Here is a 135,847-nt window from a genome sequence, read left to right on the forward strand (position 1 = left end):
TACTTGGTGGGTGATAAAACCTCCCTGGCGAGTTTGTGGTGAGGATTTGCGGGCCGCCCGTGGTGAGAGTTCTGGGGAGACCACGGGAGCAGGTGCTTAAAGGGAAGGCGGGTGGGCAGGGCGTGGGGTAGAAACACTTGCACCCGGGGCCCGATGCCATCAGGGCCACACGGGGCAAACTACTCCATGCCTGGGTTTCTTCACGTGTTCCACAGGGATTCGAACAGCCTTGGTCTCAGAGACGCACAGCACAGGGCGATGGTGGTGACAACGGTGATGTTGACGGACAGGATAAACCACCTTTCTCGTGGGTTCTCTGTACGGCCGAGCAAAAGAACAGCCTTGCCAAAGAGCCCCTCCAAAGCGATCCCTCCCTTACCGAGAGGCGGAGTCTAATACCTCTCCCCTTGAATTTGGGCTGGCTCCACAGCTTGCTTGACCCGTAGGACATGGCAGAAGTGATGCCATGTGACCTCGAAGTCTAGGTCAGATGATGCCTCGGAGCCTCCCTGACCCACAGGCCTCTTAGAACGTTCTGAGCACCCTAAGTTGTGATGCAAGGTATCGAACTATCCCCGGACACCGCACCGGAGAGGCCCCGTGTAGGCAATCTGGGTGATAGTCCCAGCTCAGTCCAGTCTTTTGGTCAAGCTACCAAAGAACCACACTTGTGAGTAAAGCCACCTTGGACTCTCCAGACCAGCCTGACCGCCAGCTGGATGCCACCAAGTGAACCCAGCCAATGCCATGTGGAGCAGAAGGGCTGCTGAGTGGGACCCCTGCCGGGATTCCTGACCTCTACGTTGTGAAAGATCGTGAGCCTCTTATATCTGGTGTTGGCCAGCGACAGCCGACTGGAGCAAAGGGTCTGGGTGGTCTGGTCTCAGCCACATCCCAGACGAGCATGTGTCTGCAGGTGTCGCTTGGCCTACCGTCACACACCTACGTCCCCTACCTGTGGCTTGTGCCGATACGGATCCACTTTCTACAAAGAGCAGTTCAGCCCTCTGACTTCTCAGCCTGGGGGAAGGCACGTGTGCTTTGAAGCTGGTGGTCACAGGAAGGCCACGTATGGGCCGGAAAGAGCCCAGCACAGTACGAGCCAAGAACTACCCCCAGGCCCCAGCGGGGCACCACCAGGGCCCCCAAGCACGCCCACTCCTCGCAGGGCAGCCCCAGAGGACAGGATACGCCAAAGGGTGCCACCTCGACAGCCCCCGGCGGTCCCCAAGCCGACCACAGCCTGGTACTCTCTCCCGCCAGGCCCTGCTAAAGAGGGAGCCACTGAGGAGTCCCGAGTTTGCTGCCTGAGAGGAAAAGGGGAGTAGGTTGTGTGGAGGGAGTGGGAGTGTGTTCTGGGCCAGAGCAGGAGGTGCCAGTGCCCCAGAGCACAGACGGTGGTGCCTCGGAACTGGCCTGGGGAAGACAGCTTCCTTTCCCGCCCTAGATGAGATTTTCGGGGGCCAGACCGAAGTCCCGATGCTGGGCAGGATCTGAGCCGGGTCTGCCTGACCCCCAGCCCATGCCCCCTGTGCCTTCACGGGACCACCCCATAAGGAGTCCCAAGGGTTTTTACTTTAAGGGCGAGGGGTTGCCTTTCTGAGCCTCAGGGCCCCAGGGTTTGGCCGCAGCCGGGATCTAACCAAATGCCACCCCGTAGGTGAAGTTCAGGGTCCTCCGGTCAGGCAGGTCCAGCACACAGAGGTAACGGTATTTTATTTTGGGGGCTTGGGAAGAAAATGCAGCCAAGTGCTGGGCGACCTGCGTGGGTGGGGGGGGGGTGCAGAGGCAGCAGAGCCTGTGGCTTGCTATTTGGGGACAAGGGTCATCTTTTTAACACGTACAAAAGCCACTCGTACCCCTGCTTTTTCCTGACTTCAGGAAAGGGGGTGATGTTGGTTATAAGTTGCTCTTTTCCTTCTGTATTTAATTTTTTTTAATTTTGTGACGGTTTTTACTTATTTTTGAGAGAGAGGGAGTGTGCGAGCGGGGAAGGGGCAGAGAGGGAGACAGAGGATCCAAAGCAGGCTCTGCACTGACAACACAGACGTGGGGCTTGAACTCCCGAACCGCGAGATCATGACCTGAGCCAAAGTCGGACACTCTACCGACTGAGTCACCCAGGCGCCCCCGTATTTTTTTTTTTTAAAGTAAATTCTATGCCCAGTGTGGGGCTTGAACTCATGACCCTGAGATCAAGAGCCACACGCACCACCGACTGAGCCAGTTGGGTGCCCCCTACGTCACTCATTTTCTACAGATTCTCTTTTTCAGTTTGTGGAACTTCTCTGACTTCCAACCCAATCTTCTGAGAGTTTCTGTCATGATTGGGTGATGAATTTTATCAACGCTTTTCTGAATCTTTTGAAATAATCGTATATTTACAGGAGCTTTCTCCTTTAGTCTGTTAATAGGGTGAATTTTGTTGGTTGTCTTTCCAATGTTAAACCAACATTGTGTCCCTGAGATACATCTCAGTTGATCATGAGGTATCCCTTTTATATATTGCTGGATTTAATTTGTTAAAAATTTAATACAGATTCTTATAAAATCTTTGAAAAAACATGAAAAAAATTTGTTTAATGTTTTATTTTATCTTTGAGAGAGAGACACACACAGAGCGCAAGCAGGGGAGGGGCAGAGAGAGAGGGAGACACAGAATCCGATTCAGGCTCCAGGCTCTGAGCTGTCCGCACAGAGCCCAACGCAGGGCTTGAACTCAAGAACCGTGAGATCATGACCTGAGCCGAAGTCGGACGCTTAATCAGCTGAACCACCCAGGCGTCCCAAGTTCAAGCTCTGTAATAAGCTATAGGGCTGATCAGATCTTCTATTCCTTCTTGTGTCAATATTGTAAGGTCTCTCTTCCAATAAATGTGTTCGTTTCATCTGCATTGTCGTATTTCTTGGCAAAAAGTTGTCTATAGCATTTTCTTACTGATATTTGTAGGATCTGTGCTGATAACCTCTCCTTATTCCTGATACTGGCGATTTTCGTGCTCTTTTTTCTTCCTGATCATAGTAGCCAGGGCTCCGTCCATTTTGTTAATCTCAAAGTCTCAGTTTTTGTCTTTGTTCATTATCTCTGTGGTCTGTTTCTGTTTCATTGACTTCTCTTTATTTCATTCCTTTTATTTAATTTTTTTAAATGTTTATCTATTTTTGAGAGAAAGAGAGAGAGAGAGAGAGAGAGAGAGAGAGAATGTGAGGCAGAGAGAAAGGGAGACACAGAATCCAAAGCAGCCTCCGGGCTCCGAGCTGTCAGCACAGAGTCCGACGTGGGGCTCGAACCCACGAACCGCGAGATCATGACCCGAGCCGAAGTCGGACGCTTAACCGACTGAGCCCCCCAGGCGCCCCTTTTACTTACTTTGGATTTAGTTTGCTCTTTTTTTTTTTTCAAACTCATCTTAAGGTGAAACCTTTGGTCTTTGATTTTAGATCTTTCTTCTTTTCTAACATAAGCATTAAAAGCTATAAGTTTCCCTCTCAGTACTGCTTTAGCTGCACCTATAAATTTTGATACATGGGGTTATTTTCGGATTGCAAATGTATTGCCTGTATTTGGAGAGGACAGGCTGTACCCGTGATCCTAGTTCCAGGCACAAGGCAAGAAGTCGCCCAGTGATGCTGTGAGTTCCTTGGGCCACTGTGGAGAGGGCGGGGTCACCTGCTAGATGGTTCTGCCCACCGCACCCATTTCAGACTCGCCACCCTCCTCCTCAGAAGCTGTGTCGCCATCTGTGCTCTGGCCACTGCCACTGCCGGCCTTGGGACTCCTCTTGTGTCATTGCTCCAGGCCCCTGGTCACAGCGCCTTGTACCTGAGTCCATTCCTCTCTCTGGGCCTGTCTCCTCATTGGTCAAGGCAATGTCTTGGCCCTCCTGGTTGATGGCAGGCCCTCCCTGCCATTAGCCTGTCCTTCTTTCAATTGAGAGTCTGTCTTGCCTCCTCACCTAGGCTGTGGGTCACTCAGCCTGATTGATCATCACGAAAACCCTCCCTTCTCCTCGCAGCCAGCCTTGCAGAGGCCCTACTCCCCATTTCACCGATGAGGAGCGGAGGCTCAGACGTGCTGGGGGTCTGGTCCCGGCCCCCCGTCACAGGGCTCATCCCTGGGGGAGCAGGAGGTCCGACACAAACCCGCCACGTCCCCCATGCACTGGGCGCGCTCTTGGTGACCAGTCGGCTTGTGGCGGATGCGGAAGCTGCACGTTCCTGCTGGGCACGCCGGCCGGGGGCTGGTCCCAGGCCCCCCCCCCCCACCGTCAGAGGGGGCGCCTCCTCCAGAAAGGACCCTAGTGAAGGCGGGGAGCCAGCCGCCGGGCTGTAGGAGCTCAGCGTGGACGCACAGCTCCCGGGAGAAGAGCCTCCCCCACGGATGAGTTTGCGGGGGTGACCGGGGGTCCCGTTTCTTCTCCCAACAGTCAAGTGTTATTTTTGTTTGAAGCAAGACCTATAGAGTGCTTGCTCTGCACGTGCACCGTGCCACGATCGTTGGACCTATGACTGGAGGGGTTGCCACGCCCCCTTTGTGGGTGAGGAAACCGAGTCTCAGAGACAGGACACACAGCCGGGTCGGCCGGGCCCCTCAGGCCAAGCCATAGATCCCTGCAGCCTGCCCTGCGGAGCCCCGGAGAATGTGGGTAATGGAGGCACAGAGGTCTTGCCCCGTGGGTCCCATGTGGGAGGGAAAAAGCCAAAGGGGACCTTTAGGGTGTCACTCTGGGCCAGAGGAGGCCAGCCACAGCCTCGCCGGGGAGACCAGCGCGGATGCCAGCCCAGGGAAAGACCCCGGGACACCCGTGGGGGCAGCTCCGGTCCCTTCAGGCAGCTGTCGTCGTAGGACCCAGGAAACCCAGTCCCCGGCACAGGGGCCACTTTAACGAGACGTGACACTCAGAGTCACATCCTTGGAGCTTCACTCATCCAGTCACGGCGGTGACACTGAGCAGGTATCACCATGCCCTGCATCTCTGAGCTCACAGCTGCCTTCCAGAAGGGTCCGAGGCCCTCGCTGTCAGGGGGAGGAAACAGGGTCAAGGCGGCCAAGGTGCCAGCCCCCGGCACGTGAGGCGTGGTGGAACAGGGGTTCAACCACGGGCTGCGTGGAAGGCCCTGCTCTGTCTGCACCCCGCTCCGTGGGCCCCCCAACAGCAGGGCTGAGGGCTGCCCGACCCACGGGAGACCTGCCGTCTGTCCTGGCACCCGTGACCCCTTCGGGCCACAGGGGCCTGAAGTTCGGCTCAACGACCAGCGTGGCTGTAGATGCAGAGGTAGCAGGAGGCACTCAGGGCCGGTGGCCTGGGCGGAGGGGGGAGAGGTAGCGTTAATTCCTCTTGGGAGGGCCGAGGGGGGTTCATGGCCAGAGTGACAGGGCTGAGAAATCCTGTTAGCCCTTTGCTTGGCTCCTTCTTGGGTGAGGTGGCTCCCAGACAAAGCCGCTCCTGGGGCAGCAGCCTGATAAAGAGCTCAAGCATTCGTGGGGGGGCGGGGGGCAGGCGGCATGGGCCCCAGGAGGCACTAATCCTCTGCAGCTTGCTGGAGGGGGTGGGGGGGGGGTCAGAGGGAGGGGCCCAGCCTCTGCTGGAAGCTTCTGGCCTTGGACAGCCCCTCCTTTCTCCTGGGCCTCCGAGTTCCACTTACGGTGGTCTGGGAGCATCTTGCTCGCTAGTTCTCTGGAAGGCGGTTTGGGCAAGGCTCTCTCGGGGCTCAGGACAGTGTGGGCCCAGCCCCCGCGCCGCCCTGGGGTGGGGCTGGGGGTGGGGGCGTGCACCCAACCTCCTGCAGCGGCCAGCCCGGCCCGGCTCTGCCCTCGGGGCACCAGGCTCCTGACAGGGCCCTAGCACAGCTCCGGTGTAAGGCAAGCCGCCTGGCATCTCCAAGCTTGGCTCCTCCTGGCAAAGTGGGGCCAACGATGGCACCCCCCCTGAGGGCGGGTCCCCCTGGGCTCAGACCGCCAGACTCCGTCCCACCTTTCAGCAGCCCCCTGGCTGGGCGAACAAAGCCCTTCCGAACCTGAGGCTCCCCACTGAGTACCGGGTCCCCAGTCCGCCCACCCACGTCCCCTGGCCAGACCTGGCCCACCTTGAGGCCCTCGGAGCCCTGTGCCCCAACACCTGGCCAGAGGGCCCTAAGAACGCCCTCTGGGTGTCTCTGACCCTCATTTCTTTCTTCTTGGTCTTGTGTCCTGCCCCCTCTCCGGGGGGCCACAGGGTGGCATGGTGGGACCTGGCCCACGGGGTGTCACACAGCGTGTCACCTGGGGGCGGAGGGAAGAGGGGCCTGGGCTGTGTTCTCCCTCTTCGTTGCCCCCCATCCCCCGGTGGCATCTGCGTGGTGCTGGGGTCCCGGGCTCCATCCTGCAGCTCGGAACCTTTCGGACGAGCTCCACCGTTGGCTGTGTTGGCAACAGACAGCTGGGAACAAAGGCCAAGTGGCTTCTGTGTCAGCTTTGAAAACCACTGAAATGATCTCACTTATCTGCCGTGGTCCAAATATTTTGGCCATTTAGATACAACCTTCCATGCTTGTGAAATTAAGTGTATTGTTAATTCCGCCTGGCCCAGTGACAGGTGGGCGGATCGGACAAACCCCCTCACGGCCGATCGAGGGGAGGGAGAGCATATTCCTATCTGTACAAAGTAGTCGTGGATGTTTCCAGAACGACTCGGGTGGCTCAGAGCCTGTCCCCGGAGGGAGGCTGGATGGTGGGCACAAGGAGTCCCCCGTGACAAGGAGGGGGGTGCAGAGAGGAGAGGAGAGGGCTCCAGGGAGACGACCACTGCTCCCAGAGCCCGTGAGGCTGCCACATGGGCGCCACGGGGGTGGGGGCCGGCTGGGGGTTCTGAGAGGGGAGACGGGACCTGAGCTGGGGTTTCAGACGCATTGCAGACAGACTTTTGTTAACCCTACTTTTTTCTGATTATAAAGAAATAAAGGCTCATTACAGAAAAAGAGGAAAAGTATGGAGGAAGATCTGGACGCCGCCCTCCCCCCGCCCCCCGGCTCTGTGGCTGGAACTCACCCCCGCGAATAAGCGGTGGTCGGGGGTGGGGGGTTCTCTCCAGACTCTTGGGCGAGCGTTCTTAACTGGAATCCTTCTGTATGTAACTTTAAGCCGCTGTGTTTTCACTTGGCAAGACACTGTTTTTGCACAACTGTGTATTTAACTGGCCAATCGTTATTTAACCGGCTAACCCGGTGGCTGTCCAGGGCAGCGTGCCGCCTCCCGGCTGCCGGCCGGCCTCCCCCAGCACCTTTGCCCCCAGGATGTCCTCCGAGATTATTTCCCTAGGACCCTTCACGGCATGGGGGGCACCGGGCTTGGACTCGGGCGTGGTTCCTGCTCTGCTCCAGGCACCCCTCCCTGCCCCGAGGGGCATCGTGATGACCAGGGCATCCCCGGGAGAGAGCCCTGGAACCCCACACCGGTGGGGCGTGGGAGGCAGGCTTATTTAACGGAGGAAGTCGAGGGCGGGGGAGCTCACTGAGTCTGAGCCCCAGGAAGCGACACCAGTCAGACCAAGAGGGTGATGGCATGCCCTCCGGCGAATGTTTCTCTGATCGGTTTGCTGAGAGGGCCGGCAGCTGGGCTGTGGTGTGCCAGCCAGGTCCTTGGCACCAGTGGTCACGGGTGTTGTGTGGGGACAGCGGCTCCCCCAGGGGCTCTCGGCCACGCTCTCTGCCCACGGCGGATGCAGTGTGCCGTTGGCCAGGCAGGAGCTCGGCTCTCTGCTGCTGACCCTGTGCCCTCCAGCCAGCTCGGACAGGCTCCCGGGGCCCACTGGGAGGCCCTTCTGTCCCCTCCTGCCTGCCCAGGAATTGTGTTCCTCAAGAGCCGAGACCCAGAAGCCCGCCCAGCACGACGCAGCTGGTGGGGAAAAGCCCTTAACCAGCTCGGCTCCCGAGGGCCCGAGCCACCCGCCATCACCCCGTCTGTGGACAAACGTCACCAGAAGAGACCTGGGATACCAGGGACCGACATATAAACACCAGCACAATCTGGAAATTTCTGCCATGGGGCCTCCATCGGGCAATGCTGGGGCCTGGCCTCGGGCAAGTTGCCTTTCCAGACAACTGCTGGGCTCTGGGCTGAGCGGTGCCCTGACCGAATGTGCATGGGGAGCTGCACCCCAGCCGGGCCTGATGATCCTATTAGCCAGGCCGTTTATTCAACGCCAGCTTGGGGCAGGCCTGGGCTGGCGGCTTTGCAGACATTATCTCATTTGATCCACACTTGAACCCCGCAGGGTCAGTCCCATCACTCCCCGCCCCCCCCCCCCCCGGTCGGTTGGGGTTCCCTCCTGATTCGGGCGTCTGTGACTCCGCGGTGACTGGACGGCCCCTCTGGAGTAGACGGGATAATGGGCAGGTTCGGGGGAGCCCCCAGCTGGCCCCAACCAGGGCGCGGCCCCTCCCCTGTCTTACACCGGCCCTTCCAGACCAGGATCACCGAGGAAACGGAACCAAGCAAAATGTTATACGCCGACCTTTCTGCGGGTTTCCCTCTGTTCCACCTGCCGTATTCATTTCTCCAATCTTGTGTCCACCTCGATGCTGGAGTGGGGAGGGAGGGGTAGGAGGGTGTCTTGTCCAAAGGCACACTGGTGCGTGTGTGTTTCCTAGGTCACTCGTCCGTAGAAATAGTTTATGACCCTGAAGAAAATCTTTTTAAGGGGGGAAAAAAAGTCAAATATCATTAAGCCCGTCTGACGCGCACTGAGCCCGGGGAAGCCGTCCGGGCCGGGCATGGGACCAGTCACCTCCTGGTCTCCATTCCCCCCTACCACTTCTGAATTTCCACTGCCCCTAGGCCGGTGGAGGCCCTGATGCTCACGTCCCAGGGAAGAGGGCGAGGACCGGGGCCGGGGCCACAAATGCCCACTGCACGCGGGGCTCTGGCAGGGTCTGTGGGTGAAGCAGAGGGAGCCCGAAGTGCGAGTGTCTCCTGCTTGAGGGAGACCCCGGGGGGTTCAACACGCGGACAGCAGGAGCTCCTGTCTGGGAGCCCCACACGTGACCAGCGCTGCCTACACAGCAGGAGGCTGGGAGCATCAGTTGGGGGTCCCTAGCAAGAACCAGGTCTCCCTAAAAGGGGTAAAATGAAGGTCTGTGCCTGCAGGCTGGGAAACACGTGCTCTGTGTCCTTTGGCTCATCAGCGACGCTCTGGCCTGGTTGTTACCTGTCCCATCCGTCCGTCTGTCCTCTCCCAGGGCGCAGACCCCAGGCGCTGTGTGCAGTGGGGCCCCGGCCCCTCCTCCCGGGTGACCTCATTTCCAGGACTGCCCCGCCCCTCCTGCCGGTGTCTCAGCCCAGAGGCTGCTCCTTTAGGGAGCTGGGACCCTCATTAGTGGGACAAACAAAGGCCCATTGTCACCAGGAGCCGGTAATTCATCAGCCTGGGGTCCGGGCTCCCTGATAGGGCTGGGGGCCAGGCGGGTGGGGTGAGGTAGGGTGGTGGTGGAGGGGGTTAACCCTCCCCGAGGTTTTCTCGGTGACAATGCCCATGGGCACTTCCCAAAGCAAACCCTAAAAGGCTTCCCGTGAGGTATTCAAGGGGCCTTGACATCCCCATGCTGAAGGGTCGCTGCACTGAGAGGTAAACCGAAGTCCTGGGAGAGAAATACTTCTCTAAGTCTAGGAGGACCTAGGTGGACAATAAACGAGGATCTTGAGGCCCACCCCCAGGGCTTGGAGGGGGAGCCATTGCGTGGCCACGGGCAGGGCCCAGGCCCCTTTAAAACGGTGTCCTCCCCGCACCCCCTTGATGACCATGGGGGGACTTTCCGTGGGAGGAATGGAAAGCTGCCGATCCTGCGTCCCTGGCCTTGGGAATATCAAGGAAACAGGCCACACGGAGGCACAAGGGTGCAGGTTGCCGTGGGGCACAGAGAAGCCCCAGCCAGGCTTGGGGGTTGTGCGTGCTGGGGGAGGGTGGTCTGCAAACTGCCGAGAGGGGCCCGTCGGAGCTGGGCCTTGGAGTGTGCTGTGGGGTGGCCAGCTGGGGACCGTGGTCCAGAGCAGCAGTCCTGCCCTGCTGCCGGCCTGGGGGGTGGGGTGCGGCTCGTGGGAAGGGCTGAGGTTCTCTTAGGAGTTTGGACTTTATCCCGAAGGCAGTGGGGAGCTTAGAAGGGTTTTTAAGCAGGGGAGTGACTGACTCACAGGGTGGCGGGGAGGGGCTGATGCTCTCTTCTGCTGGGTGGAGGCTGGGGACAGGCTGACCTGTGGGGGTCTCCGGCCAGAGAGGGTGGGGCCTGGGCCTTCGGTGGCCTCCCCTGTGGGGACCCTGCGCTGCAGCCCGGAGCTGGGGCTGGCCCTCCCGTGACACCACCGCCCCCGGCCGAGCCCCCGGGTGCTGGCAGTCTGGGGGGCGGGGAGCGTCGTCTCAAGTGCAGGTTCTTTCGATGCGAGCCCCAAGGAGCATTGGGGCCAACTCCTCGGTTACTTTCCCCATCCTTCAGTGCAAAACGACTCCTTTTTATGGCCGCTATCAATAACCGCTCCCAGCTCCCTGTTGCCCCAGTGGCCACATATATAATATTTAAACCACATTGGTGGATGACAGAGACGTACGGATATTTTTAATCCCAACAGGCTATTACGGTTCATATCATGTCTGTCAAATAAATATTATTAATCATTTCCCGTTATCTTTATGGGGGCAAGTCGACTCCATCAGTGAGATTGGGCTCGGTGGCTTTTCCCTGCATACTTACCCACCTCTTATGTATATGCATGTGTATAGAGGGAGATTCATGAGGCAATCGTCGATAACAAATGCCCCCGATAAAACACATCGCCTTCTTGCCGGACGGGCGGCGTCTGGAGAGGGCACGGAGGGGAGGGGCCGGGAGGGGCGCGCCCTCTCCGGTCAGGCGAGGTTGGGGCCGACGCCAGGGCTGGGACGCTGTGGCCGATCCCTGCGGCTCCTGGGACGGATCCCGCCGTGCACAGGTTCTCCCCGTGTGCCGGGAAGGTTCTGTGGCTGGTGGCTCCTCTCTTCCGTTTTATGGGAGGCCGTGGACCCGAGAGAGAGCCACGTGAGGGCTGGTGGCCGCCCCTTCCGGTACCCACCCCAGCACCCAGCCTTCCAGTGTTGCTGCCTGGCCCTCCTCTCTGGACTCTGCCCGCCCCGTGCTGCCCAGCTGACCCCCCCACACTGTGAGGAGCTGGGTGCTGGAACAGTTAGCTCCAGGCAGGGGTCCGGAGCCGGTGGTTGTCCCGAGGCTTCCCCGGTAAGCAGCTGACGCCCCTGGTGCTGAAGCCCCTGCACGGCCTGGAGCCAGGCTCCCTTCAGCCTCAGTGTCCCCATCTGTGAAACGGGGAAATGCAGGGCCGGGTGTCTGGGGGAGACAGTGCCCGGCAGGGTGCAGAGGCCTGGCACCGAGAGGCACCTAGGAAGCACCGGTGTCCTCTCCTGACTCAGACCTCACGGAATCACAGGCCCTCTCCAGCCTGCGGCTGCTCCCCCCCACCCCTCCCAGGCAGCTGGGACGGCTTCCAGGCAGCCTCGGAATCCAGATGGAGCGTCTCTTTGGAGGGCCCTGGAAGGAACCCACCAGTCCTCCCAAATCCTGGCCCTTCTCCCCAAACCAGCCCCTCCCCCCTCAGGCCTGGCTCACTTGAATGGCTTTGCCCAAACCACCCTCGGCTCCCTGGAGGTTTGGAACTGGGCTTCCGCCCCCCCGTGAGGGAGCAACCCTCAGGGCACCTGATTCACACAGCACCCATCCTCTCTTTCTGGGGTTCGGTCTGCCAGGCCTGGGTGCGCGAGGCCAGCTGTCCTTTGGGGCCAGGAGCTGTGGACAGGTGTGGTGTGGGAACTGCAGGGCTGCTGGCTTTCCACAGAGGGCCAAACCCGGCCACAGAAGGCACCCTCCCGTCCCCTCTCTGTCCTCTCCTTTCCCCCCTCCTCTCCCCCTTCCGCTCCCCTCCCCTTATCTCTGTCCTCTGCCTTTCCCCCTCCTCTCCCCTCACTTCCCCTCTCCTCCCCTCCCCTTATCTCTGTCCTCTGCCTTTCCCCCTCCTCTCCCCCCTCCCTCCCCTCCCCAGGTCCCCTCCTCTCTCCTCCCCTCCCCTCCCCTCCCCTCCCCCCCTCCCATCTTCTCCCATCCTTGCTCCTTCCCTCCGCTAAGCACAACACTGGAGGCCGAGGACACAGGCAACTTTTCGTGTCCTCCAGACTGAGGGGGTGACAGGGGGAGACTGAGGGGAGCTCCATCAGGCCTCCCTGTGTGATCTGGGGCGAGCCCTTGCCTCTCTGGGCTTCACCACCTCTCAACTTGAGTCACCTCTCAGCACAGAGAGCGTCACCCCCAGAAGAGCCGCGGAGTCAGTGAGAGAGGGCACTCTGGGCTGGGTGTTTGGGGACAGAGGCAGGCCACCCACCCATGAGGACGAGCCTAAGCCCCTGTGAGGTCCTGCCGGTCACCAGCTCAGGATCACGTGGACCCTGTTTACGGGAAGGAGCCAGAAGTGGCCGAGGTGCCCCTTGGTGTCCCCTGAACTGCTGGGAGCTGTCCACCCAGACACTAGCCTCAGGGGCCCCTGCCCGGCAGACGTGGGCCTTTAAAAAATATTATTCACCAAGTGATTCCGGAGACTGTTTACCAGACTCTGCCGAGACAGGCACATGAAATAGACCAAAATACCTTAAAAAGCATCCTTCAGGGATCGTTTAAAAGAAAAAAAAAAAGCCCCAAACAAAAAACAAAACCCTCTTAGATCTCAGGTTGTAAATAGATGGGATATTACTATAAAAACATTTTTTGGCTGCGGACTACATGGCAGGAAGGCTGGGGGCGTTTTTTTCCATGGTTAGTTTGGACCCGGCTACACCAAATGGGGCAGCCGCCGTCCCGGGCGGTGGCCTGTGGGAGCACCTCCACGAAGAGCCCTGGTTTCAGGGGAGCGAAACCTAGAAATAGAAAGGGCACAGGCATTTTCCACCAAGGAGCCGGATTTGCTGCGGCCCCGTGGCCGCTGGCGGTGGCTCCAGGGCACCCCGCGCCCTGTACCCGTTCACCAGAAGGCAAGGCTGAGGGCACCTGTGGTCGGTCGGCATCTGTGGGCCCTGGGGCGGGAGTACAAGCGGGTCTGAGGCCCGGGACCCCGCACTCGCTCCCCTGTCCACATGCTCGCAGGCTGGGGCTGGACGACCCCTCCTTGGATCTGTCTTAGGAACAGAGGGGCCCTCACCCCCCCCCCCCCCCCGGCCTCCTGGCCTCTGTGCCTTCCCTGGGGCGGGGAGCCCACATGGAAATTCGCCTGCGTGTGGCTCCCTGGCTCCAGGCCCCCATGGTTCCAGCGTCGAGTTTTCCGTGGCAGGGGCGGGGCTGGGGAGGGGCGGGGAGCCAGGCTGCCCACTGTCAGAGGTGACTTCAGATGCCCGAGCCCAGCCTCCCAGGCCTCCAGGACCGGCTTTCCCACAGCGCCCAGCGAGTTGCGACCTGCCGACCTGCCGGCCGAGCGGGCTGCCTGCCGTTCCTTCCAGGAGCTCAGTACCGCCCCTCCCGGCCAGGCCAGCGCTCACACGGGTCCGGTCCGGCCGCCTGGAGTGTCCTCACCCCTGCCTCTACCCGGTGAAAACTTCCCTCCTTCAAAACCCAGCTGGAGGACCAGCCGGACCCGGAAGCGCCCGGGGCCCCCGGCTGCACGTGGCCTGGCCCTCCGGTCACTGTCCGCGCCTCTTCCTGCGTGCCCATTACTCTGCACCTAAAAGAGAGTTCCCTGCGGACACGTCCCGGCTCTCCTCGGGGCTGGGGCTCCCAGAGGGCCTAATTCATCACCTAATGATAGTGGCGGCAGGACAAGTGGCAACCGAGCTCACTTGGTGCCCTCTCATGTCGTCATCGCGGTGACTCAGGCAGGAGGGCATGTTGTCCCTGCTTTGCAAATGAGGAAGCTGAGGCATCGGGAGGGGGGTGACCTGGCCTGGCTGCACGGCTGGAAAGGGGCAGCGCTGGGATCTGGCCCATGCCTGTCCATCTGGGACCACACCGCCGCCTGAGCAAGGGCTCAACGGACGTTTGTTGAATGAAGGAATGATCCACGACATTGGACAGCAGGGATTACTTATCTCTCTCTCTCCTGCTCCTCCCCACTCACTCTCACCCTCACCCTCTCTGTCCTGAGGCCCAGAGCCTTGGACTGTGGATGGGCTGTCCATATAGGAGGTGGTAGGGAGGCAGCGTCACTGATGGTCACCCAGGCCCCCACGGGGCCTGTGAAGGCTTGCACCCTTGCTGGCACAGAGTCCAAGGACGGGCCCTGGGTTCAATCCTGACTTTGTCCTCACTGCTGTGTGACATGTTCCCGTACGTCCCCTCTCTCAGCCTCGTGTTCTCGTCAGTCAGGTGGCTTGTACTGTCCACTGCCCCTGGGTTGTTGGATGACCGTGTCAGGCAGAGGAGTGCGGGCTGTGGTCCTGGGGAGCTTCTTCCTGGTCAGTTGTGCCCAGCGGGGTCCCTGCAAGAAAAGGGCATCTGGCCTCTTCTGTAGCGGGAGTGGTGGGGTCTGATGATGCCGGCCGGGAGGACAGGGCCCAAAGGGACCTGACCGTGCACCATGGCCAAGGATGCGCGGGGGGCGATAGAGGCAGGCCTGAGAACTGCTCTCCATGTCAGTGCCTCTGTCTGCTCCTTCTCGGAACTTTCCCTGTGTGCTTGCCTGCCCCCGGCCCTGGCAGGAGGAAGTGAGTTTTTGAAGCTGTGTCCCAGGCAGTGAGGAGGGTGTGAAGACAGTGGCTGAAGGCCACAGTTTAACAGGCCGAGGCTAAAGGGAAGGCAGGGAGCTGTGCAGGTTGGGGGGGGGGGGGGGTTACAGGTACAGGTGGGGGGCTCAAGGGCCAGCAAAGGGGAGGCTTTCTGCGGCAGGGGAGGGGAGTGTGGATCAAGCAGGAGCCAGGGGGACAGGACCAGCCTGGGGGGGGGGGGGTTCTGCCGTGGGGGGTAGCTCTCCAACAGTGTTTGTCCCCCACCCCCCACCATCCTCCTGCCCCAAGTGGAATGAGAGCCTCCCTCCTGGACAGGCCCAAATGGCCCTCCAGAGACCCAGCTCCTGACCGTCAGGTGGGAGGTGGGTCCTGTTACTCCCCATTTCACAGAGGGGAAGGTAAAACCCAGCAGGGTCTCAAGGCTTGTTCAGGGGTGCACCAGGCAGGATCCCCCTTTCCTTGTCAGGGCTGGGGTCTCTCTGGGCAGCAAGGCCGTCCACATCCAGTCATCATCTCCCTCCACATCAGGCCAGGGCGGCCCCAGGACCACCGCACACAGCCAGCGTGGCTCTGGTAAGCCCCTCCACCTCCCGGAGCCTGGGTGGGTCTCCACGGAAAAGATCCTGGAGCAGTGCTCCAGGCTCCCGGGGGCTGGTGGGGAGGGGGCGCCCCTGGGCTGCATGTGCTGAGGGAGGGTCGCCCCATGCAGGTAACTCATGCACCCCAAGTCCTGCTGCCAGGCGGTCCCGTTCTCAGGGCCAGCGTGCTTCCTTCCGTTTTTAGACAAATCACAAATTTAAAAGTCAGGGTAGGGAAGTAGCCACCGGCCCCAAAGTCAGCGCCCAACTCACGGCAGCTCCTCCCCAGCCCGCTGCTTCTAAAGAGGGGTCCCCGGAGTCCGGCCAGCGTGCAGGGAGCGCGAGCCCCGGCCTGGCCTGGCCCGGCTGCCCGGTGGGGCCGGCCGCGGGGCATGGCAGAGGGTACCCGGGGACCGCGGCTTTCCATGGGCGTGAAAGTGGGGGCCGGCCGGAGGACGCGTCCAGAAACTGGAGGACTCCTTGGCGGAGGCCTAGCCCGTGCGCCCGCTGGAGCTCGGGCCACCGCCAGCCTCAGTTTCCCCACGTGGCGGCGGGCGGGGGCAGCGCGCGGCGCAGCCGGCCGCTTTGTGTGGCCGCCCAGACAATGGCCGGGCCGCCTAGGGCTCCGCCGCCCGCCCGCCCGCCTCCCCCCTCCGCGCGGAGGGCTGGGGACAGCGGGGAGGGAACCCCGCGCGCGCGCGCGCGCGCGCGCCCCTCCCCCGCCGCCCCCGCGCGGCTCCCGGGCGGCCCGGCCGCGGCCAACTCGCAAGTTTGCGCGGCGCCCGCTCCGCGCTCGCGGCCCGGCGCGCGCGGGGGCGGGGGGCGCGGGGTCCGCGGGGGGGCGCGCGCCGGGCGGGGGCGGCCGGGCCGGGCGGGGCGGCGGCGGCGGCGGCGGCGGCGCTGCGCCGAGTCCGCGCCCGTCGCGGGCCCCCCGCCGCCCCCCCGCCGGCGCCGCCGCGGTCGGAGCGGAGCGGGCGCGGGCGCGCGCGCGGCGGGGGCGCGGGCGCGGGCGCGCGGCGGCGGCGCGCAGCTCAAGTAGTTTACATTGTTGGGCGACTTTTGCAACAACTCGCCGCGCCGCGGCCTCCGCGCGCCGCCGCCGCCCCGCCGCCGCCGGCTCCCGCCGCCCGGGCCCGGCCGGCCGCGCCGGGGGCCGCCGCGCTCGCCCGCCGTCCCGCCGCCGGCCGCGGTCGCCGCCGACATGGACACCAAACATTTCCTGCCGCTCGGTGAGTGCTCGCGGGGCCGGGCCGGCGGGGCGGCGGGGCGCGTTCCCGGCCGCTCGGCCCCGCGCCCCCCTCCGCGCGGCCCTGGCCGAGTTGTTGGGGCGCCGGCCCGGGGCGGGCGGCCGGGCAACTTTTCCCGGGCCGGCCGGGGCGGGGGGCGCGGGCGCCGGGCCGCCACTCGGTCTCGGGGCGGGAGCGGGCAGCGGGCCGGCGGCGGGGCGAAGAGGGGGGCGGCGGGCGGCTGGGGAAGGGGGTCCCGCCCCGGTTCCCCCCCCCCTCCCATGCCCCCCACTCCCCGGGCTACCCCGGTCCGCCCGCGGCCCCGGGCGCGCAGCTCCAGCCGAGCTGCGCAGGGGCCGGGCCGGGGCGGGCGGAGCAACTTGTGCGCTCCCAGCCTGCGGCCGCCCTGGCACCGGGACGGCCTGTGCGCCGCCGCCCGGGCTGCCGAGGCCAGCAGGCCGCCGGCCCTGGAACGCGCGGGACCCCTCCTCCCCCGGAGCAGGGCGCGGGTGGGCAGGGTCAACGAGGGGGCCTTAGCACCGGGAGCCTCAGACCCGGGAAGGCCCCATTCCAGAAATGGGGCCCCTCACTCCGGCGCACCCGGCTGCCGTGCGGGGCGCTCTCCGGGGGGGGGGGCTGGCCCTGCACTTGGGGGGAGGACCCCCCTGAGGCGCGGAGGCTCAGTTTTCCTGTCCTCCTGCTGCCATCCCGCCCAGCGGCTTCCCTACCCCAGACTGTCCCCCCACCCCGACTCCAGGCCCTGACCCACGTAGCAGGAGGAAGGGGCTTGGCCAGGCGTCTCCCCCCCCTCCCCCCCCGCGGCGGCCGCTGCCCTCCCTGGGGTTTGGGAGCCAGTGAGAGGCAGGGAAGGGGGGAGGGGGTGGGGAGACTTTATGAACGAGCGCCGGGAAGGATATTAATTTGGTGGTGGGGCCGGCAGCCAGGCTGTGAGGCTGGGTGAAGGATCTGTGCTGAATGGAAATTCAAACAGCTGATTATGAATGAAACCCCTCGGTCAGTCGTCCCTCCTGCCTGCCCGCCCCCCTGCAGCCTGGGGCGCAGTTTGGCCACCAGGTTGGCAGCCAGAACCGGGCACAGCTGTGGGAACGTTTGCTGAGACTGGGAGGTGGCGGGGAGCCAGCAGGTGCCCCCCAACCCCGGGTGTCAGGGTGAGGATTTGAGCACCCCAGCCTCCCCCCGCCCCCACCTCACAAACAGGGCGCGCTGCAGGGACACTGGGATACGGGTGGTCAGATCTGGGAACACCCCCTCTCTGCCTCTAAGGTGACGACTTCTGCAGGCGCCAAGCTCCTCCCAGAGCCCCCAGGGGTGGGCACTCCTGCCCATTTTGCAGACTGGCTTTGAGAAACTGAGGCCACAGGATACAAAGTGGTAAATTTTGGATCCGCACCCCTAGGTGGGTGCCGGTGTGTGGGGAAGAGAAAAGAAAGCTAAGTGTGGGGTGGCGGGGCCCCGTGTGGGCCGACAGCGGCTCCGTTTCCCCCGTGAAAGCTTTGCGCGCTCGCACGCACACAGAGCTAGGCTGTCCCGGAGGGTCCTTTCTGGAACAAGAATGCTCCGCTCTGTCTTGGCTCCCCGCCCCCGACGTGGCAGGGCCCTGGCTGGGTACTGGGAGCAGGAAAGGTCTGGGTCTCTGACCTCCTGGGAGGGTCCTGGGACTTGACATGTGCAGGGCCCAGGTTGCAGGATTGCCGTGCTGGAGTCCCCCCGAAGAGGCGAGGTCCTGCCTCTGAGCCCTGGCCCCGGGAACCTGGACGGGTCCCTCAGAGACTCGGGCTTCGCCTCCACCAGGCTGGTGGCCTGCCCAGGAGTCCCAGCCCCAGGCTTGAGTGGAGAGTCCTGGGCTCTGATGACATTTTATTTGTTTTCTGAGCTGTGGCCTGCTCTGAAGTGTAGTGGGGTTGAAGGCCTGTTGAAGCAGCTACTTGCCCAGGCTCTTTTGTAAACACGGCCTGATCCCTCCTGGGGTGAGTTTCGGAAGGCCCCGCGCACTCGTCCGGGGCCCGGCTGGCACCCTAGGTCAGCCCTGTGCTGCTGGGAAGGCTGACCCACCTGCCTCGTTCTCGTGTCGGGCCCTGGGCAGAGAGGGCCTCTCCAGGCTTGGCGGGTCTGGGCACTTGGCCGTCACCTCCCTGGGTGTCCCCCAGCTACTGCCCGCTGAGCTCCCTGGTGAGGGCAGGGACGAGCCCAAGGTACAGATACTGGTGCTGGTAAGTGGCCCAGGGCAACCCCTGCTTCCTGCCCCTGCCCCTCGGTGCCCCCCACAACCCACGGAGGAGGCCTGCATTGGCACCCACCTGGGCGGTGGGGCTAGAAGGCCGGGCCTGCACAGGCGGCCAGAGGTCTCAGGCCTGGCCAGACCCCGCTGGGCTGGTAGTGGCTCACTTGCCCGGGGGGATGGGGCAGCCAGTAGCAGAGTGATAGGCCCCCCCGGCCATCCTCTGGGGGACTCTCAGGGACCCGAGTGAGCTGGGAGCCCTGGTGAGGGGCTTCTGGTAACATCAGGGCCCCAAGGGACCCAAAATAGAGCACATTCCGGGGCCTCCCGAAATAACAGGGTCACATGACTCTTGGGAGGCTGGGCTTGGAGTCCGGGCTTGGAGTCCGGCCTGCTGAGGCAGTTCTGTCTAGGCCTGGGCACTGCCGACTGTTGGGGCGTTTGTTTTGGTAAACTCCGGAGGGGGCTCTGTTTGTTGACAGGAGAAGTGTCAGGGCGAGAAAAACAGCCCTCGGTGCGGCCTGACCGTGGCCGAGGCCTTGCGGCCTGCGTACTTGCCTGCATCTAGCTGTCGGGCCTGGGCCCGGCGTGCACCCCTGACCCCCTCTGCCCAGACGTGGGTGGAATGGGCTGGCCCCGGGAAGGGCCGTGCTGGGAGCGCCGTCGGCAGGGAGCTGGGGTTAGGCAGGGTTGAGCCAGTGGACTTGCTCGCACAGGGGCGGCTGCTGGGGAGTTTGGGTCGTGTTTCCAGCTGTGCGCGTCCTTCGGGGCCTGCGGGGGAGCTGAACCTCCTCCAGGAAGCCCTCTACCTGCTCTCCCTGGCCCCCACCTCACTCCCTCTGTTTCCTCTCCTGGGAGGGGAGGGGGGGGGCCGTGGGACTGTGCGGGCACAGAGTGGGTGATGGGGCGGGGCCGGGTGCCCATGCCAGGGGCTTGGGCGTCAGGACAGTGGCCCCGCGCTGATTCCAGGTGGGCCAGACTTGGGCAGCACAGAGGTGGCGTGGGGGGGGGGGGTCCTAAAATCCCCTAAAGGCCCAGACCCCGTGGAGCCTCCCACAGAGTTCTAGCATCTTGGGCCTCGTGGCTCTTGCCACCACGGTGTGTTTTAGGGCCGTGGTCTCGAGTGGCGAGGGAGGCCCGTCCTCTGGAAGGGGCTCCTGGGCCCAGCTCAGCTGCTCTCCGCTAGACACAGGGCAGGGGCCGCTGAGCCGGCCCAGTCTGGGCGCCGTCATCGGGCTGAGGCTTTGTAAGCCTAGACCTGCTCACTTCTCCACTGGCTCCAAGTGTGTCTTCCGTTGTGGGCTTTGGTGGCTGGGGCTTTGAGGTGTCCATTCCCATGGGAACTGGCCACTGGTGGTGCTACGGATGGGGAAGGGGTCCGGGCCCTCCAACCCTGTGTGTGTGGACTCAGAGCCTGGGTGGCTGGTGGGCTGGTGCCCCTTTTTGGGGACCCCCTTCCAGACCTTTGTCCGGACACCATTAAGCGTGTTGATTTGAGGGATGCTATGGAAGCGGGGGTGGGGAGAGCTGGTCCCGCCTGTACATTCCCTCCTCTGTGCAGCCCTGCCCGCGACATTTATGTTCGGTGCGATGCAGTTCCAGCCCCCTCCCCTCCGTCTCCTCCTCCCCCTCCTATCACGCCACTCTGTCACTTGCTCCCCACGCCTGCTCTCTCTGGAACGACCCGACCGTCCCTGGGGGTGGGAGGGACCAGGAGCAGCACGTTCGTGGGGGTCTGTGTCCTGTTGCTGGGCTGGTGGTCACGCGCCAGGGGTCCGGTCCTCTCTTTGCCGTGTGTGTGCGTGGGGCCTGCCTGTCTGTCTTTCAAGCCTCGGCGTGCATCTGTAAAATGGACGCGGGTGCTGGGGAAGGCAGCCCGTTTCGTCCTGACGGCCCCGCTTCGACGGTGAGGTCTGTGGCCAAGGGCTCCCCGGGACTTCTGCCTGGGTCGGGGCGGGCCCGGGCCCGGAGAGCTGGATCCCACAGGACCCCGGAGCGGAGACCACGGCCGGTGCTCTCACGTGCAGGCAGCAGACGCGGAAGGGAGGGCCGCCCCGGCCTCGGTGAGTTGAGTGAGCGCTGTGGCCCCTCTGCCGGGCGCCTTCACCCCCGGCCCTCTCCTGGAGGCCCCCGGCAGGCGGGTGGGGCAGCGGACACGCGGGCACCCCTCCCCGTCCTCCCATCCTGGCGCGAGGCGTTCTGAGGCTCACGGTTGTGCCCGGGGCCGCACGCACGGGGAGATCGCACCCTGGAGTTACAGAGCAGTTATGGCGCTCGGCAGTTGAGCGAGCGCGAAATGGGGCAGAAAGCAGCTAGATGAGATTGGCCCGGCCGGGGGGGGGGGGGGGGGGGGGGCGGCGCACACGAGCGTGCAGGGCCCGGATGTGTGCACGCTCACGCTCACATTCTCCCTGTCCGATGGCTCTGGCCCTCGCAGCCGGGCCCTGCCCGGTGCTCCACCAGGAGGTGTTCCGTGTCCCCGCGTCCCTGCATCTCTGGGTCTCTGTGCCCCCGGGTGAGCGAGGGGGCCGCTGGGGGCCTGATTTCCTCATCTCCAGAAGCCAGACGGGCCTCCGTGGTCCCTGCCCACCCCGTTTGTCTGAACCTCTCCCGAGTTCTGGGCCCTGGGCTGCCCCTTTCGAGGGTGCTGATGGCTCCGGTCTTGGGGCACCTGCTGTGTCCTTGGGACTTGATTTTCAGGACCTCATGGAGGCTGCAAGGAGGCAGGCCCACTGAGCACATGGGGAAATTGAGCTCTCCCATGAGGGCTGATGTGGCCTTTGCTGGGCCTCTGGGTCAGGACCGTTCCCCAGGATCGGGAGTGCTGTTCCCTCAGGCTTCTTGACCGTCAGGTAGCATTTTCAGAAGACGCTGGGGCCCTCAGGCTGCGTCCTGGGGCCCGGATCTGTGCCCCGACTGGGCTGCCTAGGAGCTCTGTTACGGATCTTGGGCCCACAGGTGAATGAGTGCTCTGTTCCGTGGGACTTGGGGGAGGACTGAAACTTCACTGTGTCCCTTCTGTCCCCTTGTACCCACTGAAGGCTCTCTGGGCAGCAGAGACCCCCCCCCCCCCCGATCCTCATCCAGGGTTGTCCTTGGCTGGAGGTGGGGCAGGATAGGGGCTGTTGATGGGCCAGAAAGCCGTGGGTGGGGTCGGCAGCCAGAGGCACAGCCTGAGGACCCCTGTGGCCCGGTGCCCGCCTCCTCACCCCGCCAGGACCGAGCCGTCCAGGAACAAATTCCTGAGGGAACTGCGTGGTGGTCGCTGGGCTAGAATGGCCACACCGGGCCTCCGGGGCAGGGCGGGGCCTTGGTTGTCTCTGTGATCACCATTGCCCGCGCACACACTCACACGCGTGAAGTACGCGTGCACGGAGACGCATGTGCATACACGCACACACGAGCGCACACACATAAACACGGGCACGTGCACACACGCGTATGAACCCCCGTGTGCACGCATGCCTGCGCACACACAAACACACGCGTATGCACGCACAGGTGCGTACCCACAGATGCACACTTGCACACACCCGCCAACACGCGTTTATACGCACACGTGCACATGCACACACGCGCGCTCACTCAAATGCAGGCACACGTGCACACGCCGGGCCTTGCTGGCCTGTCCTAACAAAGTCTCCACGAGCTTTTCCTTAGGGGGACCCAGGCCTGCTGGCTGGACTCGGTCTGCACGGCACCTGGGCTGTACCTGCTGGGTGCTGGCCTGTCCTGCCGTCCCACCGGGGTGGGCCTGAGGAGCAGAGGGCAGGCAGAGTTTCCTGTTGGAGCTGGTCCCTGTCGTGAGTCTGGAGGAGAGGCGGCCTTGCAACAGGTGGCAAGGGGAGGGGACTCCAGGTGGCAGGGACAGCCCAGGCAAAGGCCCGAGGCCAGTCCTCCAGGCCTGCGTGGCTGCAGCTGGGAGACATGGTGGCTCGTGAAAGGAGACGGCATGTCACGTGTCCCGGCGAGGGCCTGGGATGCAGGTAGATGTGTGGGGGCCCGGGGCCACGGGGCGGCCGGAATTAGGCGTCCAGCTCTGTGCAGAGGGTGGGCCGGAGGCAGGCCGGGGCTGGAAGGAGGAGGGGTCCCAGGTGGGCCTGGAACCTGACGTGGCGGGTGTGGGCTGCTGACCTTGCCCTGGCCGGGCTGCCCCGAGTTGCAGCCTCCTGAGGGTCAGGCCGGGCCTCTGGGCTGGCTGCGGGTCTCTCTGCCTTCCCCTGGTCACGGGGTTGGGAGAGTGGTTGTCTCCCTCCCCACCCCTGCTCCCCTCCTTCCGGGCCCTGGGGCCCTTGGCCTGCCCTTCAGGGGCAATGCCCTCCAGCCCGTGCTCCCTGCCCTACGTTAACTGAGATGTCCCAGGGCCTGGGGTGCTAGTGGGGCTCTGGGAAAGAGGGTGAGACACGAGGGTGGTCAAGAGGGCTCAAGCCCAGTCCCGGAAGAGGATCAAGTTGAGGGGATGGGGTGACCGTGGCGGGCAGGGTGGCCGGGCCTCCTGGGGTCAGAGCAGGTACCCGAGGGCCGTGTTGGGACTGGCCTTGGGGCCGAGGAATGGGACACTGGGAGGCTTTTGTGGGGCTGGAGCCCCTGGGGCCTCAGTGTGAGGCATTACGTCCAGGTCCCCTCCTGAGATGTTCACAATTGGCCCTTGGCTCTGAGTTCCTGAGGACTCTACCTCTGCTAGCTGGGGCTGGGGGTGAAAAGGGGAACCCTTGGTCTGAGACCCTGCTCCTGGGGTGACTGAGGGCCTGGCCCTCGCCTCTCTGCACCTCCGTGGGCCCATCTGAGCAGCGGTGGTTTCCAGCCGTGCCTCGGTTTCCCTGAGGTGCTTGGGACGCAGTGCTGGTGGCGATGGGCCTCAGGAGAGGGGAGACAAGAGAAGGGGAGCGCGCGTTGGGCCTGGGCCAGGTGGCGTGTAAATCCTGCAGCGCAGCGGATAAACCCGTGGAGTTCAAAGCCGGGCCCGGGTGCGGCCGCCCGGCTGTAATGAGGTTACTGATTCAACAGGCTTCCTGGTGCTGCGGCCCAGAACCGAGGGAGGCTGGGAAGCCCCGGGGAGGGATCTAAGTATCCCATAATTGACCAATTTAGCTTAAGTGTCCGCACCGGCCCCGGGCAGAGGTCAGGCGGTGACAGCCCAGGTGGCCCGAGTCTCTGCGCTCGCGGGCTCCCGATGGACGGCCGCCTCGTCCGAAGCTCTGGGGAGCAGGCGCGCGTCAGGCCTGGCTGGTGCTGTGCCCCCCGCCTGGACACCCCCCGCCCCCCGCGCTGTCTGTGGCGTCTGCCCTAAAGTCGCGTCCTCAGCCGTGGCCTTCTGGAGGCCCGCGTGTTGCCCCAGCCTGAGCCGGTTTGTGCGCAGAGTGCAGTCGTGCTGGGCGCTCGGGCCCCGCCGTCGGACCCCCGGCCCTTGGCCCTGCCGTTCCCCCGTGCCCGTCGCGGGGCCATCGTGCTGCCTCGTGGGGACCCGGGAGGGTGAGCCGGCTCGGTGCGCTCGGGGGACTAGAGGCCGCCTGCTGGGGGCTCCTGACGTGCTGGCCGCCCACCCCGCCTTCCGTGGTCCCCGAGGCTTCCTGAGAGCAGGGGCCCTTTCAGGCGTGTGCAGTCACGCGGCCCCCGGCACGGGGGTCCAGGCAGCGCCCGGCTGATTCAGGACCAGGACGGAGAAGACCCCGCGACTGACTGTCGGCGGCAGCTGGATTCCCACGCTGTGCGGGCCGCACCCAGTGTCCTGGCGAGGGGCTGGGGGGGTGGGTCCGGCCCCCACTCTCCAGTGAACCCAGGCCTCGTGCCCGCGGGACCCGCTTTGCTGGTTGTTGGCCCCTCAGAGGCGGGGCCGGGCACGGGCAGCGTTGGCCAGTGACCGTCGAGGTGACGGCGGTGGCCGCCGTGGGGGCCACGTCCTGAGCCGTGTTCCCGCTCAGCCGTGTCCGTGGACGGTCCCGTGCGTGGGGGCTGTTTCATCTGTATTCTGCGGTGGAGGTTTCAGGCTCGGGAAGGTTGGCCCCGAAGGCTAGCTCTGGGGTCTGAGGCGAGGCGGGTGTCCTTCCCTGGGACAGTTGGTGCCCACCTGGTACCCCCTGTGGCTTGGCTTTGTCCAGAACAACTTTGGGGTGCTCCCGGCGGAGGCTGTGGCTGCCGCTCTCGGGAGGGGCGCTGGGTGGGGGGCGTCCCTGGAGCCCCCTTGTCTCAGCCCGCTCGGGTGGGTGGCTGGTCGCCCACCCCTGCCTCCTCGGGGCCCAAGAGCCGCTTCCTGCAGAGGTGCGGCGCAGGGCCGGGGTGGGCGGTGCCGTGCTCCCCGAACCGGCTTGCTGCATGCCTGGGCAGGCGCCTTCTTCCTTCTTGGCCTCGGTTTCCCTGGGCTTCTCTGGCTGCCGGAGGCTTCTGCCCTTCCCTCCTGGCACCTTGGCCTTGTTCCCGTAAGCTCGTGGCCGTCTGATTGGGGCGTCACAGCTGTGGACCAGCTTCTCCGGAACTGGCTCTGTGCCCTCCCTGGGCCGAGGGGGACGGGCCCCGGGCTGGGGGTGGGCTGCCCGTGTGCTGGGAAGCGTGGGCTCTGAGCTGGCTAGGGGTGGGGCTCTGGTTCTGAGCTGGGAGAGTTAGGGCCAAACACTTCGGGGTGAGCTGCTCGTAATGGGGAAATGGTGAGCCTTAGGAACGGCTGGGCATCGTAGGGGGCGGTGGGGGCATGCTGTCACCACCCGAGGCCAAGCCAGGCTCTTCCTGGGCTCTGACCTCCCCTGCCTGGAACACTCCATGGCTCCCCATTGCCCCCAACATGGAGGCCAGGCCTCTGCTCAGTGTCGCGTGGCTCCGTAGCCTCTCCGGCCTCATGAAGCACCACTCCTTCTTCCTCGCCTTCTCGTGTTTGTAGCTTGCTGGCGAAGGCCGTCCTGTGTGAGGAGTGAGTGCCAGCTCTGAGGTGGGGGCTGTGTGGCCCCGGGTTGGCAGATTTGCCTGTCTGGCCTTCAGTTTCCTCACCTGTAAACCGCCTGGGGAGGCTTCACGGAAAAGGTATTATTGCAGTTGGGTTTTGAGGCACGAATAGGAGTTTGCTGGGTAGGCTTGGGAAGGGAGTCCAGGTAGAGAGAAGGGGTGGACTCTCCCTGGGGATTTCTGGCTCCAGCCAAGGGTGTGGGGAGGGGATGCCCGTGTGGCCGGGCGTTCTCCCTGGAGAACTTCGGAAGGATCCGACTGTGTGGCCGGGCCCCTGCGGCTTGCCCCTTGATGTCTGGGTTTCAGGTCTGTCTGTGCTGGTGAGGAACCATGGGAGCATTGGTTTGCGGGGGAGGGGTTGGTCAGCTGGTCTGGGAATAATTAACCCCGTGAGGAGTCAAGGGTGGCGGTAGGCCTGGCTGTCACCTGCTGGACCCCATTCCGGCTGTAGGCAGCCCCTCGGAGCCGGTTGCCCGCTGGCCGCATGTCCCCTCTACCTCCAGGCCCTGACATGTCCCTGTCCGGAGCATGACCCGTGCTGGCCCACCGCGTGTTACGCCGGCGCAGAGCTCTGGTTCCCGGGGTGAGTGGCCGTTGCCGCGTCCCCCTCCGGGTGGAGGTGCTGGGGGTCCCTTCCCCACCCCGCCTGGCCGTCCCCGTATCCCTGGTCCATCCCCACGGTGCCCCCTGCTGCACACCTGCCCCTTCCCCCGTGGCAGCTAGGTGTCATTTCCCAGGGGCCTCCTGCGTGAGCACTGCCTGGAGGAGAAAACCGATGGGGCCAGAGTCCACGGGAGGTGGCGCACCCCACCCCTGCTCCTGGACTTTCTGCCTAGGACCAAGGTCGGGAGGAGGGCTGGGAGGTGGGGACCACAGGCCTTGGGTGCGTGACCCCTGGGGCAGGGCAGTGCTGGCTTCGGCCTTCCTGGGCCCAAATGGGGGGTCAGCCAGGGGAGGGCAGCCGGGACCTCCCTCTTCCTTCTTCTGTCTCGGGGACACGGGGTCAGGGTACCAGCCCTCCTGACCTGCGGGGCCCACCTGCCCCCAAGGCTGGGACCCCAGGGAGCCTTACCCCCGAGAGGCTGACCCCTCGAGACCGGGGGCCCCGGGGGATGGGTGGCCCGCCTGCCTGTCCCGTTCCGGCTCTGCCACGTGAACTCTGTGACGGGGAGCACGTTACTTCCTCCCTCTTTATCTGGGTTTCCTCGTTTGTCAAATGGAAGGAAGGATGTCGGGGCCGGAGGTGGGAAGTGCGGCGGCTGGTGGCTGCTCCCGGCCGGGACCCTTGGCAGCCGTGCTGCCTGGGAGCGGCTCTGCCCCCCCGCGGGAGCGTCCCTCCTCATCCGTGGGGTGGCTTCTGGTCCCGTTTGCGGCCGAAGCCACGGTGCCAGGCGCTGCCCGGCCTTGCGAAATGTTTGTTGATTGAATTAGTGCTTCCCGCAGGTGCCTCCCCTGCCCTCTGCCCTTCAGAGAGGTGGTGGGGGGAGCCTGCCCCTCACGAAGTTGGCTTTCACAATTGCTGCTGTGGCGCGAATCACTCTTTTTCCGGGGTCTGCCGGCTGTCGAGGGAGGGGGGTCCCGTTGTGTGTAGCCTGGGAGGGGGGCAGGGAGAGGCCAGACAGTGGGCCAGGCCCCTGCCCTGGAGGGTCCCCCGGGCGCCCTTGAGGGAGCCTGCGGCCGTGTGCGTTCCTGCCCACGGGGCGAGCCCCCCGGTGGACCCCCGTAGATGCCGGCGGCTGCCCGCTGCCGGGGAGATCTTGGGTTTCCCGTGGGCCCGGATGCGCAGATGCATGTGGGGAAGGCCCCTCAGCCCCCCATGACCAGCCCTGTCGGGACCCGGTTCCTTCCTCTGCTGCTCAGCACGTCTTGTTGAAACTGGGTCGTGGGGGGGGGGGGGGGGGGGGGGGGGAGGGGATTAAGGCCCGGCCAAGAGGTCCGGAGCAAATCTCCCGCCCGCCTGCTGTTCTTGTCTGTTCGTCTGACTGGCTGTGTGTCCGTGGACATCTGGCCCTGCTGGGGAGGCAGAGTTGAGTGAGGCCCATCCCCCGATGGGGTCAGAGAACAGGGAGGGACCCAGTGCTGCCAGTCGACAGCGGGTCGCCTTGGGCCCGATGTTTAAAGCCTTTCGGGGCCTCGGTTTTCTTGTCTGCAAAGTGGGGCCGCTGGTGTGTCGGGGCAGGTCGCCTGGAGTGAGAGGGGAGCTGAGGCTGACTGGCCTGATGTGATCCCTGCTCTCCTTCTGGGGAAGGAGATGGTGTGAGTCCGGTAGGAAGAGGTACCGAGGGCAGGCGGGGCACAGAAGAAGTGTTACCAGCCTGCCCTGGTGTGTGGTGGGTTGGGCCCTGTGAGTTGGGTCGTGAGGGATGAATGGGAGTTTACCTGCGAGAAGTCGGTTTCTGTGTCTTCAGACGTGCACGCGAGCTTTGTTTTGTCAGGGGCCACCCCAGAGCGCAGCTCCCTGAATCCGCCTGTGTGGCTAGAGCGGAGCGGGGATCAGAGGGCATGGGGGAGGCTCTGCGTCCTCTGCCTCCAGGGAGTTGGAGCCAGGGGAGGCTCCTGGGCCAGGGAGGGCGGCATCTGGCCTGTGCTTCCTAGGAGGCTCTGCGGCTGTGTGAGGAGCGGGGCCGGAGCGCAGGCCGGGGGAGCCTAGCCAGGCGGCCGTGGTCTCGGGGCTCTTGGCCCGAGTGCCTGAAAGAATGATGTGCCTTTTACCAGACAAGGAGAGCGGTAGAGGGGGCAGGTCTGGGGGGCGGTCGGGTTGTTGGCCGGGAGGTGTTCTGACCCCCGGGAGAGGTCAGGCAGTGGCCGTGTGGGCCCGCAGTGCGGGGGAGAGGCCCGGGCCGTGGTGGGCGGTGCCCCAGGGGGTCGGCAAGCCCAGGCGGCGGGAGGGGGTACCCGGAGGGGCGGTCCTGAACCCAGCTGGGGTGGGAACCCACCCCCCCCCCCGGGCTGCGCCTGCAGGGAGAGGTGCTGTTTGAGCCGGGCCTTGGAGGCGGGACCCCCCCCCCCCTTTCCCTTTCATTTCTCGGCACCTGCTGGGGAGTTGTGCCCGTGGTACTCGTGGGTCTGTGGCCGCAGAGCTGCAGTGGCCTCTTCCTAGAGGCAGCCCCCCCGGCCCCACCCTGAGGAGGGGTGCGGAGACGTGCTGGGACTTCCCCCCGCGCCGGCGGGGCTCCCGTGGCTCGTCCCCTCTGCCCCCAGCCCAGGATCTCTGCTCTTTGATGGCCGGTTGGAAGAATATGGCAGCCGTCGCGAGAGAGGTTGTTCCTCCCCCCCCCCCCCCCCCCCCCCCCCCCGCTGCAGCTGGGGTCACCGCCAGAGTGTGGCGCGTCCTGGGTCACCGGGCCGGACACCAGGTCCCCCTGCACCGCACCCGGCACGCTCCTCACCGGGCGCCTCTCTGGCGCGTGCCGGGAGGGCCAGCCCCAGGCACCTGAGACGCGGGAGAACTGTCCTGGGCCGCGGCCACCTGAGCCCAGGCAGCTGGGCAGTGCGGAGCATGCGCCTTGGCCTCACGGCCTGGTTTGGGTCTCAGCTTAGTGTCCACACCTGCATGTAGGGTCACGCTAGCTCCAGGGTGCCTGAGGGTTATAGGACATGGGGCGCTGCAGGCCCAGTGGGGAGCACAGCCTCTCCCGGTGACCCTCCTCGGGCTGGCGGGGTGGGCTGGTCTGCGGGCCTGGCCCTCCGCCCGGAACCCACCACCGCCAGGCGGGTGATTCCTGCCGACCACCTCTGGCTGCGTCTGGTGGAATTTAGAGAACAGGCCACGGCCGTCAGGAGTTAGGGCTGAGTCCTCCCAGCATGGGACCGCGGGCAGCGCTCGCTCCAGGTTGACCGGCCCCCAGCCCCGGCGGTATCCCTGGCCCCTCCGACCGGCCCCAGGGTCACAGGGCGAGGTCACGTCTCCTTACGCCTTCGCTGGCTGCAAGTCTTGGGAGAGGCGTGCCCTCCCGAGTGCCCTCCCTGCCCACAGCCCGTCCCTGAGACCTATCTGCTCATGGGCAGTTACTGCGTGTCCTGCACTGGGCCCGAGTGGGGGAGGGGCGGCTCCGGAGCCCACGCTGACCCTGGACGTGGCCGATAAGCCGCAGAGCTTCTTATCGGAGGGGCCGGCCAGTGTCCCTCACCCCCTTGGCCATCACTACGGTCCTGCCTGGAGGTCGGGCCCTGTGTCCCGTTCAGCCCGGTGGGAGAGGGGCAGGGGCCGGGCAGATCATGGCCTTGGGGTAGCGATCAGACCTCATGGGGACCTGGGGGTGTCTCAGGGACCCCAGAGCGAGGAGATGGTCTGGCCTGGGCCTGGGCCTCCCCGCCCTGCTGACTTTCCGTCTCTGGGTGTCCGCCCCTCTCCCCCCCCCCCCCCCCCCCCCCCCCAGTTTCAGAGAACAAGGTGACTGCTGTCACCACTGCTGTCCCCCTGGCTGCCTGGACTCACACTTGGTGCTTGGTGGCCCACACCAGCCAGCACCTGGGACCGCAAGCTGGGATCTGGGTCCCCAGCCCACGTGCCTGGGGTAGGTGGGCTGCTGGTGTCTCTGACCCCAGGCTTGGCCTCAGGACCCGGCGGTCACGGGGCCCCGGGTCTACCTCCTGTCCTCTGCTCCCAGCCATGGGGGCTCCTGCCCCACATTTTCCGGCAGGTGCCGGGGGTCTGTCGGCTGGAGGGTGCTGGGCAGAAAGGCCGGGATCGGGTGGAGGGCACGTTGCCCACCGCTCCGTCTTTCTTCCCCACCCCCCACCCTTGGGGGCCCCCGTCCTTCCCAGACTCTCCTCAGGGACTCGGAGGCAGAGCCACACGGGGCAGGGGGACCCGGCAGGGTCACCCCCGTCTGGAGTCAGCGCGCTGCACGCGCGTGTGCGAGAACGTGTGAGTGCCTGAGTGTGCACGTGTGTGTGTGTCCCGTGTGCCCTCTGCCCCTACCTCCTGCTGGCCGGGCAGCACACGGGCTCGCCCCTGCCCTGTGGGCTGGCTCCCTCGGCGAGGGCTGACAGGTGTCTGCCAGGAGGCCGGGCAGGCGTGAGCCGGGTGGGGGCTGGCGGGCGGCTGAGCTGCGCGAAGACCTGGGGTTTACTCGTGGAGGCCAGAGGATGGAGAGGGTCGGAAGCAGAGGTGTGTTCTGGGAAGCTGGCAGACCGTCGCAGGGAGGGCGCTTTGGGGCCGGCTGACGCTGGGTGAGGCTGGGCGCGTCCCCGTTAGACTTCCCTGGCCAGCCCCCCCCCCCGCCCCCGGAGCCTACGTTAGTTCCCCCCCCCGGGAGGGGGCTGTGAGCGTCAGATCCAGTGGTGGCCCGCGAGGGCTCCTGGGAGTAACGGGGGCTGCTGGGGCCCGCCCGTGGCGCGTGCCCACTGCCGCGGGCCCAGGCTGTGGCAAGCATCGCTGGCCGGGGGCCGCCCTCAGAGCCCCTTTGAGCTCCCGCCTTGGCACCCTCGACCAGTCGGTGAGCACTGACCCAGCGGGTGCCTTACTGAATGGAGCCAGTAGGGGAGGGTCCTCACAGAGCTGAGGAGGAGGAGGGGGCTGCACGCATGAGCTGTGCCTCGGCCCAGGTGGACCCCCCTTGCCCTCTGGCTGGGTGTCTCAGCTCCAGGATCCGCTCACCGTCTCCCGGGCAGCTAGGTCTATACACCCTGGAGGGCGAGCCAGTCCTGCAGGTAGGGTCAGTCATGCTCACTTTAGTATGAACGAGCCTAGTGCCCATCCTGGATGGGCCCAGTAGGAAAGGATAGGAAGGCAGGTTTCCTCCGATTGTTCTGTGAGGACATTTAGGTCCGATTGCCCCGTCCGTGGTGAGCTGGCCAAGCCGGGAGCCAGGTTCAATGTCTTACTCTAGCCGGCGCTCTTATTTTCTGACTGCCCCCCTGGGGCGGTGGGGTGAGCGAGCCGATGGGGAACTGGCAGAGGGGAACACACCTGGGGGAGAACCTGGCGGAGAGGCGTGTGGGGTACCAGGAACCTTGCATGTGGTGCCTTTCTCGGTACCCAGGAGGTGGGTTTGTACCCCACTGGTGACAAGGGGGGCTCGGCTCCTTGCCCAGGGCCACCCGGCTGGTTGGTGGCAGAGCTGGGGTTTGAACGGGGTTCTCGGGATTCCTCTTTGAGGCACGTCTTGGTGGCAGCTGGAGGCTGGGGGAGACATTCCTCGTCTGGGAGGGGCCCGGTGGCTGAGCCCGCCCGCCCGGTGGGGCCGTAGATGCCTTGTTTCCTACACAAACAGCCGGGGCTGGCTGGAGCAATTTTATTTTTATTTCCTATTTTTACTTCCCCGTTGGCTCTTTTTAGCAGCTCTGGGTCAGATAGGCCCCCGCCCTCCAGGCTCCACCCGGCTTCCTGGCCCGGGCCTGGGGCCTCAGAGTAGATGAGTGTGTGTGGCTCCGGGTGGGGGGAGGGACTCGGGCCTTGGCTTGCACTCACTTGGTGATGGGGAGCTCACTCCCTCTCCAGACAGTTCCGTAGTGGCCCCTTTGCATCCTCTGAAACCAGCCACCGGCGGGGTTGGCGGGGGGGGGGGGGGGCGGGGGCGCCTTGGTGCGTGACTCAGTCACCTCACACCCCTGCCTGGTTCTCAGCTGGAGGTTGAGGCCGGCGGTGGCCGTGACAGAGGGGAAGGCAGGACCGGTATAGGTGTGTGTGCTGGGTGGGGTGGGCTGTGGACACGTGGGTGAATAAATATGCCGTGTGCCTGCCTTGGACTGGACAGGGCGGGCCGAGGGCAGGGCTGGACTTGGCCTTGTTCAGACCGTGTCCACCAAGGGCCCTGGGCCAACCTGCTGAGAGACCGGCCATGCTGTGGGGCCAGTAAAGCCCCCCGCCCCCGGGTGGGGGTTGTTGGAGCATCGGAGGTGGGTGCTGCTGGCTAGGGGCCACGTGGAGACCTCAGGTTAGGGGGCGACTCCCCGGGGGCTCGTGGCCCAGCCTGGGGTGAGGGGCCTTGGGGACCGTACCTGCCTGTGTGAGCACAGCTGGGTGGTGTGCCGGCATTTGCTGGATTGGGGTCCTGAACTGTGAGACCAGGCCAGAGAAGGCACCCGACCCTCCGGGCTCCCAGGCTGAGTGGGGCTGGGGTGCGGGACCAGCCAAGCTGTAGCCCACCAGGTGCCTGGTGCGGCCGGTGCCAGAGCTGCTGCAGGTGAGGCCTGGGCTCAGAGAGGCTGGGCAGATTCTCAAGGTCACACAGCTCGGGGTGTGGGGTGGCCGTCCCCGCCCTCTCCTTGTCTCCTTCGTCAGACCAGGAAGCCGAGGCCTAGGAAGCCGGAATGCTGCTGCCACGGTCCCACGGGTGGCAGCTTGGGACCCCACCCCGTGCTGCCCGTGCCGGGCCTTCGGTGGTGGTGGTGGGTGGGGGAGGGGCTTGAGGGAAGGCAGCAGGTTTACCCAGGACCTGCTGGGGGCCACGCACGAGGTGGAGGGCTGCAGCATCAGAATGGAAGGCCTGCGTGGCCCTGACGTCGGGGCGCTGCTTGCCCGGATGGGGACACGGGATACAGACGTTTCCCACGCGGACAGGCCCACCCTGCCGATGCTCGTGGTGCGAGCCGGGCCAGGTGGCCGGTGGCTGGCCGGAGAGCGGACGGGTGGGTCTGGACGGGGGCTTAGGGCTCCATGGTCGGGGGGGCTGCCGGGGTGACTGATGAAGGACACAGGCTTGGTGTGGGGCTGTCCGGGTCTGGCCCCGCCCCAGGGGTGCCTGCTTTGTCTCTGTTTCTCCATCACTGGCGGTAGCGACGGGTGCCGAGCGGCCACGGGTCCCGAACTGCACCCTGCCGAGGTCCACTGGGACCCTCTGCCATCCTGAAGGGGCGGGGTGAGCTCCAGGTAGGGCCTGCGGCCCGTTTTCTGCAGGGCACAGGTGTGGTCTCCCGGGCTGACGTGGGAGCCCCAGCGGCGCTCAGGCCTGCCGCGTGGGTCTGGGGGCTTCTGGCCCCAGGAGGCAGTGGACGGACCTGCCCGGCCTCCCTCCTGGCCCTTCCTGTCCTGGCTGGCTCGGGAGAGTCCTCTGCCAAAATCCCACCGTGTGGGTGATGTGGGTGGCTCTCGGGTGCACGTGTGGGTGCCGGGACTGTTGGTGATCCCTTGATTAGAGGCCAGGAGACCGAATCCCACAGCTGCGGCGGGTGAGGGGTGCTCCCTCCCTGGAGGGGCCCAGAGATGACAGGATTTATCCCCGCCCTGCCCTAGGGAGGTGGCGTATGTGGGCAGGGGACATCTGGGCGGTGGGTCTACAGGGTGGGGGGCTCCTGGGGCCTGGGAAGCCCTGTGTGGGTCGGGTGGCCCTGGGGAGCTGGGGCAGCTGCAGTCACACCTTAGCTGTGTGGCCTGGGCCAGTATCGCCCTCTCGGGGCCTGGACTTTGTTAAAACCTGTGAGGTGGGGCAGTGACACTGGCCACTGGGGAGGGCCTGAGTAGGGACAGACCTTCAGTTCTTGCCTGGGAGCAGGGAGGATTGGTGGCAGGGGGCCCCTCTGAACCTCGGTGTCCTCGTCTGCGGGGTGGGGAGAGGAGTTTCTCGCTCTGGGGCCCGGCCTGGGAGGGATTGCCCGTCAGTGCCCGGTGGCACCAGGAAGGTGGGGGGCACTGGGTGTCGGGCTGGGCCAGAGTTCTCCCCTAGGAGGGAGCGGTTTCAGGGGCAGCTGGCTCCAGAACCATTCTGGGCACCAGGGATCTCCAGGGGCGGGAAGCGAGACCCGTTGCCTGGTGTGACCTTGGCATGGACTTGGGGGGTCCGTTCCCCGTGTAGTCCCCGCGGGTCTCTCCCTGTGCAGCGTCCCGGCCCCCAGCTTCAGGGAGCGAGCACCGAGCCCTGCAGGGGAGTGATTCTGGGTTGGGTTCCCCTTCTTCCGGCAAAGCAAAGAGGATCTTTCGTAACTGTGGGAAAGAGCATTTCTCCCCGAAGGCAGGCGGGGTGGGGGCTTGGTCAGCAGATGTGACGTCCCCCGCCCTCCTGCCCTCCTGCCCTCCTGCCCTCCTTCCGGCAGTGCCCTCCCGCCCTTTGCCCATCCTCACGGCCCCACCAGGGCGGCCCAGGTCCCCCTTGGCCGGGACCTGGCGGTCTCCCGGGGGTCCCCGCTGGCAGAGCGAGCCTCTCTCTGGCCGCTCCCACCTCTGAGCCTTTGAGCAGGCCCTTCCCTCTGCTGGGCGTGCCTGCCCTGCACCCCGATTCCAGTGAGCCTCCTCCCCCCTTGCAGCTGGTCCCCGGACCTGAGCTGCGTGTCCCTGCCCTGTGAGGGTCCCTGCCACCGCACCTCTGCTCCGCGCCCCGGGAGGGGATCGCGGACAAGTCTGCCTTGGCTCAGCCCGCGCCTCAGTTTCCCCAGCCCCAGGTGTTCCCTTCCGGCGCTGAGGAGCCAGGACGGTGTGGCTTATGGTCCTCGGGGTGGGGGGTGGCCGCTGTGGTGGCAGGGGGCCCGGAGCTGGCTCACTCAGCTGGGATCTGGCTAGCGTGCTGTGGGTGCTTGGCAGGGCCTGGGGCCAGCGGACTTGGCTTCCTGCCCACACTGCTGGAAGGGTCTGTGATTCGGGTCCCACCCCTGTGCTCCTGACTCAGCAGCCGCAGGGTAGGGGAAACCGGAGGTTTCTCCACAAAAACCCCAACCCTGGGCATCCGCCACAGGGCCCAGATTGCTCTCTCCAAGGTGGGAAGTGGGGTTGCTTCCTGCCCCTGGGTTCCCAGCAGAAGATGGGGGCTGGGGCTGGAGCCAGGGTGTCTCCCCACCCCCCGACCCCCGACTGCCCTTCCCCTGCGTACCACCCTCTGTGGCTCCCCAGTGCTCACAGGAGGAAGTTCTCACTGCCTCCCGGCCTGGCTCTCCTTCTGCCCGCCCTGCCCCTCCTGCCGCCACCTGGGATACCCCTCGGTCTTCAGGAGCAAGGCTTGCTTCTGCCTCTGGGCCCCCCGCCTCCTCACCTGCAAGCTTCCTGCTCTGTCCGGTGCGCACGTACGCGGCCTCCTCGGGGGGCCCTCCCGGGCTGGGTCTCCTCCGGCCCTCAGCAGCAGTGATGGCGAACCATCACCCCGGTGGTAGTGGCAGGGTGGGGCTCGGAGCCCCCTCGGCGTCCGTGCTGGACCCCATGGCCAGACGTACGTGTGGAAGGGAGCGTTGAAGCCCTCTAGCGGGGCCAGCCTCCTGGGGCCTGGGGCTGCCCAGCAGGGCATTCGGGCTGGTGGTCACAGGACCTTTGCTCGAGCTCCTTGGAGAGGATGCCTCCGGCCCCCTGAGGCTCCGTCTGCCCCAGTCCAGTGTGTGTGGTGGCTCCTCTGTCTGGACCACCGACGGAGGGTCTGCGGAGGGGAGGGACGTGGATGCGCCCCAGGGGTCGTCCGTGAGTACTTGGTAGGGGGCGGTTTGGGGCAAGGGCCTCACTTTCCACACTGTCAGGTGGGGAGACCAGCCCCCGTCGGGGTGTCTTGGGGCCCATGTCCGCACTGCCTGGGGCTGCACCTGCTCCTGGGGGTGGAGGTGCTGGGGAGGAGGTTGAGGGTTTGGGCTAAATGCAGAGACGGGGTTTCGCGGCCCCGTGGCCACCAGCGGTGGGCGCACCTCGTGACCACCCTGGGACCAGCGTGGGGGTGGCCGTGCCGGGTGTGGAGCCTGGGTTTGAAGAGCTGCATTCGGGGTCTGGGTGGCCCCCCGCAAGCAGGGTCTGGTGGGTACGTGCCATTGTCACTCTGACCTCGCGTTCTAGGCCTGGCCGCGCCTGCCGGGTCTTGATTCCGTGCCTGATGGCCGCTTGAGTGCCCCCCCCCCCCCACCACGGTGCCAGCTGCCTGCTTGATCCCTTAAGGTATTCGCAAAACATGAGCTAAAACAGGTTCTTCCCCAGGGTGGGGGTTGGCCTGCGCAAGGAGGGAGGGAACGACTGAAGCTGAAATGAATTGCGCTGCGTGGTTTTCCTCCCCCCGCCCCCCCCACTCACCGTCAGTGCGCGATGCGTGACGAGGGAGAGTGAAACGTAATTAGAGTCTCGACTCACTCGCTTCATTCATGACTAAATCTGGGTCAGCTCCCGGCACAGATAAGCACGAGCGGGCGCCGCACGGCGGGACAGCGGCAGGGCGACCGCACCCGCTTGGCGTGCTGTGCCCAGGTGCCCCCTCCTACAGGAAACCCTCCTCGATAACCCCCACTTGGGAGGCTCTTCCCCACCCCGGAGGCCCAGTGTCTTCTGCCTCTGGTGGCGTCTTTTCCCCCGCCTTCCCCGTAGGGACCAAGTTGGGGGCAGGCAGCAGCTCTGGGGGGGCACGTGGGGGCGTGATGTGCTGTTAGGGACCCCCTGCTTGCATTGCACACTTGTCCCCAACCGCTTGGCCCTGATCGTGCCGTGCGTTTTAGATCTCTCCCACGCTGGCATGGTCCTTAGGTTGGAGTCCCAGCTCTGGCCCTGGCACTCGTCCCTGCTGGGGGTGGACCAGCTGTACTGACCTGCTCTCTGTTGCTAGAATGTTCCCAGCCCTCTCCTTGCTCATGGCCTTTGCACGTGCTGCGCCTTCCCCGAATGCCCTTCCTCGTATCGCCCTGTGGCCCATTTCCTTCCTTCTGGTCTCGCTTGGGTGTCGCCCCCCCCACAGACCCCTTCACTGCCGTGGCCTCACCCCCACCGTGAACCTCAGCCACCTCAGCCTCTGAGGGTTTGTTGATGGGGCTGCCGTCTGTCCCCCTGACTGGCGGGTGTGCTCTGGGACTGTGGCCGCCCCAGGGACCGTATCCTGGCCTGTATCCTGGCATCCACACGTCTTCACGGTGGGTGCAGCGAGAACGCGGCTGAGCCCCCACTTCTGGGGTCTGCGACTGCCCCTGCCCTCTGCCTCCTCCCGCTCGTAACCTTGCCGAGACCGTGGGGTGCCCTTCGGGAGGGGTGAAGGAAGGTGCTGCCTCTGGCAGACGGCCCACGCAGCATTGCTGGGCTCTGCGTAGTGAGCGCTCTCGGGGGCCTCGGGGTTTCGGGAGGCCGAGCTGGGCAGTGTCTGGATAGATGAGAGACGCCGGGGGCCTGGCCGGGACCCCTCCACCCACGTCCTGATTCTTAGTTTGTAGAAGGGGGAAACTGAGGCCTGAAGGGGAGGTGTTTGGCCTGGATTGAGGCCTCGGGGAGGGTTTGAGAGGAGCCGCCTCCCGGCTGCACATCCTGGGCTGGACCTGGGCTGTGGGGGAGGGCCCCTGGCCATCACTGAGGTCACGGGGAGGGCCCCAGGAGGTCACCGTGGAGGCGATAGGCAGGCAGAGGTGAGGTGGGAGCCTAGGAATCACCCTTGGACGGATGGCACGGGCAGCTGGGTGCAGAGCCTGGTGGAGAAGGGTTAAAGATTGAGCGAAGTCATCGTATTTCTAATTTTCCGTCGTGATTTAATAAAAATGTAAATCGTGGGGCGGAGGACGACCCACCTCACCGTGGTGTTGACCAAGATTAATTGTGGGCTCCTGGTGGTCAGCCTGCCTTTGTCTCCACGCCCCTGAGCCTGGTGCTTCTGCCGGCCCTGGGGGCCAGAGAGCGAGGGGCAGGTACCACGCCCTCCGCCCGGACGGTCGGGGAGCCGGAGCGCCAGGGGCCGCCGCGGGAGCGTTGGGGCATCTGCTGAGGAGGAAGGCCCCAGAAGGAGGCTCTCCGCTGACTCCTGCACCCCCGTCTCCAGAGGAGCTCAGGGGCTAGGCCAAGACGGCCCGGGGCCTGCGGTGACTATGGTCAAGCCCCGGGTGTGTGGGGGTGATGTTCGCGGTGGGGTTGCAGCAGGGGAAGAGGTGGCAGGCAGAGGCGTGGAGGAAGAGCATTCCGGGCTGAGAGGCAGCACGTGCAAAGGCCCTGACATGGGAGCCAGCCCGGCCTGCGAGGGTCAGCGTGCAGGCGGATGCCGGGTCCCCCCACGAGGCGGGGGCCGGGGCCGGGGCTGGCGGGAGACGAAGCCGGCTGGGGTACAGGTGGGGCTGCTGGGCCTGTCCCGAGAGCCATGCAGAGTCCTTCTGGGGCTCAGCGGGGAGCGGGACTCTGCGGGAGTCTGGGGGGCCCTGGCCTGGGTGAGAGGCTGCGAGGAGGTGGGGGGGGGTGGCTCGTGAACCCGGGCTGTCATTAGAGCCACGACCGACAGGCCAGGGCGGGGTTCCGGGGGCTTGAGCTGCCCGAGAGGTTTGGGTCCGGGTGGGGGTGCTGTTTGTGGGGTGTGGCGGGGGCGGGGTCTGGCGTTCTGGGTGGGCCTTGGGGACGGCAGCAGCCGTCGCCGCCCGGGCTTGGGACTCCGGGGTCTGCGGTCAGAGCGCGGAATGTTCTAGGGGCGGCGTTCTGTCCGCTGACTCCGGAGAGTGGCAGCGGCCTTTGCTGGCGTGGCGGCGCGGTGTCCGTGGGGGGATGGGTGCGGGAGGGTGGCCGCAGTTTGGGGTGGGTCGTGGCCGGGGAAGCCACACGCACCGTGGAGCTCGGTTTAGCGGAGGTCGGCGGCTGTGGGGACTCTTCCTCAGACAGTCACCTCCCCTCCTGAGAGAGGTCTCTCCCGCGCGTCAGACCCGCGCCTGGTCCGGGGGTCCCGGGGCTCTGGTGTGTCTGGCCCTTGGCTGTCAGGCAGCGGAAGCTCGCTGGGGCACCTCCCGGGGATGCGGGGCACCGAGGGGCGCAGCCGGGCCCCGGCGAGGGCGGGCTTCTCCCCCGACACCGGCTCTGCCTGGCTGAGCGTGGGCCGTGCCGTCTCACCACGGAGAGAGGCCCCGGGGGCCAGGGGCGCAGGCACGTCGGAGACCCGGTCGTGCCCCAGGTGGGTCGTGCCTGGTGACAGTCCGCGGGCTTTGTGCCTCGTCACCTGTGCGTTGTTGGTGGTTCCGATCAGGGGAGCTCTGGGCAGGGAGCACCTCGGCCCGGGTGATGGGCTTGGCCAGGTTTGGTGGGAGCGGAGAGAGGGCACCCGTGGGCGGGGAAGTGGGGCGTGGACCAGGCCTGTGGGGGGCTCTGGAGGCGGGGGCCGGTGTCTGGGAGGGAGCGAAGGAAGGCGGGCTGCTCGGGTGGGCTGTGTGTCGGTGGGCCTCGGCTGGGGGGCTGGGGCGTGCCCCGGGGCCGGGGGGGGGGGCGGTGCCCTCATGAGCTGTGCCTCTGAGGTTCCGTGGGACTGAGGGAGTCGTGCCTCTGGGTGCGAAGTGCCTGCATCTGAGAGGCGGTGGTGACCACGGCGGTGGGGCTGGGGGCGGGGGTCCCTCAGCCCCTGAAGCTCTTCATGAGCGGAGGGCATGCGGGGACCGGCGCCAGCGTCTGGCTGGGCGTGCGTGGGGCAGGCCGGCAAGATCGGGAGGGCGCGGATCCCTCCGGCCAGCCATCTGGTCTCGCGACGTTGGGGGTCCGTAGTCCCACCTGGGGCTGCCTGCGCCCTGGGGTCTGGGTGCGTATTTGGCCACGGGACACCCCGAGCCGCGGCTGTGTGTGCACGGATCCGAGCCCGCGGGTGCCTCCCGCTGCGGAAGGCTGCCCAGAGGCGGGCCGGCGGTCGTCTGTGGCAGAGTCCCGACCCCAGCAGTCCCCTGTCCTCCTGGCCTGGCCTGCCTGGAGGTCCCTGGCACGGCTGGGCCCCTGCCCTGCACCCCGGAGCCCTGACTCACGCCTCTGTCCGGAGCACGCGTGGGCCCGGGGTCCACGGGCGTGGGGAAAAGCGGGCCCAGCAGATGGCCGGCCGGGCTCCTCTGCCCGAAGGTACCAGGAGGCGTCACGCCCACCGCGCGCTTTGATTGAACGACCCGTCCGGGGTGACTGGGCAGCTGGTCAGCGTCAGGCTCGCGTGGCAGGAGGCGTGGAAGCCGCCCGGCGCCTGGCAGGGAGGGAGTGAGGCCGGTGAGGGAGGGGGTGGGCGTCAGAGACCCTGGGCCCGGGCCCTGGCCCCCACTGACCAGCTGGGACTCGGGGGGCCCTTTGCCCCTCGGAGTCTCAGTTTCCCCATCTGCAAGGGAGGGCGTCTCGACAGGTGGTGCGGAACCGTGTGGACGGCGTGTCGGCGGCTGGAGGGGCTCGTGCTCCTCCTTGGAGGCCCGTGGTTTCTGTCCGGTGAGGACCTGGTGACGGCCCGGGAAGGGTTGCGCGGGGCCGACGGCTGTGTCCCCCGGGCCCGGCTCCGGGTGCCTGTGCGGAAGTGGGGGGCGCTTGCCGCGTGGGGAGCCCTGCTCTCCGGGCGGCCTGGGCTGCAGCATGGCTCTGCTCCACCTGTCCTTCCGCCACCGCTGCCGCTGCTCCCCCTCCTCTCCGTCCTCCCCCCTCCCCCTCCTCTCCGTCCTCCCCCCCTCCCCCTCCTCTCCGTCCTCCCCCCTCCCCCTCGTCTCTGTCTTCCCCCTCCGCCCCCTTCTCCCCTGCTCCCTCCTCCCCTCCCCTCCTGCTCTTCCCCGTCCTCGTCCCCCTCCTCCCATCCTCTCCCTCCTCCCCTCCCTCTTCCCCTCCCCCTCCCCCTCCTCCCTTCCTCCTCCCTCTCCTCTCCCTCCCCCTCCTCTCCGTCCTCCCCCCTCCCCCTCCTCTCCGTCCTCCCCCCTCCCCCTCGTCTCTGTCCTCCCCCTCCCGCCGCCCCCTTCTCTCCCCCCGCTCCCTCCTCCCCTCCCCTCCTGCTCTTCCCCGTTCCCCTCCCCCTCCTCCCATCCTCTCCCTCCTCCCCTCCCTCTTCCCCTCCCCCTCCCCCTCCTCCCCTTCCTCCTCCCTCTCCTCTCCCTCCCCCTCCTCTCCGTCCTCCCCCCTCCCCCTCCTCTCCGTCCTCCCCCCTCCCCCTCCTCTCCGTCCTCCCCCCTCCCCCTCGTCTGTCCTCCCCCTCCGCCCCCTTCTCCCCCGCTCCCTCCTCCCCTCCCCTCCTGCTCTTCCCCGTCCTCGTCCCCCTCCTCCCATCCTCTCCCTCCTCCCCTCCCTCTTCCCCTCCCCCTCCCCCTCCTCCCCCTCCTCCCTTCCTCCTCCCTCTCCTCTCCCTCCCCCTCCTCTCCGTCCTCCCCCCTCCCCCTCCTCTCCGTCCTCCCCCTCCCCCTCGTCTGTCCTCCCCCTCCGCCCCCTTCTCCCCCGCTCCCTCCTCCCCTCCCCTCCTGCTCTTCCCCGTCCTCGTCCCCCTCCTCCCATCCTCTCCCTCCTCCCCTCCCTCTTCCCCTCCCCCTCCCCCTCCTCCCTTCCTCCTCCCTCTCCTCTCCCTCCCCCTCCTCTCCGTCCTCCCCCTCCCCCTCGTCTCTGTCCTCCCCCTCCTCCCCTCCCCTCCTGCTCTTCCCCTTCCACCTCCCCCTCCTCCCATCCTCTCCCTCCTCCCCTCCCTCTTCTCTTCCCCCTCCCCTCCCCCCTCCTCCCCTTCCTCCTCCCTCTCCTCCCCCTCCCCCTCCTCCCCTTCCAGGCGGGAGTCTCCTGGCCACACTAGGGGCTGCTCATCTGAGATGTTTTTGTTCTCTGCTGAGAGGTGGAGGTGGGAGGGAGGGAGGCCGGGTGTCCTTGCCCTGCTACCAGTGCACGTGGGGACACGTTCTGGGGAGCTGAGGGTCCCACTGCCGGTTGAAGCACCGTCCCCTGTGGGCCGTGTGGTGGCTCCGTGAGGGGACAGGGCCCGCACTTGACAGCTTGGCCATGCTTCTGCTCCTCGGCAAGGCTGGGCAGGCGCCCAGGGACGGCGGGCAGGGCCTCTCTTCTCCTGCCTCAGTGTCCCCTCCCGTAAAACAGGGACAGCGCACTCAACCTTGAGGCGTAACTGACCGATCGTGAGGGAGTGTTGGCATTAGGGGCCGGGCCCTGTGACGCTTTGCTTCGGAAACTGCGGTGCTAGGAATGGGGCTGGTCCTTCCGGAGGGTCGGGCTGGCGTCGGAGGTCCAGCCGTGGCAGGACTGTGGCCAGGGAGGTCTTGCTGGAGACTCCCCGCGGGGACTCACCCACTAGAGGCCCCCGACCACTGGCACGGCTCGCGAGGCACCCAGAGCCGGGACACGGGAAAGGCAGCACCCACGACCCAGGTGACGGGCGGGATGCTGGCTGTGGGGCCAGCGGGCATCTAGCCTCTGCCCCCTGGGCTCTGCTCCCCCAGGCCGCCCTGACCTCATCCCCCCGAACTTGGTGTCCTCCTGGCTGGGGGAGCCCCTGGAGAGGGCAGGGAACCGACACCTCGGGAAATGCGATCCCCTCCCTGGCCTGTGAATATTTCATCAACGGATTAAAAATTGAAGCAGGGCTGCTCCCGGAGGGCGGAGGAGGGGCGCCGCCTCTGTGTCCGGCCCGTAGGAGCATCTTTCTCGGTGACGGAGCCATGTCTCTTAGAACGTGACGTCGCTGTTGAAAATGCCGTTGCGCGGCCTTCTTTAATTAAGACGTAAGAACCAATCTGCTGCCGTGAATGAATCCTTGACCGTCCAAGCGAGAGGCGACGGTGCACAGGAGGGCTGTCAGAGTGGGCGTGCGGGGGGCCTGCGAGTCTTCGGTGGAGGCCACGCAGAGGCTGTGGCGGGGCCTGGGCGCGTGCTGGCACGCGTTGGTGGGGTCGTTCTGGTCTGTGCATATACGTAGGGTTGGGTGGGAGAGTCCGGTCTCTGTGTGTGAGCACGTCTGTGCGTGTGCACGTGTGGGGCTGGAGAGGGCCTGGGTGGCTGAGGTCTGGCTTCCCGCCAGTCGGGAGACCTGTCGTGCCTGCATGGCCTGGCGCCCGGAGAGCCGGAACCCTGGCAGCCCTCCAGGGGGGCGTGAGGTCACACGGGCAGCTTGGGGACGGTGAGGGTCCCAGGTGTGATGTGGGAAGGGTAGGCAGGGCTCGGGTGCAGCAGGGGGACGGTGTTCTGGGCCCTGGGGCCGAGGGAGAGAAGGCCTCTTTCCGGGGCTGCCCAGGTGGATTGACGGGTGCCTGGCAAGACCAGAGGGGCTGGCCGGCTGACACGCGGCCTCCAGGCCTAGGGAGCTTGTGCTTGAATGGGAAGTGCCACCGCTCCAGGAGAGCACGTCAGGGTTCCTGGCGGGTGCGCCGGGTCAGGAGGACACGGAGGTGGGGGCATCCAGCCAGGTGGCTGCTTGCCGGGGGCCCCCAGGGGTCCGAAAGACGGCATCAGGGCCCCTGGGTGCATCTCAGGCATCAGGGAGGGTGCAGGGGCCCCGCTCCAGGCCCCCCGGCAGGCGTGCCAGGCTTGGCCGGGCTGCCCTGCCCCTCCCCGCCTCCCTCCTGCCCAGCGGCGGGCAGAAGTGGCCCCTCGCCAGGCAGCAGACTGCAGAAGGCTGACTGTCTGGACCACCCAGCCTCCAGCCATTCTCCTGCTGGGCCTCTCTTGTTTTCCTTCGGCCGGTTGGAGCCGATCCCGGCTGCTGACGGGCGGGGCATCGGTTTCCCGGTGCAGGTGCCGAGGGGTTGGGGCCGGGGGGGGCGGTGCCCGCCTGGGGGTGCGGCTCTGCGTTCAGTTCTTAATGTCCACGTGTGTGTCCTGCGGGGGCGCAGAGAGGGTCCTGCTTGCTGTTTGCACAGTCAGCTGGGAGAGCAAGGGGGCCCCACTCCCTTTGGGGACGTTGAGGCCTCGGTTGGCCTCTCTGGCGGGTAGGGGGAGGTGGGGGCCGAGTCACCCGAAGCGGGGCTGGTGCACATTTGCTCTTTCTCCCAACCGTACCCGTACCTGCAGCAGGGAGCCCGCGGTCCCGCCTTCTCCTTGCCTTTGTTTTCTTTCCCTGGGGACTCAGCCCCTCTTCCTGTCGTGGGCGTCACCGGGCATTTTACACCTGGCGGGTCCTGCGGTTTTGGTCGCCGAGCGCGGGGGTTCGGGCCGTGTGGCGCAGGCTGGGCAGGGCGGGCCCAGAGGGGGCTCTGGGGGCCGGGGTCCCCCTGAGCTGGCTCGGCGGGGAAGGGGTGCTGGAGGTGTGCTCCCGAACGTCCCCGGGAGGCCGAGATGCTGGTGGCCTGGGCTGTGGGGTCCTGGGGAGCCCGGGTGGCCTGGGCTGTAGGCGTGCACCTGTGCACGTGCGTGCCTACATCTGTCCACGTGCACGGGTGCTCACACTTGTACGCGTTAGGCCGGTCTCCCTTCTCGCGGCCTGGCGTTCCTTGCTTTAAGCAGACCTTCACCTGCTTTCAAGAGCGCTGGCTTTACCCAGAGGTGTCCTGTCACCTTCTTGGAACCTGTGTGTCCCCAGCACGCTCCGGGCCTCCTGGAGGTGGCGCCTGGGCACGCCCCTCCTTCTCCAGGTCAGCGGGTGGTCCGCCCCTCCTCGTCTGTCTCTGGGCAGGGGGCTCGAGGGGCCCTCTGTGTGGTGATGCCAGGCCTCGGGAAGGGAAGGGGTGCCTTCGGAACGGGATCCGTTTACAGGGCTGGGTGGACCTTTTTGGTAAGTCAAGCCCCCCGGGGTTCCTGACCTCTGTTGGGCCGGGTGACGTTGGCCAGACTCGGGGACGGCTCCGCACACATCCACGGTCCTTGCCGGTCGGGGGAAAGTGTTCCGAAGGTGCTGGTTTGGATAAGGTCGGGGTGAGGGGGAGGTGCCGCCTCCGAGAGCAGTGGCCCCCAGGCCCCTGGAGAAAGAGAGCCAGGACTAGACCGTGACCTCTTGCCTCCACAACATGTCTGCCCCCACGCCTCTACCTGGGAAGACAGTAGGCGCGTGCGGCCGGCACCCTTGCTCCGGTGGGCTGAATAAACGGGGCTCAGCAGCGAGGAGTCTGGGTCTGGGCCCTGGCAGGAGGGTGTGCCGTGCCGGGTTGGCGGCGTGTGCCCGGGAGGACGGCACAGGAAGAGGCACGTGCCCTGCGGGGCTGGCCGGGGTCCTCGGCCCCCCGCTGCTCCTGCAGCCGGTCTCCTCCACCGAGAGCTGAGCCAGGGGGCTGTGTCCGTCGTCCTGTCTCGTGCAGAATCGTCGGCTGCTCACTGCCTCAGGTTCCACGTCCTCTGTCCTCGAGCAGCCCGGCGGAGGAGGCCTTCCAGAGGAGGTGCCGGGGTGAACGGATCTCCCGCCCTAACTGCAGCCTCGCGTGGGCCAGCCCGTGGCGCTCGCCGTGGCTGCCCTTCGGGGCCACGGGTGGAGTTTGCAAAGCACCCTGTGCCCGGGCCACACCCCACACCAACTAGACCGGCAGCCCCGGGGATGCGCCTGGGCGCTGGGGCTTCTCGGCGACTCCCTGACGGGTCCTAACGTGCCATCAGGTCGAGACCCACCGGCTCAGGGCATCCGGGTCGCGTTCCTGGGCGCCCTCTGCACGGCTCCGCGTGAGCGCCGGGCATCCGTGAGATTCCAGTCTTCAGGAGCTCTGTTGTCGCCGTGAGCCTCAGATCTGGGTCAGACCGCCCTCCCGGGCCCCGGGCCCTCCGTGTTCCTCAGGCGATGATTATCCCAGCCCTCAATCTGTGGCTTCTGTCTGTAGATCCGTGCACTCTGTCCTTGCAGGGGCCACAGGAAGTGTCACTGGGGAGTTTGGGAGCCTGCCCCAGAGTTCTGGCGTGTTTGGACCAGAGTGACCCCCAGAGAGACTGGCGTCCCTGCTCTCAGGAAGCTGCATGTGTGGGGTCTCCATCGTAGAAAGGCTCAGGACGCAGAATTCCGTGAAGAACGCATATCCCTCTCTCATCTGCCCATGTTGGCCTTTGGGGTCCAGGGTGGGGCTGGGGCTGGGCATCCCTGAGCCCTCCTCTATGTCGGGCTCCCCTCTGCCTGCACAGTGCTTGGGCACCACCCCCGGGTGAGAGGGGCAGCGGCTTTGCTGGGGAGGCCCCCGCTGCCCGTGTCTCTGTCTCTTTCCCCCCCCCCCGGGTCCGTCCTCATCTGGCAGAAGCGCGGTCCCCTGGCCCTGGGATCTGTGCCGTGGGTTCCCCGGGTCAGTGCGAGCAGTGCTGGGTGGGCCATGCGGCTTGTCCAGCTTGGAGGGGGCAGGGAGCCCTTGTCCGGCGGGCCCCGGCCTGTCAGCGAAAACCAGCCCGAGCCTCGCTGTGGGTCTGGGAGGTGTTGGAAAGCACCCTCACCCCCGTGCCTTCCTGGCCTCCGCGTCCTGGTCTTGCCCTCGGGAGGGCTGGGTTGGCGAACGATGCTCGAGTGCTCACGGCTCAGCCCGGCCCAGGGGTCGCTGTTGGTCAGTGTGGGTTGCTCTCTCCTCCCCGGGGCTGCACGTCCCGGCTGGCGCAGGGAGGGAGAGGCCCAGGCCCAGAACAAGGGGCTTGGTGAAGCAGCTGTCCGCAGGGAGGTTTCAGAGTGCCCTCTGTGGCCAGGGCCGGATGAGGGCTGTTGGGGGTGGGGGGACGCACCCAGCTTCTATTTCCATGCATGGCAGCCTGGAAGGGCGGCGGGCCCTTCCCACACCACGGAGGCAGGTAGGGACCCGGCTGTCTCGTACAGGTTGGAACGCTGCTGGGGGTTCCTCCCAGGGCCCTGGGCTCTGCCCTGCCCAGGAGTCTGCACATTTTGGAAAGCTTTGTGGCACCCTGGTCCTGGGAGACCGGAGGTTTTGAGGTCGGCCTGCTCCCAAGGGTCAGAGAAGCCCTGAGTGGGGGAGGCTGGACTGTGGCTGGGTTCTGGAGTGGCCACCTGCCCTCGGGGACGGCTGCTGGGCCTTGATGTAACCCCCCCCCCCGCCCCCCTGCCCTCCCGCCCTCCCGCCCTCCCGCAGAGCGGCAGGGCCTGGCCGAGGCCAGGTCTCCCTCCTCTCGGGGCTGGAAGACCACGAACCCTGCTGGCCGTCCTGGGGGGCTGGGGGCTGGGGCAGGCGGGGGCTTTCCTTGGGAGCCGCCCCACCTTCACCCGACTTCCCAGCACCCCACCCTGTGGACTACGTCGGTCTGTTGTGGGCGACCCCCACTGGGGAGCAGGGCGTGTGGGCAGGTGACTCAGACGGCCTGAGCCAGGCTTTCCTCAGCAGTGAACTGGGGGGAAAAGAGTCGTGTGTTGGGTTTTTGTCGAGTGGAAAGGAATTGTCCAGCTCATGCCTGGGACACATGTGGGCGGTCGGGCCGGGCCCATGAGAACGGTCCCTGACGGACCTCCAGACCAAGGGGGCCGAGGGACCCCGCTGTGTACCCGCTGCAGAGCCGTGCAGGTGAGCGTGCCTGGGCCAGACGCCCCTCTATCCAGAGAAGACTCGGGGAGAGTTAGTGCCTCACCCGAGGGCACCAGCCCCTGTCCCCCAGTGAAGGGCCTGAGAGCGCTGGTGATGGTCCTGTTCGGTGGCTCTTGGACCCGACACCCTAGAGCCCCAGACTGGGCATATGGTGGACCTTCTCATCGGGGGCCAGCTGGAAGGGAAGGGCACCGCGTGGCTGGTGGCAGGTGTGTCCTCACAGTTGGGAAAGAGCTGCTTTCTCAGGGGTATGGCCACACCGCGCCAGCCTCACCCTGCCCTGGGGCTGGCTCAGCCCCCAGCTTGTCACGGAGGGCGGCTCCCTGGGGCCCGCTCGCCTGTCTCCTCCCTACCCGGCACCCAGCGGGCAGGCGGCCCCGGAGCCCCAGCACCCAGGCTCCTGCAGGGCACCCCCAGGAGGCCTCGGGCCCCTCGCAGGGCTGGGGAGCAGTGGAGTCGCATCTAGGGCAGAAAGAGAACAAAACAAGAATCCGCCCCCAGCCCCCAGCCCACACCCCGAGTCTTCTTATCTGTTCCGGGGCCTGTTGCAATCTCTTGCCTGGTGCCGTGGGGAAATGCGATGGAGAGATAGTTGTCAGGCGAGGACTGTCTGGGCCAGTCGGACAGGTTTGGTTCCTGCCCGGGGTGGAGGGGAGAACCTGGCCGGAGGTCACTGCCTAGAGCGGGCGGCTCATGTAGGCTCCTTGCGGGTCCTGAGAAAAGGGGCTTTGCACAGAGCAGGGGACTGGCTGGTGGACATAATCGAGAGCAGATTTTGGGTAGAAAATGCCCTACCCAGCCAGAAGTCAGATTTCTGTTAGAACCTTCTGGAACACAGACATGTGCCAGAAGGAGGCAAAAAGGGCTACCCTCAGCTCGGATCCTCTGTTCTTAGAAACTCGTAAATCATGGTTTCTTAGTAAGTTTATCAGTTTTGCCCTGGTGACCTTTGACCTGTCTTATCATAGGACAAGACCTCGGGGACAGTTTGTAGCAAACCCGAGTTTAGCAGGGAGAAGTGACAGCCGAAGGGGAGGCAGAAGATACCAACTGTGACCTGGGCCACCCAGTGAAAGGGTGCCCCGGGGACACGGAGTGGCTGGAGTGTGGCTCTGTCTGCTAGTGTGGGGGAAATGGATCGTGGGATCTTTTTGATAGTCTGGGACATGGCTGGAATGAGCGGTGATGCCTCCGTGTGTTCCCATGGACAGACCCTGGTCACCCGCCACCCGAGGGTCCTCTCCTTCACGGCGGTCCCCACAGGAGGCCGCGTGTCGCTTCTGAGAGGCCACCCTGGTGCCCCACCCCCGGCCTGGGCCACGAGTGAGCTCTTTTCCCCGTCGGGGCTGAAGTGGCAGACTGTCCAGCCCGGCCGGGGTGTCCTTGCCCGGTGAGGATCCCGCCTCAATGAGCCGCAAGCCGGCCGAGAGGCCCGTCAGACTGTCAGCGGCCACAGTCTTCAGGCAGGAGGTGGGCAAGGGTGCGGGGTGTAGTTGAGGTGAGGGACGGGACTTGGGCAAAAGCGTCTCCGCTAACCTGGGCTGGGGTGGAGCTTTTGGGAAGGCTTCCTGGAAGAAGCGACAGTCTATAGGTCCAGACGAGGGAGCAGCCTATGCAGAGGCCTGTGCAGAGAGGAGTCCTGGGTGTGCGCGGGGAGGTCAAGAGCTGAGGCCTGGCAGGTCTCAGGGGCCCCGTATGAAGTCTGGACTTGACCCTGCGGGAATCGTGGAAGCGTTGTGTGCTGTGTGCGGGAACCAGACGGTCCAGTCGCAGAGAATTCTCCAGGAATCCCGGGATCTGGCTTTCCAGGCTTCTGTTTGGGTGTGGTTCCAGCAGAGAAGAGCTGCCTTGGGCCCTCCCTCCCCCGCTCTCCTGGGCCTGGTCATCAGTCAGCCCCTTCAGCCCTGGCGGAGACAGGCTGTTCCTGGGGTGGGCCTGGGCCAGGGCTGGGGTCTCCGCGAGGTGGCGCGGCCGCCTTGGGAGTGTTGGCAGGTCTGAGCCTGGCCTGTGTGTGAGAACGTGCTGCTCAGGCGGCGGGGTGGGGGTGGGGGGAGCGGAAGCCCTGCGATGGGCGGCCCTGGGCTCAGGGGAGGGGTGGGGGTCCCAGGACAGGAGAAGGGAGGTGCAGGTGGAGCCCTCGTGGGCCAAGCCTCCCCCGACCCCCGCCATGACAGTGGGGCCCGTTCTGTTCAGGGGGCATTTACTGAGCACGCCTGGGTACGGGAGAAGCTTGGGGAAGGCCCAGGAAGAGTTCGGGTCTGCAGCCAGAGAGTCGGGGGGCCGGGCGGGGGCTGGGTGAGGAGCAAGGTGCAGAAGTGGCCGTGGAGAGCTGTCCCGGGCCATCGTAGGTGAGAGCGAGGGGGCAAGTGTTCCTTTGGGTTGGGCTCTGGGGGGGGGGGTCCCTGCTCCATCTGAGGGCACCTTAGGGCCAGATTTGAAAGCCACTGGTCTCACTCTGCAGCTGGGGAAACTGAGGCCCAGCAGGGGACACCCAAGGCCATGCAGACCCTGACGAGGGCGTGTCGGGTTCAGTGGCTTTGACGGGGCGCCCTTGGGCCTCCTGTGTTTTGGAGTGCGGCCCTGAGATAATTACGCGGCAGTAATGAGCTAATTAGTCATGGTGGTTGCCCTCTCCCAGCCCCCCAGCCCCTCATTCTCGCCTCAGGGGACGCTGGAGTGTGGCTCTGTCTGCTAGAGGTGCTGGGCCACTGAGGGTGGGACCCCCGGGGAGGTAGCTAACCCCCTCTCCCCATCAGTGGGCCTGGATTGGTTTTTCCTGGCCTGGATGAAGACGGCTCACTGAGTCCGCTGAATACAGAGAATCGTTTGTGGCCCGAATCCCAGGAGAGGGCTGGGTGCGTGTGGCATCGGGGTCCAGGACAAGGTAGGGTTGAGCCCTGGTGGGAGCAGCTGGCAGGCTGCACCCCCGCTCTCACTGGGGTGTGGAAGGTCCTGTGACAGCTCTTGGTGCCCTGGCCCGGGCCCCAGGCCGCCTCCCGTCTGTTTCCCTCTCGGGCAGGGCAGCCTGGAAGGGGCCCTGGACGGGCCTGGCCTGTGCAGGGAAGGGGCTCGTGCAGCCCGGCTTCCTCATCGCCCCACCAAAGGGCGGCAGAAGGTTCTGGAGCTGCCCGGGGTCCCAAGGCCGGCAAGGGGGCGGGGAGCCAGGCAGGGCAGTGGTGCAGTGACGTCATTCCCAGGGCTAAGTGCCGCTGCAGGCTGCACACGGCAGGCAGGTTTCCTCTCGGCCACTTTGGAGGAGGCCTTTCCCTGAGGCCCTGCTTTCACCGCGCCTTGCCTGGGGGCGGCCCGGGATCCCCGGGAGCCGCGGGGTGCTGGGCCAGCGCCGTACTCGCTGCACACTCGCCTGTTGTCAGGGGTGGGGGCAGAGCGGGCAGGAAGCAGCTGTTCTTTCCCACTGCCACCCCTGCTGGTCGCGGGATGGTGCCTGGTGGCCCTGCACCAGCCTCGGGTGCGAATGTGGCCCCTCTGAGCCCGCTTCCTTTCCCCGGTGTGGGTGCCCACGCCCCTGCAGGTGTCGCTGCCACCGTGGCTCACGGCTCGGGTGTGTGGAAGCTTCATTAGCGACGGAGGAACCTGCTCGGGCGTCGGGCAGGCGGCGCTTTGGCCGCCGGGCCTGCCTCGTGTGGGGCCAGACCTGGGATCTGAGGCCGCTGGCTGGGGTCTCACCATCCAGGCCCTGGGGGGCAGTGTGAGCAGGGGCTGCCCCCAGCAGGGCCACAGCCTGGGACCTCCATCCGGGCTGAGGTGGGCAGGCCCCAGTGGGCGCTGGGTGCTCAGGAAGGCAGAGCCCGCTGGGACCGCGATCTGGGGCAGGGGAGGCTGGGGGGAGGGGTCCCTTCCCCAGTGGCTGTCAGAGCCCCGGCTGAGCCCTGTCTTTCTGGTCTGGGGTCCGGGAGCCCCCTCCGGGTGGTCTTGGAATCCAGGAAGCCTGGCAAGTTTTCTGGGGTGCCTCTAGCCGGAGGAGCCCCCACACCGTGCCTGGCTTGGGCCCCCCACTGCCTTTCGTAAGCTCCTCCTCTCCCCGGCTCTCGCCAGGTCTTATCTGATGGCAGAGAGCGGGCCTTTTGGTGTCAGACTTGACTTTCCCACGTGCCCTGCCATCTGACTCATCACGTTAACGCAGTAACCGTTTTGCTGATTTGTTTATCGGCTAATGATTCTGGAACTTTCTCTGGGTCAGGCACCTGGTCTCAGAGCCAGAGGGGAACTCAGAGATCCTGTTCTCATTTCACAGATGGGGAAACTGAGGCCTCCCTCGAGGCGGGTGGCTGTCTCTGTGCTGTTCCCACCCCCCCCCCCCCCACCCCAGACACCACCCTGGGTCCCATGACCAGCTCGAGCTGAGGGCCTACTGTGTGCAGAGGCTCATCTGAGGACCTGCCCCACTGTCCCGTGCATCCCACCGCATCCTTCTCTCCCTAAATGTCCCCGTGTGGCGTCCATGCTCCATCCAGCCCCGGTCCCTCCGGTGGGGGGTGCGGGCTGTCTGGGGCTGGGACACAGTGTCGGGCGGGTGCAGGTGACAGATAGGGCTGCAGGCATGGAGGTGCTGGGGCTCCCGGCGACGAACGCCTCTAACACAATTCATCAGGGACTGTTTGCTGCTGGTGGTCCCACGGTCATTCGTTGGTAACGAGCTTTGTGGCACCATAATCTGTGCCTCTTAATTGCCAAGCAAGCACCTAATGGCTCTGGAGGTTCCTTGTTTGGGAACAGGCTTGTGGCTCTCAGGGCTGCCTTCCTTCCGCCTAAGTGACCAGGTGGTGGTAGAAGCTTCCAGAACAAGAGCTCAGAGCCTGGGCACCTTGGGTGTCCTCCTGGTCTAACCCGGGCTGGAGATTCCCCTGCCAGTCTGCAGACTGGGGACAACAGTGTCCCCTGCAGCGAGCACCCTGGGGAGCCGGGATGCTCCCACAGCCTTGCTGGGCGGGTGTCTTGGCTCCTGTAGGGACAGCCCCACAGTGCAGCCATCGAACTTGGCCCGCTCCCAGCCCTGAGCTCGCCTCTGGCTGGCACCGCCTCTCCTGGCCTTTGTCCCACTTCCCGTGTGGGTTGGGAGGGGACGCGGCTCCGGACGGATGGCGAGCGGTGCTTGTCCATGCTGCGGTGGTGCCTCCCGCCTGCCTTCTGTGGGTCCCCGTTGTCCTTGGGCTAACCTGCATCCCTAGCCCCTGCCCCGCCTGGAGCCTCAGCCCAGGTGCACGCGTCCCGCAGCCTGGACCAGCCCCACAGGGGGCTCTGCTGGATGGGGCATCTCCTGGACCCCTTCCCAAGTCGGGGTCCCCGTCGGATGCTCCCACAGCCCCCAGCATCTCTCCCTTGTGCCCCAAGCTCCATGGCTTTGGTGGCTTGTCCCCACCTGGCTGTGAGCCCTGAGGGGGCAGGAGCCACGCCAGGCTGGGCACAGGGGCCCCTGCGGCCAGTCCCTCTGAGCAGGAGAGGCAAGAGGCCCCTCCGGAGTGAGACTTGGGGTCTGTGTGGGAGCCGGGCCCACCACCACTTTCTGTGTGGCCCTTGCTGGCCGTAGCTGGGCCAGGCCACGGGACTTCACCTCGCTCTCACCGCCCACCCGAGCCCGTGCCCTGCCTCCCTCCCACACCCCTTTCTTCCTGCCCAGGCTCTGCTGACACTGTTATACCACCAGGAGCCCCTCCCTCCCACCCGCCTCCCCTCCTGGCGGTGCCGGGTGCTCGTTTCTGCAGCGCTCCGCCTGGGGACACAGACCCAGCCGGGGGGCACCATGTCTGGTGATGGGTGTAATCCGAGTGATGGCTGCGGGCCAGTGGGGCGGCAGGACCTCGTGGCTCTCCGTCCCCACACATCCAGCCACGGCCGGCCTGCTTCCGAGGCGTCCCCTTCCCTGCGGAGCCCACGGGGCCGTCCGCCCACCCCTTTCCTGCCAGGAGGGGAGGGGTGGAAAGCGTCCATTTAGAGGATCCGCTGATTTCGCCGCTCACCGGTTTCCCGTCTGAGCGCCCATCCCTGGCGGGCTCGGGGTGGACCCGGCACGCAGGCTCTCTACCGAGTGCTGGCCCGCTTCTCACCCCTCACCCCTGCGGGGGCTCCCGTGTCTGCGTGGCTGTTTGCTGCCGTCTAGGTTCTGTGACTTTCTGCCACCATCTCCAGGAAGGCCCCAGGTGGTGCCCGCGGCCACAGGGCCGTGTGAAGCTGCGGCGAGGACGCCGCCAGGAGCCGGGCATCCCGAGCCGGGCCGGGTACTGAGTGCGCGTCGGCGCTCGGCTAATGCGGTGGCACGGCTGCCCGTCTGCCTGGGCGCGGTCGGCGTGGCCCCTGGGCCCTCGGGACGGCCCCGCGCTGCCCCTTGCTGACGCGGACGCGGACGCTGAGGGCGCCCGGTCGGGAGGGCGCGCTGGGCCTCCTCACGTCCAGGGCGGCGCCCGCTTTCCGGCACACGCGGGTTCAGGCCGCGGACTCTGGAGTGAGCCTCGGGCTCCCTACGTTCTGTAATCCCCACTCGTTTTAGGAGTGGTGTTGTGACTGATCTTTCTTTCCCTCCAAATGTCAAGCTGAATTAAGGCCTCTTCTCACTGAGCTGAGCTTCCAAGGTTCACGGCGTCTTGTCGGAGGTGCAGGTGCTCAGGGACAGGGTGTAGGAGCCGTGGGGCGGGACCTCATGGGCCCCGGGCGGGGCAGAAGGTCAGGTGAGCGTCCGACGTGCGGGGGCCTGGAACCCCAGTGGGGACAGGCCAGGTGATCTGCTAAGAGGATCCAGGATGGGCCTTTGCTGACACTAATGACAGAAGCCCCTTTCGGGTACCTGCCTGTCACGGGCACTGTCCCTGTTCGGGTGGCAACAGCCTAACGGGGCAGTTTACAGTTTGGAAGCTGAGGCCCCGACGGGTCGGACTGGGATTCTCACTGGGGCCTTGTCCTGCTCGCCTGGCCTTGGCCTCCTCTGGGACTTCTGGGTGGCTTCCTGCTGGAGGTGACCTGGGCCGGGGTCAGGGAGGTGGTGGCGGTGGGCCCTGAGTGCCCGAGGCGGAGCTGGCCTCCTGGCCCCGGCTGGAGAGCGTTATGGATGAGGACGTCCGTCCCCTCTCGCTGCTTCCCCTGCCTCTCAGAGGAGAGCAGGCAGGCCGGAGAGAGCTGTGCCCTGTGCCCGGGCACCCTGTGTGAGGGGCCAGTCCTGCAGTGTCTGGGGGGGGGGGGGGGTGGTTCCTATGGTGAAGGCTGTGCGGGTTCGGGTGGGGAACGGAGCTGGGGTCGGGGTGCAGGTTGCGCCCCAGGCCTCGGGGAGAGCATCCATGCGTGCCGTCTCACAGGGTCCTCCCGAGAACCCCCTTTAAAGACGAAGAGGTGGAGACTCAGGGCCACAGCCCAGTAGCCCACCAGCAGCTGGCCAGAAGGCCCTCTGCCCACCTGTTCTTTGCTTTGGGGGCAGTGGTACCTGGGCGGGTGAGCCAGAGAGGTAGCACCCGGAGCATCAGCCATCCCAGCCTCGGGGACACTTCGGCAGGTGCACCTGCTCCGAGAAAAGCAGCTGTACCGCGCGTTCCGAGAGAGCTGACCGTTCGTGGCTCATCCGGGGTCTTACACACACCGGCCTCAGCGTGGATGGGGCGCTCTGGGGCCGTGTGTGGCCAGGCCCCCTGCTCCACCCTCTTCAGCTGTTGCTAGCTGGACGAGGCCAGTGCCAGGCCCCGGGGTTTGTGCCGTGTGTGGACCGGGCTCTTACTGACCCTCAGTGCACCTGGGATGGGACAGTTGGTTTGACCTTAGTGGCTGCAGACCCTGGCCAGGCGTGGCTGTGAGGGGCCAGGCAGACTCAAGTAGGGGCACTTGGAAGGAAAGGAAGATGTGTCAGGCAGGAAGAATCCCCCCGCCCCATCATCCTGCCCAGCTCAGGCCTGATTTGGGGAAAGAGTCCCATGTGGGGTGGGGCTGGCCAGGGAGGTACATGCAAATGCTCAGCAATGAAGCTGGGTCCTCTATGGGGGGTGGATCGGGGGTCGGGTCAGGTGAGTGACCTCTAGGAGCAGTATTCTGTCCTGGCTGGAGCCTCAAGACCACGGGATTTTGCTGGCACCCCCTCCTTCCTGGAGGGGTTGGGTGGGCACCTCCTCAGCATCTCGGGCCGGCCCCCGGGTGCTTCAGCAGCAGCCCGGGAGAGGTGCCCCTGCCGGGCACAGACGGGAGACTGAGGCTCGGAGACGCGGGGGCCACAGCGGAGGGGCTGCGGTCCCGGGGTGGGGGGTGTCTCTGCTCCCGTCCCGCCTGGGTGGTCTCGGGCGCGCACGCGTGGGGCGGGGCAGCGGCCTGTGCTCTCCCACCCTCCCGGGTCCACGGGCCTGGGCGCGGGCTCAGGAATCCCACATTATCTCAGGCCGCTTCCAGCTCCCTCAGCAGGGCGCGGGCCGCTCCCCTCTCGCACCACCGGCCACATCTGGATCGCATTACCTCGGGGTGTCGGCGGCACAGCGGCCGGCCGCGGCGGGCTCCCGGGGGCAGCGGAAGCGGCCCCCTCCCCAGCACCGGCCGCGGCTGTCCCCCACCCGCCCCCACCCACCCCGCGCCCCTCTGGACGGGAGAGGCCGGCCTGGGGCCAGTGTGGCCGTGGGAGGGCGGGGACGACCGTCCCTCCCCAGGGGGTGTGCCCCCCTCCCCGCCCATGAGGAGCCGGGTGGGGCTGGAGAGGGTCTCTGTGGGCCTGGTCTTCCAGCTTCGGGGGAGTAGCACCTGGAAATCCAGCCTCAGGGTGTGAAGGGCCCCGGAGACACTGTCCCCGCGACAGCTGCGACGACGTGGGCATGCGGGGAACTGAGCCCCAGAGAGGTGGATCCCTCGCTTGAGGCCGAGCAGTGCCCCGGCGGGCCCTGCGGGGCTGTGGACGCCGTGCGCCCTGGAGGGGCAGCCGGGGCGGCGGCCTTGGGCCTTGATGGGCGGGCGGTGCAGAGCAGGACCCTGCCGCCTGGAGACCGGGTGTGAACCCAGGCGGGCTCTTAGCCCCCTGCCAGGCCGTCGGGGCCTTTGGGGTGTGTCCTGGGCGTGGAGCCTGCCTTCATGCTGCCTCCCAGGCCTTCACTTGCCGCCCCCCCGCCCCCCGGGCAGTGGGCGTGTGTGGGCGCACACACCCGCCCAGGGGCACAGCGCGTCCTTAGCGCCGGCGGGTGGAGGGCTTCGAGGGGCGACGCCGTGCCGGCTTCTCCCTCACCAGGCGCCACCCCAGGACCTGCCCAGCCCGGTTCTGGCAGCCCCGCTCGGCCAGCACTTTTCGCTGACCCGGCAGGAACTGCTAATTAAGCTAATAGTTCCCAGAGCTCCCTGACATCAGTTGATGGTATCGGCCTTGCGGGAGACTCTGCGATAAGACGCTCTCTGCCTGCTTGGCGTAATTTGTCATTAAACAAACACCGCTTGGCTCGCTCTGGGGCCACCTCTCCCCTCCTCGGAGAGGCCGCTTGTGTGGTTGTACTCCAGGCCTGGGCTGCCCCGCGAGGGCACCCCGCTTCTGCGACGCCCGGGAGCCTGGCTGTAGCGGGTATGGATCTGGGCGGGGGGAGGTCTCCCCAGCCCCTGGGGACTCTTCCCAGTGTCTGAGGGGTGAAGCGGGGGGCTTCCCCAGCCCCATCCTGGGGAATAGCAGCCTGCAGAAGATGAACAGCAGGGCGATGGTCCCCGTAAAGCTACACCTCGTCGTGGACCTAGTCTGAGCGGGCCCCTGTCCCTGCAGTGGCCTCCTCCCAGTGAAGGAGGGAGGGAGGCCACACGCCTGGGTGTGTGGCCCTATCTGCTCCCAGCTCTTGCTCCCTCGCTGCCCGGTGCCCCCACAGGCTCCTCGAAGGGCTGCTCAGGGCTTGACGGGGGCGTGGCCAGGCCTCCTTCCAGAAAGAAGGGCAGCGGTCCCAGGGCTCCGATGAGGGTGCCCCTGTGGGCCTGGGGGCTCCCTCCCAGCGCCGGTCACCCCCTGCCAGGGGGCCTCCCTGTGCTCTGATGCGGTAGAGATGCTCCCTGTGGAGTGAAAAGGCCCAGGCAGCAGAAGGTTCCGGAAAGTTGGCTGTCTTGCCTCTCGAGAGAGAGCGGGTGTGCTGTTCTGTGGGTGGTGCACACGTGTGTGTGTGCACGTGTGGCTGTGGGGGTTGGTGGCCGCCACACCTCTGAGGGCCTTTTGGGCCCTGCTGTCCCCACGAGCTCCCCACCCAGGGCCCCCTTCCCTGCACGTGCTGCCTGGGCTTGGGAGTCATGGGCCTGGTCCACGGTTCCACCAGGGGCGGCTGGGTGACCTTAGCGCATTCCCCCCGGGCCAGGCGGGCCTCCGACCCCACGCTGCCCCACCGCCTCCTGCAGCCTTATGGCCTGGAGGCGGCAAGGGGGGTCGGGGAGGCCGAATCGGGAGACCCCTCCTCCCAGCTCAAGGCCCCATCTAACCCGGAAGCTTGCACGCAAACACATGGGTGTGCACTCACGCACACACACACGTACGCTCGCGCGGGGACCCCGACTCGCGTGGGCCGGTGTGAGGAGCAGGTGGCAGCCTCGGCAGGGCGTGTGGCGGGGGGCGCCTGACTGCCTGACTCCCCGGATCTGGCCTCGGTCTCCTGATGTGGGGACAGGAAGGAGGCCCGCCCGTCCTCACCAGCGGATGCCTTCAGGGGCCTCAGGGGGCCGTGTGGGCTGATGGTTTGGATGTCCTCGGACCTGAGCTTGAACCCTGGCTCCACTGCCGCCTGGCAGAGCCTGCTCTCCCCCCACAGGCTCCCCTCTGGCCGGCTGCTCCCCTGCCCTGAGCGCCGGGCTGCCTTCGGCCCCACCGGCCCCTCCTGTTCCCGGTTCTCCGTGAAGCCCTTCCGGGTCCCCAGAACCACACCGGGCCTCCCTGCCCCTCGACCCCTAATTCCCTCCTTTGCGTGCTGGTTCACCCTCTGTCTCCCGCAGTGGGCTTTCTGCCGTGTCCCCACATCTGGTGTGGAGGGCAGGCCAGTCACCCCTCATTTGGAGTTCTGTGTCTCTCTGTTGGTGCGGCCTGGCTGTGCTGAGCCCTTGGGGATTTCAGGGAGCCAGTTGCAGCTTGGCAGCCCCAGTCATCCTTCTTCATCACCCTGAGCTGTCCCCGGCAGTCGTCTGTGCTTTGTGTGGGATGCAGGGGTGGGGGCGCCCAGACAGACATGTGGCCCCTTGGAGCCGGTGGTGAGGCTGCAGGGTGGGTGGGGCCGGCGGAGGCAGGCTCTGGGGGCTGGGGGGGGGGGTTGGAGGGAGGGACGCTCCTGGGCCAGCCCTGCTAGGAGAGGACACGGCCAAGAGGGGAGGTGGTGGAGGGCGTACCGCAGTCACGGAGGGAGGCAGTGGCCAGCCCGGGGTCCGCTCTGCTAGCTCATTCGGGATGCGATGCGTACCAGGGGCCTGGGGCAAGGCCACGTCCAGCTGAATGGTGGGTGGCGGTGCCGGGAACCTTAGCCCCCGAGCTGGAGATACAGCTGGGGGGGGAGTTGGTTGCAGCTGGGGCCCCTGGGCCGGCTCTGGGGTCAGCAGGTGGCAGGACCCTAGGCCGGTAGCAGACGGTCCCCGCTCCCCAGGGATTTACCCCTAAAGCTGATCTGCTTTCCCACCCGACCCCCACCCCAACCACATTTTTGCCCTCCAGCTGGCCCCATGGAGGCAGCTGGGTGTGGGTCAGAGTGGGGTCCCTGCCGGCCCGCTCCTGCAGGTATGTCCTTGGGGGAGTCCCTTGCCCTCGCGGGGCCTCAGTGTCCTCCTCTGTGGGGCGGGACCTCCCTGAGAGTTCAGTGGGACCGTTTTCCTGGAGCACGGGCCCCACTCTCATTTTGCTTATAACTCAGCAAAGCGGTATAGGCCTCAAGCAAGCCCTGGGCTGGGCTGTGCAGAGGGGCGCGTGTTTGCTCAACTTGACCGGCCGCCGTGTCAGCTGAGATGGCCTGGCGAGGTCTGGGCTGGCGGGGTGCCCCGAGGCCCCGACCTCGCCCCGGCAGGCCCGCAGGGGACTCCTGTCGCTGTTTCACAGCCGTGGCTCACAGGCCTGGGACAGAGCCTGGTGGCTGATGCTAGGCCTGGTGCCCCCTGGCTCACTGGGCCTGCAGCCCGGCGCAGGGGTGTGGCAAACCGGCTTTGGGGGTGGCCTCTGCACCTTTGAAATGACCCAACCCTTGTGTCCGCGAGTCCCTGAGGACAAAGGATGTCACCCAAGTTGGGGGACGGTGAGGGGAGGGGGCCGAGAGCGCTGTGCCCGAGGCCAGCATCCCCCCTGCGTGGCACGGCGTGGCAGGCGGGTGGCCTGACAGGATGGCAATGGCCCTTCCCGGGTGCCTGCGTGTTGAAACCAGTCGCTGACGTGGCCCGCGGTGTTGAAATAAGTGCTCACGGGTTTCCCAACATCCTGCCAGCCCGTCACAGGACCCGGTGTCGGGAGCCTGGTGCAGCCTGCGCCTCCCTGTCCGGGGTGCCCGGCTCCCCGCTTCCTCCCCGAGGAGACAAGGAGAGGCCGCCCGGGGCTCTGGCAGCGCTCGTGGCATCAGGAGGGGTGACATTACTCCGGGCCCACGTAGTCCTTGTGACCTGCCCATCTTCCATAGCTCACTGGGCTTTGGACTGGGGGAAGGGGCAGGATTTGAACCCAGAGCTTGGAGCCTGTGCTGCTGCGGCCTGCAGGGCAGGGAGGAGAAGGGAAGGGAAGGGAAGGGAAAGGAAAGGAGGAGCGGAGGCAGCCCGAGGACATCTCTCCAGCCTGGTGGGCGTGCACCAGTCAGGTAGCCGATGGTGCAGCCGAGGGTCCCGGCCCCTGCGCCCCCTGGGGACTGGCCTGGCTGAGCGTGGGCCCCTTTCTGGGCCGACCTCCTGTTGAGGAGATGGTGGAAAGTGGGGGCCCTGGAGCAGGGCCTGGTGCCTGGTACCGCCCTGCGAGAGGGCAGACAGCGGCCGCGATGGCTGTGGTGACTGGTCACCCCCTGTGCTCCAGGCCCTTGACTTTGGGGGGATCGTGGAGCCTTCCCATAACCCCTAGGGTTTGCATGCTCATGCTTGGTGTTTAGGGGGGAAATGGGGCTTCGAGAGCCCAAGTGACCGGCTGGGGTCACACCGCCAGTGGGCAGGAAACCCCGCCCACACTGCTGGACGGTGAAGGCCACCCTCCCTGGGGTTCTTCTGGGTCAGACCGGGAGGACACGGTATGGTGGGAGAGTGTGATCTCGGGGGCACACCCCAGCTCTGCCCTTCTGAGGTGGGCCACCTCGGGCGAGTGGCCCAGGGTCTCCACGGGGACTCTGCCAACCCGGGCACAGAGTTGGTTGAGAACACTTCCAAGGTCTGGCTCTCTGGGTGTAGGCGAGCAGGACAGGGCCTCGCAGGACAACGAGGCCCCTGCTGCGGGGACGGAGGGGCCCGGGCTTCTGGGAACCTGTGGTCAGGCCTCACCCTGGCTGTGGCGTCTGACTGTCGCTCGTCAGCAGGGGAGGGGCGCTGGAGACTGGTCTCTTATGGAGGAGGAAGCAGGTGCCCAGAGACGATGATGGGCTGGGTCTGGGCCACACAGCGAGGCAACCGCCAAGCCTGGGGCCGTGGAGAAGGGGGTGTCGGGAGACCTGGGCTCTGGTAAGGTGGGAGTCCCTGTGGTTGGGGTGGGGAGGATGTGGGTGACACTTGGGCTGGGACTGCCGTGGTGGGAAGGCCCGTGGTCCCTGGAGTGGCTCCTGGTTATTGAGCACCTGCCGTGCGCCAGGGCCGCGCTCAGCCACCCCGCTTCTGTCCTGAACTGTGTTCCAGATGAGAACGTCCTAGCCCAGGGGGGTGACGTCGTTCCCTGTGGCTTATGGCCAGGAGGGGGTAGGACTGGACTTGGGGCCTGGTCTCAATGCCTCCTGCTAGCAGGGGTCCCTGCATCTGTCTGCCGGCCTCCCTGGGGTTGTGGCAGGGGTGTCTGTCCCGTTTGCACAGAGTGCAGGGGTTGGTTTGGAGGGGAACATAGGAATCTACTGTGTTATAGCTGGAGGAAGGCGAGTGGTTCCTCTTACAGGAAGCCTTCCTTGATGTCTGCTCTCAGATAAGAGTACCTTTTCTCTGTGGGCTCCTGGAAGGGTCTCCGTGTGAGTCTGGACTACGCGTCCCGGGGCAGGGCCCGGCCTTGTTTATCTGCCTATTCCTGGCACGGGTGTCAGTGGGGAGCAGGTGTCTCATTGGCGGGCACTCCGTGATGTGTGAAGGGAGCAGAAGCCTTTCTGAGGACAGGGGCTCTGAGACCAGTGGGGTTGAGTCAGATGCCTGCGGCCCCACCTGGCCACGAGTCATGTGGCCAGGAGTGGAGCCCCGGTCTGCTGGCTGTGGGCCGCTGGCTGCTCTCCACCTGTGTTCACCGTCTGTGGGGACGGATGAGGAAAGGCCAGCTTTGTGGCCCCTCGTCTCCTCCGCTTGTGTCCTGGTCCCTTTTCTTCATGTGTGATGGCCTCTCTTTGCAGAAGAGGAAATAAAAACTCAGAGGGGCTGTTTAACTGCTGGGGGTTGCACAGCTTGTCGGTGCTTTGGGATCTCTTTAAAACCTGCTGCTTGCTTGGCTGGTTCTTGGTGAATCCTGCATTCTGCCCTGGCTCGTTCCTACCTCTCTCACCACCACCCTGTCCACGCATTTGGAAGACTCCATGGGGGACCTCTGCGCGCCAGGCCCCAGGGATGCCTGGTGGACCAGTTGGGGCTCCTACCCTCAGGAGCCCCCAGACCTTAGCAGCCTCAGACAAGCCAGCAGGGGGGCCCTGTCAGGGGTATGTGGTAGAGGGGGTCCCTGCTCTGGCTAAGAGGATCATAAGGGCGTCCTGGAGGAGGTGTTGTTTAAATTGGGTTGGAGAGAGCCAGGAGACACGTAGAGGGAATTTCGGCCCAGGGAACACCCTGTCCAAGCCTAGAGGCCAGAGAGCTGGCGTGTTCCTGGAAGTGACCTGGTTCCCAAGGCTGGGGGAGGGGAGTGGGCAGGCCCAGACAGCACGAGCAAGAGGAGGGCAGGGGGCGGGGGTGGGGTGGTGGCCGCTGTGGCCGTGGTCGGCCCGGGTACCACAGGAAACCTTCCTGCTTCCAGAATTGGAGCGGCTCCTGGGTGCTCAGCTGGTGCGGTCTGGGTCTGGGAGGTGGGGCGGGGCAGGGCGGGGGGGGGGGTTCTCCTCGTGGGCCTTGGCCCTTTCTGGAGTTCTGGGTCATGCTGGGGGGAGCTGGCCCTGGGCAGCTGACAGAGGCCACCCCCCCGCGGGCCCCGGCCCAGAGCAAACCCCGGTTCACGTCTGGGTCAGCCCAGGCAGGGACCATTCGGATGGGCTGGCGTTCGAGTTTGCCGAGAGGCCTCTCCTCCTGACGGCCGAGGACCACGGGCCGGGGGAGGCGAGTGGGCGGGGGTCCGGGCAGGGAGCTCCCAGGGCTTCTTCCAACTCACCTTGGGGCGGGGTTGGAGGGGCTCCTGGGTGGGTGGAGTTTTGGGGAAAATCAAATCTGTGTTGGTGTGGAGGGGCTTTAGGTCGGGGGTTTGTGCCAGGGGCCGGCTGACAGGGGGATGCTGAGATTCTATACAGCACTTCCCCCCCCTCCCCCCAAAACCCCACACCAACCACCCTGTGACTCTGTTACCAAAGCCAAAGCGAAAAGCAGCCACCGCGTCCCCCCCACCGCCAAGGTTAGTGCCGCGGGCGTCTTGCTTGGGGTCGGCCTCTTTCTCGAGCGCAGACAGATCGTGGCATATCCCGGCGTTTACATTTGAAACAAAAACGGAGTCCAGATTTTTGCTTTCTGTCAAAGTTGGGAGGTTCCATAGAAGCGGCCTGCCCTCTTTTGGGGGAGGAAGGAGACCTGGCCTTTTGGTAGGACTCATGGACAGTGGAGGACAGGACCAGGGTGCTCCTGGAGAGGACCCAGGACCCTGGGGGTCCCGTGCTGGTCGCTGCCCTCCCGCTTCCCCGAGGGCCTCGCCCGGGGTTGGGGTTTCCAGGGGCTACCGGACCCCCAGCAGGGTGTGCCTGTGGGGCGTGTGCGTGTGCTCATGCCTATCTAGGCCTCACTGCCCTGCCTCAGTCGTCTCCACCCACCCGTGAGGGCACAGGCTCCCGCCAGCACCCCTCACGTCAGCGCCCCTGCTGCCCGCTCTGCTGTGTCTCCTAACACGGCTGTCTCCTGCCCCCCCCCCCACCCCCGCCCCTTTGCCCGGGCAGCCTTGATCTCATAGTGTGGCCCATACTGACCAGCTGTGTGCCTTGGGTAGGTTGAACTTTGTGTGACGGAGCCTCGCTCTCTGTGTCTGTAAAAAGATGGTGATGCCCGTAGAGCGTTCGAAAGACCTCAATGAGGCGCACGTTCCAAAGCGTCCAGTGCGGGGTCCTGCGCATCAGGGATAGTCCGGGGACTCTGGCACCCCTCCGGCTGGCATTTACAGGAGCCGTTGGGGCACCTGGCAGGCGCATTTTTGCCATCTGAGGGTACAGGGGCTTGCGGGAAGGACCTGGCCAACATCCTGCACCTGAGACCAACGAGCCGTCTGGGCTCTGAGGGGCGGTAGGTTTCACGTTGTCTGTGGGGTTCAAGAGAGGCCGGAAGCCGCAGTGAGGGCCAAGGGCCCTGGAGTTTCTGGGCCTGTGGAGGGCTGGAGTGGCTGCGGGCCGCCCTCACTTCGCCGTGGCTGGCCGGGAGGGTGGGCTGGCCTGAGTTCACCTCCAGGCCGAGCGTGGTCTGTGCGTCCTGGGCCCACACCCTCCCTTCCTCCCCAGCACACTCTCGGCTGCTGTCCCTGGCTGGGGCCGGCGGGTCCTGCTGGGGGCCCTGAGACCCCCGGCCTGGAGGCGAGCCTAGTGAGGGGCCGGCACCGGAGAGCAGGGGCCCCGGCCAGTCTTGGTTAGCGTCTGGGACCTGGCGGGGGCGGAACCCTAGGCTTGTTGCTTCTGAGCTGTGGGACCGGGGGCCCTCCCTCTGTTCCCGGGATATCAGGCCACCGACGGGCTGGGCCGGTACCCCCGGTCACCCTGTGCCGTCCCCTAGCGCAGGGGCGGTGGCCCGAGTTCCTGATCACCTGACCAAGGGGCTCGCTCCGGGGCAGGGTCCCCGTTGTGCAGCCCCCGTGGGCAGCCGGCCCCTTGCTTCGGGGCCAAACGTGCTCCCCATGAACACTGCACATCCATCCCACTTGTGTGTGGCTCTGGGGACCTCTCGGCCTGGGGACCCCACACGGCCCCCACCAACCCCATCACCTCTGTCCTGGCAGCTGTCGCCCTGTGTCTCTGTCTCTTCTTGGACCTCACGTCAAGGGCCTCTTGAGGGGTCTGTCCTTACTGAAGCCCTTGCCTGTGCGGTGTGGTGTGTGTGTGTCCTTGGTGCTGGAGGCAGGACTGTGCCTGGTGAGGCCCCGCCCTGTGCCGGCCTGGTGGCCCCGGGGTCTGGGCACCGCCGCCTTCTCCGCCATGGCCGCGGGCTCCACGCTGGGTGTCTGTTTTGGGGGGGGGGGGCGTTGCGGGGGAGCCTGCCCCCAGTGTCGTCACCGTGGGTCCAAGCAGAGTCTTGCGTGGCCTGGTCCACACGTGCCGTCTCCCCCTGGTTGGATCTTGCCCTGTTCTCCCGGAGATCTAGAGTTTTTGTTCACGGCTTCTGCTCTCTCCTTTCTGCTCCCGTGTGTGTGTGTGTGTGTGTGTGTGTGTGTGTGTGTGTGTGTGGGTGTGTGTGTGTGTGTGTTCATTGGTCGCAGCCTCACTGGGGAGGCGATGGGGCACTGAGCAAGGCCCCAGGGGGCCTGGGGAAATGCAGGGGTGGCAGGGCCGGTGTGGGGCTGCCGATGGCATGGCCTGGCCGACTGCCTTTGGGGATTAGGGGCGCCCTCAGCAGGAAGCTGCGATCCCGGCAGGGCCAGGGCAGGGAGAGAGTGCGGGCGAGGGCCTGAGCTCCCGGGGGTGCCTGGCCACCGCGAGTGTGATGGTTATGCACAGGGCCCTGCACCGGGACCCTGGCCCCACACCTTCCTCTGCTTTAATGCCACCCCCCCACCCCACCCCAGGCGGGTTGCACCCTCCTGTCTCAAGGTGGAGCGGAAGTGATAGTCTGCCCTGGGGGGACCGTGGCCTGGAGAGAACTGAGGATACTTGCTGGTTTGTTTGCTTGCAGCCAGACTCTGGGGCGCGTTGTTCCCTGTCCCCTGGTGCTGTCCGCTGGGAGGGCGGTAGATGCCAGCCAGACCGTGGCAGTGCCCCGGGTCAGGTGGAGGTGGCGGTCCCTCCCACCTCCCCATCCAGCGCCAGCTCAGGGCCGAGGTTCACCAGCCAGGGAGAGGGGGGCCCCTGACCCCCAGGTGGTGCACTGCCCTGCGGCTCTCCTCAGAGTCAGGGTTTGCTGAGGGAGGCTTGTTCTCTGCACGCCGAGGGCTCCGGATCCCAGAGGTGCCCTGGCCTGACCGTGCGTCCGTCTGTCTCCAACCGTCACCGGAGGTCCTGCACGCAGGCGGCCGTCCTGGCCCCTGGCCACGTGCTGCCTGTGTGAGTCCCTCAAGCTGAGCGGAGGGTGGGAGCAGGGCTGCCCTTGGCTGTGACTTTGTTTTGTTTCCTCGAGTCAGATTGTCCTATTCCATCCTGTGCCCGGAAGAGAGGCCCGCTTCTGTCCTTGGGCGGGGCTGTGAGCCCCTCTCCTTCCCTCCCTGGGGGGTGCGGGTGGGGCAGGGCCTGCTGCCAGGGCTCACCACCCGGTCAGTGGCTCTCCTGCTGGCACAGCTCCTGGGGCCTGGGGCCAGGCTCCTGGCCCCCTCCTGTCTCACCGGCCCAGGGGGGCCGTAGGTGTGCAGTAGGACCGGATGCCTGGCTGATCCCTGTCCTGTTTGTCCTTGGCCGTATTCTTTCCCGTACCTTCTCCTTTTTTTCTCCTTCAGTCCCTGGCCCCGTTCACCCGCACTAAGTGAGGCCCCTTAGATCTTCCTCCAAGGTCTCTGCCCATTTCCCGTGGGCTCCCCAAGGGTGAAGTCGGGGCCATCTCAGGACACCTTTGTGACCCATGCACGGGAGACCTGGGTGGCCGGCACTCTGTGCTCCTGGAGGCATCCCGGGACGGGGACTCCCTTGTTCTCTGGCCATCTGTAGGGACGGCCTCGGGGGGCCTGTGGTCAGGAGGGGCCGCAGTGGCCCCCCACCTTTGGGGTGGTGAGTCAGGGTGATGGGCATTGCTGTCGGTGGCCCTTGTGTGTCAGAGGCCAGCTCTGGCCCTTTGAGCCAAGATGTGGCTGCCCGCTTGGGGGTGTTCCCATGTGCCCCTGACTGCTGGCCGGGCTTTGCTCTCCTGTCTCTTGCCCCTTCTAAGCATCCCTCGTTCCCAGGAGGTGACGGGGACACCCCTGATGGACAGCTGAGACCTTGGCCTGGCCTGAGCGGAAACTCCATGTGGGGGTGGGGCCTGTAGATCTGCTTGGCCCCCTAGATTGAAGCCTGGCCTCCTGTGGGGGGAGGCAGTGGCCCCTGGGCCTGGACTTGGAGGGTCTGGGACCCTCCCTGCTCGGTCGGCCTGCTGGCCTCTGGGTCGGGTGAGTCAAGGAGGCGGTGGCCCCATCTGAGTTCTAGGCCCTTTCGTGGAGGCCCTTGGGCCTTCGGGCTTTCGGGATCGGGCCTCCAGCCCTGTAGGGGCTGCGTTTCCTGAGCCACTTGCCCGAACACGACCTTCCCGCGTCCCTCCTGGGAGCCCCTCCGTGACACGGTGCTTGGCCGGCCCCACAGCGTTGGGGACACCCAGTTCCCGGGCCCTCCTGCCATCTGCCAGCATCGAGTCTGGACAGGTGTGTGTGCAGAGGGCGGCCGCCTGCGTTGGGGGCCAGGCGGCGTTCCAGCCCCGTGAGTCACGCTGATCCTAGGAGCGGGGGTGGCAGGGGCCAGGCTGTGGGGTAACGTGCTGAGACGTGCCGCTGACCTGGCACGGGGGAGTAGGGGGAGCGGGTGTGTGGGGGCCTGCGCGTGGCCTCCCTCTCAGAGACCCCGCCTCCCACCAGGCTGTGCGGTGGGAGGTGGGGGGCTCTCTTGTGGGCCGGGGAGGCCGGGCGGTTGGTTGTGAGAAGTTGGTGCCTCCCGGGTCGGTGCCGCCCAAGGAGCAGAGGCTGCTTTGCGCCCACCTTACGATTAGGCAGCAAGCCCATGGGGCAGGGAGGAGGGAAGGCAGGAAGGCAGAAAACATGGAGTCTGGCCCCTGGGTCGGGTGGGTCAGCATCCTTGGTTGTGCAGGGGGCAGGTATGGCAGTGCGGTGGGCCTGAAGGGTGGGCTCCTGGGCCTGTGCCCCACGGCTACCAGCCCTGTGCTGCCCCACTCCTGTTCCTGGGCCGGGCAGGGATAAAACTGGCCAGGTAGCCTCACCTTCTGCCAATCCCTTGCACCTGGTTCTGGGGGCCAGGGGCCAGAAGAGGCCCTCTGCAGGGCTCAGGGCCACCAGTCCTGGGATCGGGGACCTTGGAGCGGCAGGTCCCAAGGTAGACGGTAGCCACAGCTTGTGCTGAAGGCCCTCTTTGCTGCAGAGACAGCAGAGCCCCTGAAGGGCGGGCCGGAAGGCTCGTGCTCCCCCACTGTGGGGAGAGGTACAGACCGGTAAGGGCCTGAGCCTGGCAGAACCTCTTGCCGGCTCTGTGACCTGGGCACAGCTTTTCAGGAAAGAGCCCCAGACCTTCGGAGGGCCATCCGGGTACCTCTGTGAAGGGCAGACGTAGGCCGGGCTGGTTGAGGGAGGTCCTGGAGGGGAGGGGGGCAGCTGGAGCAGATCTGAGGCTCAGAGGTTTTCGAGAGGTAGATGGCTGGGAGTGGTGACCAGAGGGCCGAGCTTGGGCTAGGGGCGGGGGTGGGAGATGACCAGCCTGGGCTGTTGGGCTCAGACCTAAGCCGGTGACCACAGGGTAGGAGTTGGTGCTCTGAGAGGGTTTTGGGGCTGAGGCTCTGTCCCAGCCATTTACTCTGTCTGGCAGGGGCAGGGGGGCTTCCTGGAGGAGGTGTTCCTGGCAGGAAGACCCACAGTGAATGATTGTGCCTGCTCAGAGGGCCAGGGCTGGGGCTAGGAGGGGCCCATGGGCATACTGACTGGAGAGGGCTGGGGGGCTAGGCCCCCGTGGCCCCTCTGAGAGAGGGAGGTGGGCTGGCCCTGGTGCGGGTGATGGACGGGAGACCCCTGGGTGAATTTGAGGTTTCCAAGCTGATGGTCAGCGGTCTTCAACAGCCCTGGTCAGGGCTTTGAGGGGTGGCTCCCTGCCTTGAGGGGGTCCTCCGTGGGGGCTGTTTGGGCACAGCTGTCCCGGACCCTCCCCGGGCAAGTCCTCACCCCCCCGGCCCCGGGGGAATGGGGGAGGCCAGCTGGCCTGTGCGGCAGCCCCCGCCCCTGGCAGCACGGGAGCGAGTGGCTGCGGTGGGGTTGGCACCTCCTGCCCAGCCCTCGCCCTTCTCGCCGCTCCCTCACGGCTGCCGCGTGTGCAGAGGAAGGAAGCTGAGGTCCGGTTTGCTGTTCATGGGGCACCCGGGCCGGGAGGGCGCGGGGGCCGGGGCGGGCGGCGGGGGCTGCAGGGGCCCGGGGCCTGGTGCTGGGGCCTGGTGCTGGGGCGGATCTGGCCCGCTGGTGGGAGGGGGAGGCTGGGCCGCGGGCCTGAGTGGGCAGAAGGCCTCTGGGCCGCCATCTTGGACGTGGCCGCATTGGCCGGGCGGACCGGAGGCAGGGGACTGGCTGAGAAGGGGCCCTGAGCCCGGGAGGAACAGTGGGTCTGCGGCCTTGAGGGGCGCTGGGGGGATGGGAGGAGCCTTTCAGGTCCCGCCAACCCCCTCTGGTTACAGACAGGGAAGCTGAGGCCGGCAGGGGGTGTCCCCATGGTTCCGGGGTGGGGTGGGGTGGGGTGGGGGAGCTCTGATCTGGGGTGTCTCCTGGTTTCTGTGCTGCGAATGCTTCCGCGGCCGACCTCAAGCCACGGACGATGTCTCACGTCGCGAAACGCCTACCGGGAGGAGATGCGCACCCACTGGGCGGCACCCCCACCCCCACCCCTGCCGCTTTTCTGTCCGCCCCCCAGACTCCCGGTTCTGCTTAGCACCTACCACATTCCTGGCATTTGCCGACTGTTTGAGTGCCTTTGGATGAGCCCACTCAAGGCGGGGTCTGGTGGGGGAGAGCCCCGGGGGCTGTGCTGGTAGGACTCTGGGGCCACGTGACCCACATGGATGTTGCTCGTGTGCGTATGTTGGGAGGGGGTGGGTGGCGGCTGGCCTCCCCAGGTGTCCGCACACGGGCGGGCCACGGTGGGGACTGGTGACCAGGGGGCTGGTCTCACAGGGACTGCCCTGCCCTGGGAGCGTAGGCCTGCTGGTCAGGCCACAGGCAGCTGAGGACGATCTGGGGCACGCAGTGGACCACCAGCCACAGCTCGGCTGCCATGTTGCCTCTCCTGGGCTGGGCTTGTGGTGCTGGTTCCAGGCAGGGCCTCGCTGCACCTGTCCATCGGGTGATCTTACGCAGGTGTGGTCCCGGGCCCTGAACCAGGCGGACGGGCGCTGGGGGGGTGCGACCAGGAGTGAATGAGGGATCGCGGCCAACCTGGAGGGCGGACAGCAGCAGCCTGGGTCTTGTGTGTGGCCAGAGTCTTGCTAAAGTCAGGCTGCTGCAGAGGTGGCTTGTGTCACTGTCATGAAAACGACACGTGCGTCGCGAACCAAACGCAAACCGAAAAGAAGTGCAGGAAGTGACGTGCCATTTCCCGCCGTGGGTGTGGGAGTCCCAGGCCCCTCCAGTCTGCAGTGCGACTTCTGGGGCCTTCCCCCCGGATCCTGGAACCCCAGATTGGGCAGATACTCATGGGGGCTTGAGCGTGACGTGGGTCCCTGGTGACGTGACAGGATCGGCTTGGAGGATGTGACAGGGCGTGGGGACGCGAGCGCCGGGGGGAGCCTGCCTTGGGGGTGGGCCAGGCGTCGGGAGTCCGGTGGGCGCCCCGTGGGCAGGGGCCTGCCCCAGTCCCACGGCCGGCTGGCTTTCCGGCGGAGGGTGGTGCAAGCAGGTGGACAGGTGTGGGGTGCGCTGGCGTGGTCTGGGGGCCGCCTGGGCCCCTGCCATCTGGGCAGGGCAGCCCCGCGTGGATAGACCTGGTTGGGCCTCAGGCTCCTCGCCTGGCGGGGGGCCAGTGGGGCCGAAGTCTGCGTGCTGTGGTCCCCCTGCCCCCACTCCCAACGCCGGCCCCGAGCCGTGGGCTGATGGGCCCCGGGACGCATTCTGTGGCCTGAAAGAGGGGCCGGGGGCCGTGAAGCCTTCCCGAAGACCCTCTCCCCTCAGAGGCTGAGTCCCTGTGGCCCCCGGAGGCGGGGTCCACCCAGACCGGCTCAGGCCCTGCTTCCCTGGCTGTGGGGCTCCTCGTTGCTCCCCCACGCCCCCCTCCGCCCCCTGCCCTGGCTGGGACTCAGTCCCGCAAGAGGAAGACTCCCGGGGCTCAGTGCCCAGTGTCTCCTGCTGGGGTGCAGGAGGACGGCATGCAGGTCGGCCAGGACGGGCACGGTCCGTCAGGACGAAGGAGCCCCCCCCGGGCGGCTGGCACCACGTGGGCAAGCGCGCCCCATCCTCACGGCGTGCAGCCGGGGAAGGGGGCTTGGCCGGGTCAGCCGGCAGCTGGCCGGCAGGGGAGCCGGTGGGGCTCTGGTCCGCCTGCGTCGGGGCCTTGCCCCGTCCGCCGGCCCCGGGCCCTGCCGGGCAGTTTGCCCATCTGCCTCACCATCTGCAGGCTCAGATTGAGGAAACGAGGCTGGGGTCCGTGTCCTCTTCCAAGAAGTGCCGGTTTCGGCCGATGGGAGCTGCCTGTGGTCACAGGTGTCTGGGTGAGGGTGGTGGGCCGGGCGGGCCCTGGGAAAGGGGAACTCGCCCGCTGGGCCAGCGTGAGCGCCACTGGCTCCTGAGGCTCGCAGCTGCCTTGCGGAGACGCCGGTCCTCCCGGGCCTCCTTCCCCACCCGAGCTCCCGCCGCTCGTGTGCCGCCACACTGCACCGCCAGAGGCCGTGGGACCCCGAGCCAGCGGGCCGGGGGCTGATGGGGCCGCCCCCGTGGTGGGACCTGTCGCCCACGCTCGCCATGAGGCTGCACCTCCTGGCCTCTCTTTCGGGAGGGGGCCTGGCCTGGCGGGCAGGGGACCGCAGGTGGCCGGCAGGTGAGGGCCGGGCCGGGCGGGCGGGCCTGGGGGCAACCCGGCCTGGGAGGGTGCCGGTGTCTTGCCTGCGGGGTGTGGGGCTCAGCTCGTGGGACGCCTGCCTTGGGGGCCCAGGTGAGGGCATCTTGCTCCCTCCCGATTCTGACCAGCATCCCTGGCTGCCTCTCTCAGCTCCTCGTCCTTCACATGCGCAAACAGAGGAGACTCGTCTGAGGTCCCGTGGGCACGGCCGTGACTGGGGTCCTCTGGTCTGCAGACCCGATGGCCTCGGGCTCGGACTCCTGGTTTCTGGCCTGCCCCAATATGTGCGCGCTGGACTCCGGGGAGGGCGGCCAGCTCTGGGGAGGGCGCCTCGGGGTCTGGCTCACTCCCCTTTTGCACATGAGATGGGGACCGTGGGACGGGTCTAACTGGGGGCGGGGGTGGGGTGGGGCGTGTGGATTCCCGGCGGCCTGAGTGCGGGGTACGTGGGGAGGAGGCCCGTGGGGGTGGCTGGTAGCCCTTCTCTGCTGAGGAGTGAGAGGCTGGAGCCCCAGCCGCGCCCAGTCGAGCCCCTCGTGGTGACGGGGGTGCACCTCTGGCCTTCCCGGCTCGCTCCGTGTGTCTCTTCGGCTCGCTGTGAGGATGCCTGCGTCTTGATCCCTCACCTGTGCCAGGATCTGTATAGGCTGCCGACTTACCTTCCTAGACGTCCCTGGGAGGACGCCGTCTTCTGTGCCCAGGCTCAGGGGAAACTGAGGCTGGGGCGTGCGGTGACTTGTCCAGGGCCACATAGGGGCTCGCGAGGGGCTCAAACAGACCTGGGCGGCTGGGGCTGGAGCTCGGACCACCTTGCTCCTGCAGCCCTTTTCTTAAGTTTATTTACTCAGAGAGTGTGTGGGGGAGGGGCAGAGAGAGGGAGGGTGAGAGAGAATCCCAAGCCGGCTCCACACTGTCAGCACAGAGCCCGACAGGGGGCTTGAACTCACGAACTGTGAGATGGTGACCTGAGCCCAAGTCGAGAGTCGGACGCTCAGCTGACTGAGCCGCCCAAGCGCCCTTCTCCTTCAGCCCTTTTATTAAAGTCCTTTGGCGGTTTGTGGGCATTTAGCCCATAACGTCTCAGGCTCCTGCTTGCGTCTCTGTGTCCAGAGCCGTGGCCTGGCCCGTGGTGTGCCGTGTGGACAGTGCTGGGCGCCGGGCAAGACGGTCTCTGGGAACCACGGGTTTTGGGCCTGGCACCCAAGTTAGAACATTGCCGCTGGGCAATGTGGGACAGGCGAGCCCGTCCCACTTGGCTGGGTGGCTCTCAGCTGGAAAGCGGTAGGCGGGTGTGAGATGTGCGAGCGGGGCGTTGTGGGTGCAGCCCACGTGTGCGTGGCAAGGGGTCATCGTGGGCATTTGGTGACTGGGCCGGGCTTTCTAAGTGTCCCGCGGGGCCTGCTGACCGTCTCCCCCGCGGACGGCTCGGGGACATCGCTCTGGCCACGTGCAGGTGAGCACGGGGTCTGCCTGGAGCGGGCGCCTGGCTGCTGGGCGTTTGTCGGACGTTTAGATTTATCCCATCGTCCCCCACCTCCCACCTCTCGCTGCCACGGTTAGTGCTTTCCGATCGTTTATTCTCTGGGAAATGGCGTGTTCGCCTGGTGTGCGATGTTGCGTCCCCAGGCTCTGAGCAAGGACTTCTTCCGTGAGTCGAGTGCATGGGTTTTGGGCTCTGGAGTCCGTCAGTGGGGGCTGTTGCGGGTGCTTGAGGCTTTTTTTGCTTGTCTCTGGGGTGTTTCTGCACCCGGGTCTGGGGTCTTCCGACGTCTGGGTGGGAGATCTCTGACGGAGCCAGCTTGTTCTTTGATGTCCTCGCAGTCCAGGTGACACAGCCGGGCGCCCGCGGGGCCAGGTGGTAGGGATTCCCCAGGCATCCGGCGAGCTGTGTGTTTGCTGGAAGGATCCAGACCCTTTTCCCACTTGGCAGGGGCTGCTGCTGCACGGACTGTGTGTGGGTTTCGGGGAGTGGGGTGGGTTCCACGTCTGAGAAGGCGTGTTTCTGGGCCCTCGCCGCTTCTCTCTCATGCTGACGGGGCGTCCGCTGTCCCTGGCTGGGGTGAGAGCTGGGTGCAGCAATCTGCCGGCTGGCTTCCCCCCAGCCCTCTGCGCCCGGCCTCACTGAGTTCCAGCGCCCCGGGGCGGGGCCCGGGTCACCTGGGCCCCTCAGCCCTGCCGCGGGGAGCACACTTGGTCACCTGACTCGTCTTGTGGTGGCTGGCCGGCCCCCAGCCCTGTTACCCTCCCCCCACCCCGAGGCATTCAAAAATGCGTGTTGTTGGTAGTTCACAGAAGCTGTTTTCAGATATTCCCAAGGACAGTACCAAACGGTGGAAACATACTTTCCCCAGGTTCCCTCCCCCACATTGACTCTGGCCTTGGCCACCCCCTGGGGGTTGCTCGTGACACCCAGGGAAGTGGACGTTGGTGAGCCCGAGGGGGCCAGGAAGGGGCACGGGGGCAGCGAGTGTGCGGGTGGAGGCCCCGGCCCCTCGGGGCGAGCAGGCAGGAGCGCTGGGCAGCCACGGGGCTTCCCCGGGGCTCCAGGATGGGCCGGGGGCTTTGGGATTTGGGGGCTGTTATAATGGGGAGCCATGGTAGGTTCTAGCAGTGATGGTGGACCATGACCATCCTGCCAGGTGATCAGCGGCGGGGGTGGCCATGGGGACACCGTGCCGAGGTGGCTGCGGCCGGGTCTCTGTACCAGGGGGACTGGTGGGCGTTTGCCGGGGGCAGTGCTGTGCAGATGGAGGTCGTGATCATCCAGAGCCCAGGAGGAAGCCCTCCTGGGCCATCTGTCAGTCTCTTTATCCCCACTTCTGCCTGGGGACCCTGTGGGCTAGACGCCCCCGTGGGTGCTCCCTGTAGCCCTGTCCTGGGTGCTTGGGAACAGATGCCGCCTGTCCCTCTCCATGGCCTCACCACCCCCCCCCCTTCCCCAGGTACGTCAGGAGTCAGTGTCCTGGGGGCGTGGTTGGATCGTGAGGACAGGGCAGAGGTTCTGGGGTCAGCCGGGCCTGGCCCTTTGCTCGCACGGCCACCTCGGGGCCTCTGTCTCCCCGCTCCCTGCTCTTGCTGGGGGCCCAGAGGAGAAAGTAATGGGCGGAGCCTGGCACACAGCGGGTCCCCAGCAGATCTCAGCTTGGGAGTCCAGCCCAGCCCGGCCCGTCGGCCTCGCAGGCCCCGAGGGGCTCACAGGTCAGCCTGTGCTGGTCCCAGAGCGGCTCCTGCACGGAAGCTTCTTGCCCAGAGCAGAGAAGAGCTGGCAGGGTTTTCAGCAGGGGTGGGGCGGGGGTGGCGTGCCAGGGTGACCTTTGAAGAGGCTGCCCTGGCCTTGTAGGGCCCGGTGGGTGGGGAGCGGGGGTTGGGCTGCTGTGCTGTCCAGGTGAGCACCCACAGAGGCCCTCGCCTGCGGAGGGAGGTGCCCCGGCTCTAGCTGAGATGGGGAAGCCCCTGCTCCAGCAGGCAGACGACAGGTTCTCGGTCTGTGTCACTGGTGAGGCCCTGTCTCCGGTCTGCAGGGCCCCGCCAGGCGGGCCCCCGCACGCGACTGACACCGGCTGGGAGCCGCTGGCTGAGTCGGTGCGGCGTGGGTGAGCCTCTGCCGAGGGGAGCGTGGCCAGGGCTCACAGGACGTGGCAGTGGGGGTCATGGGAAGGAAGCCCTCCGGGAACTCCTTGGGAGCTGAGCAGACGCCCTCTTCCCCGGGGACCCCTGGCCTGGCCCCGCCCCACCCACCGTGCGGCCCCGGGCTCTGAGCATTCGTGCCCACGGCCGTGAAACGGTGGTGCTCCTGGGCAGAGGGGGGACATGGGAGTGTCTCCAGGTGCGACCAGCCCACCCCAGGCCCAGAGGAGTTTCACCCGGAGCATCCCCTCTCCCTGGCCCTTCCGGAAAGCTCTGACCTGCCCGGCCACCTGCCTGGAGGCCCCCACACTCCACCACAGGCGGGTGGGGTATGGGCAGGCTCAGCCCTGGTGTCTGCAGATGTGTTCCAGGGCCCGACGGGGATGCACGTGAGAGTCAGAACAAACAGCTGTCGGGGGCAGGACGCACAGGCGTGTTCCCCGACGGAGCAGGGCCTCTGCGCCAGCCAGGGCACCGTGGCTCAAAATGAAACAAGAATCATTTCTTTTCCTGTTGAGAAGAAACTGGTTCAACCAGCCCGCAGACTCGGGGCCCTCTCTCCCCCGCAAGCTCTCCTGCCGCGGGCGGGGTTTCACCAGGAATCCCCCCTTCCCGCCCACCGTCCTCCACAGTCTGGGCAGCGCCCCACAGGTGCTGGGGACAGTGGAAGGGACAGCCTGGAGGGGAGGCCGTGGCGCTCAGGAGCCCTCGCCTGGCCTCGGAGAGGTGAGCGCGCTTCCCGCTCCCTGCGCTCCGTCCCCACAGTGGGCGTCGCTGCTGGGCGCCAGGTTCTGTGCCTGCGGCTCGGTGCCCGGTTGCCCCGCTGGCCGTGGGGGGGGGGGTCTTCGTGAGGGTGAAGGGTCCTGGCCGGGGGCTCTGGCTCTGGCTCGGGAGGAGCCTCTCCCACCGAGCCCTCCCCCTGCCCGCTGGACGAGAGCTCCCGTGATCAGACGGGGTGTGTGGGGCCGGTGTGCTGTCGAGTCCTGCTTAGACTCGCCCTCTGCGATACGGGGGTGTCTTCGGGGAGACTGCACAGCGCTCTGCGGGGCCGCGGGGCAGGCTCGTGTGCGTGGGGATCTCTGATTTGCAGCGGTTGGGGTGCTGACTGCAGGCTCATCCGGGCAGGCTGCCGGTTCCTCTGCATTCCTCTTGTCCCCCCCCCCCCCCCGTTTCTGTCCCTGCGCCTCCTCCCCCGGCATTCCAGCAGGTCTGGGGGCGTCCACGGCTGCTGCTTCTTGGCCCGTCTGGCAGGCCGTCCAGCAGGCAGCGTGTGTTAGACTGCCAAGCGGGGCCGTGGCCTGGATGTCTGGCCGCAGCGTGGGGAGGTCTGCCTGCTGTGCCCGGGGACGCGGGCCCGGCCAGCCTGCTGGGGGTCTCTGGCCACAGGGCTGGAAACCAGCTCTGTGGACTGTCCGGGGCTCCTTGGCATCTTTCTGGGAGCATTGCACTGATGATTGGGGCCCTCTCCTGGCTCCCCCTGCAGTGCTGGCCGGGGTTGCTGGGCTGGTGGGTAGCCCCATCGGCGAGGCCACCCGCAGCCTTGTTGCCCCCTCGACTGTCTGTCTCTGGGGTGGAGGGATGTGGGCACCTCTTGGTGAGATCAGATGCCTTGGAGCCCCTCAAGATTTGGGGGCCCTAGGTGGTGGCTGTGTGGCTTGCACTCGGGGGCCGGGCATCTTTGAGGTTTCTGCCTGTTGGATGGATGGATGGATGGATGGAGGAACGGCACCGGGGACAGGAGGCTGCCCGAGCCCTCGGGATGGGACTTCCGTCCCACAGCCACTGACCTGACGCCGCCGGTCCTGACCACTGCCCCTCCGAGTCCCTAGGCCTCTGCAGACCACCTGTCTGCTGGTGCTCAGTGCCCCCCTGCCCATCGCCCGTGGTCACGTGGCTTCTGGAAACACCGGCCCTGCCCTGGGTCCTGGGAGGCTCTGAAGTCACGGGGAAGAGGGAAGGGAAGGTGGGGAGTTGGGGTTTCCTGAGCCGCGTTTGGGGCTGTCTGTGCGACAGGTCCTGGTACCTGCTACCTTGAAGCTGTGAGCGGCCCGTGGGGTCTTCTCCCTGCCGCACCCGGGCACACAGGGCACACAAGGGTGGCCGGGCGAGGACGGGGCTGGGCCAGACAGGCAGGGCTCCGGCGGGAGCGCGGCCCCGCCGTGCTCCTGGCGTCGTGTGTCCCTAAGCTGCGAAGACTTCGGGGTGTGTGCCGCTCCGGGACTCACCGCCCTCTCTGCTCCGTGGTGGTCCGAGCGGTGCCTCCCTAGGTTGGGTGTGCAGCTTGTCCTCAGGTACCCCAGATAGTGCTCGCCGTGGGCCTCCATCAGAGCACTGCCAGCCTGGGGGGGTGATGACACCCCCTGCTGCCAGAATGAGGGGAAGGGGTGCAGGTGCATTTGGTTGACTCTGTGGCTAGGCCTGGTGTGGCGCCGGCGGGCAGCCTCCGGCAAAGACCCCCGCGGGAGTGCCCCGGGGCACTGGTGCTGTCCTCAGCTCTTTTTCCAGCACCTCCCGGGCCCAGGCACTGGCTGGCTGCTCACGGGGAGCCCCTCCTGGCCACCCCCTGCCGCCTGGCCGTGCTGCTCACTTCCTCCACGGTGGCTGGACTCCAGCCACACCTGCCGCCCCCGGGCCCAGCTGCGATACCCCTTCCGTACGAGGTGGCTGGGCGAGGGCGACCACGCCACTCTTCTTCCCCTGCCCCTCACCAGCCCTGGCCTGCTCGGTATGGCCAGCAGAACCCCGACACCCCATCCCTTTCGCTGCTTGCGGCAAAACCCACTTAGCGTCAGTCTCTCTGGGCTTTAGGCTTTCATGCGTGCCGTGGGGCAGGACAGGGGTTTGCTTAGGTGGTGAGGTTGATGGTGATGATGGTGATGGTGGTGATGGTGATGGTGATGATATAGACGTATCTGTCATCGAGTGCTCAGTGGATATCAGCACAGACGTTGTGTTACTCTGGGCTTTGTTACGGAGAGTGGTTTCCCCTGTTAGACCCTTTGGGCCTTTCTGGGGTCTTTGTCCATGAGGGGCATTGCAAGGAGTGTTCCATCTACCCTGGGAGTTTGAAGTTGGTCAGGGCTGAGGGCTTTAGGTTGGTGTCTCCTCATTGGGACCCAGAAGTCCAAGCGCCTGTGTTACTGTTTCTTGTTCTCACACCCTGGGACGCCGGGGAGTTCCTCCGGAGAGCGGCCTGACTGGGGCCCTACAGATCGGGGTTGCAGTCCTACTCTTGGCCTTTGTATCTGTTTCCCCTGGGGGTCCAGACGTGTGAGCAGCCATGCTTTGTATCGTACAGCCTCCTGTGAGGGGCTTTGATTCGCAGCCCCTCGCTTTTCCGTGCGTCCCACACTCCTGCTCTCAGCCCCTGATCACATCCTGGGGGCCAGGGTATGAGTTCAAGGAAGGAGAGCCCAGCTGCGTGGCTGCTTCTGGGGTGGGGAAAGGAGCCGAGCCCCTGGTTTGCCTGATGTGGGTGGGGGTCGGGGGCCTTAAAGACAGGTTTGGCGTTTCTGAGTTCTTGAGGCCTCGTGCTCAGCTGGGCCCCAGGGCCCTGACCTGGCCCAGCCCACCCGGCGTCACTCTGAGGTGAGGACACCTGAGGCTCTCAGGGGAGCCCCTGACTCTTTCCGAGTCTCGGGCAGAGCCTCTGCCTATTAGGTCCGTGGTGGCTGCTCATTCTGGGGCCAACACGAGGCCTTGGGGCCGGCAGGGTCATGATGTCCGTCCCTTGGCCTTCGGTGTCCACCCTGCCTGCCCCCTCTCCACCCCTCCCCTCCCGGGCCCCCAGGCATCCCTGTCTGTTGCAGACGGCGGGGTGGGGCCGTGCCAGGAAATAGGACTTTAGAGAGGCCAGCTGGTGGTCTCCATGGGACCCATGGGGGTGAAGTCCCTGTTGGGTGCCCAGGGACCAAAACCCTTAGAGCCGTTTCCTGTGGGCACGTGGGGGCAGGGTGAAGGAATGTACGTCTTGGCTTGCTGTCCCCGTCCTCTCCCTCCCTCTCTTCTCTGGGGTCTGGGTGGATCTGGGCCACCCCGGACCCTGTGTAGAGCTGGGCAGGTCCACGTTCTGGCCCCCTTGGGTCCGTGTGCTCGCTGAGCCTGGCAGGGTGAGGCCCCCGAAGCTTCCTGCCTGGCACATTCGCCACCCTGCTCGAGGCCCCCGGGCTTGGGGCAGGACAGAGACCCTCGTGCTCGAGGCCCCCGGGCTTGGGGCAGGACAGAGGCAGGCTGGGGTTTCTCCTCACCTCTGTAAAGGCCCAGCTCACCTGTGTCCTCCTTAGCAGGGGCTGAGACTTGGGGCTGGGACCACTGGTTTGGGAGAGGGCAGAGTGACCCCAGAGGAGCTGAAATTTCAGCCTGAGCCACCTGAGCCGTAAGCTGACACTGGGCCAGGAGGTCGTGGGTGGGCCATGCTCCCCGAGGGCTGGAGGTAACAGGCCCCTGGGTCCCAGCCCACCCTCTGCAGGGTGGGAAGCAGGCACGGACGGGGCACAGGGGCCACCACAGTAGCTGCTGCCTTGGGTGCACTCTGTTGGCAGAAGGGGAAACAGGCCAGGGGCCCTGGGTCCCGGCAGCGGTCGGCTCTCCCTGTGGCTGGAGCCTCCGCATGTCAGGGGCCATCTGCCCAGCCGGCCCCAGCTCCTGAAGGCCCCTCGCCCCGTGGGGCCAGCGGGAGCTTCTCACCTCCCCCTCCTTGTGTTCCAGCCACTCGCAGCTTTCCCCAAACCCAGACGCGCCGCGGTCCTCACCGCGTCCCCACCAGGCCGCCACTTCTCCCTCCCCTGGCGGCCTCAGGGAAGCAGTCCTTCCGGAAGGTGGGGGCTGTAGGTGGGTGTCTTGGGACGCTTCTGAGGGCCTGCCAGCTCCTCGATGTGGGGTTTCGGTTCCGGGGGGGGGGGGTCCCCGGGCAGGGGCGCAGCGTTGCAGGGGTGGGGGGAGCTTGTGCTCAGAACTGTTCTTGTTCTTACAACGTTCTTCCCCTACGTTTGTGCCCCTCTTCCTCCTGGGCACCTTCTCTCCCGCCCCCACGCCGGCCTTCCTGCCCCTCCCCGAAGTGGGACCCCTCCCCGGGCTCCCTCACTTGGACCTCCTGTCCCTCCCTCCCCACTCTGTGCTTCCTGCGTGGCCCGCCCGGCGTCCTCCTCCTTCCCACTGAACACGCGGCCCCAGCCCATGGCCTGCTTGGACCCTGCCCCGATCGGTCCTGCCAAGAAGGGCCTTGGAGGAGCCCCAGCTCCCCTTTCTAAGAGTCAGGGGTTCCCTGGCTGTCTGGGGGAGGTGGAGCCCCCGGGGCACGCCCCCACCCCACCGCGGTGAGGCTGGCATTTCCTGCCTCCTCCCCGCCTCCCTCCTGCCATGCAGCCACCGGAAAGGAGGCGGTGGGGCTTCCCCGGCTTCCTGCCGTGGGGTCCCAAGGGTAGGGGGGGGGGTCCTGGCGGGACCCCATGCGGCTGTGGAATTTTGGAGAGCGGAGATGTCTCTTCCCTCTCTCCAAGGGACCTCAGGCCACCTGTTCCTGAGTGGTGGCAGTGGTTTCCGCTCGTAAGCAGCCGTGACTGAGAGCCCACCGCCCGAAGAAGCGGTCCGTGCCGTTGTCGGTCCCCAGGAGACCGTTCTCGGCTTCAAACTTTATCAAGCGTAGCTCTTAACCCCCAGGCTCTAGGGCTCAGGGAGGTTCTGGGCGCCTGCTCTGGGGCTGAGAGCCCAGGGCTTCCCACCTCTGCCCGTGGCTCTGAGGCTGCCTTCCAGGTATTTGTGTGTGAGATGCAGTTTTGTGGCCTCAAGTATGTTTTGTGCTACAGGAGAGATCCGTCCACCACCTCTTCCGTGCAGCCTTCCTGGACTGAATCTGGCAGCCCGTCCAGGTCTCTTTGCCTGTGCGGGGGCTGCTGGGCCTCCCGTCCGTTTGGACAGAGGCCTGTCTCGTGGAGGTCCCTATGAGCTCCCGAGTCCCACTGATGCCTCATCGTCCCAAAGAGGGCATGGCGGCGGGGAGCGGTGGAAGGGGTGTGAGGTGCGGGGGTGCTGAGGGTGTGAGGCTTGGCGTTTGGGCGCCGCCCCTCCCCACACGCCCCTCTGCGCCCCCCTGGGCAGGGAGGGCCGGGTGTCAGCTGGCTCCCCCGTGTCTGAGCTTGATGTCCTGCAGCCCCGCCCCCCCCACCCCCAGCCCCACTGAGCGAGGATCAGATAAGTGTGTGGCGATCAGCCAGTGACAAGGCCCCAGCAGGTCCAAAGTATGACTTTTAAAGAATAAGGCCTTATCGCCGCCTCGGCTTATCAGCGGGTAGGGACGGATGGCAGCGGTGGGGCCTGCACCCACGTGGAGGGGGGTGGGCAGGGCCTCTGCGAGCCGAGGATGTTTGGGCATTTTTTTGCCTTTTCTTTCTAATGTTCCCCTTCCTGGCCAGAGTGTCTCTCTCCAGAAGACTCCAGAAAACACACCCAGCCCATTGTCACCCAGGCTCCGGGAAAGTGTCTTCTGTGGATGTTCTGTGTAAACAGGAAGCACCCAGAGTGGGGGCCTGGGAGCAGCAGGGGTCCTGAGGAGGCGGGCTGGGGTGGGGGTGGGGGCCTGGGACCCAGCAGCCCCAGGGGCTCACAGCAGGGTGGAGTGATTTCTGGACACTGAACACACAGCCTCGGGCCGGGTGGGCAGGGTGCCTGCTGCAGAGGCTCGAGGGGGGTGCTCCTTCCCCCGTGGGCTCCCCTCCTCCTGGTTCGCAGACTCGGGCTGGGTGCGGGCAATGCCTTGGGGGGCTGGGGAGCTTTGGGGTGCAGGCTGGCAGCTGGCAGTCAAACAGGCCTCCTCCCTCCCGGCCTCCCTCCCTGCCGCCCTCCCCCCTTCCGGCCAAGCTTTCTCCTGCCTCTCCCTCCCTCTCCTGGGGGGGGAGCAGCAAGCAAACAAACAACCAGCAGCCCGGGGTGGGGGGGGGGGGCACCGGCCCCTGCAGCTGTGAGCCTTGGTGGCAGCCGAGGCCCCTCCCGGTGGCTGTGGCTACGGCTGTACCCGGCCCCTTATGGAGGGAGGACAGCCGCAGAGAAACCCTGCGGGCCCTGCTCTGATCAGGGCCCAAGGGCCCCCAGGAGTACCTGGCAGGGGGGGTGGAATCTAGGAGTGGCTTCTCTTGCTCGGCCCTGGAATCATGGTCTCCTTCCCACTTGTGGGAAGGAAGGTGGGCGGCTCCCCCAGGGACGCCGTCCTGAGGCCGGGAGCCCCAGACGCCCCTGGCTGCGTTGCCTCTCTCTCTGTGCTGCCCTGGGAGGCGTCCGCCAAGCCTGTTTTGCAGGGTCCATCTTGCTCCCCTTTTCCTTCCAGCCAGAAGTCGGACAGGTGCTTCTCTAGACCGCGTGGAGGGGACAGCCTTGGTCCATCCAGGCCGTGGCTACCTCCTGTGGAGCAGGCGTGCGGAGGGGGAAGCCGAGCCTCCGACTGCAGGCTGGAGAGGCAGGCCACAGTGCTCGCCTGGTGCAGGGGCAGCTGCGGGTTTCTGGGCTCCTGTCTTTGGGCGGGTCCGCCGCCTTCTCTGTGCCTCAATATCCTCGGCTATCACGAGTGGGTAGGCAGGGACGTGGGAGCTCCGTGAGATCCAAGATCTGCAGCCGGGCCTGCGTCTGCTGTGCTCGACCGCCTGGCCTCTCCCTGCCTGTCCTCTCTCGTCAGCCCTGCCCCCCCACCGCAGACCTCCCGCGGGAGTTCCCGGGTGCGGACCTGGGGCCCTTAAGGACTAGTAGGGCCGATCTGCAGTACCCATCCTTGCCAGCAGGTGCTGCTACCATCCGGCTCTGGAATTCTTCAGTTTGGGTTTTCAAGTTCAGCAAAGCCGTTGATCCCCACTTTTGTGAACGGCTGGGATTTCAGACGGATCGGACGAAGCTGCCCACTAGTGGAGTTGGACGGCGAGCAGCGGCAGGCGGGCTCGTCCAGCCCCGACTCCACTGTGGGACTCTGGTTCCACGGAGCGGGAAGTGCCCAGCGGGCAGGGGGCTGCGCGATGGGGGCAGGTATAGGCTCGCAGAGGAGGGCGTCTGGCAGAGTGGCAGAGCCTGCTGTGTTCCTGCCGGAGCCACCCACCGCGCCCTTCGGGCTGATCCCCCCCTCCCCCCAGCGTCTCCAGGGACAAGTTCATAAATCCCTGCATGAGGGTCTCGGCTGGAGTCACGAGTGCCAGGCTCCGACTCTGCCGGTTGGCAGCTTTGTCCTGAAGTGTGACGGTGCATGCCCCCCCCCCCCCCCCGAGACCGTTTGCACAGGGAACATTCAGGACACGGCCACTGCAAGGTTGGCGGAGGCGGGTTTTCCACGGGGCCGTCGAGGGGTGCAGCCGCCTGACCTGGGGTGCATGTGGACAGAGGCCACGCCATCGTGTCTGTGGTCCCCCTCGACCTGGCGGAAGCACCTGTGGTCACCGCGGGCTGGAGCGAGAAGGGCCGAGGGAACATTTTGCCCACGGGAAGGCTGAGGCCCAGAGGGGCCCCCGCTTGCCCGGGGGGAGGTGGAGTCCACGGGCCTCCTGATGGAATGCTGGAGTGTTCGCCCTGTGGGCAGCACATTCGCCACCTGAGAACCCCCTCCGGGGAGGTTTCTTCCTGCTGAGCCCCCAGGCTGGGGTGGGGAGGCCTAATTAGCGCTTGCTTGCCGGGCTTTGAAATCCCGGAGATGAAAGTCTGTGTGTGGGAGGTCCCGGCCCCTCCCCACAGCCTCCGTGGGCTGCTCGGCTCTGAGCACCGGCCCTCTCGGGAGCGCGCGGATTTGGGGCACACAGGAAGTGCGCATCTATCTGGGGTTCGTGGGTCAGAGGGCCACGGCTGCTGGGGCGCCTCCTGGTGCCAGAGCCGCCGTGCCCTGGGCACTGTAAGAACACAGGCCCGGATGTGCCGTCTGTAAAATGGGGTGATAATAGCGCCTGCCGCAGGCCTCCCCCCTCCTCCCTTGCATTAATCTACACCGAGGACACGGACTGGTTTCTGCCACGGCGTGGGCACCCTGACCCTGACGGCGTCGGTCTCGTCCTTTGTGCCGTCGTTCCCACACCTTTACCTCAGCCCCTTGAGCATCTGGGCAAAGGGACTGGCAGCTCGTGGTGACCAGGCATCCCAGGCGGACAGGCAGCCTTCCCGTCTCCCTGCCTGTCCGGCGTCTGCCCCCCCCCCCCCCCCCGGCCCAGCCTGAGCCCCAGCACCGGGGCCACCTCGGAGGGGGAGCTTCCGGCGCCCTGGCCCGGCCGGACCTCGTGTTGGGGGGAATCTGCGGCCCGAGCCGTTACGATCGCCATGGGGGCGCTGGGGCCCGGCCTCGCCGCGGTCTCTGCGCCCTGCGTGGGGCAGGCCGGGGCCGTGTGGGTTCCTGACCGCCCGCCTCTGGGTTCTTGTCTTGCAGATTTCTCCACCCAGGTGAACTCCTCTTCCCTCAACTCCCCCACGGGGCGTGGCTCCATGGCCGCCCCCTCGCTGCACCCCTCTCTGGGGCCCGGCATCGGCTCCTCGCTCGGCTCCCCCGGCCAGCTGCACTCGCCCCTCAGCACCCTGAGCCCGCCCATCAACGGCATGGGCCCACCGTTCTCGGTCATCAGCTCCCCCATGGGCCCCCACTCCATGTCAGTGCCCACCACGCCCACCCTGGGCTTCGGCACCAGCAGCCCCCAGGTAAGCGCAGAGGCGGGCCCCAGCCTGCGGACCCTCGGGGGGTCCTCTCCCCCCTTTATGTCTGGGAAGCCGAGCCTCAGAGCGAGCGGTGGCTTCGGCCTGAGTTTGACCCGGGTCTGGCTGACTCCCTGGCCCTCGCCTCTCCGAGGTCATCAGCTGGCCTCCCCGCTGCTGGTCGTTTCCTCCAGTGTGGCCCCCCCCCCCCACCCCCACCCCGCGGGGGGCTCCCTTGCTCCCCTGACTCGGAGCTCTGTAGGGCGGGGTGCCGCCTTCCTCAGCATTCACACCCACCCACCCCCCTGAGCCCCTGTCCCTCCTCGGCCCTTCCCTCCTGGCCGCCTCGCGTGCCCACACCAGGTGGTTCCGGCGCCCCGGGCCCAGAGCCCCGGGTGGTGTCTCTGGGCGCTGTGTCGATGTGCCCTCCTCAGGCCGGGCCCCAGGCCCCACGGTGGCCTCAGCTCATCTGTCAGGGCTCGGTGGGATTTTCCACGGGCGTGGGTTTGGAACAGTCTGGCTTTCAGGGTTGTTTCTGAATCAGGAAGGAAGTGGTGCCTGGCGGGGCCTGGCTCGGTCTGGTTCTTGCCGTGGGGACCGTGGGGGCCCAGTCCACCCTCCCCTGGGCACCTGTCGTCCAAACCCCTGCAGAGCTGTCCGGAGCTCTTCTGGAGATCCCTGGGTGGTGACGGGTCCCCGGGGCCCAGCGGGGTGTCCTCTCTCCCAGCTCCGTGCGGTTCCTGCTGGGTTTCTTGCTGGGCGGCCAGAGGGCCTGCCTGAATCCCAGCGGGACCTCCCTCTCTCTGGGGGGCTCGAGCCGTCCTTCCTGAAATAGGTCCGAGTCCAAGGCTGGGTTCGGCCATTCTTGCCCCGAGATGACAGCCCCGTGGTGGAGAGCCTCGGGGCACATCTCCACGGAGCCTCAGGACAGCCTCCTGGGGAGGGACTTGGGCGCAGGCTTCCCTGTCCAGAGCCACACATGCCCTCGTGACAGCCACATCCTATGGGCTCCCAAGCCCCTGCCTGCGGGGCAGTCCCCTTCGCTGCTGGCCCCGGGGTACCACCGAGCTGGAGCCAGCCCACTGCCCCTCTCGCTGGGCCTCCAGAGCTGGCCTTGGGGGGAGAATCTTGCTGGCTTTTCCAGAGTGACCTTGTCAACCTTTTGTGTCTGGGGGACGGGAGCAAAAGAGCTGGGGTCTCAGGCGTCAGTGCAGAGCTCCCGTGCTCCTCTCGCATCACCTGGCCCCCAGAGCAGGCAGGAGGCCTGAGGTGCTGGCCTGAGGGAGGCTCCGCTGCTTTGCTGGGCCTGGCCAGGTTATTTTTAGCACAGCCGCCCCACCCCCAATTCTTGCTGGCTGCACAGCGAGCCAGGGGGCAGATGAAGACTGAGCTTGCACCTGCCCCCCTGGGGACCGCGACAGAGGCAGGCACCTGCTGGCCCTCAGCCCCATGAGGCTCCTTGCTGGTCGTAGGCCTACCACCTGCCCTGGACACCCTGAGGGCTTGTGTACAGCAGGAGCCTGGGCGTGGCAGTGGTGTCCCCCAGACCTTGGGGTCACCTGCCACTTGGCACTGTTTGCCCGTCTGGGAGCGGGGGCGGGGTAGTACTGGGGAGTGAGGGGTTTGGGGGACCACATCTGTCCTGTTCTCTCTTATTCTCGGCACCCAGCCAGGTTCCTGGCACTTGGTGGTGCTGGTTGAACCCAGGTTGCGTGTGAGTGAGGGGCCCCAGGCCCCTTGAGGCTGATGAGGGGATCGGGGCAAGAGTCAGGCCTGGGAGAGGGTGTGGGGAGCAAGCCCGCTGTGCCCCAGATGGTCACTGCTGTGCTGTGGCCACCCGTCCCACGTGTCCCTCTGTCCATCAGTCAGGCGCGCCACAGTGAGTTTTGCCACGGTCTGAGCCGCGCACTCGGCCTCCCCTGTGGCTGCCCGTCCTGGCGAGGCCTCAGTTTCCCGGTAGCGCCTTCCTGGAGTGAGTGGAGCTTCTGGGCTTCAGCAGCTCATCCTGGAAACCTGGGGTTCCCCATATTCACGAAGAGTGTGGGTGGAGTTCAAAGGGGGGCATGCCCCACCCTCTGCCCCAAAACCACAACCGCGAAGTCATGGTTGGCGGAACCAGCGAGGTTCTCCGATTTCTGCTGCCGGAGAAGGGCTGGCGCCCTGCCGAGGGCTGCCTGCTTGAGTCCACGCAGCCCAGAAGGCCCGCCAGCGCCCCCGGTCTGCCTCGCTTTGCCCTCCCTGCCCAGAAATGGGTGCCTGGGGGTCCAGATCCCAGGCGCCGGCCCCCGGGCTGCCCTGCGCCTCTTTCCTGGTCTGGGGGCTCAGCACAGGGCCCAGGAGCACCCCCACCGCGCCCCAGAGCCCTCTGGCCCCACCGGGCCTGCCGTGGGCACCACAGCATGTAGCCCTCGCCAGCCCAGCAGACCTTCCCTGGTGGGGGATCTGCTCAGGCCAGTGGGCCGGCTGGCACTGCCTGCTCTTTGTCGGCGGTCCCGTGGCCGTGAGGCCTCCAAGGACAGGGCGTCCCCACGGTTTGGCCCTGCCTTGCGGGTCCTGTGAGGCAGGCGAGGCCAAGGGCCTGGTCTCGCAGCGGCAGGCCTGAGCCTCCACCCCCAGTTCTGGCCGCGGATGGGGGGGAAGCCTGCTGTTGGCTCAGGAGGAAGAGTGTGGTGGGTGCAGAAGAGAGGAGCCTCCAGAGGCGGCAGGAGACCCTGGCGGGGCCCTGATGAGGCTGCTGGTTGTCAGCGAGTCCTGTAGGCTCCAGTGGGAACTGAAAAAAATGCCAAGGATATGAAAGGGGAAATGGGACTGGGCCCCACCCTGGCCACACCACATGGCCTCCAGGCCCTAGCCAGGGGTTGTTGGCACCGTGGATGGGGTGCAGGGGGGAGGGGGCACAGCTCCTCAAAGAATGGGGGGGCCAGCCCAAGGCGCATCAGCTTGGAGCTGGGAAGGGCGAAGTGTGACCCCTGACCCCGCAAAGCCTGGCCCTGGTGGCCTTATGGGCACCGTTTACTAGTTGAGGCAAAGGATCGATGTGGGTGGCCCCAGGCCTGTGGTGAGTGGGGGCTACAGCCAGCCTCGTCTCCCCACGTGTGCAGGGTCTCCTAGGGCTCCCAGAGGCCTCTGGGCTGACTGCTGTGCCCCTGGGAAGCCTGAGGCCGGGAGGGCAGGGATGCCCCCGGCACATGGCCGCCAGCCACGGCACTGACTGTCCTTCCCGCCTGGAGCTCCTTCCCACGTGGGGCCCGCCCTGCCTTCCTCACTGCAGTGGCCCTGCCTCAGTTTACCTAGGGCAGTCACAAGTTCTTAGGGCCTGCATGTACACGGGGGACAGGGCAGGTGGCCTGCCACCCACCCAGCACGGTGTGGGCAAGCATGAAAGAGGAAATGCCCAGGTTCCTCTCCCTGGTGCCCTCGAGTGGATCCAGCCACGTGGGGTCCTGGCCGGGCTCCCACAGCGTGGGGAAGGCTGCAGCGGGGGCAGGCCTCCCGCTCCCATGTCCTCAGTGACTCCCCCCCCCCCGCCCTCCCCCCCCCGTCGGCCCCCTCTGCACCCATGTCGCGCCCTTCCCGAACGGCTCAGCGGCCCCTCCGCCTGGGACCCAGCCCGCGACGTCTCCTGGAGGCCGAGTGTGTGTAGCAAGCTGCCCCCGTGTCGGCTCAGTTTTCCTGACGGCGGCCCTCAGCTTGGCCCACGACGAACCTCAGGCTCGGAATGATTGAATAATTTCCCCAAAGCCACACAGTGGATGGAGGAGGGCATAATCCGGGGGCCCTGCCATAAGCTGTGCTGTCCCCACCACCCGCCTCCGCCCCGTCCCCACCGAGCCAGCGAGCTCTGCAGGGCTGCGCGGGGCTATGTGTCCTGTGTCGCTGGGCACTTAGGGAACGGCGTGTGACCGGTGGGGTCCCCGAGTGGCTCTGGGCCTGTTCCCCCTGCAGCATGCGGGCATCGCCTTGGTGCCCACAGCCTGCTACCCAGAGGCCTGCCTGCCGGGCCCCTGACCTCCTGAGCCTCCACATCCATATCTGGGAAGGGACAGGGACATGGCAGAGGCGAACGTGTGTGGCGCACCTGGGCACAGGGCCCTCCGCAAACGGCCCCTTCTCTGTCCCCTTTCCTGTGGGAAACGCTCCCAGGCCTGGGGACGGTGCGCAGAGAGTGCCCTGGTGCCAGTGGACAGGCCGCTCTGGTCCGTGGCGCCCTCTCACCTGATGGCCCCCAGGGGTTTCTTGGGAGCCCCCCGGAGTCCCGGGTGGGGGGGTGGGGGGGTGGGGGGGTGGTCAGTGCACTCAGAGTCACAGGGCCCCGGGCGGGGGAGGGGCCCAGAGCCACGGGGGCTGGAAGGACCCTCCCAGCCTCCCAGGCCAGCGTGGAAACAGGCATTGGGGGCCTTGTGCTTCGTGTTCTCGGAGCACCAAGTTCTCGCTGCCCCGTGAGAAAACGGTGGAGGTCGGGGGCCGTGGGGAAGGAAGGAGGTGAGGTTCCCGCTGGCAGGAGGGGCCCGGGGCTACCCGGGGGCAGCCAGGCGCCTGCTGTCCTTCCCCAGAGACGCGCACACCGCCCGGTTTCCGCCTTTGTCAGGGGTTTGCAGAAGTGGGGGGCCGGGGGCCGCCGGGCCGGGGTCCTGGCGCCAGTGGAGACAGGCCAGCCCGTGGGCGCAGCGGGAAGCACCCCTGGGCCCTAGCGCTGCCGGGAGAGCTGGGGTGGATGCAGCGGAACCAAAACTGCTGTGTCATTGCAGCGGCAGCTGTTGCCAGGGTGACGGTGAGGTTCCCACGCTTCCTCCTGGGCAGCATGGGGCTGTCAGCCTCCGGGTGGGGCGGGGCGCTGTCTGTCCCGCTCTCCTTGGGTCACGTGATCCGAGCTTCCCCCACCCACCCCACCCGGCGGTGTGCTGCCGAGGTGGACCCCAGCTCCCTTTCCTTGCCGTGACCAGGCCTCGGTGCCCAGCTGCGGGTTGGGGGGGTCCCCAAAACAAAGTGCCTGCCTCACAGGGGAGGGGCGCGAGCTCACGCTGCCCTGTCCAGGGCTCGCTTAGTGATGGGAGGTGGGTGAGAGTCGGGGTGTAAGCAGGGCCCTGGGGGGTCCTCCTCTGAGGCCATGGCGGGGGGGGGGGGGGGGGATCCCTGATCCCTGAAGGCAGGGAGGGCTCAGCGGGGCTGGGCCCTGCCGCTCCTGTGCTGTGTGGCCCGTGGCTGGCATCGCCCCTCTCTGAGCCTCGGTTTCCTCTCTGCAAGGTGGGGGGGGGGGGGGGTTCATTGGCGCCTTCCTACGGTAGGGCTGGTGGGGGGGATGCTGGCACGTGCCCCCCTGGACGCCCCCGGTTTTCCCTCCTCAGCTCAGCTCGCCCATGAACCCCGTCAGCAGCAGCGAGGACATCAAGCCCCCGCTGGGCCTCAATGGTGTCCTCAAAGTCCCGGCCCACCCCTCAGGGAACATGGCGTCCTTCACCAAGCACATCTGTGCCATCTGCGGGGACCGCTCCTCAGGTAGGCCGTCATGGTTGCAGCGGGACCGCAGGACTCCCCCCCACCCCCCACCACGGGCAGGGCGCAGCGGTGCGGGGAGGCAGGCGGCTGGCTGGGCCCAGGAGGGAGTTTCCGCGCAGCACAGGGATCGCGAGCAGGGGAGGCCGCAGGGGGGACGGCGGTGGGCGGGGCCTGGAGGCCTCCGTCGCGGGGGGGGGGGGGGGGGGGGGGGGGGTCGACGGCGAAGGGGGCCGGCCCGGCCTCGTGCCCCTGCACCCCGGCCGCTGACCGCGGGGGCCCCACGCGCCCCACGCGCCCCACGCGCCCCACGCGCCCGGGCGCCGTGCTCAAGGCCCCGCTCCCCGCAGGCAAGCACTACGGGGTGTACAGCTGCGAGGGCTGCAAGGGCTTCTTCAAGCGGACGGTGCGCAAGGACCTGACCTACACCTGCCGGGACAACAAGGACTGTCTGATCGACAAGCGGCAACGCAACCGCTGCCAGTACTGCCGCTACCAGAAGTGCCTGGCCATGGGCATGAAGCGCGAAGGTAGGCCCGCCCGGCGCCGTCCCCGCAGCTCCTCCCACGGCCCCGCCCCTCCCACGGCCCCGCCCCTCCCACGGCCCCGCCCCTCCCACGCCCCGCCGCCGCCACCGCCGAAGGGGCGCTCGCTCCCTCCAGGGGCCAGCCCCCGTGGCTCTCCCCGGGCCCTGGTCCCGCCTGCTCTTCCCCCGGCGCCTGCTGTTCGCCAGGCCCTGGGCTTAGCGGGGGCCGCCTCCATCCTGCCCGCTGGCGGCTCTCAGCCCCGCGCGGGGAACCCGATCAAAGCCTCTTCAGGTGCCGGTGGCCCAGGGCGTGGGCTCTGGGACCCGGGCGGGCGAGGGCCGAGGCTGCACGTGGGAGATGGGGAGAGGGAGGGTTCTGAGGTCGTGTTGCGGCCGACTGGTAAGGGGACAGTCGGGGACGCCGTGGCGGGGACAGCGCTGATGAGGGGGCGGAGTGGAGCAGGGAGCCCCAGCTGCCCCGGGGGTGCCGCTGAGCCCTGCTGCATGCGGGGGGCCCGCCCTGCGCCCCGCCTCCCCCTCCCTCGGACCTTCTTCAGCGGGCGTCTCCGCCTTGGATTCGGAGCCTGTTTTATTGACAACCATCTATTAGGGGCAGGGGGTCGGGGCAGGTAGGGAAGGTCACCTGAGGTCATTGAAATCGTCCAGTTGTTCAGCCATACCTGGGTCTGAGCCCTTGACCCCAACTTGCGGTGCGTCCATGGGCTTCGGTTTCCCCGTCTGCAGGCTTGATGACTCCTGCATCCTGGGTCGCTGTTACGTCTGCCTCTGCGCTCAGTCTCGCAGCCGGCGCCTCGCGGGGCTGGAGAAGTGCTGCTTGGGGTCAGGGTGTGGGTCTCAGACCTCCTCGTGGGGCCTCCAGTGGTGCCTCACCACCTAGGACCGTCCCCTGGGGTGCCTGCGGCTCTCGTCTCATTTCCTGTTTTACCCCACTCGTCCTTGTTAGGAAACTTGAGACCCCAGCCGGGCCAGGTGGTCCTGTGGGACTTCTTCCTCGAGGCCACGAGGGCAAGCGGGACGACGGGATGTCCTGCATCTGGCACTGCTTCTGGCCGGGGGGGGGGGGGGGGGGGGCCTCGGGAGCTGCAGCGCTGAGCTGCAGGGGCTGGCCGGGGCCTCGAGGAGTGTCTGCCCACCCACCCTTCCTCGGACAGGCAGAGGAGCTGAAGCCCAGAGGGTCTAGGGCTTGCCCGAGGCCACATGCCAGGCGGGACCCAGGCCCCTGGTGCTGTCCTCGTTCCTTTATGCTATCCAGGGGGCCAGAGGAGGTGTGCACCCGGCCCTGGTTCCTCTGGGTGCCCTTTGTAATCAGGGAGGGCTGGCCGGGGGTGGCCCGTGCAGCTGTGTTCCCGGGATGGGGACTTGGGCGGGGCAGGCACATGGTGGGTGGTGGATGAGTGTGTTCCCCGGGCGTAGGGCACTGGCCAGATGGCCAGGTGCCAGTGGGCTGGGGGGAGGCTCGGGCTCCCTTGAGGACACCCCAGCACAGAGCGAGCTCGGGTCGGCGCCCGAGACCACTCACTGGCCGAGCTCGGCACTCCTGGTGCCAGGCGCCACGCTGGGCGCTGGGCACGCAGCAGCGAGCCGTGGGCATGCGTCCACTGCAAGGGATATTCACGTTACCAGGCGGGGCCCCCAGGTGTGCTCAGCGCTGGCAGGGGACACAGAGGAGGCGGTGACCCAGCTGCAGGCAGATGTCAGGCTGATGCCTTCAGAGCGGAAGGGTGTCGGGTAGACCAGGTGCCTAGCCGGCAGGGATGGCGTGTGCAGAGGCCGAGGGCATCAGCAGATACGGCATGCTGCGAGGCCTGGATGCCATTCCCGGCCCCAGAGAGTCACCCTCCGTGGGTCCCCGGGACTGTCTGCTAAATGTGGATCTCTCTCGGGCCCCCTCAGCCTGAGCGTCATCAGACCCCAGCTGCCTGACCTCCCGAAGGTCTGGGAGAGAGTGGATGCTGCAGGGTCCCAGGGCTGGGGAGACCTGGTCTGACCCCCCTCCTGGCGCCCACAGTGACCGGGTCTTGCGAGTGGCTGTTAGAAACAGCTGCTTCGTGCGGGGCCTCACTGGGCACCGGGCCCGTCTCCACACTCGCTCTAGCCCCTTGCCCGTCGTGTGGGGATTCTGCCCTGACTTCACTCACAGAGAGACGGGCTGCAGGGGTGGGCACCTGGGGGGTCTCCGGGCCAGCACAGGCCGAATCCCGTCTGCAGCCGTTGGCTTGGTCCCGGTGGCACCAGCCCGTTTGTCTCCCTCGCCTGATGGATAAGTCTGGTGCTTTGGGCGCATTCCCGAGGCGGCGCACGGCCCTCGAGACCTGATTTATGGGCCGTTAGATAAATACCTGATCCCGTCAGGGCCCACCTCCCCTTTGCCTCGTACTGGATTTATGAGTCACGAACGTGCGGTAAAAACCCTCCTCCGGAGCTCTGTCGTGCCTCAGACGCCGCTCTTACCCATGCTTTCTCGTGTGTAGCTCTGTGGCAGGGCCCAGGCCACAGCCTCACCCTTGGGAGGGGTGACCAGTGGCCGCAGTGTGGCTTTAGTGCTGGCCCCGCAGGGGGCTCCACGGTCTCCCAGGCCAAGAGGCCTGTGACTGGGGGCTGGGGACTGCCCCCAGCACCCCCCCACCCCCGGAACTGGTCCCGAAACAGCTCTTTTCCTGTCTGCTACCCTGGGGACAAGGCTGCTGCAGCGGGACCGTGGGCCGTAGAGGAGCGCGTGGGATGTGAGGTGTTGGCTTCTAGGCTGGCCCGGGCTGCGGGGCCTGTCAGTGAGGCCCTCGATCACGCCTCTGTCACGGGTGAGGACCCAGGCGCGGGCCCGGGCAGCGCTGCCCAGTGCGGTGCGGGAGGGCGCGGTCGGGGTGGGCACGGATGGGGACCGCCCCGCCGCGTGCTGGCTGATGAGGGGCGCTGCAGGCAGGCAGATATCGTCTGTGTTGGGCAATGCCGGGGCCTGCACGCACCTGCACCACCTGGGACTCGCTCCACGGCATTCCGGGGGGGGCATGCCAGCCGTCTGCCAGGCTGAGCCCGGGCCTGTCTGCTGGAGCACGCGGGGGCAGGGCTCGGGGGGCCTGCTGGCACTCCTGGTCCGATGGGGGGATCCGGCCCCCACCAGGGGTGGTGCTGTTCCAGGCTGGAGGGGTCGCCCCTCTGTATGTCTCTCTGCTTCCTTCTTCTTCCTCCAGGAAGGCCTCTCCCTGCTTCCTTCCTGCCTCCCTTTGCTTTCTGTGCTCCGTCTCCCAACCCAAACACCGGGGTGCAGAGAGGGCAGCGCCTCGTGTGTGTGTGTGTGTGTGTGTGTGTGTGTGTGTGTGTGTGTGCGCGCGCGCGTGTGTGTGTGGCTGCTCTCGAGTATAGACTCCTTGACTGTCCTGGATTGAGTCCCGAAGGAAGGGGGAACGTGTCCTCTGAGCTAGAGAGCCCCTCCGGCAGGACACCTCCTCTCTGGGTCTCAGTGGCCCCGGCTAAAGAAGGGGCGTTGGGCCGGGCCTGCCTGTCTCTGTGCTGGAAACAGAGGAGGCGGCGGGGCTGGGTGCTGCTCCCATAGCCACCCCCTCCCCCGCCTGGCTTCCCGCCCAGCCCCCACGGCCCGCAGGGGTGCAGCGGACACGGCAGTGGGTCGGGGTGGCCCCCGCTCCCCGACCCCCATGTCAGCGTCTCCCTTGATGCCTGGGACCCCACTCTTGTCGGGTGTGGAGCCCCCCTCCCAGGCGCATGTCTGGCGGCCCCCTCTCTGGTCTTCGGGGGGGGGGGGGCAGGGAACGAGGACCTGTGCTCGCAGACGCCTCCCGCCTGAGGCTCCTTGGCGCTGGCAGAATGTAAGTCAAACATGACTACGTCTAGAAGGTGACTGAGCTGGCAAAACATAAATCCCGGGCTCCTCCCGCCCCCTCCACCATCTACAAATACAACCATAATATTTATAATGATGCCGCTCAGAGGTGCCGGCCCTCCACGGCTTCAAAGTGCTTCACGAAGCATTGGCTAATTAATTCGCGCTGCCCCCGCCGAGGAGGCAGGTGCCGGGGACCCCCACCCGCCGCTGCCACCCCAGGCGCTGCCTCCACACTCGGGCCGCCCCGTCCGCCCGCCTGTGCAGTGGGAGGAAATCTGTGACCGGCGTGTGGGGAGCGTGGGGGCCGGAGGCGGGAGCGCCGCGCGGGGCCAGCCCGGGGCCGGGGCTGCGGTGCTCCCTCCGGGGCGGGGGGAAGCGGGGCCACACAGCTGGCGGGGGCAGGGCAGGGCCACGGCGCCCGGAGCCACCCGCTGTCCTGTGAGCTCAGCCGTGCCCCCGTGCTGCTCTGGACCTGCGTCTCCAGCTGGAAGAACGAGGCAGTTGAGCCAAAGTGCATGCCTCTAGGCTGTGTGCTGGCCCTGAGGGTTTCGGATTGTGCCCAGAGCACAGACCCCCGGGGACCACACCCCCACACCCCCGCCCCCCCCCCGCTCAGGGTCTCGGGGACACGGGCCTGCCTGGACTCTGTGTCCGTCACCCCAGCTGCTGGCTGTGTCAGTCCGTGCACGGTGGCAGCAGGGTGACCACGAGGAGGTGCCCTGCCCCAGCCCGGCACCTGCCACATGTTGGGGTCTGGAAGCCTGGCTGGAGAGGGCCCGGAGCACGACCGTGCCTCCTCGCCACCTGCCCGCCAGCTGGAGCTCCCCCCGCCCCCCGCAGCCCCCACCTGCTGTCGGCCTTTGGGAAGCGCCAGCCTTGCAGAAACTCTGACTTGGGCTTCCTGCCTGGCTCTTCGGCCCAGCTGCTGTGATTTGCAGGTGCTGAGCTGGCCCCCCGTCCTTGAGTCGCACTCTGTGAGTGCAAAGGCCCTCTTCCGTGCTCTGGGTCTCGGAGAGTATAGCCTCTGGCCCGGGGTTGGCTCTAAATAGCCACCGGCCAGCGTGGCAGACATCGCCTGCCCTCAGGGAGCCCCGCGGGGTGGTACAGAGGTGTCCGTTTGGGCTGTCAGGGAACTGTGGGCTGTGCTCCGGGAACCAGGCAGGCCTGTGGGACCCTTGGGGCCAGCACCGTCAGGGAGCCCTCATGCCCCCAGGGCTGGAGCGGCGAGAGAGGAACGGGGGCTCATGGATCCCCGGGGGAGGGCTGATCCCCAGGAGCCATGGCCTTGGGAGGAGGTGGCAGGTGAGAGCCGAGGCTGGGCGGGGAGGCGCCAGAGCCACGGACGCCTCTTCCCGCCCTCCTCCCTCCTGCCCGTCCGTTGCATTTGCCAAACCCATCAGGAAACCAAAGGGGAGAGGACTTGGTAAGGCAGCCTGAGTTCAGGCCCTCAGAGCCAGGGCAGGGGGGTGGGGTCTGGAGGTTCAAGGAGCTGGTCTCGTGACAGCTGGCATCTGTGAGACCCGGGGACGTGCTGTGCCCCACAGAGATGTCCTGGAGGGGAGAATGAGCCCATCTGACGCCCAGGGGGCCATTGACTCAGGAAGCCCCAGGTCAGGCTGCACCTTCTGCTCTCCAGAAGGCACTGCCCCAGGACATTGGACCAGGAAAGAGGGCACTGGGCGCAGTGCCCTGAGAGTGTGAGGGTGTGAGGGTGGGATGCCAGGCTGAGGTCTGCAGGGCAGGGGCTCTGAGCTGGCTTTGGGAATATAAATCAGGGACTGGTCAGCAATGGGGAGTGGGAGACCCGGATGGCACAAGGAAAGGCCCGCTGGAGGAGGAGGGTCTGGCCAGCATCCTCGGGAGGGCCGTGAGGCCCCCTGGCTGAGCCCCCACCTCCAGGGCTGGCCGGAAGCTGGGCAGTGGTCCAGAGGGCCTGCAGCGGTTGGAGTCAGCTGACCTCAGCTGGCTCCTATGCAGGAGCGTGACCTGGGGGCTGCAGGTTCGGCTCCTTGCAAACGTCACTGTATTTTATCTTCGTGCTCTACCCACGGGCCCCCCAGGAGCTGGCCGTTCGCCAGGGCCTCTGGTGCTGCAGCTCAGGGTGCGATCTAGGAGCGGGACGGTGGGGGCCCGGGTCCTGCGATCCAGGAGCGGGACGGTGAGGCGAGCTGCTCCGAGTCGGGTGGTCTGGGCATCCATCCAGGTGAGGGTTCTGAGGGGCTCATGAGGTTTGTCGGGCACTTGGCTCGGCAGAGCGGCCTGCCGGGTGCAGTCATGGGGGCTGCGAGGGGCTGAGCCCGAGGACTGTGTGCCACGAGCACCGGCCCAGGTCTCAAAGCCCTCGGGTTTCCAGTAAGGGAGTGAGCTGCCTGTACCCCTGTGGTGCTGTGGGGGACCTGGGCCTGGCATGCGGGGCTCCCCCAGCCCAGGGTTATCTTCTGCCTCTTACTGGGAGCCCTCTGGGCTTGGATGTGGCCGCAAGAGGTGGGTCCAGCTCTCTCGGTCCTCGGGGCCTCCCAGGGGTCGGCCTGCCTCTGGGCTCTGTGGCGAGGGGCTGTTTCCAGGCCCTTCCTCTCAGCTTAGATGGGCCTGGGGACAAAGGTCTCTGTGCTACACTCTTGGAAGTCCCCTCACCAAGCTCCCACTCTGTGATGGGGTCTTCAAGAAACCGAGGGCCTTGTCTGGGGGCGGGGGGGCCGAGGAGCCGGCCCTGAGGAGGTCGAGGCCACCCCAGGGGCCTGGTGGAGGGGGACCATAGGAGGGTGGGCCTGGGGGAGGCTGCTGTGACGGCATCTGGGCATTCCCGACACTCCTAGCTGGCTCAGGCTGAAACAGTGCCGTGTGGACAGCCCTTCTGGCCCCGCACCGGGCTGCAGGCTGTGACTTTTCCCTACGGCTGACTCGTTTGCCCCAGTCCAGGGCCCTTAGTTCTCTTACCGGAGAGGAGGGGTGGAGGTGGGGGTCCCCCAGGAGGCTGCGGCAGCCCCGAGGAGCCATCTTGGGTGCTTGTGGGGCTCTGGGTGGGGTCCACAGCCTGACCCCTGGGTCCCGGCCTCTCTTGGGAAGGGCAGTTTGAGCTTCGTGGACTCTGAAGTCTGCGGTCTGTAAACGCCCATCCGCACGGTGCCCTGGCGTCCTCCCTTCTGTCCACGTGGGTCTCCTTGGGGCAGTGTGCAAGTGAATGCCCTCCCCTCTGCCTGCTTCCGTCGGCTTCTCTCCCTGGGCTCCCAGGGACTGGGCCATGCCCTGTCCACCCATCTGCTCAGCCCTCCAGCCCCAGGGCTGCCCCATTCCCTACCGGGCTGCCCCAGGCCATCCTGGCTGATGCTCTGGGTTGGCATCCAGCTCCTGGTCTCCCCTGGGCCCCCCTTTTCTTTCTGCAGCTGGATGGGACTTTCAGAGATGTGTGTCCTATCCTGTCCCTTTCCTGTGGCACAGGAACTTGCCCCTGCTCCCGTGTACCCCTTGTACCGGGTCTCCAGCTGGTGTGAGAGGCCCATTCATCAGGAGTATCTCTGATTTGGCTCTGGGCCTTTGCACACGCTGCCTCCTATGCCTGAACTATTACCCTTGTCTTTCGTGCCTCTTTACTTTTCTTGCCGCTTCTTCCGGGCAGCCTTCCTGGCTTTGTCTGAGCCCATAGTCCATCAAAACCCTTCTCGCTGCACGTTAGGCTCCCTGCTGAACCATCCGTCAGCTGCACGAGAGCTGGGCCCCGTGTGCCCTGGCCTGTGTATGCCTGGCCCCGGACAGGTCCTGATGTGGAATTAGCCGGACGAGTTAACGAGAGGCGGGGTGCTCTGTGAGTGTGTGTGGCTGCTGAGAGGCAGAGACCGGGCCGTGGTCTGGCCCTCACTGGCCCTGGCGGGCACGCTGGCTCGGGGCCGACACGGCTTGGCCCCTGGTCGGGGTGGGGGGGGCGCTGCCCAGGGAGCCGCGGGCTGACCATGGCCTCCCTCACCCTGCAGCCGTGCAGGAGGAGAGGCAGCGGGGCAAGGACCGGAACGAGAATGAGGTGGAGTCCACCAGCAGTGCCAACGAGGACATGCCGGTAGAGAAGATTCTGGAGGCAGAGCTGGCCGTCGAGCCCAAGACCGAGACGTACGTGGACGCGAACATGGGGCTGAACCCCAACTCGGTGAGCGCCACCCCTGCCCACGTGGTCCCCCCTCCCCACCGGGACCGCAGGGGCCGGCGTTGCCTGGGGACCGCTGGCCCCTGGTGAGCGTTGCGGGCGAGAGGCCCCATCTGTCGGCCGTGCTGACGCCCGGGACCCCGCACGTGCTGTCCTGCCCCACGGGGCCTGCAGCCCGCGCTCAGCTGGGTGTCGGGGGTCCCGTATGTGCCCCAGGTGTACAGGCCACTCTGCTGTTTCGCCTGTGCGCCCACGTGGGGGTCGGGGCTGGGCCCAGAGCCTGTGGCCAGCCCCGAGGTGGCGCTGGCCTCTCTCCCTCCGTCCTCCACCCGGCTCGCCGTGGCTCCCACCGTGCTGGACACGCCCTGTTCGTCCACCCGTGCACCGCCAGGGCCCTTGCACGTGCAGCTCTCTCTGATGCCTCCTCACGCGTCTGTCTGGGCTAAGGGGTCTCTCTTCCCGGGGCCCTTGCCCCCTGTGGCCTTCCTCTACGGCCCTGTGAAGGCGGGCCTGGCCCCAGGGCGTGGCTCAGAGCTCCCTTCACGGCCCCCGGCACACGGCAGCCGATGGCGGGGTGCGTGGTGGGTTAATTCTCCGGCCCCGGCCAGGGACCCCGCCTGCCCACGGGTGCTCACACACAGCCCTCACCCCGGCTACGCGTGTCCCGTGTGCTCATGAGGCCCCGGCACTGTGAGGCCACCGTGGCTGGCCACCTGGCTTCCCCGGACCCCCGTGGGGGCGCCCGGTGCCCAGGGCCACAGCCCCTGTCGGGCCTCCGCTCTGGTGCCCACCGGGGAGCAGGTGCACGCGGGGCCCGAAGGCAGGCATCCGGCACTCTGCTTGTGGACCGAGCCCACCCCTCAGGGCCCCGGGATGGGGGGGCCGGCTTCGAGGGGTTCACGGTGGGACAGAAGCTCCGGGACAAAATCGGGAGATAGACCAAGGGCTGCCAACGTTTTTCTTCTGTCGAGTGCAGACGTTATTAGGAACAACCAGCTGCCACCTGCTCCCCCTGCCCTCAGAACCGGCCGGGAGCTTCGGGCCGTGCCGAGGGCTGGCATTGGGGGGCGCCAGCCTGCCTTCCTGTGGCTGGCCTTGTTACAGCTTCCTCTGGGTCGGCCTGGCCCCCCTTCGGACAACGCATTAGGCCCCGTCCCTCAGGCAGCAGGAGGAGGGTGGCTCACTCTGGAGGGGTACCTTTCGCGCCCTGGGGCCGGGGGGGGGGGGGGGCTGCTCTCATCTCTTGGGACACGTGACCTGTGCGGCCAGCTGCAGAGGCCACTACCCGGGAGTGGTTCAGGGGCTGCGCTGGGTCCCTCATGGGCTCCTAGGGGGCCAACAGCCGGTGGCCAGGGAGGCCGGTTCCCTGGGCTGCCTCCAGGAGCTTTGAGGCTCCTCCACGTGCCCCCCCCCCCCCCCCCCCGCTCCACAAGGCTTCCCCGGGCCCGTTTCCACCTGACGGGGCCAGAGGCGCAGAGCCCGGCAGGGGTGGCCTCGGACAAGGCTACCTACTGGGTGTGTCGCCCTCGTGAGCTGGGGACCCCACGCAGGCCAGCCTCTGTGCCAGTGAGGATGATGGGGGTGCTGCGTGGGGACACATGTGCCCTGAGCAGAGCCTGGCCCCTGGCTTCTGGTCGATGCGGAATCTGCTGCAGGGAACGCAGGAGGGAACGCCCACCCCCACAGGCCAGCCCTGGGCAGCAGAGGGATTTTGGGGTGAGGGCAAGTATAAGGGTGTGCCGGGGGCCGTCACCCTGGGCTGGGGGTCCCGTGAGCCCCAGAAGCCCTGGCTGACGCCTATTCCTACAGCCCGCGTCCCGCCCTGCTCACCCAGCCCCTCCCCGCCTGGTGGCCTCTGTGACAGTTTGTCACCCGGCTTCCGTGCAAGCCCTCAGCAGGCCCCTCCCGCGGGACCCCGGGTGTTGAGACCGCGCCTCCCTTTAGGGCAGGTGGCCGCTGTCCGGGGAAGCTCCTCAGAGGAGCCTTTGCCCCTGCCAGGGGGCCCCGGCCCTTGCGGTTCCCGGAGCGACGGATTTCTGCCCCCACCCCCCCTCGCTCAGGACCCGAGGCTCCGCCTGCCAGGAGCCGGGGAGGCCTGCCTGCGTTTCCTCATCGGTGACGATGAGTGGAGAGGTCCCTTCTGGCTGGAACTTTGCAGAAGGGGCTCTGATGCCCGCATCTGGATACCGTCTCCACAGCTGGGAGGAAGAAATGGCACGGAGGGGCCAGCACTGTCCCCCGCCCCCCCGGGGCCCCCCGGCCCAGCTCCAGCTTCACACCTGCCTTGCTCTTTCCCTGATCGCACCACAGGGTCACCGGGCCCCGCACCCAGTGCTCGAGACGGCAGTGTGCTTAGTATCTTACGGTCCTGGTCCTGGAGGGCCGCGGTCCCTGATCTGCGTCTGCGGACTGGGGTCGGGTGTGGCAGGGCTGGGTCCTGCCGGGGAGGACGCCCCTTGCCCTTCCGGGTGCCGGAGGCGTCCTTGGCTCGCGTCCTCCAGTGAGCGTCTCTCCTGCTCACCGTTCCGTCTCTGACCCGGTCTCCTCCGCCGTCGTCGTCCCACCGGGGCACGCCCCCAAAGGGAGATGTAAAGCGGCCCGTTCGCACATTGGTCTTGGGGCCTTCCTCAGCCCGGGGCAGGTGCCGCGGTGGGGGTGGGGGGACCCGGTCCGGGCCTCGTTCCCAGCAGGGCGCTCACCGTGTGCCCCTCCCCCCGCCCAGCCCAACGACCCCGTCACCAACATCTGCCAGGCAGCGGACAAGCAGCTCTTTACCCTGGTCGAGTGGGCCAAGCGGATCCCGCACTTCTCAGAGCTGCCCCTGGACGACCAGGTCATCCTGCTGAGGGCAGGTAAGTGGCCGGTCCGGTCGGGGCCGGGGAAGGCATCGGAGGGGAGAGGGCATGGGCCTTGGGGCCCCGTGGTTGGGCCAGACCCCGGGACGCCCCATCCTCCTGCAGCGTGGGGCTCCCTGCCCCGTCTGGCCTCGCTCCGCCCTCCCGGAGGAGGTATTGGGTTTGGGGTTTCTAAGTGGCCTTCTGAGAGGTAAAGCGCTGTCTGGGGACCTCTGGAGAGGGTGAGGGGCCTGTGACTGTCACGGGCTGCCCCGGTGGGGGGGTTGTGTGTGTGTCCTGCCCTCTCCCCACACCGAGGCCTCAGCTCCTTCTCTGGGTGGGGGTCGCGACGCCGGCAGGTGGGTGGGAGCGTCGGCACTGGGGTTCAGCTCAGGCCCAGTTCCTGACACGTGATGGGCGTGCCAGGTGGAAACCGGTTTCTGCCGTGAGACTAGGGTCCTCAGAGCAAGTTCCTGCCAGAGGGACAGCAGGGACGGGGGAACCAGCTATGCTGGGCCTTCCTTCAGAGGGTGCTGGCAGGGGCACCCCCCCCCCCCGCCAGCCTCCTGCCCCACCGGGCCACCTGCACATGCTGGGTGGTGCTGTGTCCACCGGCTGAGGCCGTACCCTGACCCCGGCCGTGCCCCCGGCTGGGCGCTGAGCGAATGGCAGAGGGCAGCCGGGCCCAGAGGCAGGAGGGGACCAGGCAGGCAGCCGGGCCCAGAGGTAGGAAGGGACCGGGCAGGCCCCGCGGGGCAGCAGGGAGAGCAGAGTGACTCCTGAGTGATCCCACGGTGTCAGGGCTAGGGCCGGCTGGGGAGGACAGGTGCTCTTGGGGCCGGCTCTGCCCCCAGCCTGGCGGGGAGGGGAGGGGCGCCTTCTCCAAGAGCTCCCACTCTAGTGGGGGCATAAAACCCAACACCCAGAGCCATCGGGGAAAGGTGGGCAGAGGCCCACGTTCTCGACCTGACTCACTGTGGTGGGGTAACCCCTGCTGTGCCTCAGTTTCCCCTCCTGTAAAACGGGGCTACTCCTGGTTTTGTTGTAGGATTGTAGTCAGTATTGAACGGGATGGTCCACGTGATCCCGTCTGCCACGGAGCCCGGAGCCTTTCGAGCCCTTGGGAGTGTGGCTGTGAATTTCGCTGTCCTTGGGGAAGAGGCTCCGGGCTTCCCAGTTCCACGGGAGTCAGTGAGAACCAAGCACAGAAATTGTTTCCATTTCAGCTTTTTCTTCCGTACCTTTTCCTGACCCGAGATGCCTGCTCTGGTCTGTCTGCGCTGGGAACTCATGTAAAGAGAGGGTCCGGTTTGCCTGAGGCCCAGCCTTATTTCACTTTGATAACGTACTATTTGGTGGTGCCCCAGGTGGCACGCGTTAACGCGAGAGTTCGCTGCTGAGACAAGGTTCGCGGAAGCAGCTCTGGGGTCGCCCCGGAGAGAGTCCCCCACATCCTCCGTGGCTTGCGCACCCTTGTGGGAAGAGACTTCTCTGGGCACATGAGTTTGGGAGCACCTGGTTAAACAGAGCCAAATCGGGTGCTCTGTGCAGGACTTCTCAGGGCCTTTATTGCCCCAGTTCGCACCGTAGAAGAAAGAGGCATTTCCCAAACATAGGTGCTTGGGAACCTTGTTCCTGTGGCACGCTCGTGTAGGGGTTCCCCAGACCCCACTTTGGGATGGTCCTGTGATAGAGCGTGCTGCCTTTGGATGGCAGCCCCGTGGGGGGAAGGGTGGCCCCCGGGGCCCGGACGCAGCCGCGTGACCCTGCGCCCTCCTCCCCCCAGGCTGGAACGAGCTGCTCATCGCCTCCTTCTCCCACCGGTCCATCGCCGTGAAGGACGGGATCCTCCTGGCCACCGGGCTGCACGTCCACCGGAACAGCGCCCACAGCGCCGGGGTGGGCGCTATCTTTGACAGGTGGGGCCCCCGGCCCACATTCCCGTCCCGCTTAGCGTGGGTTCCGTTCACGCGGGTTTCAGATGTGGAAACGGAAGTGTAGGCACGAAGGTTCACGTCTCCCTAAGTCTGTCGGCGAGGGGCACCCAGCAGCCGCAGCCTAACGTTTTGATGCATTTCCTCCCGCCTCTCTTTATTTTATTTTATTAAAAAAATTTTTTCTAACGTTTATTCATTTTTGAGAGAGAGAGAGAGAGGGAGAGAGAGGGAGAACGAGCAGGGGAGGGGCAGAGAGGGAGGGAGACCCAGAATCCGAAGCGGGCTCCGGGCTCCGGGCCGTCAGCGCAGAGCCCGACGCGGGGCTCGAACCCACGAACCGCGAGATCGTGACCCGAGCCGAAGTCGGAAGCTTAACCGACGGAGCCCCCTGGGGGTCCCCTCCTGGCTCTCTTTAAACTCCTGTGCTGCGGAAGGAGCACTGCACTTTCTGAAAAGGAGGAGTCACCGTCTTACAGCAGCTGCTGTGTTTTTAATACGTCGAAGCCTGAGAGCGCCCTGCCGTGTCGGCCGCTGCTCCTTTACCTCCCCGCACCCCTGCGCTCCGTAGCCTACACGCAGGGAGGCAGCGCTGGCAGGGGTGGGGGAGCCCCACGCCTCCAGCCTCGCTCCACACACACAGCTCCCTTGTGCTCCACCCGGCAGGGAGGACAGGAGCTGCCCGTCCCCGGCTGCAGGCACCTGGGTGTCTGGTTGAGCCAGCTGCAGAGGAAGGGCTGGGAGAGGCGTTGTAGGGTCTCCCTGGGGCGGGGGACGCAGCACGGGAGCAGGGAGGGAAGGTGGTGGCAGGGCTCCCAGGGAGCCCGAGTATGGGAGCCCTGAAGTCAGAGGTGAGCGGGGCCCCCCGGCCGTCACCCACGGGAGAATAAACGCAGGAACCACGCTGCCCTGTAGGGCAGTTCTGGTAGAACCAAGAAGTCGGCCCTCGAGCTCCCCGGGATGTGTCAAGTGCAAACAGGGGCTGGGGCCACGTACCCTGGCAAGTGCTGGTTTAAGCAGCACATAGGTGTGTCTTTGCTGCAGGACTTCTCAGGGCCTTTAACAGGCTGACGTACAAGGTGCCAGCAAAGGCAGCTGCGGGGTGCAACCATTGTCCACAGAGGCCTTCTTTAGAGGGGATCGCCTGCTGGGATCTGCTTTGCTTTAGGAATGCAGCCCCAACCGTGCACCCGGCCGCCAGTTCTGTGTCACAGCTGCTAGAGAGGTGACAGCGACAGAGGCGTGGGGCTGTACCCCGAGTGGGCCCAGAGCGGCATCAGAAGGAATCCGCTCCTCCTTGCCCTTCGAGCGAATGGAACGGGTGACCCCTGCCTCGGGGCCCCGCTGGCCGCAGCAGAGGTGGTGGGGCGTGTAAGCGCCTGTCCCCTCCCGCTCTGTCCCCGAGGCTCCCTGGGATCTTCCCCTCTCCAGCCCGCAGACCCTTGGGGGCTCCCCGGCTCCTCAGGGCGATCATCCAGGTTCTTCCCAGGCCACCGTCCCTGGTCCCCTGTGGCCCAGCCTCGCCAGACACTTGCCACTTCTTGGACACGGCCGTCGAGTTCTGGGGGCCAGTGAGCAGGCCGACGAGGTCGGGGAGCGCAGGCAGCCCGGGGACCCAGGAGCCCGCTGCCCGCAGGGGCTGGGCCAGCTGAGGTTGGGTCGGGGCTCGCCCTGTGACAGGTGGCGTGGCTTGGTCTGGAAGTGAAGCCCCCTCGGGCGGCTGGGAGGGAGCAAGGGGGGGGCCACGTCCTGGGGACCCACAGGAGCGGTGTGGGTGCCGTGCGCCACGGCCCTGCTTCGAGCCGTGGGGAGCCGTGGCGGCGGACTCTTCCCACCGTGTCCGGGTCCCTGGCTCCCCTCGGTGCCGCTGTCACAGGTCCCTTCCTGGCAAATGCCACCTGCCGACCATCCTGAGAAAGGAAAGGGAGCCGCCCGTCTCTGGGTGGGACCACACGCGGGGGTGCGGGGGACGTCAGGCCCCGGCCGGGCGGCTCCCGGGTTTGGCCCGGCCGTTCTCGGCTGTGCCCGGCGTCTACGCCGCTTCCCGAGCGAGTCCTCTGGGGAAGCCGCGGGGGTCCCCGGCGAGGCCACGGCCTGACTGGGACCGCGGTGCTGCGTCCTCCGCAGGGTGCTGACGGAGCTCGTGTCCAAGATGCGGGACATGCAGATGGACAAGACGGAGCTGGGCTGCCTGCGCGCCATCGTCCTCTTCAACCCCGGTACGGCCCCCCTGGCTCGCCCCGGGCGCTCGCGGCCCATTGCTCGTGGCCTCCTCGCTGGCGGAGCGGCCACGCCGCCTTCTTCTCGTGGCTCTCGTGAGCGTGAGAACGTGGCGGCCTCTGCGGGCAGTGGGGCTCAGTGACTCGCGCTCCTCCTTCACGGTGCGGCGTGGCCTGTGGCCGAGCCCTCTGAGCCCCGCGTCCGCGGTGTGGCACCACCGGCCGCCAGAACCCCGGTCACTGGAAGCGGCAGCGTCTTCGTGGACTTCTAGTAGGGAAGGTCTGGAGCCCGGACGGTCTGCTAGGGGCGGGTGGGGACGCAGGGGGCAGGCTCGGGGCCGCCGCGGGCTTCTAGGGAGAGGTGGGCGAGCTGGCCGGGCCGTGATGAAGACGGGGATGGGGGTGGGGGGGGTTAGCGGGCCCCCCTGCCTTCCTGCCTGGCGGCCGCTCCAGTGCTGAGGGATCCGCCTGTGGATCCGTGAACGTCTCCTTTAGGGGAGACCCCGTTTCTGTGGGGCATTTTGTCCCCCAGATTTATGCTCTAAGCCTGTGATCCTGCCAGCATGGGAGGCCGGGCCACACATCTCGGCCCCGCCCGGGTGGGGTCCCCGTTCAAGTTGTGCGTGGCCCGGCCACTGGTGCCCCTTCGCTGTCCGAGTCCTGGGTGTGGGGCTGCTGGGGACAGGAAGGAGATGGCTGGAGCTGGGGCCTCCTCAGGGCCTGGGGGCGCTGAGCTAAGGAGAAGCCTGGCGCGTCCCCGAGAGGCCCAGGACCCCAGGCCTCCTGCGGCATTCAAGCCGTGGACCTCAGCGCACCTGCTGGGATGTCAGGCTGCCAGGGCAGTGCTGCTGTGAGCGCCCCCCGACCCGGGGCCCAGAGGCGACCCGACGGCAGGCCCGTCCCGTGGCTGAGCCGCTGTGGGGCCGCGGCGGCTTCAGACGGCAGCAAGCGGGCAGTGGTGGGCTCCAGCCTCCGGCCCCCAAGCCATCAGGTTGGACCACACTTGGCTGGGACCAGACCCAGGGCCTCGTGAACCCTAGTGCGATACCACCAAGTGCTGGCTGCTGCGGGGAAAGGTGGGCTCGTCTCACGTTGGCTTGTGGGGCCTTGGGAAGCCCCGGGAAACAAGGAGGCAGAGAGGACGCTGGACGGAGCTGCCTGGCCCGGTGGGCTCTGACTGGTTCCGGAAGCCCCACGACGCTCACCCAGCCGAGCCCCGGCACACCCTGTGCGCCTCGGATCCCACCGACGGGCCCTGGAGGCTTTGGTGGCTGTGGTCCCGGGCATCGCCGTCCACGGGCAGAGCCCCTTCCGGACCGGGCTCCCGCCCTCAGGGTCCCAGGACTCGGGGGGGGGGGGTGGCTGTTTCTGGGGTGTTGCTGGGGTGAAGGTTCGGAGCTTTCATCCACCTCAAAGGAACGGAGTCCCAAGTGCAGCAAGGGTGGGACATTAGCCTGGTTGCCACGGTAACCGGGGGGGGGGGGGGACGGCGGTCCCCTTGCGTTTGAGCCCCAATGGGGAAGCTGTGTCGCGAAGTCCAGGGATGGGCCCGAGGTCCTGTGGCCAGCGAGTGGCAAGTCGGGACCCAGAGCCCGCCCGCAGCTGCCGGCTTCGTCCGAGCGGGGAGCTCGCCTGAGTGCCCGGGTGTCCCGTGCAGCCTCCTGGGCGAAGGCCTCTGACCCGCAGCCCCTTCCCCTGCAGACTCCAAGGGGCTCTCGAACCCAGCGGAGGTGGAGGCCCTGCGGGAGAAGGTCTACGCGTCCCTGGAGGCATACTGCAAACACAAGTACCCTGAGCAGCCGGGAAGGTGAGCCCGCGGCCCCAGCCCCCTGCCCCGGGGGCCCTCGGGGCCTCACCCCAGACCCCCCGGCCCCAGGCCGGACTGCCACCGGCTCTCCCGCACGGCTGTGGGAATTAGAAGGTGGCACCGCCTCTGCCAGGGAAGGTGTGCGGAGGGCGGGGACCCCGCGGATGCGCTGTCACACCCCTGCAACTCACCGGAAACGGTCCGCACGCGGCGGGTGCTGGTCTCCGTGGGGTATGAAAACGAAGCCAGTGGTCTCCTCCGCCCCGGAAGGGAACCCCTAGAGGTGGGGCCTTTGCGTGCTAGCCCCCAGCAGGGACGGAGGCCAGCACAGAGCGGGTGCCTCATAAACGTGTTCAGAGTTTGCCTCCCACCTGACGGGGGGCACCGGAAGGGCTGGGCCTCATTTCTGGGTCCACAGTGCCAGACGCACAGGAGGTGGCTTGCTGCTGCTGTGCCTGTCGTCCTACTCTAGCCCCTCCCTCCGAAAGGGCCTCTCCTGGCAGGGCGTGTGCCCCCCGGGCCGGACACCAGACCTCCCTCTCCCCCGCCCGCCCCGCGGTGCCCGCTGGCTCGCGCACCCGACTGTGCCCCGCTCCCTCCCAGCCTCATCTGGTTTGGTTTAAACTGAAACTTCCCGGGGAGGATGGAGGGCAGGCCTGCTTGTTTTTCCTGGCTGCACGCCGCAGCCCATCTCGCCAGCTCAGCAGAAAACCGCTTTCTCTGGCCCCGGTCCAGCCTCTCTGCTGCGTTTTTGCCTTTAAAACGTGGGTTGCATGGCAGCCAACCCCAGGGCTTTCTCCCCTGAAATACAGACGCTGTGAATAGTTAACGAGGCCCCGCAGCCCCTCAAGGGTCCGTGTGGTTGCTGGGGGGCGGCAGCTGTGGACATCCCCGGAGGGGACAGGGCACTATCCTTGGTGGCAGAGCAGCTAAGCCTGGTGACCCTCCTCCAAGGGCCCCAGCCTTCCCCCTTCCCTCCCCCAGTCAGTCTGCCCCTCCCCACCCCCAGGGGCCGGGCAGGGCCTGGGGATCATGCCTCTGGCCCAGCTCCAATAGAGCTATTTCTGGGGAAGGGGTGGGCGTTGGCATGGGGCACCCGGGATGCCAGCGCTTTATGGGGTGAGGCTTGCTCGAGCACAGACCTGCTGCCCGGCCCACGAACGGCCCCACCTTAGTCTCCCCGCTGTGGCCAGAGGCACTGCTGATCCTCAGATCCGTTTTTGTAGCTCTCTCCCCGACTTAAAATCCTGCTGTGGCTCCCTATTGCCCTTGGAGAGAACCCACACATTTTAGCTTTCCCGTAATGCCCGACTCAGCCTGCACCAGCCCAGCCACTGCCTGGCCCTGACTCTTCATCCCAGGTCTCTCTTCCCTGGATCTTCCTTCGGGGTCTCGAGTCCACCCCGCCTGTTCCCGCCCCCAGGCCCTGGCCGGCTGAGCGGCCCCACCTCCCCCTCGGGCTCAGCACCGGTGGGCGGTGGGCGCAGGACCCACCTGGGTCCTGTCCCCAGGCGCCCAGCAGGCGGCCACCGCTTCCTCTTCCACGGGCCCTCCCACAGGTTCGCCAAGCTGCTGCTGCGCCTTCCTGCTCTGCGCTCCATCGGCCTCAAGTGCCTGGAACACCTTTTCTTCTTCAAACTCATCGGGGACACGCCCATCGACACCTTCCTCATGGAGATGCTGGAAGCTCCACACCAAATGACTTAGGCCCGCGGCCCGTCCTTCGCGCCCGCCCGCCCCCCCACCCCCGGCCTGGCCACCCCGCCTGGCCGCCAGCTGCTCGTCCCGGCCGAGGCCCGTCCCCGCCCCTTCTCCGCCTGGCCTGTTCGACGTGGGGGCGCAGCCTGCTAAGCCTAAGAGTTGCCGACGCCTCCTTACGTTCAGGGCAGCGCGGCTCATCTGGCCGCCGGCCTGCCCTGGAGCTGTAGCAGCCGCTGGTGATCGGAACATCCCCGCCACCCTCCTGTGTCTGCAGTGACCCCTTCGCCACCCGTCAGGGGCCCCCCCGGCCAGCGCGCCCCGCCCGGCGTCAGTGGTGGGCTGCCAACGACCCCACCTGCACCGCCCCCCCGCCCCGGGGCACTTGAGAGGGGCTCCCCTGCCCTCGCAGGGACGGGCCAGCAGCCCCTTCCCAAAGATGGCTTGCAACTTGGCCCCCGAGCCGACCGGAACGGGAACTGACCTCCGTGCAGGGTTCTGGGGCCACCTCGAGGCTGCCGGGACCGGGGTCGCCCACCTTCCCACCTCGGTTTTCTCTCTGCATCACCGTGGTTTCAGCTTCTTCGCTCGCACAGCCCCATCCGACCCAGGGTAGCCAGACCCGGCGCGTGGCCCGTCCTCCGTTCTGCCTTCTGTTTCGGCCTGTGAGGAGGGGCGGGCTCGCGCCCGGTTCCTGGAGGGCGAGCCCGCTTCCCGGCCTTCCTAGAAGTCCCGGCCACGCTGCTGTGACTCAGCTGACCTCGCGGGCAGAGACGGCCTCCCGGGAGGCCCGCAGGGGTGGGAGGAGGGGAGGCCCGCAGGGGTGGGGGGGCATGGAGAGCCAGAGGCCCGGCAGGACGGTGGGGCCGCTTCCTGGAGCTGCTGGGAGAGCGGCCCCCTTGGCTGGCTGGCTGTTGCGTGTAGGAGCCTCTCGGAATCGGGGACGTCGCGTGCCAGCGTCCTCGGGCCTGTGGCTAGATGCCCCTCGGGGACAGCCGGCCCGGCTGCTGTCTTGTCTGGGCAACGGCCTTACGCGGGGCTCCATTGGACATCTGCTCCGGCTGATGGCTCCCAGTCCAGCCCAGCGCCTGCTTCCGTAGCCTCTCTGCCGACCCGGGCAGGGGTGCTGCCTCCTGGGCGGGGGGGGGGGGGGGGGGGCACGCTCCGAGCTTCGGGGGTGCAGGGGCTCTCTCAGGTTGAACCGGCTTCTTTTGCACTGTAATGCCCTCCCTTTGGTCTGAGTACTTTCCATTCTCACGCCTCATACTCCACGAACCCAGCGTTTGTCACTGGTGGGGCCTGAGCAGGGATGGGGGGGTGAGGGGATGCAGACGGCTCCTGCCCTCTCGGCCCTTGAGGGGATGGCCTGTACCCTGGGTGGGGGGTCCTGAGGCAGGATGCGGAGAGGCAGGCCTGCTGGCCCTCAGGCCTCCGTGGGGAAAGTAGCTGTGGCTCTTTTCCTTCCAGAGTCCCCGGCCAAGCTGGAAAGTGAGGCTCCAGGCAGAGGCTCTGAGGTGGCACAAAACCCTCCTTTCTCCACCGTCCACCCCATCACGTGGGGAGGTGTCCCCTGCTGGGCGGGCGGCAGAGGCGGGGTGTGCTGGGGCCTGCCCAGCTCCCAGACGCTCCCCCAAATCTCAGCAGCCTTTGGGGGCTCCGTTGTGACCAGCAGCGACGCAGGGACTCTTGGGGACTCCCTCGCGGGGTCCCCGGTCGTGGAAATAAGTGGTAGACTGCCCCTCGCCCAGCATCCCTGGTGCCCCCGGTCCTCCCCATCCCGCCCCCTCGGGCACGCGGGAACGTCATCGTTCCGGGCCCCGGGGGCCCCGGCTGTTAGTCCGTAAAGCACTGAGGCCCCCGGGCTCCCGCCGCCTCGACAGCCAGAAACCCCCAGCCCCTCTGCGCCCCGCCCCCCCCCCCCCCCCAGCCCGCAGGCACAGCGTCCCAGACCCTTGGGCTGCCCTTCTCTCCCATCTGTCTGCTGTCCTTGTCATCCATCCAGTGCTGTTTGAGAAGGTGGTAGATGGGGAGACGGCCCGTCGCTCAGTAGAGAGGTAGGATTTTTATGTGACCAGACCTTTAATAGTATTACCAATCTGGTTCCATTAAGGTGATTTTTTTTGTAATTATTATTATTATTATTATTATTATTTTGGTGGGACAATCTTTAATTTTCTAAAGATAGCACTAACATCAGCTCGTTAGCCACCTCTTGCCCGTCCCGCCTCGGCCGGGCTGGACGCCGCCCGGGCCCCGGCCTGCAGGTGCCTCCGCGCACTTGCCCCGCTTTGACATGCAGACGGGGTTCCCACGGCAGAGGAGCCCAGATGACCGCGTCCCGCGTCTGCAAGGTGTCCGCAAAGCCGGGCTCTGGCTTGCCCCCCCCCCCCCCCACAACCCCCGTCAAGTGTCTCCTTGGAAGCCAGCCTGCCCTTGTCACCTGGAAACACACGGTCTCTGGGGGAAGATGGCCCCACGCCCTCGGCTTTCCAAGTCTCGGCGTTCCTAGAGGATTCGGGCCGGCGGCAAGCACGGGGAGCCACGGCAGGGCTCCCTCCTCTGCGGGGGCCCCTAGGAGGGCCCGGCCGGACGTGCAGCCAGTGGGTAACCAGCTGATGTTGTCCCCATCACGGAATTCGGGCGCGTGGCCTGGTCCCTGCCCTCGCAGGGGTGTGGTGTAAAATGTCCGTGCTGTACAGAGAGAACCTGCGTGGAGCCACACGCCGTCGACCCGCAGCACACGCGTAGCAGTTGCCAGCGTTTTGTTTTCATTTTTAATCCAGACTTTCCCCCTCCTCCCGTGTTCCTGTACATTTGCTTCACGTGAGCAAGTAATAAGGACCCCTCCTCTGGTGAAATCCGGGTTCGAATGAATATGTCAAGGCAAGGAGTGCATCTATTTTAAGATGCTTTGGAGCAAGCAGCTTTATCAGTCCCCAATCCTTAGCCATGCCTTAGCTGGGACGCGTAGCTAACGCTTTAGAGAGGTTGACAAGTACATACAGAGATAAAATGTCTAAAGCATCGGGAAAGGTTAAAAAAAAAAAAAATCTATTTTTGTACAAATGTAATTTTATCCCTCATGTATACTTGGATGATGGGGGGGGTGGGACCTGTTTTGTTTCTGCTTCTGGACACGGAGGCGACAGCTTCCCCCGCGAAGCCTGGGGCGCGGCGCACGGGCTTTGTACGAACCTCTGCGCGCAGACGTCCCCCTCGGGCGGGGGTCGCCCGAGACGTCCAAGGGTTTTCTTCCCCTTCCGAGAGGTCTTTAAAGCCTTGCGCTGTCCCGCCCCCGTTGCCAGCCGGCCTTCCCGAGACTCTGTTTGGCTGTGAACTTCCTTCCCTGCGTGATTGTTCTCTGAACACCGCACCGCAGGTGCCGGGCACGGACGAACAACGGTGTCAGAACGTGGAAAGAAACACAGAAAAACTGAGAGGAGAAACAAAATATGAGCGTTTAAAAATACATCCCCATTCGGTTCTCGTTTGTTCTGGGGGCGGGGAGGGGGGGCGGGGAGGCCTCCCGCTTTGGGTCTGGAAGTCGGCCGCACGAGGGGCGAGCGGGGCCTCCGGCTGCTGCGGTGGGGGGGGGGGGGCCCTCTCGGGTGTGCTCGGCTCCGGATCCCCCGGGGCCGGGCCAGAGGTCCGAGAGGAGCCCCCCCCCCCACATCCGTGGGCACCGGGCAAGCGGCCACCTGCCTTGCCCCAGGCTGCCCGAGCCCGAACGGGGGGAGCGGTCCACACACAGGCCACAAGACGAAGGAGGTCACCTCGCCGCCCCATTAATAACGAGGTGATGACACCCCGTCTGCTGCGTCCTGTGTGATAAATGCTCTTCGCATCCACGCTGCCTGCGGGCCGGGCCGGGCCGCGGTTTGGAGGTGGTGCCTGTGCCCTCCCGTGTGCCCTCTGTCTAGCGGGCACCTTCCCAGGGAGGCTCTGCGAGCCCTGAGGGCGGGGTCCTGCTCTGTGGCACCAGACAGCTGGCCCGCGGGTGAAGGCGGCTCCCGGCCGGAACGCGTGCAGCCGACAACAGGCCGGGGGCTCCCCTTTCGTTACCGCCCCCCCCGAATGTGCTCACACACACACACGTGCACACAAACGACACGCGAGCACACAACGTGCGTGTGTTCACCCACGTGTGCACGTGCACAACTGGCCCCCCCACGCGACACGTACCCACAAGACACGCGTGTGCACGCACACGTACGTTCCCACAGTGCACACAGGACACGCACACACCTGCACACGGGTGCAAGGACCTCAGTAGCCCCAGGACGTGCGAGGCGGTAGCAGCGGGAGCGGCTCACCCGCCTTCTCCCTCCCGGGGCTTACTGACGAGGCGGCCGCACCGCCACCTCGAGTCGCTCCCCAGGCCCCAGGGCTGGGTCGGGGGCACCCGTGGGACTAGAGCAAGTGACGACGTGGTTTGATGTCAGTTTAAGACGCCTGTCAGGCCTGCTGCTCCCTCCGTGTACCCTCCCCTGGGTCAAGGCCTTGGCCTTGCCCGCAGGAGCTCAGCCAGGACAAGCTCAGCCTGGAAGGGGGCGGGCATGGGGAGCCCCACCTCTCCCCGCAGCACAGCCACCCCACTCTGGGCCTCGCCGGGACTGGCCCACGCTCTGTTCCTGTCAAAAGCACGTATATGCCAGCCACGGGGGGCCGCTTCCTTGGTCCGGAGGGAGGGTCAGTCCTGGGAGGGCCTGGAGAATTGGGAGGGTTCCTCCCTGCTGACGGACCCCTTGTCCTGCCTTCCACGCGACCAAACCCACTGTTGAGCGGCGGTCATGTACCCCGAGCAGGTGCCAGCCCGGCTCTGGACGAGGCCCTCGGGAGTGGTCGTGTGGGGAGGGCTCCTGTGGGCTGGGAGGGCCCCAGGTGTAAATGTCCCCGTCCGAGAGCGGCCCGGACAGCTGCAGAGCCAGGAGGGGCCTCGAGGGTCCTTTGCGGGAGACCAGGAAAGCAGTATTCCCCGGGCCCTGCGCTGGTGCTCGGAGGGCAGACCTGTGTCTTCCTAATGAGCCGGGGCAAGGGAGGGGGTGGGGGAGGGCGGGGCGGGGGGGGGGGGCTCCAGGCGGGGGCCGAGCTGCTTGGCCCTCTCTGTCAGACTGAGTCAGTCCCGGGTGGCCAGGGGCCTGAGCTGACCTCTGTGGGGGCCACCCTGCCCCAACCCAGGGTCCTCCCAAGGGTTCTCCAGGACGCAGACTCTGGGGAGCACACCCGGGACAGCGTGCTTACCGCCCCCCGCCCCATCCCGGTGAGGGAGCACAGAGGAGTCAGGCTGAAGGATGGGGCCGGGAGGCAAGTGCGTCCAGGGGGGCAAGGTTCTGACGCAAACTTCCTGCGGTGAGCAGGGGCCCTGGTGACCCCCCCCGGAGCGGGAGCACCGCTGTGCGCTATTGAGTTTCCAGCAGTCCAGCAGAGGCCCCGGGCTCCGCATGGGCCCACACAGCACGGCCACCTGGCCTCGGGCCTCCCCGCTGCCTCCAGCTGCCTCAGTGACACCTGCCTGGGGCCGTCACCTGGACCAGAGATGCTGGGCTTGATAGGTTTGCCGCCAGCAGGATCGGCCCAGCAGGGCTTGGGGTTGGTAACGGGAGAGGGGAGTGTGGGGCAGGGGGATTTGGAGGGACGGTGCTGAGCACTCACTCTCTAGTGACAGGAAGGGGCTGGCCCTGCCATCAGGAAGCAAGCAGGCAGTGTGATGGGAGGATGGGAAATGGGGGGGGGGGGCGGGGGGGCGGCTGCAGGGGAGAGACCCTGCCTAGGACACACATGACAGGAGCCGGTGCCATCGCTGGGCATGAGGACGGCAGCATCCAGTGACAGGAACCCCTTGGAGCTGGTCAGGGAAGTTGTGGGGACCTCAGGCAGCAAGGGGCTGGAGCTCGGGAGGGGAGACCATGTAAAGATCTCAGTCCCCAGCCCTTAGTGCCCAAACGGTCCCATCGGTCCCTAAACTCAAGGGCTGCTGGGGACCTTGTGTTCTGGGAGTGTCGGAACGCCATCGCATCGTTTCCAGCCGCCCTCCAGCCGCCGGGCCCAGGGCACCCAGGTCAGCCTCCCTGACGCATGCAGAGCCCCTGGGGAGTCCTCTGGGGGTGGGGGGAGCCCGGTCGGGAAGCCAGACCCCAACCCCTGGCGCCCGGGTGCCCGAGGCACAGAGCGGCACTGCCCTCTGCTGGAGGCGCCGGGGCAGAGCTCACCCTGCCTCCTCCGCTCCCTTCTTGTCCCATCCGTCCCTCAGCAGGCGCCCCTGCAGCCCCTACCCGCAGCGGCTCCTAATTCTCTGTGTACCAGCGTCCCCAGGAGCCCATAAATGTGACGGTCTGGGGTCGAGCCGGCGCATGTGCCTTGTGGACACGCCCAGCGGGGGCCCAGGCAGCCCAGCCACTGTGCTCCGCCTGGACCTCGGTTCCCCGCCCCCCCACGATGAAGGCAAAAGGCCTCACACCCCAGAACTGTGATGTGGGTGTACGAGACCTTGGTCATCCAGGTCAGATGCTCTGAAGTTGCCACTATGCTGTTTTATTTTGCTGTGAAGAGACTCCGACACGGGCGAGGACCTGGACAGGGGTTGGGGCTGGAGCCTTTAGAGAGAGAGAGAGAGAGCCCCCGGGGGGTCCACCTCTGGAGAAGGCCAGGGCTGTGGGCCCAGGTTCTGGGGCCTGGGGCCCAGGAGGTGGCTTTGGAGAGGGGGACCCAGAAGGTGGGGCATCATTGTGCCCTTGAAGGTGAAAATCCAAGGGCAGGTTGGAGCTGCCTGCGCAGGGGGGGGGGGGGGTGGCGGTGGGAATCTGGAGGGTGGGGACTTCATTCATTCATTCATCCATTCACTGGACGACACGCCCCACCCCTTGGACTCCGCGGTGCAATCCGGGCACAGCTGTTCTTGACCCTGAGCCTCAGGCCCTGTCTTGACACCTGGTGACCCTGACCCAAGCTGGCAGGGCTGTCTGTGGGGTCTGTGACCAACGCCTATGAAGCAGAGTGCGCTGCACACGCCGGGGCTGAGAACCCGCTCCCACTGGGGGACTGGCGTGGGGACCGGCGTGGGGACCGGTGTTGGCCGCGGTGTTTACGGGCACGGGTTGCTTGGGAGCTTCCGGGCCAGTCTGGCCCGCTGCCCAGAGAGGATCATGGGGCAGGGGCCGGAATGGACCAGATGGCCCCTTCCTTGGCCACCTGCCCTTCAGGGGTGTCCCGGTGCAGCAGGGCTGGGGAGCAGCTTCGACAGCCTCCCCGGCGGTGGGGACGACAGGCCTCTGGTGCAGACGGGAGAGGGCCTGGCTTCCCCTGCCCTGCCCACACCAGCAGCTGCCACGGTGGCCAGGGCCATCCCGGGAGGCTGGAGGGTCAGGAAGCCGTGCCCCCGGGTCCAACCCCAGCTGGAGATCTGGGGGTGCAACGCTTACCTCCCGGGCCTCAGTCTTCCGTCTGTGGCCGGGTGAACGCAGTCGAGAGTGTGCTCCGCGAAGGCTCCGAGTTGAAAGTCACCTCGGAGGGAAGGAGACAAATCAGGGTCGTACAGGGCAGTGGAGCCTGGACCGCGGCCTCCAGGCAGCGCCCGGGAGAAGAGCAGGCCGGCCGACGCCTGCGGACCTCCCCTCGCCGGACGCTCTAGCTCCCCGAGGCCAGGTGGGAGCTTCGAAGGTGGAGAGACTTCGGCACGTCGTCTCCCTCAGAGGAGGCTGCAAGGCGGGGCGGTGGGTTCCCCCAGAGCGAGATGTCGCCCAGCGATCGCACGGCTGGCCGTTTACACAACGGCCCTGACGACACGCCCACCCAAGCCCGCGCACGACTGCTCAGGGCAGCTCTGGTCACCATCGGCCCGCACGGGAAGCAGTCCAGACCCCCCCCCCCCCAGTTAGGTGATGGACACGAAGCACACTTAGCGAGAACGAGAAATGAGCTGTCAGGCCACAGAGGGACCTGGGCGCATCACGCACGCGTGCTGGCGGCCGGTGGAGGCCGGGGAGAGAGAGGGCGACCCAGCATGTGGCTCCATTCACCGGGCCTCCTGGAAAACGCAAAGCCACCGAGCGGGTGAGCAGACACTGGTTTCGGCAGGGGGAGGCTGGGCGGGTGGAGCGCAGGGGACCCTTTGGGGCGGCGAGCCCCGAAACGGTGGGTACGTGGCGTCGCGCACCTGTCAAAACCCACAGCCCTCGGCCGCCCCAGCAGGGAGCCTTGCGGTGTGCAAACCGAGGGCCCCAGGCCGTCCGGAGAATGCGGGGCGGAGGCAGACGGGCACAGAGCAGGTTCCCGCATGTAGTGCCATGTGCACGGCCGCCTCACGGATGGCGGGGGGAGGCGGGGGGGGGCAGAGGTGGGGGTTTGCAAAGCTAAAGGCGGAGGGGGCGTGTGCGGGCGAGCTGGGGCCCACGAAGCCGTTCCCGGGATGTGGGGTGCCAGATCTGGCACTTGCCTTTAAGTGCGGGGGGCCCGGGCCTGTGTCTGCTGGAGTGGGGGTGACAGGCTGGCGGGGACAGAGGCTGCGGCCGCCACGCGGTGGGTCAGAGCTGGAGACGGGAGTGCGCGCTCCTGCTGGGAGGCACACGGGACCTCCCCGCGCTGTCAGCCGAGGGGACCAGAAGCCGCCGGCCTCTGACGGGGCCGATTCTAGGGCCGGGCGGGCGGGAGACGGACCGGACGAGCCCAGAGCGTCTCGGGGCCAGAGAGCGAAAGGGGTCCGGTCAACCAGAACAGCGAAGGCCCGGGTGTGGGGCTCATCGGACGGACACGGGGCGTGACCCGCACGGCTCCGGGTGGCCCAGGCCGGCCGGAGGGAGGCCATGCTGGCGGAAGGCTCCAGCTGTGACACAGACACCCGTGAGTCCGTCCGTGCTCACCTGAACACGTAATGGGGAGGCGGTCAAAGAGCCGTGAGAAAAATGCTAGATAATTGGCGTAGATGCTTCGCGCCCGGGAGGTGGTGCCTGACCCCGCTCCCGAGCGCGGGCTGGGCCGAGGGACGGTGTCGAAGGGCAGAAGGGGGCTCCACAGTGCAGAAGCCGGGCAACGTGACCTCGGCCAGTGGCCAGAGCCACCGCCGGTGACAGCCACGGCGTGTGCCCCGAGACGATGTGGTGAGGACAGTGCCTCACCTGGTGGTCCCCACCCGCACCCACCTAAGCACCCACCTGGGGACCAGATCCCGCGGAGGGACACTCTACGGGACGCCCGGCCCGTCGTCCTCGGAACAAGGGAAGTCTGGGCAACTCTCCTTCCAGGGGGGTCCAGGGAGATGTGGCGGCTAAATGTCACGTGGGGTCTTGGGGACCCTGGGGGCAGGAAGAGGGCACTGGGTGAAAAACAAAGTCCCGACACACCAGTCCTGGCTCGTTTGTTAGGACAAATGTGCCCAGCAGTGTGACAGGACAGCGTGGAAAGGCCGCTGGGGGGCAGGGCGGGGGGGGGGGGCTCAGCGTGGGTGGCCCCTGAGCCGTCTTCGTACCTCTCCGTAAATCTAATGCTGTTCGAAATTCAAAAAGTTTGTTTAGAAAATCGAAGCGGCATGTATACAAAAAAAAATGTCATCGACTGTTGTCTGAGCTCTTACTTACGGAAACCCACGCGTTTCCCTGTGAGATATTCCAGCTGTTGTAAGTGAAGGCTTGGCTTTTCCAGAAAGATTCCACAGCCCTTATTAGTATCTCATATTTAGAGGCGGGGGGGGGGGGGAGAGGAAAGGAAGGGGGAGGGAAGGAGGGAGGTGGGGGGAGGAAGGGAAGTGAAAGGAGGGGCGCCCAGGGTCCTGAGCACACTGGGGACCTCGGAAGCAGGGGCCACACCGCACACACGTTACGCTCTGTGGTTCAGCCCCCAGCCCTCCCGCAACACTGGCCGAGCCCTAGGCCCGCCGGACCCGGGGTGGAGGGGCCCCAGAGCCAGGAACCTGCAGGCAAGCCTTCCCGCCAGGCAGGCAGGGTTTCTGAGAGTTTCTCCCCGTCCGGGGTTGGGTGGCCACGGTCGTAGGAGGGGAGAGCGAGCAGGGCGTCAGTGCAGGGGGTGGGGAGTGGGGGGTGGGAGTGGAGGGCGGGACTTGCCTGGGCTGCAGGGTCCCCGGTGAGCCAAGTGGAGGCTGCCCACGGGGCGGAGGACCAAGATACGGGTGTTGCGGGAGGGCCGTGAGGTCTCAGAGGGCCCCAGGGTGGGGGGAGCAGGTCGGAGGGAGGGGCGTGGGAGTCTGCCAGTGAGGACAACTGCACTGACCGTTGGCTACAACAGCAAGTGGATTTTCATTAGGAAAACAAAAGCAATCCACACACACACACAAATAACGAGTTAGGAGGAAACGGACTGGATTGGGGGGCGGGCTGATTGCCCGTTCCGACCAATGGCAGAGCTGCCTGGAGCACTGTGCTGAGAAGGACTCTGAGGTCTTGTCTGGGGGCAGGAGACGGAGGCCTGACGGGCTGGGTCTGCGGCGGCTTCAGGAGAGTGGAGGCAGGGCACCCGCCAGCCAGTCAGCGGGAACTGTCACTGTGCACCTGCTCGCCTGGGTCAGTTGGGGGCGAGGGGGCAAGTGGGCAGCCGGCTTAAGGGTCTGGAGCCAGCCCCCTTGGGCGGCCACCCCTGTGACTTTGGACAGGCCCTCTTAGGGCTCCAGGAATTCCAACGGTCCCGGACCCCCACCCCTAGCCCAGGAGTTACGGCCGCTTGTACAGCTGGGTTGCACATCTCCGGGTGGACAGTGGGTGGCGCCATCCAGTTATTCCAAGCTGGAAGTCCCTCGATGTTGCAACTTTAGGGGATACATATGCTATGGAACTAGCGGGTTCAGTAAAGCCGATCTCTGCACACACTGAACTCTGCGGATTACAGCGCTGAACGGAGCCAAGTTCAAAGAGACATTTCACGGGCTCTTTGTAGTCCCCGCAAGCCCCTTTCCTTGACTTGTGGGGCTGCACGTGGGCGTGATTCCGACAAAAAGTGACGTCCCTGGAGCACGGGGTGGGCGGGAACCTCGCCACACCTGGAGGTTTTCAGCCTTCTCCCCGAGAAGCCCCTGCCCCTCAGGACAGGCGTGATGCACCTGGAATGAGGTCAGGCCGCCGCGGGTGCCTGGGGACACTGCAGCACAGGCTGTCGGCACCCGCGACCGCCACCAGAGGGCAGCGTCGCCCCGCCGAGCGCGGCCCGCCGCCCGGCGGTGGACCCTGCTGATTGGCTAAGCCTGCCGTCTCCCTGGCAACCGTCTCCGGCCCGCCCTCTCCCCCAGTCCAGGCGCCCCGCGCTGCCTGCGGGGTGGTCCGGGGCCGCCGGCGCCCTGTCGCGCGCCTGGGGCCCGGGAGCTGCCCGACCCGGAGCCCCGAAGCGTCGAGGGGCCCCATATCAGCATCTCTGGTTTCATTTTGGTTGAGGGGTCCTCTTGTCCTTAAATGCTTGCTTTTCCCACATCCTGTTCTGGAAACAGAGCGGAAAACAAGAGAGGGAGCTTTCCAAGCCAGACAGGAAGGCCCCGGGAACCCTGTGACCTGCCTCGCCTGCCCCCCCGCCCCCCCCCCCCCAGAGCCCCTGCATGCGCCTCCCAGCTGGTCATCTCACACCTGGAGGGCAGGGAGTGGGCGGGGAGGTTGCACCTGCTGGGGGGGGGGTGGGGAGGGATGCAGGACGAGCGGATCAAGGCCCCCAGGCCTGGGGGAGGTCCAGTGGGAGCCCCTCCGTGGCCAGACCTTGTCCGGTGTGACGTGATTATGAATTGTGACCACCCTGGACCCCAAGGTGATGCCCCCAGCCTGTCCCCAGAGCCTGCAGAAAGGCCCAGGAGGGCACCTTTCCAGTTCTGAGCAAGTCGTGTAAGAGAAGGGCAGTGAGGGACATACCAGCAGCCTCTGCAGGGCATCTAGTGGCCAATGGGGGGCCAGGGCCATCAGCCCCAGCCAAGCACTCTGAGGAATCAAGGGAAGACAACCTGGGGTACATAGTGGGAGCAGGCCTCAATGAGGAGCCAACCATGTGATGAGCCAGGGAAGGACCACCCAGCAGGGAACAGCAGGGGCGATGGCTCAGAGGCGGGAGTGTGTCAGGTGTTCAAGGAACTGCTCAGAGTAGAGACGGGGAGGAAGCAGCCCGTGCCTGGGGCCCAGGAGGAGGTTGGGAAAGAGGCTGGGCAGCATGAGGCCCGCACGGCTAAGCGTCAGCCAGACATCTGATGGCTCCAGGGCCTCCTCCCCACCGCTTTTCAAGTGACTCTGCCCCCGGCCAACTGTCCACGACCCTCCTGCTTCCCTCTCCTTGGCCTCGCAGACTCTGAGAAAAAGGCCAGCGCCATGCCTTCCCCCCCATGTCCCCAGCCGGTCAGGGACATGCTAACCAACCTCTGAGGCTCCTTGCTGACGGGGGCTCCCCGTCTTCTCCTCGGGGTGCCCTGAGACCCCAGCCCAGGACCAGGCGCCCCGCACAGCTGAGCACGTGACATGTGGGTGAGCCGTAGCCCGGACGAGGGGGCTGCAGGACGACGGGACAGTCACGCTGGGGTGAGTCAGAGGCTCCGGGGCCCTCGGCCTGAGCACCCACCCACTCATTCACTCATTCATTCATTCATTCATTCAGCAAACATTGCCTGGAAATCTGAGCTGGTTCCACAGACAGCAGTTAGCAGAGTCCCTGTGACACAAATGCCATGTGGGCCACATACGGGATTAAAAATGTGCCAGTAGTCACGTCAAGAAGCACGCGAATTTTAATAATTTTTTTTTCATTTAACCCGGCATGTGGAGTCAGTGTCATTTCAATATGCAAACAATGTAAGTTACTAATGAGCTATTTTGCATCTGGTCTGGGGGTACAGAGTCTTTGAGATTTGGTATATATTTACGCTCCCAGCCCATCTCCACTTGCACAAGTCACGTTCAAGCTCTCCAAAGCCGCATGTGGCTAGTGGCTGGCGTATCGGACCGTGAAAGTCCGGAACATTCTCACGGGGCTGCGTGCAGGCAGCAAATGTGGGCCGATGTGTGTCAGGAGGAGGTCCCGCTCAAGGTCCCGTGGGAGAACAGAGGAGAGCGCAACCCACGGAGGAGGGACTGGAAGGCTCCCCCTTCGAGCTGGGCACTGAAGGATGACTAGGCAGTTCTCTGAGTGAGCGCAAAGTTTTCGGCTTCCATTCCCTGTACCCCGGGTGGGGCTCATGACGGTCGAGGACAGTCTGGAGAAATCAAGGACCTTCAGTGACCGCCCCACCAGGTGCTCCTGAAGGAACCATTGGCTTAAGCCCTCTTGGTAGGGCTTATCTCTACCCCTGGGGCCGGTGCTGATGTTTTCCCATCTTCTCGTTACAGACGCTGAGGTCTGGGGGTTCAGCTACGCCAGGTGGGCCCCAAATCTTGAGCTCTATGGCCAGGCCGCGTATTGCCTGGTCCCACTGCTGCTCACAGGGCCATTGTGCCTGTGTTTGTGAACCTTCCAGAACCTTTGCCTATGTGTTACCCGCGGGGATTCTCTAGACTTGTCTGTAAGCAGGCAGGGCCGGTAGGATTATCTGGTTCCTGCTTGTTTGGTCCTCTTTAGGCCTAACTAAAAGTCTCTCGCTGCCGCCGGGGCCCAGGCCAGCCCGCTTGGGTGCTACCTGCTTCGACAGCTCTCCCCAGGGACCAGCCTGGAGCGCCACCGTGTTCACAAAAGCCGTTAGATAGATACGGATCTTCCAAAATGTTTCCACAGAGAATCGGAAGATTAAATCTGCATCGGGGACGTCTCTGGACGGGTGCCCGGTGTGGGGGTGGCTGAGGGCCGTGACGGCTCTGCGTGACCAGAGGCAGGTCGCTTCTACTCTCTGGAGGTGGCGACTTGCCCTGCCATCAGAGGAGGGGGTTGTTCTGGGCCCCTCGCTCCCCCGAAGCTGCCTCCTCTGTTGGGGCTTCATCCGGAAGGGAGAAACGGAGCCCCTGCCCCGCCCCGCCCTGCCCCCTGCAGACATTTGCTGCACATTCCACGGCTGAAGTGGTCCCATCGCATTCTTCTTGGGGGGCCTGGGCGGGTGCGAGCAGGGCCCACCTCGCCGAGGGGCCAAGTGGGCGCGTGGGAGGAGCGTGGGAGGAGCGTGGGCCTCCGTGTGAGATCGGGCGTGGATTGGGGCTCTGTGACATCCGCGTGGCCACTGCTCACCACCTACAAGGGGGAGGGAGCGGCAGGCGTCCTGCCCCCCACCCTCCACCCCGGGGGTGGGCGGGGGGGGCTCCAAGTCTGCCTGATGCTTTCCTTCCCCATTGTCCCCTACCTGGGCTCCTTCGGGCCCCGTGCCTCCCAACATGGTGCGTGGCGGGCTGTGTCACTGGGCAGGAAAGGGTTAACCGGGCAGCCGGGGTGTGCCCACAGCCGGCACTTTCCAAAGGTCTGGCCCCGGCCCAGCTCCTGGGAGGCGACCTCTGGGCCCTTCGGACGTCGTCCTGCCTTTGTTTGCCTGGGGCCTCGGCCCACGCCAGAGGCATCGACGGGGGCCCTCGGGCCACACGGTTTCAGCTCGACCTCGGGGGTGGGGGGTGGGGTGGGGGGGTGCGCAGAAGGCTCAGGTCGGCTGCGTCTACGTGGCCGCTGCCCAGTGACAACCTAGACACCTGAGCTCAGATGGTTTCCTGGCTTGGCTGCACCCCGCGTGTGTGGTCACACAGGGTCCTGGGCGAGCTGACCGCCGTCCATCGGCCGGAAGAGACTGTGACCGTGAGTGCAGCGGCTTGGCTGGGCTCTGTGAGCCCTAGTGAAGCGCTGAACCTGAGCTTGGTCCTGGGGACGCCTGTGCCGCATCTCTGGTGGTTGGTCCTGGAGGCAGGGGAGTGGGGAAGGTGTCGGCCCCGTTTCCCTCACGGCCCCCAGAGGGCAGTCCTGTTCCAGGAACCCAGGGCGCCACACACACTTGTGACATCTGGCTGAGGCTTCCCCGGGGGCCTTTGACCCCTCTCTCCTCCCGTCCGCATCCCCAGCTCTGCCCACCCAGGACATCCACCTGCCAGCCCAGAGTCCCCGCGCAGAACACGTGTGCAAAGGCTCCGTGGGCTCGGGGGGACCTGTGCCAGCCCCATCCCAGATCTCAACCTCCTGGGTCACAGGGAAGCAGACAGGGTGGGGGGGACGCGAACAACTTTGGACGCAAAGACTTTGTGTCATCTCAGAAGCTGGAGTACTTGGGGGCTGGGAGGGGCTTCCAAAGGCAGCATCTGGGTCTTTCCCCGCTGGCTCCAGGCTTTGATGGTGGCAACAGGGCCGGGAGGCCTGGCCTCGCCCCGCCAGGGGCCCTCATGTGCCAGTCCCCCCCAGAGGCGCCTCAGGACCCCGACAGTGTGTCTGTCCCGCCTTCGGGCCTCTGCTCAACATTGTCCCCCGGCCTCGACGTGGGCCTGCGGAAAAACCGGGCTCCCTTTGAGGCACAGGTGTCCCTTTGGCCGCGAGCCCTCCGGAACCTGCCCTCCCTGTTCAGGTCCACACCTGCCTCCAGGTGACTTGGTCCAGTTGAGGCGCTCCCTGGTGCCAGCCCTGGACAGAGGCTGCTTTTAATTAAGGCTCCCAGCACAACCCCCGTCCCGTGGAAACGGAGGCTCCGCGTGGAGACGTGGCTTCCCCGCGGCCGCTCAGCCTCGGCTGCGGGGCTGGGAGGCCCAGCAGGACGGTCTGAGCCCGAAGCCTGGTCCTGACGCCCTGCCCTGCTCTTTCCCGGGCCACAGCCTCCCCTCGGCCCACAGTGTGGCCAGGGCCCCGGCCTCCGGGGAGAGGGGCTGTCCTTAACGCCCCGGGGCCCCGGGACCGTGTCCTCCCGGGGTCCAGACCCGGGGCGTGGGGGCAGCAGAGGACCCGGGCCGGACTGGGGCCCGCCTCCTCCCTGGCCTGCGGACGTGGCCGGCCGCCCCCGCCCCGCCACGTCGCCCGGCCGGCAGGAAGCTGTTCACTCTTGCTCTCTTTTTTGTGAATTTTTGGAGGGTTGTTGTTGCAGGAAACATCTGGACGTGGTCCAAAGAACATAATGAAAAAAGGAGCGAGAGGGGGAGCGGGGGAGGAGGCAGGGGTTGGGGGAGGTTTGGAAAAACCATCTGATCTCACTTTGCAGAGGCAACTGCGATTATGCCCCTGCGGGTTTCACAGCCGCTTCAGATGCAGACCGTGCGGGTGACGTCAGGAGAAAACATGAGGCCCCAGATAGTTCGGTGACACACAGAACACGGAATGGGTCCCAGGCCGGCTCCTGGCTTTCGAATCAGGACAGTCGATGGGCCACGGGTCTTTTCCAGAGGCGAGGGAAGCAGGACAGGATTCCCTGCTGCGGACTTACTGGGGTGTCTGGCCGGGCGGCCCCGGCTGGGGGGGGGGGCGGGGCACAGAGGAGAAGCCCTCCACGGGGCTCCTCCCCGAAGTTCAGTGTCTGTCGAGCCCGCCGCGAGCCCACCGACTCCGGGGGCACAAATCTGGGCCTGGCCCAGCCCACTCTGCTCTGCCCGCCGGCCGTGCCTTTGGCATCGCGGGCTCCCGGGTCTGGGGGGTTGGTGCCCTGGGGGTGCAGGGCTGGCTCAGCCCTCGGGCTCCCCAGTTCAGAAAGCCCCCATTCCAGTGCTTTCCGGGGGTGCCCTGTGGTGTGGGGCTGAGTGCCGGTGACCCTCACGGCGTCCCCAGGTCCTGGCCACCTTTGCCCTGGAGTGGGAGAGAGGGTGACAGCTGACCTCTGTGCCCCCCTGCCCCCGGGTCGGGGCCTCTGCCTGTCCCAGCACCACTAGCCGGGGTCTCCAGACCCCACTCCAGAGCAGGGGTGCTGGAACGTGACAGGAGCTGCACAGGAAAGGATGTCAACGCCCCGTCCTCAAGATTTTAGGGCCTCCCCATGGATGCTGCCCGCCCCCACCCTGATGGAGCCCAGGCCCCCGACGGAGGGGACCACAGCCCGTCCCAGATAGCCCCGCTGTCTGCAAGGACTTCGCGGCCGGGACAGTGTGCATGGGGAGGGGGGGGTGGCTAGCCTACTGCCGTCTCCACGTTTCATCAGAAATGTTTCTTGAAATAAAACCAGAGATGCCCAGTGACGTAGCAAGGACGAGCGGGTGTCCACCCGAAGGGACTCAGGTTCAACCGGACCAGATGAACTGTGTCAGTCCTGAAAGCCAGGCCCTGCCCTGGGAGCCCACCCAGCAGGGCGTCCCCTGAGCACAGCCCCTGTGGGCCCTTAGGGCCCAAGTAGAAACCCCCCCCTCCCTCCTCCCCCAGCCTCTCCTTCCACCGGACAGGTGGGACCCGGCTGAGGTCCCGGAGGACACGGGGCGTGCGGGCAGAGGGCTCCGGGCCTGCTCGGGGCTGTGGGGCTCAGCCTGGAGCGGGCCCCGAGATGGGAGGGGGTCGGAGCTTGGCTCGGGACACGGGGGTGGGGGGTGGGGGGGCGCGTCTGTCTGGGAAGCGATTCAGCGGTGGCTGCAGCAGAGCCTTGAGTCATGGGCTGGGGCCTCCTGGCCTCTGGGGGGGGTCTGAAGACATTTTTTCCATGGAAAGTAGCCGCTGGCTCTCTGCTCAGCAGGGAGCTCTCTGTCCCCCTCCCACCGCCAGTGGGGGCCTTGGCAGTGTGCTGCTGATTCTCTGTCGGACTTTCCACCGGCCTGGGGTGGGGTGGGAGCACCAGGCAGGGGTCAGACGGGCGGGTTCGGGACCTGGGTCAGCCTGCAGCGAGCGCCTGTCTTCTGAGTCTTTGCTTCACTTTCTGTTTGAGTCGCACTTTGGGGTCAGATGGGACGATGCACTGGGCCCGGCTGGGAGGGGACAGACCCGACTCCTTTGTCAGCTCTTCAAGGGGAAGATGGGGGTGGGGTGGGGGTGGGGAGCTGCAGGAGGTGGAGGGGGGGTGTTCGCCCCCCCCAGACCTCCCCACCAGAGCCCAGGGGGAGACGCACCTACCTGCTCCGTGGGGTGCCCCCCTGCCCATTCTGCCCCGGGCCCCTTGGCCATAAGCCTGTTAGCAATCCCCCCTGCAGCCCCTTGAGGGCCTCGTCCCCACCCCGGGAAACGCAGGCATCCCCAGGAGCCCCAGAACTTTCGGTGCTGGCGGGGGGAGGGGCAGAGGGTCCGCAGTGATGACCCATGGCTCAGTGTCACCTCAGAGCACCTGCTTGTGGCCGAGCTCGGGGGCCTCCCCTCCTCGTTCCTGTCGGTGGCATGGGCGGGAGGGGAGGCAGCCGCACGGCAGGTCTCTCACCTGGGTGGGTGGCCTCCTGGCTGGGTGTGGATACAGCCTAGGAAAGACCCAAAGTGGGTTGGTTATCGCAAGTGGTCTTGGCAACGTGGCCCTGGGGCTGCGACGGCAGAAGCTCTGTGACGCTGCTCCTTCCTCCGGGAAGCCCTCTTGAACCATGTCTGCCCGCCTGAGTTGCTTCCTCCTTTAGACTCTGCTGTGGACCACACGGTCTGCCCTTCCTGTGTTCAAGCTTCTGTGAATAGAGAAGTCTCGTGTCTCTGGAGATCTCGGCTCCCGGAGAGCTCCCCGTAAGCGCTGGCTGTGTCGGCCGAGGGGCGAGCGGGTGCCAGGCGTGTGGGCCCGTAGAGGGTCCTGGGCTACAGGCTTAGGTGCGACCCCCAGCTACACCACCCACAACCTGCGTGGACATGACCACGTGGCCCGCTGCTCTGAGCCTCAGTTTCCCCTCCTGTGACATGGGATCGTAGCGGCACTGGCCTCCCTGGGTTCCCGGAAGGCTTTCACGGTGACGGATCTCCAGGCGCCTGCAGACCATCCGGGTCCGAGCCGCCTCCAGAAGGCCCTCTGCCCCCACCCTGCCCGTGACCCATAGCCCACTGACACTGGCGAGTGTTTGTTTGTTTGTTTTTTAGAGAGGGAGGCTCCTTTAAGGATGCAAATATCCTGTTTCTTCTTGACCCTTTGCCCATTAATTTTAGCATCCCTGGGGGCTCCTGCCTGCAGCGGTCACTGACGCGCACCGACAGCCAACAGTGGGCTCGGGGCCAGGTCTGTCTTGTCCCCTACGGAGGTCCTGGGCAGCTCCCAAGGGCAGCGGCTGTATTTGCCACAAGGCGGCAGGACGGGAGGATAAGGGCTCTCTGGGCCTGGACAGGGAGAACCGGGCCGTGCCCTCCTCGGCTCTCTGACCTTAGGTAACGACAGACCTTTCCTCTGCCTCAGTTTCCCCATCTGTGCCACAGGGCCAGCTTCTACCTCAGAGGGCTCTGGTGAGGGGTCTGTGAGCTGCTGAATGCAAACACGGCCGGGGCCAGGCCGCGAGCCGCCCGGGGGAGGGGTGGCCGGTGGCGGTGGTCCTTCTCCGGGCTGTGACGACTTCCCGCTGTGGCCACCTGCCTTGTCGTTCTTTCCCGAAGGCCGCGAGGCCTTGCGGGGCAAGTCCTTCGGAATCCCCCAGAATAAGCTCTCGCTCTGCCGACTGGGGAAACGGAGGCCTACGGAAGTCACAGCCAGAGAATTCACCCTCCCCACGGTGGCTGCCTAGTCCGCCTCTCAGTATGGGCCTCAGGGACCTGGAGATGGCAGGGTCCCGGCAGGAAAGGGACACTCCATGTCGCCGGGGTGATTGGAAGCGAGTTTACCGAGGTCGCCGTGTGCAAAGACGGGGGTTGGTGCCGGGGAACCTCCGGGGCTCGCGCAGGGCGGGGCTGGGAGCAGTGGGGAGCCAAGGGTGGGATGGGGCCTGAGGGGGGGTGCGGAAGGACTGGGTCACCCCGCACCGGTCCTCTGACCGGCGGAGCCAGCGGGCTGCTGGAGGGCAGTCGGGGCCCCTGGGGCCCAGAGCCGGGGGGAGAGACGGTGCTCGGTGGGTCGGGAGGGGACACCCAGGTCACCGAAGGTAGGGCTTCCAGAAACAAGTGCCCCATGTCTGAGAACTCACTTTAGGACATTCAGGTGGTGCTGAGTTAGCCGTGGCCCCCACCCTTGGCTTCCCTGAGTCCAAAGTTGGAAGGCCCTCTGCACTGGCGGCAAGGCTCCGTCTCACACGCCTTCTGTGGCTCCCTGTCACCGGCCGTGGAGAGCCCCAGCACCGGGCCGGAGGAGTCAGGGCCACGGCCTCCCCCAACACCCGCCTCCAGGCTGCCCGGGGCTCTGGGGACAGCCGTTTCTTCACCTGTGGGCAGGGTCCTGCTACTCGGGGAAGTGCCGTCGTCCCCCGCCGGCCCAGAGCGCCTTCCTCAGCACGCCGCGTCCGGGACTGGGGCCGTCCCGTGCAGGGGAGGACGTGGCGAGCAGCTGGCCACTGCCATCAGATGCCGGCAGCCGCCCCCACCCTGGTTGTGACAACCACAACTGTCTCGGCCATTGCCACGTGTCCCCTGGGGGACGCAGTGGTCCTCCCGCGAGTCAGGCGGCAGTCAGACTGGCTCAGGTGGGCCTCCTCCAGGGAGCCAGGCCACCCTTTGTCCCCATCATGCTCTGCCAGAGGGGGTGCCCGCTGCCTCCCCGACCCCACGCCGGGATGGCGGGGGCCCGCCGGGGGCCCACCGGGGGCCGAATGGGAGAAACCGCCGTGCCTGGGGGGGGCGGGCCCGGGTGGGGATCGTCACCTCCTTTCTTTAGGAAGGAGGGCCGTGGGGGGGCCCGCACAGGGACCCAGCTCACAGCCTCGTGGCCGAAGACCGCATGACCACGGGCCATCTTCCGCGGCTTCTGTGAGCTGGGGACCCGGAAGCGCTTCAGAGGCCGCGTCATCAGAGGGTTCGCCCGGGGCTGGAAGGCCGCTTCGGAGGCGGCTCCGGCGGCCTCCCAACACACGCCGTGGCTCGCACGCGTTCCGGCCCTCAGGTGGCCCACCCGGCACGGCCAGGTGCCGGCAGCGGCTAGACCCACGTGGCTTTCGTGGCACGGCCCCGAGGCCTGTTTTCTCGCGCACTGGGCTCCTCTCCTCCACGGACGCCCGTGTCTGACGGGCGGATGGGTCCAGTTGGCGCTCGAACAGCACTGGGCCTCCAGGCCTCCCGGCTTGCCTTCAGCCTGGGCGACTCGCACCCTGGACGGCCCGCGGGGGCCGTTTTCTGGCTTCGGAGGCATGTTGCAATGCGCTGGTGTCCGTCGAGAGGGACGTGCCTTCCAACCCAGCCTGTGTGGCTTCAGGCACATTACCGAGCTCCCCCGGGCCTCAGTTTCTTCCTCTGTAAACTGGGGATAATGGAACCCCCGCCCCTTCTCCGGCCGGGAGCCGCGCCCGTGGGCATCGCCACGACGGCAACTTGCCCCAAGCCGGGGTCTGTGCTCTTGGCCTCTGCCTTCGGAGGGCCGCGCTGGGCCTCGCCGCGGTAGGAGGACCGGGGGAACGTAGCAGGAGGGTGGAGGCAGGGAAGGGGCACCGGCTTCCCAGGTACAGGCTGCGCTCAGTGGCCGTGGCCGGGGGAAGCCGGAAGCAGGCCCAGCGCCGTGACGCTAGGTTAACACGGGCTGTGGGGCTGGAGGGAGTTCGGTGCCCAGCTACCGGGGAGGGAGAGAGTGAGGGCAGCAGCTCTGAAGCGGGTCCGGGCCGGGGGCTGAGCCATGCCCGGGGTGCCCGGCCAGCCACACCCCCGGGCGGGAGGGTCTTATGAACACACCGAGCTCGTCACCGGCCCTTGCCGGCTCCTGGGCCGGCTGCTGGCGGCCGGACTCGGGCCCCCTCCTCTCACGGAGACAGACCAGACGGGTACAGGGCTCGCCCGTTGCATTTTTCTGCCCGAAGACAGCCGGCCGTCTGAAGAGTAAGGGCATCAATTTTGTGCGGCGAGGGGGAAGAAACGCAGCCTTTAAAACAGCTCGACAATGAAAACCCCAGCCAGCAGAACGCCCAGCCTGGCGGGAGGCTCGTGGCGTCGATGCAACCAGGAGACGCTAGTGGCTGAGACGGGGCGGCCTCTGCTGGTCCCGTCCTGGCCCACCTGGCGTCTGTCCACGGGCACGGTGCCCCAGCCCCGCCCCACGCTCCAGAAGGTTCCATATTTGTGCAGGTCGCTGGTGAGAGTCCCTCCCGAACATTTCCATACCGATCGCTTTCACTCCTGGTCACTCGATGCCTCCTTCTCATTGAAAAAGTCATAAAAGAAGCTTCAAAAGGAAAGGGCAAGGTTTGCCCTCAAACCCTGCTTGTCACCTGGCCTCCACTTTGGAAGCTGCGGGCTCCCTGTGGAAGCTGGGTCTGGGGACAACTGCCGCTGTCCTGTTCCTCTCTATCCCCATGCCCCCCCAGGGGAGGCCACCGTCACCACCCCCCTTCCCCAGGCGGGGAGGAAGGAAATTTCCACGATCGTGGCCTACCCAGAGTGAACACTCATGAGTGGACGGCCTCTCCCCTTGGTCCTGGCCTGGCCAGCCCATTCTGGGCCGGCAGCCCTCAGCCCCGGGAGAGGGCTCTGTCGGCAGACCTCCTGTCCCTCACCGAGAGTTTGAGTCCTGCCGGGGGGACTGTGGGTGCGGCTGAGGATGGCCGGGGGATCCCAGCTACGTCTGGTGCTCGCGAGGCCCCGGCCCGCGCGGAGGGCGTCGGCGTCTGGGGCTCCGACGGGCCATCGTGGAGCTTCCTGGGGAGGAAGAGAGTCCGGTGGGCCTCTTGAGGGTAGAACGGGGAAGGCTGAGCCGCGGCCTCTGTCCGGAACCCTGTGTCCCGCCGCTGTGTCTTCCTGCCCTCTGCTCTGTTCCGTTCATGTGGCTGGCCTCCCTCGTGCCCAGGCTGTGACCGCTGGGTGCCCTGCGCACCTCTGACGTGTGTCCCTGGCTTCAGTCCCGATGGGCCTGCCTGACACACGACACATGCCCGTTCCGGGGCTGGAGCTGGCAGGTGGGGTCACCTGCTGCTGGCCACCCTGGGGCCTCCCTCCGCAGGGCCTGGGCCGGGGGAGGGGCAGGACTGGAGCTGAGCGCCGGGGGGTCATCCACAGTCCTTGGTCTTGCCCTCTCCTGACTGTCAGACCTCCCACCGATTCTCCTGAGGCCTGTTCAGCTTTTCCGAAAGTCACTTGTTTTCCTGTAAGTGCCCTTCTCCCCTCCTCTTCTCTTCTATCCTTGTGAGATGGCAGATAAGCCCCACACTGCCCTTGTGAATCACATTTTTTTCTGTAGCTCCCAAGCTTGTACGTATACAGATAAAAATCTGTCTTTTCTGTCATGAATCTGACTTTGATTGGTTTAATTTGCAGCCCTCCAACTCTGAATCTAAGAGGGTAGGAGGGACTTTTCCCTCCCCGACAGGAGGCCCCCACATGAGCCCGGATGAAGGCAGGGGAGGCAGCCCTGCTCCTGCCCAGGGTGGGGCCTGCCGGCCTCCCTCCTGCTGCTGACCGGGGGCCTGGGTCCCTGTGTCCGCCTGTCATCCTGGCGAACTCCTACTCACGCATCCGAGTCCTTCCCGGGCACAGCCTCCTTTCCTGGATGTCCTGCCAGTTTCTGCTGGCCTCCACGAATCAGGCCCTGGGCCAGGCAGTCGGGGTACAATGAGGTCCTTCACGTCTAGAAGCATCCCGTATTCTCACCTACAGGTGGGCTGCGAGGCTCAGAGAACCCCCGCTGGGCTGCACGCCCCAGGCCAGCGCCCTTCGCTATCCCACAACCCACCTGGGGACCCGCCCCAACTCGGCCATTTGCCCCGAGTTCCAGGCGCGCGCCTCCGCCTCTCCGGGCCTCCGTTTCCCCTCCTGCGCCATGAGAGCCTCGGGCCCAATTACACCAGTTGAGCTGGGCCCCTTCCCGGCCTGGGATGTCGGCACGGGGCCTGGAACCGTCCCCACCGGCGCAGTATTGCCATTTAGCGACTGCAGAGCCCGGCTCGTCCAGAGGTGTATTTTGGCCCCAAAAAGAGGCCGTTTGGAGAGGGCAGGCTGGCCTCTCCTGCCCAGCGTCTGGCAGCTGGGAGCCCGGGCTGGCGGGAGCGGCTGGAGCTGGAGCCTGGGGCCGGGACGCGGGTCAGGCTTGTTTTATGTCAGGGCCCCGGGCCACGGGGGAGGCGACGTTGCCAAAACAACGTTTTAAAACAACTCGGAAAATGTGCAGCCCCACCGCATTTCCACGGGATTCGTACCCAACCGGCCTCGCTCCCCGGGTGAGGTGGGCGCGGGGCAGGAAGGAGGGAAGGGGGCCCCGCCACGCGGAAAAGACACAGAGAGCTTTGCCCCTCCTTGCCCCTCCCCTCCTCCCTCTCCCCCTCACCCCTCCGTCTCTCTGGGACCCCCCCCTCGCCACCCACCCCAGGGCTTCGGAACTTTTCTGTTTCCTTTAGCTCCCCCAGACCACCCCGGGGACTGGGCATAAACCCATTCCGCAGATGGGCGGTCCAGGCGGGGGGTGGGGGCACGGCGGGTCTGACGCACTCGGTGTGAAAGCTGGCAGCTGGACCGGCTGCAGAGCGTGTGGGGCCCGCGCAAAACGGACGCGTAGGGCCCCGTATTCGAGAATGAGTAAGACTTTCCAGAGGGCGACCGCAGAGGACGAACCCGGGTACGGGCCTCCTGAGCGCGGGGCCGTGGGGTCTCAACCTTCCTCCCCTCACACGGCTGTTCAGACCCTGGCCGGCTGGGTGAGCGCGGGGCTGTGGGGAGTCCGGCCCCGGGTCCCGGTCACTGAGCTCTCGCAGAATCCGGGGCCTTCTTCGGCCAGGCTGAGCCCCTGGGGGGGCGGGGAACGCAGCTCCCTGCGGCTCTGGGGTTTCGGACGCTAGAGGCAGAGCAGGCCGCTCAAGCGGGGCGCTGGGGGTGGGGGTCCCGCGCTGGGGTGGAGGGCTCCCTCCCCGGGTAGCTCTCATGGCCCAGCCTCGACGGTCTTGAAGATGGAGGGTCCAGGCCCGGTCCGGAGAGGACCCGGTCCCCCCCAGTTCCCAGCTGGCAAAGGGGGAGTCAGCCCCCACTGCCCGGACCCCTGCGCGGGGCATTTCCGAGGACCCTTGGCCGCACAGACCTTTCGTTTCCACCTGCCACGCTCTCCTGCCTTTGCCTCCCCACGTCTAGCACCCGGAACAGGGTCCCCCCTCACACCCCGCTCCGTTCCAGGGTGTGGACGGCTTGTGACGGTTGCCCTGGCTCATCGCGGGCCCCGTTCACCACTGACGGAGTGGTGGACCCTGGCCTCTGTGCCCTCTGTGTCCTCCGTGTGCCCCATGTCTGGGGTGGGAGGTGGCAATCCCCCCTCCCGGGTGAGCTGACAGGTCACGTGACATGCCCGGTGCCCCTCTCCTTCACAGCTGCCCCGCGTGGGGCGTTCGCAGACTCCTGGGGACCAGGGAGGCTAACACAGGGTGCAGGGCCGCACAGGGTCTGCTCGGCACAGACGCCTTCACCGACGCCATGGGGGACGGGGGCGTCCTCCTGGGTCCTCACGGCGGAACTCCGGGGGGAGGACTTATCCACTCCGGAGAGAGCACCCAAGGCCAGCCTCTGAGCCACTCCACGAGGTAAGGCCTAAGCTTGGGGACCCCCTGCCCCTCGCCCTGCTGTGAGCTCCCCCAGGGTGGCCGGCGGCCGGTGCACCTGTCCTCCGTCGAGAGCCTGAGCTGCGGAGGCAGAGCCCCACCCCTGCAGAGCCGGGTGCACAGCTGGTGCTCGGTGCCCGTTAGTGAGAGGACGGCACCTGTGCCCGGGAGCCCCGCAGCTGCGCTTGGGGGGCACGTTTCTGCCTCAGGGCCTTTGCTTCTGCCGGGGCCTCTGCCCAGAGCTCCTCCCCGGTCTTCCCGCGTCTCTCCGTGAGGCTCCGCTCTGGCGTCCGCTTCTGGGCAGGGCCTTCTCCGAGGGGCCGTTCGGGATGTCCCCACGCTCCCCTGCACTCATTCTCCTCCCTGTGTCTTCCTTCCTCCCGCTTGGAGGCGTCTTCCCTCTCTCTGCGCTGGCCCCAAAGCAGGCATGAATGTTCCCAGCCGTGGTCCTGGTGCCCCGGGGAAGGCCTAGCACGCGGAGGCATGGATTTGGCCCCAAGAAAAAGCCTGGCCCGGGGCTGGGGAGCCTGCTCCCGCTGGTGGGAGGGACCCTGGCCCCCCCCGCCCCCCCCCGCCCAGGCCTGGCTCCCTGGGGCCCTCGCCCCGCCGTCCTGGGAGCAAGGAGGAGCGGGGGTGGGGGGCAGGGGTGCAGGGTTTTCGAAGGGCCTGAAGGGGTGTCACCCGAGGGCCCGGCTTTGAGGAGCGGGCGCTGCCGGTCCCCTGCCGGGGGCGAGGCTGCTGGCCATGCCGTGGGAGCTGCCACGTGGACACTGCCTTCCCTGTCTCCGTGCATGTTCAGGAAATGGATTTTTTCCTCCTCCTTTTCTGGGCCTCTTCCCGGGGAGGCGGGCCCTGGCCAGGGAGCTGTTTCCTAGTTCCCCCCACCCCCCCCACCCCGCTCCGTGGGGCTGGGGCTGAGCTGGGA

General features: G+C 66.4%; 1 protein-coding gene and 1 long non-coding RNA gene across 6 annotated transcripts; one reads left to right on the plus strand and one right to left on the minus strand.

Annotated features, from left to right (window-relative positions):
* Positions 1-16,443: 16,443 nt before the first annotated feature.
* RXRA (retinoid X receptor alpha) lies at positions 16,444-110,712 on the plus strand. 5 transcript variants are annotated; one of them, XM_042964700.1, is made up of 10 exons: positions 16,444-16,524; positions 84,809-85,074; positions 90,414-90,564; positions 90,912-91,091; positions 98,915-99,084; positions 101,804-101,933; positions 103,702-103,834; positions 105,977-106,068; positions 107,770-107,875; positions 109,435-110,712. In XM_042964700.1, the coding sequence occupies exons 1-10, from the start codon at positions 16,497-16,499 to the stop codon at positions 109,580-109,582; spliced, it is 1,404 nt and encodes a 467-aa protein (XP_042820634.1). In that variant the 5' UTR covers positions 16,444-16,496; the 3' UTR covers positions 109,583-110,712. The 5 variants fall into 5 exon arrangements, with proteins under 5 accessions (XP_042820634.1, XP_042820636.1, XP_042820637.1 ...); XM_042964702.1 differs by lacking the exon at positions 16,444-16,524 and adding an exon at positions 32,296-32,318; XM_042964703.1 differs by lacking the exon at positions 16,444-16,524 and adding an exon at positions 32,372-32,536.
* A 5,132-nt stretch (positions 110,713-115,844) lies between these two features.
* Positions 115,845-118,821, minus strand: LOC122233171. Its single transcript, XR_006210656.1, has 3 exons — positions 118,720-118,821; positions 116,992-117,073; positions 115,845-116,166 (listed from the first exon to the last, which is right to left on the minus strand). It is a non-coding gene; the product is annotated as an uncharacterized LOC122233171 (long non-coding RNA).
* Between the last annotated feature and the right edge of the window lie 17,026 nt (positions 118,822-135,847).

Source organism: Panthera tigris, chromosome D4 (genome assembly GCF_018350195.1).
Source record: "Panthera tigris isolate Pti1 chromosome D4, P.tigris_Pti1_mat1.1, whole genome shotgun sequence".
Lineage (NCBI taxonomy): Eukaryota > Metazoa > Chordata > Mammalia > Carnivora > Felidae > Panthera > Panthera tigris.

Bases quoted from the DNA above. Each gene is read 5' to 3' on its own strand.
- RXRA (XM_042964700.1), top strand. From the start codon at position 16,497: ATGGACACCAAACATTTCCTGCCGCTCG. The intron at 91,092-98,914 runs GTAGGCCCGCCC...CTCACCCTGCAG, and splicing joins CATGGGCATGAAGCGCGAAG to CCGTGCAGGAGGAGAGGCAG. The intron at 107,876-109,434 runs GTGAGCCCGCGG...GCCCTCCCACAG, and splicing joins TACCCTGAGCAGCCGGGAAG to GTTCGCCAAGCTGCTGCTGC.